This window comes from Podarcis raffonei, chromosome 7 (assembly GCF_027172205.1).
Source record: "Podarcis raffonei isolate rPodRaf1 chromosome 7, rPodRaf1.pri, whole genome shotgun sequence".
NCBI classification, from domain to species: domain Eukaryota; kingdom Metazoa; phylum Chordata; class Lepidosauria; order Squamata; family Lacertidae; genus Podarcis; species Podarcis raffonei.
Genome location: NC_070608.1, coordinates 22,687,036 through 22,831,214, shown reverse-complemented (window position 1 = coordinate 22,831,214; position 144,179 = coordinate 22,687,036). Strand labels below are relative to the sequence as shown.

The 144,179-nt window shown below is 42.5% G+C and overlaps 3 protein-coding genes and 1 long non-coding RNA gene across 11 annotated transcripts; 1 reads left to right on the top strand and 3 right to left on the bottom strand.

Annotated features, from left to right (window-relative positions):
* Nucleotides 1-37,133: 37,133 nt before the first annotated feature.
* On the bottom strand, nucleotides 37,134-38,220 carry LOC128417179 (uncharacterized). Its single transcript, XR_008331401.1, has 2 exons — nucleotides 37,381-38,220; nucleotides 37,134-37,213 (listed from the first exon to the last, which is right to left on the bottom strand). It is a non-coding gene; the product is annotated as an uncharacterized LOC128417179 (long non-coding RNA).
* A 1,480-nt stretch (nucleotides 38,221-39,700) lies between these two features.
* Nucleotides 39,701-49,481, bottom strand: RRM2B (ribonucleotide reductase regulatory TP53 inducible subunit M2B). Its single transcript, XM_053395508.1, has 9 exons — nucleotides 49,310-49,481; nucleotides 48,402-48,563; nucleotides 46,362-46,478; nucleotides 45,878-46,011; nucleotides 43,506-43,600; nucleotides 42,904-43,037; nucleotides 42,009-42,113; nucleotides 41,612-41,725; nucleotides 39,701-40,146 (listed from the first exon to the last, which is right to left on the bottom strand). Exons 1-9 carry the CDS (start codon nucleotides 49,367-49,369, stop codon nucleotides 39,994-39,996), a joined length of 1,074 nt encoding a protein of 357 aa, XP_053251483.1. The 5' UTR covers nucleotides 49,370-49,481; the 3' UTR covers nucleotides 39,701-39,993.
* A 4,950-nt stretch (nucleotides 49,482-54,431) lies between these two features.
* UBR5 (ubiquitin protein ligase E3 component n-recognin 5) lies at nucleotides 54,432-128,390 on the bottom strand. 8 transcript variants are annotated; one of them, XM_053395499.1, is made up of 59 exons: nucleotides 127,979-128,390; nucleotides 118,290-118,334; nucleotides 117,314-117,395; nucleotides 117,059-117,135; nucleotides 116,174-116,293; nucleotides 114,710-114,899; nucleotides 112,691-112,850; nucleotides 108,288-108,437; nucleotides 104,673-104,884; nucleotides 101,974-102,090; nucleotides 101,126-101,236; nucleotides 99,677-99,831; nucleotides 91,485-91,602; nucleotides 90,599-90,783; nucleotides 89,673-89,782; nucleotides 89,242-89,354; nucleotides 88,838-88,981; nucleotides 88,063-88,174; nucleotides 87,723-87,877; nucleotides 86,422-86,619; nucleotides 85,140-85,350; nucleotides 83,613-83,739; nucleotides 81,670-81,821; nucleotides 81,173-81,268; nucleotides 80,625-80,748; nucleotides 80,225-80,322; nucleotides 79,503-79,651; nucleotides 79,004-79,095; nucleotides 78,327-78,473; nucleotides 78,115-78,233; nucleotides 77,894-78,020; nucleotides 77,650-77,779; nucleotides 77,284-77,444; nucleotides 75,776-76,015; nucleotides 75,188-75,311; nucleotides 74,320-74,431; nucleotides 73,655-73,786; nucleotides 73,056-73,313; nucleotides 72,499-72,767; nucleotides 71,104-71,315; nucleotides 70,680-70,910; nucleotides 69,151-69,224; nucleotides 67,630-67,802; nucleotides 66,925-67,038; nucleotides 65,622-65,839; nucleotides 65,071-65,191; nucleotides 64,893-64,991; nucleotides 64,409-64,652; nucleotides 63,482-63,596; nucleotides 63,032-63,176; nucleotides 62,468-62,598; nucleotides 62,044-62,104; nucleotides 61,568-61,743; nucleotides 61,091-61,175; nucleotides 60,165-60,320; nucleotides 59,832-59,945; nucleotides 58,683-58,827; nucleotides 57,984-58,069; nucleotides 54,432-57,023 (listed from the first exon to the last, which is right to left on the bottom strand). In XM_053395499.1, exons 1-59 carry the CDS (start codon nucleotides 128,038-128,040, stop codon nucleotides 56,811-56,813), a joined length of 8,397 nt encoding a protein of 2,798 aa, XP_053251474.1. In that variant the 5' UTR covers nucleotides 128,041-128,390; the 3' UTR covers nucleotides 54,432-56,810. The 8 variants fall into 8 exon arrangements, with proteins under 8 accessions (XP_053251474.1, XP_053251478.1, XP_053251477.1 ...); XM_053395503.1 differs by having other exon boundaries at nucleotides 63,032-63,167; XM_053395502.1 differs by having other exon boundaries at nucleotides 77,650-77,773.
* A 6,371-nt stretch (nucleotides 128,391-134,761) lies between these two features.
* On the top strand, nucleotides 134,762-141,031 carry ODF1 (outer dense fiber of sperm tails 1). Its single transcript, XM_053395498.1, has 2 exons — nucleotides 134,762-135,194; nucleotides 140,541-141,031. Exons 1-2 carry the CDS (start codon nucleotides 134,899-134,901, stop codon nucleotides 140,854-140,856), a joined length of 612 nt encoding a protein of 203 aa, XP_053251473.1. The 5' UTR covers nucleotides 134,762-134,898; the 3' UTR covers nucleotides 140,857-141,031.
* The last annotated feature ends 3,148 nt before the right edge of the window (nucleotides 141,032-144,179 follow it).

The window sequence follows — 144,179 nt, the reverse complement described above, 5'->3', positions numbered from 1 at the left end:
ATAAAATTGGGCCCACAATACTGAATGTGCAACTCCTGGTGGTTATGAGCCATGCATCCAAGCCGTGTGGGGTCAGTAACAGTGACTCCCGCAAAGACCTCAGTGATTGGGCAGGGATGGAAAAGATCAGGCAGCTGGGTATCTTGGACCCCAGTTTTTAAGGACCTTGCACACTAACATAAGAATCTTGAAGCTGATCCGATAGCATGTAGGCAGCCAGTGCAAGCTTTTGAGCACTGGAGGTCTGCATTGGTAATAGCCTGTCCTCCCATCCACAGTCTAGCTTCAGTGTTTCGTACCAGCTTGAGCCCCCAGCCCAACTCAAAGTGTGATGGACTCATGTTGGTGGAAACATACTAGGCCGTTGAAACAAGTGAGCCACGCCACAGAGCACAGAGGACAATATTTCTTCTTGAGACAGAAGTTAAGACTCAAGAAAATGAAAGCAAAACCACTCCAGCTGGAAAAAGAAACAGATTTAGCATTGGACATAAATAATCTCATTGATCTTGATGCAGTTAGATCTAAGAACATAAGATAAGCCCTGCTGATTCACACTGATTTAGTCAATCATTCTGTTCCCACAGTGGCCTTTACCTTTGTGAATTTCTCTAATCTCCTTTTAAAGTCATCCAAGATTGGTGGCCATCATTGCAGCTTCTGGGAGTGAATGCCTGTAGTTAAGCCATCTGCTTCATAATTGCATTTTGGGACACAAGGTTTAGCGCCAAAATAGAAATAGCACCCAAAGACTCCAACGTCAAAAAGGGAGGCCAGTTTCCAGCTTTCTTACATTACTTTTCTATATTACCATGCAAAATCTTTACACATCCTTAGTACAAAGAAAGGAAGAGGAGTTGTGTTTAGAACCAGGGAAGGATTTCCTTCCCCCGTAACATCCCTCTGCACTAAATCACTTTTCCATATCACAAACAAAGCACAGGAAGGGAAAAGATCAAACTGTTTCCAAGAATTTTTTCTCTGGCTCAGTTTAGACAGTGCACCAAACCATGGCCAAAGAAGCTTAGCCACACTTTCAGCTAGCAAGAGACCATGACATAAAGAGGTTCGCAGACTTACTTTTTTGGGATCACGAGGCCTGAATTGCATTAACAAACCATGGTGCAATGTTGTGTTGTTGTTTAGTCATTTAGCCATGTCCGACTCTTTGTGACCCCATGGACCAGAGCACGCCAGGCACTCCTGTCTTCCACTGCCTCCCGCAGTTGGGTCAAACTCATGTTGGTAGCATCGAGAACACTGTCCAACCATCTCGTCTTCTGTCATCCCCTTCTCCTTGTGGCCTCCATCTTTCCCAACATCAGGGTCTTTTCCAGGGAGTCTTCTCTTCTCATGAGGTGGCCAAAGTATTGGAGCCTCAGCTTCACGATCTGCCCTTCCAGTGAGCACTCAGGGCTGATTTTCTTCAGAATGGATAGGTTTGATCTTCTTGCATGGTGCAATAGCATAACCCATATTTCCCGCTAAGCAGATGTTTCACCCTACTGCCATGCATGGCATGATGCACATTCTACCCTTTAGAAGTGGCTTCCCTCTCTGACAAGTCCTTCCTTCTAGAGCTTTTCTGAGGACATGGTTCCTGTTCCAGAAGTCTGTAAACACCTTCCAATTAGTGTGACTTTCCATCCTGAAGGGCAGGACCTGGGAAATATCATAAATATTTCCAGTTCATGGCAGTACAACCTCCTAGAAAGAGGCCAAGGGGGTGGAATCTCTGACTCTACAGATGTTGTTGGACTGCCATCATTCTTGATCACTGGATATGACCACTGGGTTGATGGGTGTTGGAATTCAACAACTTCTGAGAAGCTTTCAGAGATGTCCCCCCACCCTCACCCCACTAGAAAAAAAAATGTCCACTTTGTAGAATTTACTCAGAATACTCTCCACCATTTTCCTGTTAATATTTTGCAGTGGTTGCTATTTCACACACATACAATGCCACAGCACAACCCTATGTCTGGGGCATTATGGAGGGTGCAAAATCATAGCAAAAGCCTCAGCAAAAGCTAATGGTGAACCTCCGCTACCACCGCCCCCACCCTTGAGAAACTGCTGGAAAAATCCTCTCTGCGGAGAAATTTGGTGCAATGGTTCCCCATGTATCTCTGCCCACAGTCAGGCTTGAAAATTACAAGAAGACATCCACGCACAATTCCAGGTTAAACCTTGTTTCCACATTGATCAGCATTTGCTTTATGCTTAAAGAACTGTTCTGTAACTGCCATGCTATTTTGCTAAATAAAAGACAGTTATTGCTAATGAAATTTTACTCACAGCAGGCTGCAGAGATCAAACTGCTCAATTTGTTTTGGGAGATCCATAGAGTTTATGCTTGCAAACGGGTTGCGTAATAGGATTAACTGGAACGCTTTTCGATTAAATTCCATTATTTGTACGGAAAATCTATACTACCAGTGTTGAAACAGGACACAGGTTGTTTCTCATGTTCTGCCAAGGCAGTTCACCTCCAAACACCAACTTTTTCTTTTTTTACTCTAGGGTTATATTCAACATGAAGGTAAAGGTAAAGGGACCCCTGACCATTAGGTCCAGTCATGACTGACTCTGGGGTTGCGGCGCTCATCTTGCTTTATTGGCCAAGGGAGCCAGATTACAGCTTCCTGGTCATGTGGCCGGCATGACTATGCCGCTTCTGGTGAACCAGAGCAGCGCACGGAAGCGCCGTTTACCTTCCCACCGGAGAAGTACCTATTTATCTACTTGCACTTTGACGTGCTTTAGAACTGCTAGGTTGGCAGGAGAAGGGACCGAACAACGGGAGCTCACCCCGTTGTGGGGATTCGAACCACCGACCTTCTGATCAGCAAGTCCTAGGCTCTGTGATTTAACCCACAGCGCCACCTGCGTCCCTGTATTCAACATAGAACTAAGGAAAACATTCTGTCAAGAGCACAGGGATTTCTCCTTCTGCAATGGAATGTTATTGTCCTCCCCTCCACTGCTGGCCCCTTAAATCTGCCCTGGGGATTCCTCCAACCCTCCAGATCAGATCTGGGTACAGTGCAGGGAGCACATATGGAGAGGAATAATAATAATAATAATAATAATAATAATAATAATAATAATAATAATAATAATAATAATAATAATTATTTATATCCCGCCCATCAGGCTGGGCTTCCCCAGCTGCTCTGGGCAGCATCCAACAAAATACTAAAATACAGTAATGCATCAAACATCAAAAGCTTCCCTAAACAGGGCTGCCTTCAGATGTCTTCTAAAAGTCTGGTAGTTGTTGTTCTCTTTGACATCTGGTGGGAGGGTGTTCCACAGGGCGGGTGCCACTACCGAGAAGGCCCTCTACCTGCTTCCCTGTAACCTCACTTCTCTCAGTGAGGAAACCACCAGAAGGCCCTCGGAGCTGGACCTCAGTGTCCGGGCTGAACAATGGGGGTGGAGACGCTCCTTCAGATATACTAGACCGAGGCCGTTTAGGGCTTTAAAGGTCAGCACCAACACTGTGAATTGTGCTCGGAAACGTACTGGGAGCCAATGTAGGTCTTTCAATGAAGTCCCTTTGCACTACAGCAGCGCACGGAAATGCCGTTTACCTTCCCGCTGGAGTGGTACCTATTTATCTACTTGCACTTTGACGTGCTTTCGAACTGCTAGGTTGGCAGGAGCAGAGACTCAGCAACGGGAGCTCACCCCGTCGTGGGGATTCAAACCGCCAACCTTCTGATCGGCAAGTCCTAGGCTCTCTGTTTTAACCCACAGCGCCACCCACGTGCCTCAAAACATTTACATAGTTTAAAATAAAAGACCTACACCTTGACATGACCCTAACGCTAGAATGTTTTGGATACTTCATTTACAATTAAGTGGTGTACAAATTCCATTAAATAACGTAAAATAAAATAGTATGATTGATTGACTTTGACGTGCTTTCGAACTGCTAGGTTGGCAGGAGCAGGGACCGAGCAACAGGACCTCACCCCATCGTGGGGATTCAAACCACTGACCTTCCAATCGGAAGCCCTAGGCTCAGTGGTTTAGACCACAGCGCCACCCGCCTCCCTTTTTCAGCTATAGATCATCAAATTCTGGTTGTTGCAATTAAGATTGGTTTGCAGGTTTTGCACAACAAACCTCTTCCCCGTCCTGTAAAAACAGAAACAATACCCCCTGACTTTTGGACTAGATGACTAGATGGACCTTTGGGGTCCATTCCAACTCTGCCATCCTGCAACTGCACTGGAAAATGTGGGATAACCTCTAACCTCCCACAAACAAATCAAAACAGATGCTCATTAAATAGTCGGTGCCTTTGAGCTTCCTTGCAACAGAATCAGGATGAATGCTTAGTAAACAGCCAATGTCATCTGGAAGCAACCTGAGACTGGAACAAAACTTTCAGCAGACATTGGTTTCAGATCACAGTACACAGGTGCCCAGTGGTGTTTATGATCTTGCTGACAGCCTGCCAAAACCAATCCCATTTATCTCGCTTGCAAAAAGAGTGTGCTCATTTACTTTGTTATGCTAAATATTTTCTATAATAATGGAATGTTTTTTAAATATTATGCATCCCGCCATAGGCTGTTTTTAAGGAGACAGGACGGGGGGAAATTGCAATGTTAAATTAAAATTAATTATGTTTCCAGTTGATGCAGCTCATCACTAGAAAGAGCTAAAATCACATTAAACCCTTTCCTAATGCATTCCTTCTCAGTTGCCGTACAGCAGTTGCCATAGAGATGTTGAGTGCTTGCTAAATGACAAAGCAGCTTGTCTACAGCACTGTGAAAAGGAAGAGGAAGGTGTTGACAAGATAACTTCTCCAGGAAGGTGGGGACTTAGGCTTTGAAGTCGTTTGGCAAATGTTGCTGCAGGCAAAGGAGATCCCATTTTAGACCAAGTGAAGTTTGTAGTCAATTATGTATTTCTTTTTTCATTATTAACGGTGAAGGGTTACAGCGCAACAAAATGCATTACAGTATGTGGGTCGTGAGGAAAGACGGTGGCAATGCAAAGCATTACATTCAGGTTCCAGATTCATTCCCGGGCATTCCAGGTGGGACTGGGCAAGACTCCAGTCCAAAATCCATGCTACCATGGGTAGCTGGACTAATGGTCTGGTAAATAGCAGCTCAGCTATGAGGCAGCTGGTTTCTATACAACAGCTTTGTTGTTGTTTAGTCGTTTAGTCATGTCCGACTCTTCGTGACCCCGTGGACCAGAGCACGCCAGGCACTCTTGTCTTCCACTGCCTCCCGCAGTTTGGTCAAACTCATGCTGGTAGCTTCAAGAACACTATCCAACCATCTCGTCCTCTGTCGTCCCCTTCTCCTTGTGCCCTCCATCTTTCCCAACATCAGGGTCTTTTCCAGGGAGTCTTCTCTTCTCATGAGGTGGCCAAAGTATTGGAGCCTCAGCTTCAGGATCTGTCCTTCCAGTGAGCAATCAGGGCTGATTTCCTTAAGAATGGAGAGGTTTGATCTTCTTGCAGTTCATGGGACTCTCAAGAGTCTCCTCCAGCACCATAATTCAAAAGCAATACGACAGCTATGTTCTTATAAATTAGAAACAGATTTATATCAATTTGATAACAGGGAGAATTTTAAAAACTTAAAGAAGGGATAGTTTCCAGGAGAATATCTACGCTTGTAGAATGCAAACTGTATTACCTTGTCGTCGCCCCCCCCCCAAAAAATAAAACCCAATTAGCCATCAAAGAAAGAGCTGGATATTTTGCTGTTGTAATGGTTTATAGATCATTTCACTGTTTCACTAGCACTAAATTCCATCCATTTTTAGATTAGGATTCCAAACATAACTGAAGTCATTCTTTGCTACACCTTGAACATTATAAGATAAGCTAATGTTAAATATACTGCAGACACCAAAACACCACCTGTTATTAATGTTGTCATTCAGTTATGCTGTTTTATAAGAACTGGTGTGTTGGTCGTATTATTTCCATTTCACATCAAGATGGCAGACTGGACTGTTCCAGACTCCACTGATTTTAACCATATTTGGCAGGAAACTAACAAGTGACATTATCCACTTACAACTCTCAGTGTTTTCCTGTTCCTCAGAATTCTTGAGCAATGCTGAGGACCTTCCACTAGTCTGCTATATGCAGTCTTTTTGAAAGTGGTTTGTCTGTTAGCTATGCATATGGACACTTCTTAAGTTATCATAACCAAATTTTGCCTGATGGGTCCTGAAATCAAACTGCAGGTTTCCATCTATGTTTAGATACCATTGGGTGCCATTTTGAATCAAGATGGTGGGCTGAACCTTTCAAAACTGCAGTGATTTCAAAACTATGCTGGGGGTTTTTTTTGGGGGGGGTTCTTATAATCCCTGGGCAAAGGCTGCTAATTGTAATATAAAGAGAAATGCACCATTAATCACTACCCCAGCCATGAATGATTTCACAGTATAGCAACCCAACTCATCAATTATATTTAGACCCTTTAATGACATTTGTTTTAGCCTTTCCGTCATCCCAACTACATCTTTATTCAGAGCAGGCAAACAGGAGATATAAAACAAAACCAGAGGGGCAAAACAAAATGTAGCATGCTGTAGCTCTGCAAAACTCACCCACTATAAAATTAGCCATGGCCCAGGGAGCAGCATCTCGCTGCTGGAATGCGCATAGCTGCTTAGCAACAACAAAGAGCATCTACTGTTAAACGGGAACTGCTTATAAAGAGTCTGTCAAATATGGTAATCTCTTGTCAGCGAAGTGGAGGTGGTTTCAATTAACAAACAATTCCAGGCTTGTTGGAAACACAGCAGAGCCCAAAATAGCATTCACAGACAGGATCAAAAGTACTGTAAATAATTACCGCTGGTGCTCATTTGCAATGCAGCCCCCTTTTCAGCAGCCTCTGTGACCCAACTGCATATTGTTCTAGTATTCCTCCAAGATACCTTGGCCAGTTCTAAGCCTCTATCCCCGCCTGGGCTCTGCAAGCTGCTTTGATCAGATGCCCTAATTGACAGCGTTCATCAGTTACTTGCAAAAGGCTCTGCCACAGTGACCCTTGGGGGTGGTGCTAAGTGCTCATAGCAGCATGATGAAGGGAGGATACAGACAACTGTTTTACCAAATGATCTTTCCTTGGGAGCTGTCATTCGCAGAAGTTGATTCTGTTACAGTACTTGCAAATGTGGAATGCCCTCCCAGGACAGGTCTGCCATGTTGGTTTTGTCTAATTAGTGTTAGAATTCCTGATCAATGATCGCAGTCATGGGATTTTTGTCTTTCATATGATGGTATATGTTTTGACTCCACAGAGTGGGAAATGACGGAGACAGGATGTTTGTGTTACTGTGTTCTGTGAAGTGGGACTATTGTCCTTTGTTCTTTCTCTTTGCTGTCTGCTGCTAGAGAGAGAGGGAGCCATGTTGCAGTGCTCCGTGTGTGTGTTTATATGTAAATAAAGTAGATTAGCCAAAATGCTGAGTCGCTGAGGTCTGTCATGCAAGCTGCGCAAAATCTGCGGATCCCTAAGTGTGCCGGTGTCGGTTGGCATCGGTCGCTGTGATGTTCGGGCTGAAGAAAGTTTATGAAGCTCACAAATGATCAACCAGGAGGGAGAGAACATGTCGTGTCAGTTTTATTACCTTTTTAAAAATCTATTTTCGTTTTCTTTTCTTGCTGTCTCTTTTTCTTTTCTTTTCCTTTTTTCTTCTTTTTCCTTCCATTCCCTTTTCAAATAGATTTTAAAAGTATTTCTTTTGTTCTGTTGCTTTATAAAAATATAATTTCTATTGGGTATGAACTTTTGTACATCTTTGGATAACTATAAATAAAAATAGATATTTACAGAGAGAGAGAGAGAGAGAGAGAGAGAGAGAGAGAAGAATAGAAACTTTGGAGCCAGCTCAATGAAATAGATGGGCTTCTGTGCATTAAAAAGAAGTTATTCATTTATTCTTGTCTGGAACCCATACTTCTTTCCTTAAGACTGCCCACCCTTTATGCTGGTAACAATTCTTTCCATGTTCCATACCACACTATTTCTGTGGTAGGAATATAATATTTTTGCCCAAATGGTGAACCGATAGTTATATTATGAGCATTTTATGGAGTAGATTTGCATGGAACCCTATTGAACAGTGTCTATGGCACCAATAATGACAAACCCTTTGGGGAACTTTTAAAATCTTTCCAGTTATTCTAGGTGTTGTTTTTTTTAATGCTTAATGGGTCTGTCTTCTTTTCAGGCCGTCGCTGGCGGCAATGTCAACATTTGCTTAATTGCATTTTATTAAAATAAATGCACCCACTGGCTCAGGCAACAATCGTGTTCTTCCGCAAATCAAGTTACTGTGGAGATAAACGCAATAAATCCAAACTGCAAAACAGATTATCAATTTTCACTTGTTTGCTTTGGGGGATTAAGGCAACCCACAGCTATTGCTCTGTGCAAAACAGACTGCGGCTACAATCCGACTGCTTTCAGATCGCCACTGAGCAATTTTCATGCTCAGGAGAGGGGTGGGAATGTGTTTTGAAGTACAGCCTGGTTATGAACATCAGGCCAAGATACCAGCTCTCTACTTTCCGCTGCAACACCTTGCTTTCGCTCGTCGGCTTCCCCAGTTTAAGTTTCCTTGTTTAACAATATTTACATATCGCTTGTTTGTGAAATAAAAAATAAAAAAATCTATACACTGTGTACAAAAAAAATAAGAGACCAAGCCCAGGCACAAGAATGCAAGCTGGTGTAAAGTATGCCAACCTAAAGTTACGCCAGATCCAAACTTCATTCAAAAAAAAGCCACGGGGTGGGGGGGGCAAAGGTGGCTCAGCCCCAGCTAACACATTCTCTCATGCCTCGCTGTGTGCTAAAGGCAACACCTTTGTAGCGCAAGTCTGAAGCCCAGCCCTGATCTCACCATGGGCATAGAGGTGAGACAGGAATCATATCTTACCGACACCCCCAGAGACTTAAATTGGGAAGCTTTTGTGACATTTTAGTTCACCACATATAGGTATTGTCCTAATGTGGCTTTTTGAAATTTAATTTAAGCACCCCCTATATAAATATAAATATATAAATATATAAACGCAGGTGGCGCTATGGGTTAAACCACAGAGCCTAGGACTTGCTGATCAGAAGGTCGGCGGTTCGATTCCCCGTGACGGGGTGAGCTCCCGTTGCTCGGTCCCTGCTCCTGCCAACCTAGCAGTTTGAAAGCACGTCAAAATGCAAGTAGATAAATAGGTACCGCTCTGGCGGGAAGGTAAATGGCGTTTCCATGCGCTGCTCTGGTTCGCCAGAAGCGGCTTAGTCATGCTGGCCACATGACCCAGAAGCTGTACGCCAGCTCCCTCAGCCAATAAAGAGAGATGAGCACCGCAACCCCAGAGCCGGCCACGACTTGGCCTAATGGTCAGGGGTCCCTTTACCTTTACCTTTACCTTTATATAAATAACCAGGGAGCCCCTCTTTGAAAAGCAACATTAAGATGGTAAAGAAAGCAGCAGCAGCAACACTATCCACTATTTTTGCAAATCGCTTGGGATAAGAAACCTCTTACTTCAAGCAGAATTCCTGCATGGCCATGCACATACACAAAAAAGCTTGCTATATAGATGGATCTCCTTGACAACATATAACATTAGACTTTAACGATCTGTCAGTTGCTCCTGCAAAGTGAGCTGTTATTGACTTGGAATTGCCATTTAATAAGAACTCACTTTTCTACCTGTCAATCTATCAACAGTTCTAGTCGGAATTTAAACCAAGAGGTTTTTCCAAGGGCTTTTGTTGGGGTTGGTGGGGGAGGGGAGTGGTTAATAATACAGAAGATGACTAGGGATGATGGGAATTTATTTTAGAAACATCTGGAGGACCAAAAGTTCCCCACACCTGTTTAAGGTCATCTACTACAATCCTCTGTCAATGCAGGAATCTTGCAGCTGACAGAATTCTTGAAAGACAGCCATCCAACATCTGCTTGAATACTTCCAGAAAAGCGCTTTGTATTCTTGAAAAGCCTCTTTTAGTCCAGGCAATGCCCAAATGACTATTTTAAAGCTTAAACTGAATAAGTGTTGTTGGGTTTGTTTGTTTGTTTGTTTGTTTGTTTGTTTAAATAAAGTTTCCAAAATGAGCCTCAAGCTTTCCCTTCTCAGAGGGAAAATTTGTCATGACAGATCTGCTGTGCAAACTCCCTGCACTAATATTGCTTAAGGACTTAACACATTACACAGAAAGCATATACAAAAGGAAATATGTAGGGTTTACAAGCTAAGGGCAAAAAACCCAAAAGGATTTTAACATATGTTAAGGAAGATGTTAACAGCTGTGACTGACAAAAGAAGAACTAATGAGTCAAGCAACACAGCTTTCAGCATTAATTTCCTAATTAAATTAGCAGAAGAGTTGTTAATGAATTTGTTCCAGCTTCCCAGGAATTTACAGCTTCAGCTGTCAGCTCCATCAAGACTTACCACAGTTTCTTAGCCCTGCAAGACTTTCCTACTTGTTGAGCTCCAAGGACCTTTCTGCACAAAGCGCATCTTAACTGTTCTCTTTGCGGATACTTCTGAATGTCTCATCCACAGCCACAGAAGTGCAAAAGCTTTCCTGCGTGTTATGAATAGCTGTGCTATGGGAAAGATTTGTGTGCTATCATTTACCACCTGAAAAGAAAGCTTGTGTGCAGTTCCTATCTGTCTTTTAAAATACAGTGGTACCTCAGTTTTTGAACGTCTCCATTGATAAGCATTTCGGTTTTCAAACACTATAAACCCCGAAGTAAATGCTTTGGTTTTCGAACACGCCTCGGAAGTCAAACATGCCACGCGGCTTCCACTGAGTGCAAGATCCTGAGGCCTAGCTGTCGGCTATTGAGTTTTTGGTTTTCGGAAGTTTCAGAACTCAAACGGTCTTCCAGAACGGATTATGGTACCACTGTAAATAAATTCTAAGGCAACAAAAGAATACGCAGCAACAGCAGCTCTCATTTTCCCCCACATAAAACAAAATTGCTAAGTTGCCATCAGACCGTTGTTCTCCTATAGCTCCACACTTGGATGTTGAAAAGATTTTGATGGGATTGGTAGTTCAGCAACATCTGGAGGACCAAACTTTCTGCACTCCTGGTCTGGGAGGGACGTGGGTGATGCTGTGGTCTAAACCACTGAGCCTCTTGGGCTTGCCAGTAGGAAGGTCAGCAGTTCAAACCCGCATGACGGGATGAGTTCCTGCTGCTCTGTCCCAGCTTCTGCCAACCTAGCCATTCGAAAGCATACCAGTGCAAGTAGATAAATAGGTACCGCTGTGGCGGGAAGGTAAACGGCATTTCCATGCGCTCTGGCACCCGTCACGATCCTCTGCGAGCCAGTAGCAGTTTAGTCATGCTGGCCACATGACCCGGAAAACTGTCTGTGGACAAACACTGGCTCCCTTGGCCTGAAAAGTGAAATGAGTGCCGCACCCCATAGTCGCCTTTGAATTGACTTAACAGTCCAGGGGTCCTTTACCTTTTTAGTGGTCCAGCAGTCCTTTAAGTAATTTGATCCCAAACCATTTACAGCTTTAACAGTTAAAACCAGTATTTTGAATTGGGCTGGAATTTCACCCGTCAATTGTAACCCTGCGGCTTGTGCATTCATAGATTTCCCCAGTTATCTGGAGGACAAAAAAGGTTCATTTCTGTCCCCGTAAGCAGACAATATGCTGTATGATCCTTCCCCCCCTATTTTTCGATGTTATCAAAAGATTATAGCATTTGTGCCTTTATCAGTGTCTTTCTAACACAGAAGATGAAAGCTCTGAATGGAATAAAACATATACTAGTCTACCAGTTAACGGTATTTCTTGGAATATCAGTCAAACTGGGAGCATATAAATGAAGCATCAGCATTTCTGGATCAGTCAAGTGTTGCACGGAAGATTCATTTAATGTCAGATTCATCTAATGTCAGATCAAAAAAAGAAGGGAAGAAACCGTGCATATACTTGCTAATACTTCCAGTTTGATCTTAAATTATTCATAAGTTGGTGAAGGGGGGGGAGGCTGAAAGTTGACATGCAGAAGCTTCAAAGATGGAGGCAGGGGGAAGCCATGCTCAGTTTACTTTAAATGCCTTTCATCAATCCACACTGAATATTCAGAACCGTATAACCCAAAGGGCTGGTGAAGTTGAAATGCTACAAGAGAAATTCCCTCACATACAGCCCTAAAGATATCTGCACTTTGAAGCCTGACATGGACAGAGTATTAATTCAAATTTCTAGCTCCGGAGCATCAAGGGATGAGATGACAGGGCTTGTTATTAACTAGCTACATTAAGAGCAGCTGGGAAAGTAATCTGAGCATGCTCATTCGCTAATATTTTTAGTAGCACCTAATGAAGGCCATTTCCTTTGTGATATCACAAAGCATATTCTCCTTATCTTGTCTTCTCACTGTAAAATGTTGTTGGTGACCGACAGCGAGTGGGACAATTTGCTTAGGGGAGATCGGTGGATGGCTCATTAATGCACAGAGTCCGTGCAATTATGCAGATAAAACGGCCTCATTAAAAGGAAAAAATTCAAAGGCACTCGGCAAAAGAGTCACTGATTTTGACATTTAACTTGTGTTGCCTCACACTTTCCTAAGAATGGTGGTACAACACGGAGAATGGCTTGAAAAGCATATAAGGAAAAGGGACCCCTGACCATTAGGTCCAGTCGAACTGCTATGTTGGCAGGAGCAGCACTCTAACACGATGAAGTTAATGGATATGGGGGATCTAGTAAAAAGAAAGTAGATCTCATAAGCCCGGATTTCACCTGCTCCTGGGCTAGAGCTTTCCCCTCTGCCACCTATTTTTATGTGTGGGGGCGGGGGGGGGAATTCCCCATGGAGGAACATTCATTCATATGTTTCCCCACCTGTAGACACAAAAACTTACAACATCACCTGCTGTGTTTGAAAACCAGGTCCTTGGTTTTCCATCTCCCTGCCCCAATTTTATTTTGTTTTGTTTTCTGTTTGTCCTCAGAACAAACCTCTTGGTTGCTAACCTATGACAATGCCTAGTTCCTGACTTGGGTGACTTGTTTGGTCCCGATCCTGTGACAAGTCAAAACCGTACAAACAAAGATTGCCTGTGAACCAACTAGCAGCACATGTGTCATGAAAAAGTAGTCAATTAACTGCAATTCCTCCAGAGTAAAATATAGCAGAGGATAAACCACTGGCAATACATTTGCGTAGCTTCCTTTAAACATGGGAGTTTTTATTCATAAATACATTAGAACCTCCCAAGGAAGAAGTATTGGAATGAGATGTTAACTGTCAAATTTGATTATTATGTAGGCTTTTCCCTACCATTATGGCCACCATTATTCTAGCTGCAGAGTTTTTCTTTCTGTTACCTTTCCCAGTGAAATTTGCTGCAATTTTAGTCTTATTGCCTTGCTTCTTCGGTACACTGTATATGGTAATTAAGCAGTATACAAATTGTTCAGGTTGCCTTATTTCTACTTATGTTTGTTTGTTTATGGAGCTTGCATGGAAATTTGAACACATTTTCATGTGTATTCCTCCTAATTCATTTATTTGTGTATACAATATTGCCAAGTATAGACATGTTTGCAAACAGTCCCCTAGCAGAATGCATTTGTATCTTCACAGATACACACACTTATTTGCCTGCACTTTTCACCAATATGTACATTTTTGTATGCATTGTTTGTTTGGAGAAGTGCATCACAAAATTCAGAAAAGTATGAATTCCAAGAGCTGTGTTTTGCAGGTGTGTTGGTCCAGGAAGTGAGGATTTTGGAGGTTCACATTAAAATGTGAACTGAACTCATTCCGCACGCACCCCCATCCCTAGTTAAAACAGCCACAACATTATGTAATCATCTAAAACAATTAGAGGAGGAGGAACTTTCCAGTCTATTTTGTCTAGAGCTCAGCAAGATCCACAGCTCTTAAGAACACATGCTGGGGAAAGCATTTTACATTTTTATAGGAATGTTAGCCAAAAATAGACATCCTGACATGCTCCACAACACTAATGAGACTACAGTTACGAACTGAAACTTCTGAAAGCATCAGGTCTGCAATGGTCCCAACTGCAATGCGTTCAAAAAGGATTATGGCAAAAATGGTTTTGAAGCACTAAGTCTGAAACCATAGAGATGGGAAGACTCTCATAAGTCATCAAGTACAAATTCCCTGCTGGAGCAATAATGTGCATCAGGACTGCCAACGCTAGACAGCACTCTTTGTCATGAATGATACAATGTCTGGATAGAAATCATTCACCCTGGGCAACATATTACAGTGGTTTAAGTGATGATTAGTGTCCAATCTTAGTCATATTAGTCATACACAAGTTCATTGATTTCAGTGGGTCTCCTTTCAGCATGATTTAGTTGGCTATCATCCTAAATCTCCACAGCTAAAACTCTGCCTTGAGGTGAGGAGGGAATCTGAATCCCCACAGCAGATGAATAAAAACTGCACAATCATTCTGCAGGAAAAAAAATTCTACAGATAAAGACTCCAGATCTTTTCACTTTCTAAATAAATTTGAAGGCTCACAGATGCCTTTCTTCATTAACAGCTTCAACTGTTCCATGGAGACCTAAACTTCCGTTTTGAAGAAATCCCATTTTTGTAACAGCACAGTTATGGTTTGACTCACAAGATTGATGGATTGTAGGAAATATTACTTGATGTAAGGGCTGAGATCCTCAGATCTTTCTGTTTGTTTGTTGTTGTTGTTTTAAAAATCAGTCTAAAGGTAAAATTGCTTCTACTGCAACCCTTGATGTCACCGGTACAAACCACAGCTCTTCCTTCTGATGGTAATGACTGGGTCTGGAAGAATTTAGGCATGTCTACCTAAATGATGTGGGCTAACCATTTAAATTAAACCAAGGTGAGGGATCAGGATTCTAATAAAAGGCCACAGATAATGAGGAAAATGATATTTACCAGACTTCCAGCTCTTGATCCAACTTCCATAACCAACCAGATCCTCTTGCCTCTATATCTAGTTTTTAAAAACAAGAGCTTCTGCCTCATGTCTGAGTACCGCTTGCTAAGTATGTGTGGGACAAGGTCTTCTGGATTGTAGCACCCAAGCCCCAGAACTCCTTTCTTTGAGAGGCCCATCTCACCCTTTCCCTGCTAAATTTTCACAAGACAATTGTCTTGTTCAAGAAGAAGAAGAAGAGTTTAGATTTAATATCCTGCTTTATCACTACCCGAAGGAGTCTCAAAGCGGCTAACATTCTCCTTTCCCTTCCTCCCCCACAACAAACACTCTGTGAGGTGAGTGAGGCTGAGAGACTTCAGAGAAGTGTGACTAGCCCAAGGTCACCTATCAGCTGCATGTGGAGGAGCGGGGACGCGAACCCGGTTCCCCAGATTACGAGACTACCGCTCTTAACCACTACACCACACTGACTCTCAGTGTTCAACTCGTTCAACAGAACCTTTAATGAGCAGTAAGTCATTCCCACTGATCCAGCTGGGCTTTGTTTGTTTGTTTGTTTGTTTGTTTGTTTAGGTTTCCTTCTTGTCAACCTCAGCCAGCATGGCCAGTAAACAGCGATGATGGGAGTTGTAATCCAACAATATCTGGAGGGACACAGGTCGGCATCCTTCCTTTTGCTACATCCCTGCCCACAGGACATATTCACATTCTTACAAATTGCAGAACACAGGTCTGGATTCAACTAAACAGTTGCACTAGCAGGAGCTGGAGCAATGAGACCCACAAGCACCATGGGGCCTTGCCCCTTTCTCCACCCACCCGCCAATTTTATTTTTGCTCTGGTGGCAGTGGAAGAGTAATCAGAGTGGCATGTGGGAGGAGGAGGGGAGACATGGTTCCATCTGCCAAGCAGAAATGCTTGTGATGGTGGAATGATCGTAATAGCACACCATTGAATTCAACCCTTCATGGAAGCTATGGGTTGCTGGTTTCCTTCCTTCTTCCTAAAAAAGAGGTTGTGTGTCGAGACCCCACAGCCACCCCTCGTTGGGAAATAACTCACACCAGGACACAGATATTAGGCTTATGTTATTGGGCAAATTTTGGCCACAACTTTATTGAATTATAGAATGTGAGCGGTATTGGCTTAGGCATTGATTGGACCTGACTATATCTGACTCCTGCCCACTGTGCGGGAAGTCCAGTAAAGGTAAGCTACCGGTAGGGGGAGCCCTGGATGCGAACCAACTCAAGCTCCCCCTGGTGTTTCTGTCGGGGTCGTGTCAAGGCCCTAGCCCCCAGCCGGGCTTCGGACAAGATCAACACCCCCGGATTCCTTTAACGGAATCCCCTTAAGCATGGAGGGGCAGGTGATGGCCACACCTCCCCTCCCCCACACAAGGTCAAACAATGCCTAACTGCAACCCTAACAGTGTTTAACTGGCTCACTCCTCACTTTAAACTGTCCCGGCCACGCCCCCCCGGCCAGCGGATTGGCCGGCCGGGCTCTGATGCGGCCGGGATCCCCTGGGCAACGAAGGACAAAGTCCCCTGCCCCCGGTGGAGAGTGGGTGGCCATGCGGTCCACTGCAACTCCTCCCCACTGGGAAGTGGAGCGGATTTATCAGTGAGTAGAAAAAATAAGATCTTGCAGCTGAAAAATATCTCTTGAAGGCAAACATGTGAGAACAATATACTGACCATCTTTTCCGGCTGCAAGGCAGACTTGATAATTGCCTGCAGCCATTGACCTGATGAACTTCCTTCACTGACACAAGCATGACACATCCTGCTTGGCAGTCATCTAAAAATAACCTGAAATGCTTTTCCTAAACAATTCCCCCCTGTCACCTAACCCCTTTCTGCTTGCTCACTGGGAAAGCAGCTGAGAACCAGCCTTGTATCCTCTGAAGCTGAATCAAGCTGAATTGTTTCCTTCCTTCTTTCCTCTTCCCACTGCAGAGGTGAGCCTGGTAGTCCTTACTTACGCACAGTACATCATCCACGAAATGTGTCACAGCCAGAGTGATGCAGTGGTTAGAGGGCTGGACCAGGGACTTTGCTAATCTTTCATAATATGGCACTCTGTGCAAGGCCAACATTTGGCGCCCCCAAATGGATCTTCTCCATTATGGATCTTCTCAATTTTGGGCCCTCTTGGCTTGGTACCCTGTGTGGGGCAGCCATCTGCACTGCCCTAAATGCAGCACTGACAGGACTCCATTCAGCCATGAAGCTCACTGGGTGACTTTGGACCAGCCACTGTCTCTCAGCTTGATCCAGCTCACAGGATTCTTGTTTGGATTCAGCTCATTGGGTCAAATATGGAGTGTCAATGTAATAATAAGTACGACAATTTCTCCCTGTTGTATATAGCAATAGAGAACTGATTTTCCAAGCAAAACACCACCATCTACCATACAGAAGAGGGTTGTTTCAGCAGGCTTGGGTAAACCCCACGGTTTGCAGAAGTACAAAAAAGTTAGGCAGGGACTCCGTGGAGGAACCTCAAAACAGTCTGAACAGGAATGAGCATGCTCAGTGGACGTGGTGGAGGGATGGGGCTTGGAGTGGAACAGGATATCCTCAAAAGGGCCTGGCTGGCAAGACTCTGAATAGCACTCCAGCCCATATTCTCTGGTTGCAACATTCTACTGCAAGTCCACTTGTTTTAGCTAATGCCCAATCTCTTCCTTGTCACAGGTATACTACTTGGCTTCTTTAATACATGTCACACCTAAAAAACAGTACAATCATCCTTGTGGAGGGGAGGAGCTGACAGGATCCTGCCACCCTTGACAATATTCTAAGCTCCTTCCTGAATTTTTATTCTTCTTCTTTTTCTTCTTCTTTTTTTGTTAAATGCCCAGTCCTTTTTATTTAGAAGGAGGTAGGAGAAACCTGCGGGACGCGGGTGGTGCTGTGGGTTAAACCACAGAGCCTAGGACTTGCCGATCAGAAGGTCGGTGGTTCGAATCCCCGCGACGGGGTGAGCTCCCGTTGCTCAATCCCTGCTCCTGCCAACCTAGCAGTTCAAAAGCACATCAAAAGTGCAAGTAGATAAATAGGCACTGCTCTGGCAGGAAGGTAAACAGCGTTTCCGTGCACTGCTCTGGTTCGCCAGAAGCAGCTTTGTCATGCCAGCCACAGGACCCGGAAGCTGTACACCGGCTCCCTCGGCCTATAGAGTGAGATGAGCGCACAACCCCAGAGTCGGCCACGACCGGACCTAACGGTCAGGGGTCCCTTTATCTTTACCTAGGAGAAACCTGCATGAAGTTGGTCCAGCCTAGGACTGTGACCAGATGAAGCCATGGAATCTGAATAATTTATTCTTTCACCCAGCACTTCTCCTGCTTTACCACCCAGCCCAACTTTTCTCAACCTTGGGTCTTTAGATGTTGTTGGACTACAACTCCCATCATTCCTAGCTAGCATGGCCAGTGGTCGGGGATGATGAGAGTAGTACTGCAAGAACATCTGGGCACCCAAGGTTGAGAAAGCCTGATCTAGCCCATGAATGGGGAACCTGTGGCTCTCCAGCTGTTGTTAGTCTACAGTTCTCATCAGCCCAAGCTGGCATAACCAATGGTCAGAGATGATGGGATCTGGAGTCCAGCAACATCTGGGGGACCACAGGTTCCCCACCTGCAATCTAGCCTAATTAAAAGTTCTGGAGAACTCAAAAGCTTGCACACCATTTTGTGACTTTTTGGCTGGCTCTGTACAGGTATTGTTCTCATACAGAGTTTGGATTTGTTCCTGTGGATCATCACGGCTACCTTTCACTTTCTCTGAAAGCAAAAAATGGCAATGCTTTCTTTCTCTCAGAGAATCTCTGAACCACTGACCTTCCTAAAGTTAATTGGCCTCCTCTGTCTATCTTTGGCAAAATTTAAAAACCGGGGTGTGTGTGAATAAAACTAACCTGTGACTCAGCGGTTTCATTAACGTCCAGCTGTACCATCTCACTTCTGCCATTTTAATTAAATGACTCTATTTCTATTTCCACCCATTTCCAAATGAAAAATTGTGAATTCATTTTCCAATGAAAAGTGCCATCCCATAGCATTCCTATTAGATCTGTCTCACATATCAAATTGGGGTGGGGTTTTTTTTGCCAAAATCCCAATCCAAAGCTGATACATCAGTTCCTGGTACATCAAGGCAAAGAAGTAAGTAGATAACACAGATTTACATTTTGTTTCCACAGAGCAATATTTTCTCGTATAGCATTTTGCAAATAGTTTTAACCCCTCTTGACAACAAATATTAGGTGTGATAATCTCAGCTGATATTAGTAAGGAAAGGAGGAAAGGAATATTCTTCATTAACTACCACAGTTACAATCTGATTCCCATTCCATGGCATTTCTTAGCTCACAACATCCATGCCAAATTGTTAGTCATGCCAGAACTCTACATTATCTTCTCACATATTATGTCTTAGGATAGGCCCTTATAGTACCTTCTGATCTTAGCCTGCTTCTTCACTGTGAGCACATCCTTGTCTATAAGAATTACAGTCTTTGTTGGAGTTTCCTAGTCCCCAACATTAAGAACATGCATCAGAAGAACAGTCTTGCTGGGTCAAACCAAAGGTCCATCAATGTCAGGGGGTAGCAACCTAAGGCCCATGGACCACAAGCAGCCCATGGGGGTCATTTAACCAGCCCATGGACCCCCGCCACCCACTCGGTTGGCTCCCGTGCGCCGCACTAAACCAACGCGGAGCAGAGCAGGGACCGCCTTCCATGACGCTGGCCGGCTTCCCATTGGCTGCAGGAAGCTCCTGCAGCCAATGGGAAGCTGCACACTCCTCCTCTGTGCCAGAACGAGCACCAGAAATAGTGTTTGCGCATGTGTGTGCGCACCCACACACTCCGGTCCACTGCAGCATCTGCAGGACTGTGAACTGGCCCAAGCCACAAAAACTTTGCCAACCCCTGATCAAAGTTCTAGTATTATGTGAGAAGGAGGGGGAAATATTATTTGCTTTCTTCACCCATATGCATCCTGCTAATTGCATTCTTCGGGTGGGGGGGTCATTGTTGGGAAGAGGGGACTGCAAAATTCCTCGGGTGTGCAAAGAAAGCACCTTGCAGTTCTTTGTATCCCAGCCTTACAGAAGACAATGAGAATAAGCTATCATGGTGATCATTGATCATTATATTGCACTAAATATTAACATACATGAACGCAGTGCAATTCAGAAAGGTCATAGCTCAGTGGTGGAGCACCCACTTTCAATGCAGAAAGTCCATGTTTCAATCCCTGGCATCTCCATGTAGGGCTGGAGAGACCCCTACTTGAAACCTTGGAAAGCCACTGCTAGTTAGTGTAGACCAGTGTTTCCCAAACTTGGGTCTCCTGCTCTTTTCAGACTACAATTCCCATCATCCCTGACCTGCTATCTAGGGATGATGGGAGTTGTAGTCCAACAAACAGCTGGAGACCCAAGTTTGGGAAACACTGGTGTAAACTGGTGTAAACAATACTGAGCTAGATGGAGCAATGGCCTGGCTCAGTATACATGTTCAACTAAAGGTTTAAAGTTTAATTAATTACTTTTTAACTGAGGAAAGGTAGAAGGATTGTTTTAATGTTTTATGCGGGTTGGTTTTTTGGGAGGTGTTGGGTTTGGGGAAAGAGAACTTTGGCTTGGCTAAGTCAGGCAACAATTCTTTAACAGCCTTTGCTTAGCAGTCAAGACTTCTGCTTGTCATCTTGAGTTATATAAGCACGCTTGCCATACTGGTGGGCTGTTAGCATTGAGCTACATATAATCATTTTTACAGTGTCAAAAGAGTAAATCTGAAGAGTGTGTAGGATGAAGTGCTATAGAAAGAACCTGTATTGAATTTGATGGAACAGCTAACACAGCTGTGAGGGTACAAATCTATGGGAGCATTAACAAAGCAAGAAGGCTTTGTGCATTTCTGAGATTGCTAATGAAGTAGCCTGTAATTTCCTGTGGCGCATTAATGAAGAGAATTTGAAAATGGCACTTTTCCCCTTAATGTCTTGGGTCTGCATTAATAACAGCTATCACTGTTTGGTTACCACCAGGAACTGAGGACTGAGGGAAAAGCCACTTGCCAAGTTATCTCCCTCGACAAAATAGGCTTACGAAGTTACCAAGAAGTATTATGCAAGAGCTGAAGGGTTTGCCCAGCCCAAGATGAAATAAAATGATTTATATAGGTGCAACTGTTATTTAGAAGAGCATTTACAACAACTTCTTTTAGAATGACTCAGAGTGTTTGGCCAGTCCCCAAACGGAACATCTATTCTTCGCTTTGCTTTCTCCTGGCCTGGCAAATTATGGAGATTAGCTGCATTTTAAGACCATGTTTGCTTGATTAGTACTAATTAGAAACTCAGACTTTGTCGGCATTGCTCAAACATGCTGTCCTTGCTTATTTTAGAAGCTGGTGTTTGTGGGTGCACAATGGCTGCCTGTTGACCTAGTATATTGCTACCCCAGGCACAGCAGTCGGATACACTGGTGGTCCTATTCACGGTTCAGTGTGACTTGAAGGCTGGCGCTGCCACCACCATGACATGCCCTCCAACTGCCCCTAGATATTCAATAAACCATTTCCATTCTTTTATAAAAAGTTTGTTATCTTGTTATCTTGATTTCTTATTCTTCCAGTAAGTTTCGCCATTTGGGACAAATCCTTCTCAAGATCTTGTGGGGCCGCAACCTCTCATGCAACGCAGTGAGATCCCAGGGAGCAGATGGAACAGCAAGCCCTTTAAAAGTGTGGTGTGTGTCAATATAAATGAATGTGGATGAATCCCTACATCCAAAAATGGGGCAGAATACCGTTTGGTCAGAGAGAGCCACAGCAGGGATTTTAAATCACAAAACATGCAGCAGAGTGAAGCGTTGGAATATAGACCTTTTAAATATTTCGTTGTAAATCACTTACAGTGACTTCCCCTTTTTACCCCCTTTTACGGTGAATAGACTACACAGCTTGGTAAGTTTAAAAGAAGTTTACTTACAAACTTATCAAAGGTCGGGTCCATACATTTTTTTCCCATGCACCACCAAGAAAAACGCAGGTAGAAAAGTAAAAGTTTTTAGAACTTAGAAAAATATAGTAAAAGTTTCTGAAGACCTGGCCTAAGCTTGAACAGCCAATTGCTGCAGCCGCTGGTTGCCTCCTGGGGCTACATACGTACATATTGTTGGATCAGGATCAAAGAACAGAGGAAAAACTGTTAAGTTAAAAAAAAATGAGGTCTCCTATGACAGAATCCATCTTGTTCAATCTCCCATCATTACTCAAGAAGCACGACCCTTTGACTTAGCTTAGAAATGACACAGCAAATTCTTATTAGGAATAGGAAAGAGATGCATGGGTTGCAAAACAAAGCACTTAATTAAGACATAGTGTTTCCAATTATGTATGCCAGGGTGAGCTCATTACAATTAATGTCATTTCCAATAGTGCCCCTAAAAATGGCAAAACAAAGTCAGCAGCAGCAGTAGGCTCCTTCCTGTCACACGGCTGCTCAAAGCACTGATAACTGCTTCCATTAGAAACATCTGTGCAGGCTGCTAGCTGATGTAATATGAGTCGCATGATAAGCTGGTGTTTCTCACCATCTGAGTTGGAACCATAATGTGACAGTGTTGATATACTGTAGGCAATCAGTTGCAGTGCTCAAGAGAATAAGATACTCATTGGGACTCACCCAGCTCTGTGAAAGCTTGCCAGAAAAGGTTCTGTGGAGAATTCTACATAACCCTTCAAAAAGTTCTGTAAAAGGGCCATGGCTCAGTGGCAAAGTACATATTTTGCATGCAGAAGGGCCTTCACTAGCATCATAGGTACTAAAGCTATGTGGCTGAGGACTGCTCAGCCTCCACCCAAAGGGGGTGGGGGGACAGGGCTGAGCTCCCCCAATCTTGTGGGTCCAGGCCTCACCAGGCCCCACTGTGGCAGAGGGCCTCACCGGGCCTTGCGGCCTTCTCCTGAAGCACGTGACATCACACCTGTGTGTCACACATGTGATGTCATGCGCACACAACAAGCCCCCCACCATGTCACACAGACCTGGCATCTCCAGTTAAGACTAGAAAAGACTTCTGTTGGAAACTCAGTTTAGTCAATACAGAGCCACAGTACATTGACTAATGCTCTGACATGGTATAAGGCAGCTTTAAGAACTGCCACTATGCACATATGGCCCATAGCTTATGTTTTACCTATTTTCTCCTTGTGTTTATGTTTATTCTCTTTTTGTCACTCTTGCACTCCAAGCCACACGCAATATGCCAGCAGGCCATCAAAGCAGCTCATCGGTCTGTTTAGGCCGGGTCGTATCATGTCGGATTTTAAGGAATTCAAAAGCATCCGGATCTCCGGGGAAAGAACACTTTCAGCTGCAAGTCAATAGCATATTTGCTGTCGATGAATTGTTTTATAAATTCCTACTTTAGTGATTCAAAGGTCGCCAGTGTTGGCGCACATCTCACTGGTTCGCAGTGCGATTATATGAATGCTAATCCTCGCTGAAGTGTCTTTAGCATCTGCACCTCAGGTGATGATGGCACTTTTCAGAAAAAAAAAACAGAAGGAAAGTATCACCAGAATGAAAATTCCTGATGAGTTAGTTAAATATTAGAGCTGTTGTGTTTTTCTGTCTTCTGATTGCTAGTTAAGTATCACACTGTGAGCTAATTTATTTGCTACAACAAACTCCAAGGTTTACTTCTCATTTCTTCTCCTGTCCCTGGAAAGTCTACTTCATTGTACACCTGTCATTTGCATTCTATTTTCAACACTTCTCTAGAACATTGGAAGTTGGCATCTATGAAAACTAGTGAGGTCAGTATTGTTTGCAATGTCTATGTAATTTCTGCGGAGCGGGGAACCTTCTTAAGGAGGTGCAGGAATTAAGGGGAAATCTCAGTGACAGCTGAAATAGTAAATAAAAACAAGTAGCTATTTTGTGTAGAGACTAAAATCCTGAAAGCAGGGCTAGTCAGACAACTGAAACTGCTGTAGCAGAACATCATGAAATGTTGGTCTCAATGGACTTCTCAATATTGTATGTCCAAAAGTGGTGATGTGGCTGTAAGTGGTTTGTGCAATGCTTGCGCACTCTGGAGATGATGCCATCTCACAGCATCCTGACTATAAGGGGCATTTCAAACATGAACATCAGACAGAACAGCTATTGCACCCCAGACACCATGACTCAGATTTGTGCTGTCATGCTCTGCAGCTACTGTTACTTTCTTTTCTTTATTGAAGAAATAAGCAACAGAAGAAAATCTGGCTCATTCTGCCTTGATATTTAGCTTTCTGCTACAAAGTTCCCCTTTTTATGGATAGTAGTGTTCCCGGAAGCAGCAGTGTTGTTAGGTACTTAAAAGACTTGTGGCGCAAGTGCAGGGCACACATTTACACACACACACACCTCTGAGCAAATTAAGATGAAGGGTGGCTGCTGTCTGCACTTTGCAACATGCCCAGCATTCCTGCAAGCAATTTTGTTTTAATTCTAGAAAAAGAGGTGCTGGAACTCAAAATGAACACTTCCCTTGTTCTCTTATACAGTGGTACCTCAGGTTACATACACTTCAGGTTACAGATGCTTCAGGTTACAGACTCCGCTAACCCAGAAATAGAACCTCGGGTTAAGAACTTTGCTTCAGGATGAGGACAGAAATTGTGCTCCGGCGGCGCGGCAGCAGCAGGAGGCCCCATTAGCTAAAGTGGTCCTTCAGGTTAAGAACTGTTTCAGAAAAAGAAGAAGAAGAAGAAGAAGAAGAAGAAGAAGAAGAAGAAGAAGAAGAAGAAGAAGAAGAGGAGTTTGGATTTGATATCCCGCCTTTCACTCCCCTTCAGGAGTCTCAAAGCGGCTAACATTCTCCTTTCCCTTCCTCCCCCACAACAAACACTCTGTGAGGTGAATGGGGCTGAGAGACTTCAAAGAAGTGTGAGTAGCCCAAGGTCACCCAGCAGCTGCATGTGGAGGAGCGGAGACGCGAACCCGGTTCCCCAGATTACGAGACTACCGCTCTTAACCACTACACCACACTGGCTCTCAGGTTAAGAACGGACCTCCGGAACGAATTAAGTATTTAACCCAAAGTACCACTGTACTGTAATGGCAATGGCACACACCTGAGAGCATTGGCAAAATTCAGGCCTTGAAAGATTCTTGTCAAGTCCTGTTGGCTATGCTCTTCCCCTGACTAGAGTTGAATTTATCCCAGTTATACATTATTCAGGGCAAAGCTAGGAGTAGATCAATGGCTATTTATCTAAAAGGTTTTAAGACAGCCAAAGCCAGGCTGCACATCTGCCCAGGGGGGCAGAGAGATGAGTCATTAAAAAAAACCAGATGCTCACCATTTTCTCAGGAAGGTAAGAGTAAACATTCTCACAACCAAACGCCCTTCCTTTTCACATCACTGAAACCCTTCATTTGAGGGGTTGGGGGGGGGAGACGTGCGTGTCCTGGGCCTGCAAATAAAAATATATTTAAACATTGAGTTTTTGAAATGTTCATTGAGCTCCACTTCATCTTTTTCACTCTGTGCTCACGACAAGGACAGCACTGGTTGGATTGCAGGCCATGAAGAGGGTTTTTTGAGTTCGGGTTTGAAGGGGGAGGGAGAGGTTTGCAGGCATGAGGCACCCACTCCTGTGTCTAGCAGCTTCTGGGTAAGAGCTCTTCCCAACATTTGCATCCCTCCATTAGTAAAGAGTTCCTCAATCTGAACCAGAAAAAGGTAGAACTTAACAATATATCTCTCGGAATTTGTATGACAAGCTATTGTACTCTCAACACTTCCTTCTCCTTCTCCTAACATTGGGTATCCGAAATCCTTTAGTTTAAGAGTTATGAATGTGTCGGGATGATAATCATATGCACTTGCAATTCTATACGTGCTTGTGTTGCCACGCACAATGAACACTGCACTAACACTAAAATGTGGTTTATAAGCTTTTGTTCTGTCGTTTCAGCGAATGAAGGTTTCCTTTCCCAAATCTCGGTTAGCTTGGTTTACACCTCATGCAGACACACCTAGAACAATGCCTGCAGCGCCTTTTTCTGCAAAGATCCCACCCCACTCTGAGAGGTGGGTGTTTGAGGGGGGCAGTGAGCAGCAGATACACGTGGCATCCATTCATGTGTTTGTAATTTTTTTTAAAAAAGCCTCCACATAAACTTGTTGCTAACAGAATATCAGGATTTAGAATGGTTACTTAATCAGTGTCTCTTGTACTGCATCTCATTAGGTCTATAGTTTTGCGTTCTCAATTGCAGAAGCAGACGGATATTTATTTGTAAAGAACGAAGTACGACAGTTTACACTCATCCGTAAGTTAACACACGGGCATATTTGTTTTGGAATCATTGTTTCATACTTACAAGCGTGTGTGCGGTCCTGTCATCTTCATTTCCTAGCAAGCAGTTATGGCTGATGCATTCTTGAAGTCGTAGGGGTGGGAAGGCTGTCATGATTCCAGTGGATTCCCAAGGACCAGAATGTCAATATTTTCATCTAAGAAATGTTGGAGGTTATGTGGTTGAGTTTTGAAATGGGCGGCAACTACCAGTCTTTGTCAGTCACCTGAATAGTTCAGAAGCCTAAGAAATTGCTCCACCTCGTGTGCTCACCGGTTTGCACCCCTCCAGGTGGCCCCTTTTATCTCAAGGTTTATCCAGTGGTTTCAGAGGAAGCTGGCTGTTGCATCAATGATGTCAGTGGCGCCCTCTGTTGAGGCTTCCAGTCGTCACATGCTTCACTAATGAGACAAGAAAATGAAATTCCGCTAGAAATACATGGTTTGTGATGTCTGCATGATGCCAGGCTAATGAACTGGCAACATGAAGCCAATCGCTTTGTCCATTCGTGTTTTATAACATTCACAGCCCTTGAACTCCGCCGCTCGTCATCCTCAGCTCCTGCACCAGCCGAACTCATAAGGGATAACATTAACGGGTTCCTGCTATAAAAATGAATGCTTCCCCCGAATTCAACAAATATTTCCTGATGGGGGCAAAATTAATTGTCCTATCATGTATGTTATCCGGCCTAACCCTCTGCCCTCAGAGGCTGCTCACAATATATTAATGAGGGTCTGCAATAAGGCAGCCAAAGCAACCATCTCTCACAATTTTTAATGGCCCGTGTGTTTAAAACTGAGTTGCAATGACTTAAAGCAAAGGAATGGGCTGCTGGGATTTGAGGTTTCTTTAGCAGCGCAAGACAGTATTTTGAATGAGAGAGACGATGTGGGCTTGTGGTTAAGAGTAGTGGTTCAAATCTCCATTCAACCATTAGCCATTGATACAATTCTTGCCAGTAAAGTGTCGCATGCAACTTTTACAGCAGCACGGATCATAAGTATCTTCCCTGCACCCTTTCCTCCCATTTTCATTGATACGTTTTTCGCAAGAAAATAAATGGCATACAATCCTGCTAGTGCTAATCTCAGTCAAAGAATAGTGTCATATTATCACTGCCCTCTGTATTCCAGATCATATTCTGCTGTGATAGACGGAAGAGACCATTTCTTCACAGCAGCCGTGGAATGCAAACTTGGACTCCCTTGACCATTCCTTAGATAGTAACTCGGTGGAGTAAACAGCATTTCCTATTTTCAAAAAGTCACACCAAAGCATGCCATTATGAAAAGGAGTCACAGATGGTGTGACAGGATAGCGGCTCTCACCTGACCTCCAGTTAGTCACATCGCTGCTGGGATGCAGAGCGGAAAGAGTGAGGTGAGGAGGTCAGCATGATTCAAACACACCAGCAGAGCCAACCCACTGCTCCCATTAGTGTTTTTGCGCCATGCCAATCTCATGCCTCCCTCTCCCAATAAAAAGAAATATACGAGCTGGTCTTAATATGGAGCGCACATAGTTTCTCAGTAAAACAATGTGGGCAACCCAGAGGAGATGTGGAGGTTAAAATCTGGAACAATTCATGGAAAGGGAGGTGATCATTTCACATTTTCATCCATTGGGTTGAGAAGTTCCATTGTTGGGTACATAGGAGGGTCATCTGTTTCCTACCCCAAATAGTAAAGGTAAAGGTAAAGGGACCCCTGACCATTAGGTCCAGTCGTGGCCGACTCTGGGGTTGCGGTGCTCATCTCGCTTTACTGGCCGAGGGAGCCGGCATACAGCTTCCAGGTCATGTGGCCAGCATGACTAAGCCGCTTCTGGCGAACCAGGGCAGCGCACTGAAACGCCATTTACCTTCCTGCTGGAGTGGTACCTATTTATCTACTTGCACTTTGATGTGCTTTCGAACTGCTTGGTTGGCAGGAGCAGGGACCGAGCAAGGGGAGCTCACCCCATCGCGGAGATTCGAACCGCCAACCTTCTGATCGGCAAGTCCTAGGCTCTGTGGTTTAACCCACAGCGCCACCCACGTCCCCAAATAGTAGCCCCAAGCTAAGAATGCATGGCAACCTAAATAATGCAATGATGAGGCTTTGCACAGTGGCCCCACATTTTATTTGTGCAGAGCACAGGAAAGGACTCAAGAGTGGGGAGAAAGAGAAACATCTGTGGCATCTACTGGCTGAAATTACCTGGGTAGATTGTCTTCTGTAACGTAAGGTGCTCAGTGGCCAGGCACACCTTAACAACTATTTCACAAATCGTTCCTTTGCATCGTGATGAACTCTTCCACTGGACCTAGCAGACCTAGGACAAATACTGATTCTTGCATAGATATTGAGAAATAACCTGACCTTGAAGTTAATGGAGTTCTACTTCAGGTAGCTCTGACCTTTCTTTCTGTCCAACAATTAAGGCCATTGTACTGAATGCTCCAAAGCCACTTGAAAAAAATCTGTTGAACTATTGAAATGTTTCTTATCTGTTTATCTAATCCCTTGAGCAATTTATGAATGGTGGGAAAGCTCTTTCCACCTGACCTTTTTGCAAAAGCAAATCCATTATGTATATTAAGTGTATCTGACTCAATTTTTCGCAAAGGCTTGACAATAGGTTTCACGGGAATGAATTACAAAAAGCATTGCACTTAAATGCAAATATACCAGACAAGTGCTCAAAATTGGGTATCGACAAACTGAATATTCCATGCTTACTTCCACGATAATTTCATGATACAGGAACATAACCTTGACATGACACTGAATGAAGAAGGAGGGATGAGAATAGTTAATAACAGCTTTGTTCCCTATTTGGGGGAACATTTATAACTGGGGGTGGTGAGAATGGTGTTTAGTGAGCCTGACTTCTGAGAATGTTTAGCCTGAGGAAGAGAAGCTGGGGTGGACTGAGGTTGCTGGTACTCATAGAAGATGCCATGTTCTCAGTTGCCTGAGAAGACAAGAGTAGAGGAGCTTTAGTTACAGGAAGGTAGAGTTCAGTAGAACATTAGTAGAAATTTATTGATGGTTGAGAACAGTGGAACCAAGTGCCTAGAGCAGTGATGGGGAACCTCAAACCCAGGAGCCAAATCTGGTTCTCCAACCACTCTCTATTTCTGGTCCTCAAGGCTCTCCCTCCTGAGCCACACCCCTACTTTGCATTCCAGGAGATTGAACCCTTAAGTAGCCTCCATATGTAGCCAGTGCGGCCTTCCATAACTTCCAATAGGTTTGACTTTTCCACATCACCCATGTCTGCAAAATGCATTGAGTTTGTCCGCAGTGGGCACTGAGGGGAGCAGGAAATAAATATATAGTGAAATGGAACTGTGTGGAAATTAGCAAAATTGATTCAAGTGTAAGACCATTAGTTTAATACTCACCTTAGAGGTTTCAAGGTGATCCATTTTCTTGAATTTTCTCTACTTATCCAGTTACAGTGGTACCTCAGGTTACGTACGCTTCAGGTTACATATGCTTCAGGTTACAGACTCCACTAACCCAGAAATAGTACCTTGGGTTAAGAACTTTGCTTCAGGATGAGAACAGAAATCATGCAGCAGCGGCGTGGCAGCAGCGGGAGGCCCCATTAACTAAAGTGGTGCTTCAGGTTAAGAACAGTTTCAGGTTAAGAATGGACCTCCGGAACGAATTAAGTACATAACCAGAGGTACCACTGTACTATTTACCTCTGGAAGAAAGCTACTAACAGATAAACTTCATTTGTAGCTAACAGTGAAATGAATCCCTTCCAGCACTGACATGCTGGGACCAATGTCTGAGTTGTGACTGGTCCAATTCTACTTAGCAGAAGTGCCAAGCAAACAAATCAAGGAATGCCAGATTTATGATAAGTACTGAAACTTCAAGTCCAGCATATCCAGGAGCTAATCACTGAACTGGAGTTTAACAGTCCATTTGCATCCTCACATAGGATCTCCAGAGATGCGCAAAATAGTGTGTGTTGAGTTCTTTAATGCTAGCAGCTTGCACACATCACAAGATGTCTCCTTGATAAATATTCATATGCCAGCCAACATCGTAGCATTCATTAGACTATTCTTGCTGATGAGCCTGCTTTTCCTCAGGCAACGTTTCCCTCTTGGTTTATTAGTGTAAGATACAGATATGTGCCAAAATAACTGAGACTAATGAAGCTGGCTGGCTAATACGACTGGCACACATTGTGTGATGGTGCAGACACTCAGGAGCGACCCCTTACCGGATATTAATGGTTGACATGTTTAATCAAATAATTGGATAGCTTAATCAATTAAAAATGTTGATCAACTAAGACAGGGGCCACCAACGTTTTGGGACCAATGGCCACATTTCAGATTTTGGGAGAGCACTGGAGGTACCAGTCACAAAAATATTTGCTATGGGGAGCAGAGAGCAGAGCATCACACTCACACACGTGATGCTATGGCCAGTTGGCTATGCAAATAAAGTCTATTCTATTCTCTCTCTCTCTCTCTCTCTCTCTCACACACACACACACACACTTCTGTGCATAGTGTGAAAAAGGGTCAGCTGCAAAAATGGCTTCCAACTCCTCTCACACGCTGAAGATTGTCCAGAGAATTATAAAAGAAGAAGACCCTGCAACCTTAAAGGAAGCACACTGGCTTTTTGTGGTAGAGAAATAAAACCTGTCAGAAAGTGGTTGCTATTTCAGCTCCACAAGTCATGTTTTCAGAGTGAGAGGGGCCATTTGATCTGAACCTCGCGGCTCAACCCCAAGTGGAGGAAGGAAAGTGGCATTTAATGACATTTCTTCCTGCACCTGCTGCTCATTTTGAGAGAATGGGACTGATCAGCCATACCCTATAACTGGAGGAGGCAGAAATGTTCAGGTTTGATTTATTAAATCTCCGGATAAAAGGCAAGATAATTGGAGATGATCTGGTGATTAAAACTGCCCAAAATAGCAAAACTAAACAAAAATCACTGCAAAGGCGTGATATTTAACAAGGTGCCATAAGGCACCGTACTCTTGCAAAGCCAAGTTTATGGTATGTTTTAGAGCCACCTACTGGGTGCAGCTGGAATATTGGAACTGCATATAAAGGTAAAGGTAAAGGTACCCCTGCCCGTACGGGCCAGTCTTGACAGACTCTAGGGTTGTGCGCCCATCTCACTTAAGAGGCCGGGGGCCAGCGCTGTCCGGAGACACTTCCGGGTCACGTGGCTAGCGTGACATCGCTGCTCTGGCGAGCCAGAGCTGCACATGGAAACGCCGTTTACCTTCCCGCTAGTAAGCGGTCCCTATTTATCTACTTGCACCCGGGAGTGCTTTCGAACTGCTAGGTTGGCAGGCGCTGGGACCGAACAACAGGAGCGCACCCCGCCGCAGGGATTCGAACCGCCGACCTTTCGATCGGCAAGCCCTAGGCGCTGAGGCTTTTACCCACAGCGCCACCCGCGTCCCTAGGAACTGCATATAGCACTCTGAATTTTGTCCTTGATGCTTCTAGTTTTGGCATAGTTTTGGTTTAGTTTGCTTTCAGACAGAGGCTTTGGGAGTGTCGTGCACGGTGTCACCAACAAACCATGCAGGAATTGTGATAATTCCTGTGCTTATCCTGCTAGTCCAAAGAACAGGCTGGGGACAAGCAGGATTAGTGCAAGTTTCAAAGTTCATTACAGGTGTGGGAGAAACTGGCAAGTCTTTGGTGCATCCCAGGGGTAGCCAACATGGTGCTATCCAATGTTGTTAGCCTACAAATCTCATCAGCCTCAGTCAGCATGGCCAATGGACAGGGATAATGGGAGCTGGTCCAATAACACCTAGAGATAACTAGCTCTGGTATATTCACTGCATTAATTCAAAGCTGTCTGTAGATTGAGCAGTAATACCTTGCTCCACTATAGAAGCCAAACATGTATCTTGGATTTCATGAAAGCTCATTTTAATAAGCTCAGAGAATTGCTAGGTGCGGTTCTGTGGCTTGATAAAATAACAGGGAAAAGGAGCTCAAGATGCGTGGGCATTCCTGGAGGTAGTTACTAAAAGCAAAGTCACAAAGAATTCCAGTGGGGAAGAAAAAAACAAGCTTGATCCTGTTTTGCAGGGCTCGCTTAAACTACAGTTTGCCAATTTGTACATCACAGCAAACCATGGTTTGACAAATGAGGAAATATTCTATTAAGGTGAACACATGAAAGAAGGAGACAGACACCTGTACACCACAGTTTTTTCCTGTTCCTCCAGGCTATGGTTTGGAGTGGTTAGAAAACAAGTCTGTTCAAAAACAGCTAAACATTTTATAGGCATCTTGGTGTTTTGGGTTGTTGTTTTTAAACCGAACAAGCGAAAGAGTGTAACAACTGCTCAGAGGGTGAGGAATGAGTCAGCCAAACAGCATGATATCTATCTCTGCTTCCAATTGTAGATGTTAACACCAACACCAATTTAATCCAGATACCAAATAAGTATCAGCACATAAGAATTCATATACAGGCTTAGCAAAAAAGTACAGATTTAATCTGCATAGCAAAAAAAGTACAGATTTAATATTGGAATTTAATGTTTGCCATCCTTCAGAAAAGGGTGTCAAAGCAATTGTTAGCCCAGGAGTTTACTTACCTCTTAATTTATCTATTAATGTAGGTAAAGGTAAAGGTACCCCTGCCCGTGCGGGCCAGTCTTGACAGACTCTAGGGTTGTGCGCCCATCTCACTTAAGAGGCTGGGGGCCAGCGCTGTCCGGAGACACTTCTGGGTCACGTGGCCAGCGTGACAAACTGCATCTGGTGAGCCAGAGCCGCACACGGAAACGCCGTTTACCTTCCCGCTGGTAAGCGGTCCCTATTTATCTACTTGCACCCGGGGGTGCTTTCGAACTGCTAGGTTGGCAGGCGCTGGGACCGAGCAGCGGGAGCGCACCCCACCGCGGGGATTCAAACCGCCAACCTTTCAATCGGCAAGCCCTAGGCGCTGAGGCTTTTACCCACAGCGCCACCCGCGTCCCTTCTATTAATGTAACTGCTATGTTATTAGGTTCTTTGTAGCTGAAAGCCTACCTGTGGCTACTCAACAGAATCAGGTCACTGCAACAAAATGATGTGTATGTCTGAGAGGGAGCCTTCAAAGCTCACCTCTCTCAGGAAGGAGCAGGCCAAGATTGAGCAATAATAATACTAATAATAATTTATACCCCACCCATCTGGCTGGGTTTCCCCAGCTGATGAGGGAGCAGGTGGCAACCAGCAGCTGTCAACACCACAACAGAATGGGCAAATTATATGTAGCTATCTGTTCCTCCTACCTTCTTGTCTTTCCATTCCATTCTACTCCCCACCCAGCTTTCAGTTGTTTTCTTCCCAACAGTTCATGAGTCATACCTCATGTTACATTTGCTTCATGTTACGTTCTATCAGGTTACATCCCGCGGCGACCTGGAAGTACCGGAAAGGGTTACTTCCGGGTTTCACCGCTCGCGCATGCGCAGAAGCGCAAAATGACATCACACACATGCGCAGAAGCGGCAAATCGCAACCCGCATGTGTGCAGACACACCACTGCGGGTTGCGCTCTTTTTATGTTGCGAACGGGCCTCTGGAATGGATCCTGTTCGTAACCAGAGGTACCGCTGTACACATTCCCAGCATGTTCTCACTCCTGTCTCAGGGACATCTATGCTGGCTTGGTCATGTAGACAGAGTGGAAGATAGCAGGATCCCCAAGGAAGTGCTCTAGGAGGAGATGGCTTCAGGCACCAGCCCTGTTGGCAGACCAACTCTGTGTTGCAAAGATGTCTGCCAACGTGGCATGAAGGTTGGCAACATCAACCCTACCGTGTGGGAATCCCTTACAGACGACTGCAGTGCCTAGAGACGGTCCTGTCGTGCAGCCACAGCAGTGACCAGAAAAGGAATGGCCACTGGGAGGAGCATGGAGAGAAGAAATGCCATGGTGCATCTGCAACAGCACAACCAGACGCCTTCATCTGCCCCAGCTGCAACAAAACATGTCTCTCCTGTATCGGAGAGGGTGCTGTAAGCTTTCAACAGTTTGACTTCGCCCCCCAAACACACTCCTCCATTGTCTCCTGAGGAAAACAAAATGCCAACCCTCCCAACAGCCAATAAGCAATCTGGGGTCACTGGGCATGCTCAGTCCTCATTGGACAACTTTGGGGGTTTCCTATCACCGTAGAAGAATTTTATTTCTGAAGATTTTTTGTACTTCTCCAAGCTTTGGAATTACCTCAGGTCTACATAACCAATAGGACTCAGCAGAGCCAGCCCACCAATGAGGCAGGATGAAGCACTTGCCTCTTCCACCACTGCTGGAATGCCCACCTCACCAGCAAGTGGCCTTGCCACTCCTCTTCTCTGCCCCTGAACAGAGAAAAGGAGCAACAGTGCCTTGAGAAGCACCCCAACTCTCCCCAAGTTTAGGGGGGACACACATTCTGGTAACGGCAGAAGTGAGGGGGCAGTGGGAGAATAATTCCAATTTCACCACAGGTGGCAAAATGGGGCACCCCTGGAACTCAAGATAACTGAATCAGAGTTACCATAGAGCAGGGATGGGAAACATGTGACCCTCCAGATATTGATGGACTACAACTTCCATCATCCCTAAAGCTGCCTAAGGCTGATGGGCTTTGGAGTTTATCATCATATGGAGAGCAACAGGTGCCCCATGCGTGGAATAAAAAAATTAGCAAGATTCTTCTGGAAGTTCCTCAACCTGTCTCTAGTCTAAGGGTAGGTTAGATACAACTACCACGAGACTTACCAAATGCCATAATTATATATCTTTGGTGCTGGGCAAAAAACTTTCCTCTATAACCAGGCCTTTGGTGTTTTTAATGTATTTTTTTTTGGGGGGGGGTCCTTTGTCTGTCTGCTTGTAAGTTGCTTTGGCTCGCTCTGGGCAAGAAAAAGCAACCAACCAATTTAATTACTAATGATAATAATGTAGATGGCACTTGTCCCTTTGTATACAGGTTTAGAAGCTCAGGGTTCACATGAAGCCTTTGCAATACTAGGCATAAAAATATTGTGTTAATGAATTTCTGTTCTCTGAAAGAATGTTATTTGTAGCACACTCCCAGCTACTAAGAACATTAAGTGGCTCAAGCGCTCCATCACATGGACAAACCGGGGTTTCGTTTTGCAATTAAGATGCATCACAACAACTGGCTAGAAATTCCCACCAGCGTCAACAAGCATTAAAGGCTAAAGAGTGGGAAGATTTTAGCCAAGTATCTTAAAAAGCCAGGAGCCCTTTGAGTACAGAAGAGAAAGCCAGAGGTGCTGAAAACTGCTCAGGGCAGTAGCGTCCAAAGCTCTGAACAGGGACAGCCAAAATGCTTTTCTTATGGATGCAGGGCATGTTGCAGGGAGTCCCATTGTGCAAGCAGAAATCCTTGCACTGATGGGACACAGTGGTTGAATCCTGCCCCATTTGTCCATCCAGTCAAGCACTGTGTACTTTGATTGGCAGTGGCTCTGCAGAATCTCACACCTTTTCCACCACTTGCTTTTATCTGGAAATGCCAGGGATTGGACCTCAGACTGCCTGCGTGCCCTGAACGTAGCCTGCCACTGGGCTATGGTACCTTCAAACAGTACATCGGAGCTTACACAAAAGTAGTATGCACTATTATTTGTGAAATATGAGAAAACTTGCAAAATGAAAACCACAGGTGGTAGAGGCTGTTCCAGCAAATTTTATTTGTGCCGTTGTGTATTTTTCTAAACAAAAGGAAGCTTTTTCTTCTGTCCCCCTTTAGTACACCTGTCCTCCTCACATACTGAGGGCCCTTATTACGGTAATTTCTTTGGTCGCAGGACAGACTCTCCTACAGCTGCAAACGTGTTGCGAGAATACATCTGGCTCACAGGAATGAGCAGGTAAAGCTGCTTGCAGGCATTTCAAAAATGATGGGCTGTGTCATGAAGTTTCTATATAATCCATCTTGTGTTATGTTTTACTCATTTGCTGTAGGCAAAGGATTAACCACCCCTCACACAGGTCTGTTATAAGATGCGTTGTGAATGCCTGGATCCAGCAACGTAATTGATTTGCATCCTTGTGAAGACCTCTGGCCATTTGGCCATCCGTACTGCAATTATGATCTGGGATCCATTGAAACATCCGGACGTCCTTATTCAAATAGGAATACCCATCCTTATGTACAGTCACTAGATTGACTAGAGCTGGATTGGGGACAAAGACTGAAATGCCCTTGGTAACGCAAAAGGGCTAAGAAATATTAAAAGCCGAAATGGACTTGACTATTCATCAAACAGGGTTGGCTTGATTGAAACCTTTTCAGATATTCAACCTCAACTTTTCTCTCTTTCCCCCATTCACTACTGTGGCCAGGCAGTTTCTGGCTTTGATGCTTACAGTACATGCTGTATAAGGAAGATAAGTTGCTTTAAAAAACTCCACAAAAGACCCAATTCTGATATTGTATTGTGACATCTACTCAAGACATATTATAGGACACATAGTCAACCACATGGCACTCATGCAGTCAGAGCTACAGTGAACAGATGGCCAAAGTTTCCAGCCAGAAGTCTTCAGGCTCTATGATTAGTCCACCTGGAGCACGTTATGGCAGAAGCTGGACTTGTTTCGAGTAACCAGAATTATGGTTTCTAAAGAAAATAAAGTGTTAAAACAGGCAGTTGTCATATTCCTTTTCTGAAGTACACATAAAAGTTCTTTATAAGTTACATGAATTTAAACCATGTTTCATTGCAAAATATAGTTCAATTAACAGAAACCTCTATTGAGAAGGTTAAAATGAAATAATCTTAAGCCAGGGAAGGAACCCACCCTTCCCTGTCCTGTAGAAGTAATTGCTTATTTTTCTTATTTACTCCTTCCGTGTCCTCTCTTTAAGGAACTCAAAGCTACAAGCATTGCCCAAAATGATCACAAGAACCCTACGAGGTAGGTGCAGCGGAAAGCTTTGTGTGTGTGACTGTCCCAAGGTCACCTAGTGAGCTTCATAGCTGAAAGGTGATTTGAGCCCAGATCTCCAGTTTCTATCCAAAACTCTATCCACTACGGCCATTTGCCTCTCTAAGGGCAATTTAGTCTAACTGTCCACACTGGTATAGCCCCACTATTTTGAAATGTGGTGACAACAGTTAATGCAGTCGTCAGTGCTACAACTATAGCTCTGCCATGCGCTGCAAATCTTTATGTCGTAGGCGAACTGTAGTTGGAAGGACCACAAGGATCATCTAGTCCAACCCCCTGCAATGCAGGAATCTTTTTTGCCCAGCGTGGGGCTCGTACCCACAAGACAGGAATTAAGAGTCTCATGTTCTACCAACTACGCCATCCCAGGGATATGTTTACATACGACATGAATTCACCTCCAATTGAACTGAGCGCTCGTTAATTGTATGCTCCACTTGCATTGTTAACTGAAATAGTGTTTCCCCTTCCCCCAACAAGCAGTCAAGAAAATATATTATACTCTGTGGAGTGAGAATAATTTTTGCTATTCAGCGGCCTTTCCAACATACTGTATTGCTTTCAGGGTTAAACAATCCAATTCAATGCTTAAGACCATTCATGAAGAAAGTAAAGGGACCCCTGACCATTAGGTCCAGTCGTGGTTGACTCTGGGGTTGCGGCGCTCATCTCACTTTACTGGCCGAGGGAGCTGGCGTTCAGCTTCTGGGCCATGTGGCCAGCATGACTAAGCCGCTTCTGGCGAACCAGAGCAGCACATGGAAATGCCATTTACGTTCCCACCGGAGCAGTACCTATTTATCTACTTGCACTTTGATGTGCTTTCGAACTGCTAGGTTGGCAGGAGCAGGGACCGAGCAATGGGAGCTCACCCCGTCACGGGGATTCGAACCACCGACCTTCTGATCAGCAGGTCCTAGGCTCTGTGTCTGTGGTTTAACCCACAGCGCCACCCACGTCCCTTTTATGAAGAAGGTATGGCAGTGTAAAAAAAACAAACCTGCCTAACCCCCCCCCACTGCTCTTCCATTACCACTGAACCCTTTTCCATTTCTGTATAGCTGCTGTTCTTAATCACAGAAATGTGGCACAGCACAATAGGAGCTGCTTGTATGCCTGTACCCCTTGAAAGGCACATGCACAATGGCAATACAACATGCCAAGGATACAGGCACCCTGATTTCAAACTGAGCACTAAGAACATCTATTGCCTTTGGCTCTTGGTGTTATTTAGGTACCCCACTTTTCCTTCCAAGAGCAAAATGTGACATACATGAAGTAGCCAAGTGGTTGTTTATCCACGCCCTGGACAAGACCCACACCTATTTATTATTATTTACTTAGCTTCAAAAAGCTAACTGCATTACGTACCTTCAGTCCATATCCTAACTGCAGAAAGAAAGCCATAAGACTTTGACTTTGCAAAATACCTGCTGGCCTTGGATACAGATTGGAAGACAATCTTCAAGCTTGCTTTCCATACTCTTTGATACAAGGAGGAATGATCCTAGAGTAATCTCTGCTGGCTCCTCTGAAGGACTGGTCTAGCTCAGATGATCACAGCTACAAGCCTTCTACTTGCACATGAAACCTGTCTGCCTGAGCCCCAATTAAACCAGGAAAGCTCCGATTAACCACAGCTTCCTGTCTCATTGAAACTGAGAAACTTCAGTTACCTGCCTTGAAACAAAGCGGGTTATCAAACCAACTTCAATATATGGTTTAATACCCTGGCTTATTCAGAAGCAGGTAGTTCTAGTTTCCCATTCAAACCAAACAGGGAATCATGGTTAATTAGAGCTGGCCTGCTTTAATCATAGCTCAGGAACGAGGGAACTGCTTGTACAGTATATGTAAAAGGCTTGTGCATATCTTGGCTTAGTAAGATTATATGGTTGCTCAAATGCAGAGTGTGTGTGCATCTCAGCTCAATAAATCCAGAGAATGAAAGAACAAATTTTCAGTGCAACGAAAGCTTTAGTTATTACCGTGATTCAACACACAGCTGACCAAAGCAATTCTAAAGGGGGCGGCATGGGATAAAGGAGGACACCATGGTGGAGGATCTGGCACTGCCTAACCCCTGCTGCTTGCTCTAGCCAGAAGGGGGGGGGGAGAATCACTATGGCTATTCCAGGACCCTTTCTGTGGGGCCATTCGATCCTGCAGATCCGAAGGCCTGCTGCAATCCATCCTGTTTCAAGCCCTACCACAACACATCTTCAACGCTACGTGTACACTAACAAGAGAATTTTAGGGGTGCACCGGGACTGTAAGAACTGTTCCGCCAGTGGAACTCCTCTCCACCCACTGAGCAGCACTTACACAGCATCTTAAGGTGGCTCGGGCCATCTTGAGGACTGCAGCCTTACTGCTCTACATAAAACAGCAAATTGAGGCTTGCACAAATGCCACAATTGTATTACTCAAAAACTGTTAAGTAGAAAAGTTGCATGAATTATCAAAGGGACTTTTGGTAAAGAGGAACCCCCCCCACACACACACACGCAGTCATTTACATCACCATCTGCAATAAATATGCCATATAAAAAACTTCATCATGTGCGGAAACATGGAAAAATGTTCCCAGAACCCTCTACTTCCAGTAGAAGAAATAGCAGCTTTTCAAGCAGGTAAGTGGCACGTGAACATTTTTTGCAACACTCGTCTTCTGAAGAAGGCAATCCTAGAAGTCAGCATCCAGAGTAAAAACGTTATCGTTGGTGTCAGCCATAACTGCGAAACGCTGATACTCCGAAACCCTCTTTTCAAAGAAATTGGTTTTTCCTTCCAGCGAGATGTTCTCCATGAAGTCAAAAGGGTTTTCTGCTTGAAAGACCTGAGAAAAAGCAAAGTTATTATTAAATTGCAGTTACTGGCCTAAGGAAGACAACATTCCTACAAATTTATGGTAGATAACTGCTGGAGGCCTTTTCTACTGAGATAGTACTCCTTTCTCTTAATAGCAAAAAAAACCAAACACCCTTCTATAACAAGGCCTTTGGCTGATTAAACAACTATGGCCTTTTAAATAAGTTTGTGAAGAAGGGTTTGTTGTTGTTATGTTAGCTGTTTTGCGCTTTGCTTTTGTATTTTTATGCTGTAAACCACCCTGTGATCTTGGGATGAAGGTAGGTATATAAATTTAATAAAAAACAAGTAGAATAATTCTGCCCACAGCCTTGTCTGGGCACAAGCAAAGGCAACAAAGCTTTAATTCTTCTGCCTGCTATATGGCAGCTCCTGAATTAGCGTCACTCTCCCAGCACATCTATCACCTCTTCCACTTTCCCAGGCACTTTTACCAAAGCTAAATTTCATAACTGACAACACATATTCTGGGGCCATTTAGACAGAATGACAAGTCCCACTTTGGCATTACATGAACCAAGCCTGGGCGATGTATCAATCAATATGGTATGAGAATCAGAGCATGGTGTCTGCTTCACCCAGTGGTATGTTGTGGGTGAAGCAGCCACCGCTTCCGAGTCATAACTTCTTAGACAATATTTTAATTTGACTTATTGGGCCCTAATGTCTGATACTCAGGTTTCAGTGAGTGTTCTATTGTCTCTTTTGTTGTTTTATTTTACTTGTGTTCTTTTTTTTACCATAGAGCGGTACCTTGGTTCTCTAACACAATCTGTTCCGCGAGTTCATTCGACTCCCAAAACCATTCGGAAACCAAGGCGCGGCTTCCGATTGGCTGCAGGAGCTTCCTGCACTCAAGCGGAAGGCCGCAGAAGCCGTGGAAGCCACGTCAGACGTTCGGCTTCCGAAAAACATTTGCAAACCGGAACACTTACGCCGGTTTGCGCCATTCGGGACCCAATCTGTTGGACAACTAAGCCGTTTGGGAACCAAGGTACCACTGTACGTTATTTGTTAACAATGTGTTACTTGTAACATTACACTGCAAGTCACCCTGCACACTATTTATTTTGCTGCAGAAAGGTGGAATACAAATTTTCTGAAATAAATAAATGATACAAAACGATATAAATAAATAACACAATTAGTAAATAAGATGTACAGTATTTTGCAAGGCGACCTGACCAAAGAAGGACTAGTCAAAACATTCCTGGTTTTATTCTATACATTGTATATTTTATTTCCAAGTGCTTACAGAGCTCAGGCACAACCCTGAAACAAATGACTATGGCAAAACTTCCTAAGGCCCAACCCCACTTACCTGGGAGTAAGCCCCATTGAATTCAACAGGACTTACTTCTTAGAATACATGGTTAGGATTGCATTGTAAGGAGACCAGTGTTAAATATTTATATCTTCCTGAGCTACCTTACCTTGGAGAAGCCCAGTTCCAGAAGTAACCGATCTGCTACAAACTCAATATATTGTTTCATCAGAGTGCAATTCATTCCAATTAAGCCAACCGGCAAGGCCTCTGTCAAAAACTCCTGTAAATTAGAAAAAGGTAAAATATTTTAGGAGGAGCACAGTTCCAGCTACTTTGGAATAACCCATTTTAGTCTGATTACCATGTTAACAGAGGCCACTTTAAAGAGAGCCACAGCTACAACACATTGAGATCTGGAGATGCATGTCAAGGTGCTCCATCCTGAAGCAACTGCAGTGTCAAACAGTGACTGGTGCAAAAGTGAAGCAGAGCAGGCACCTGACTTTTTAAAAGGAATAGTATTTTGGATGCAGAAGAAGAAACCCGGAGACTCGTCTGCTCACCTGTTCAATTTCAACTGCATTGACAACAATCTCTCTGACTCTTTCTTCTGAAGGTTTATTCACTAAGTACTGAAACATTAGGCAGGCAAAGTTGCAATGGAGTCCCTGGAAAATGAGAATGAAATGGAAAATAAGGGACACTCACCTTGCTTCTACAAACCAGCAGCAAAAACTCTCTTTTTCCACTTTTATTTATGTATTTAAGGTGCATATATATAGATATACATATATATGTGTGTGTGTGTGTGTGTGTGTGTGCGCGCGCGCGCGCCTTAAATACATACATAAATATATCCATCCATCCTAAAGTAAACGTTAAAAGGGCCAATCTTTTTACAGCAACACCCACCCACAATTTTAAAATCTGAATAGAACTAGCCAGGATATTGATAAGACAGCAATATAAAGCAGCAAAGAAGAGAACAGGGGTCTCCTAACAACTTTCAGCACCCCTTGACAAACTATGGTCCCCAAGACTCTTTGGGGGAAGCCATGGCTGTTTAAAGTGGTATGATACTGCTTTAAATGTATAGTGCAGACCAAGTTGGCTTCCAATCCACCCACCCTAATTTTTCATACTTTAAAAATTTCAAGACAGCAACATGCATTATTAGTTGGGGTAAACACATCATTCTTATTAAAATGAGCTGTCCTTAATCTAAAGTGAGACATTTACACTATTTTAGTGTATTTAGTGTATTTATTTAGTTTATTTTAGATACATTTACACTATTTACACTATTTCAACAATTCAGATACTACTGGTTGTTGTTTTTTTTAAAAAAATCAAGCGGGGGGAATTTCTAGTATCTGTGACTCTTTTATTTGGACGGTTTTGCTTTCAGAGAACAAGACTGGACCCCATTTTGAACATCAACCCCCCCCCCCACATTACTTCATCTCGGCTAATGAGTTCATTGGAGAAAGTGAGGCCTGGCATCAGTCCTCTTTTCTTGAGCCAAAATATAGCCGCAAAAGAACCAGAGAAGAAGATCCCTTCGACGGCAGCAAAAGCAACCACTCTCTCGCCTGTTTCAGGGGAGATAAAAAAACACACACACAATATGGTTACAAAGTTCAGACACCAACCCCCCAAACTGTAAAAAAGAATGTTGCAACGTATAAAAGGAGAGGAAATTCCAGTACAAATACAGTAACACTCTGCACTGAAAGCAACATAATTAACAAGAAAACAAAATATTTTTTAGAGAATACAAAAATCAAATGAAAAAATGCAGTATGAACTCGAGTGTCCCTCCTCTCCACAAACGCCCCAATCCTGGTAGTCTTAAGCATAATTTATAACCAGCTCATTCAACCACCTTCAGCCACAGGATAACACAAACCAACACCATAGCCCCTCCTTCCTGGTCTCCCACTCAGGTAGAGTCTTACTCTATAGCAGTTCAGTTTCTTACACTGAGAGGTATTAAACAACTTTAGAACACTCAAAAACATTATTTCAACTAAGGCACGTATAGTGGAAATGCAACCTACCAAAAGTGGCTTCCCTGTCTCTTATCCACCTCAGTGCCCAGTCAGCTTTCCTCTTGACGCACGGCATTGTTTCAATAGCATTAAATAAGAAGTCCCTGGAAAAAACAAACCAAAAGATAGCAAGAATCTGAGGCGCCAGTATCACGTCCGTGCATCGGACAATATGGGTGGTTCAGCTATGTTTTACCCAAAGCGGACCACTAAAATTAATGAACATAACTAAGCTAAGGCTATTAATTTCAACAGGTCTACTCAAGAGTAAAACATAGTTGAATGCCACCCTAGGGCTGTGCAAGGCACCCCAGTACAGTCTGGAACCCAATTTGGTAATCCTGATCAGGCCCTATTCCAGCCAGATCACTCCAGGGCCCAGCCTAATCTGGGCCAAACTCAGATCCTGAACAGGATCAGGGCCTTGTGCAGCCCTAAGCGGCAAAAGGTGTGGGGAAAATGAGATGATACAGCAGCCTCCTTCCACCGCCTCCCTGACCGCAAGTTTAAACAGGGTTTCACACAGCCGTATCTGAAGCAGGGGGTCACCCACAGATGGCTCAATCCTCTCGTAACAGATACATGATTAAATGATCTTCTGAATGTGTGCACATTATGGCAAAACAAGAAGTTTCTGCATCTTGAAGAACGTTAAGGCACAAACCTTTTTCAGAACCCGCCTTCAAACTAGAAGGAAATATTAACTCGTTTCACCACTGAGTAATTTACAGCATGAGTGACAAGGCTATTTCATTTCAGCACATTAATTCTGAAGGAAAAGTCACCCTTTGGTCAACAGTGACTGGTGTGGTAGGACAGACTGGACACCTGTCCAGGTAAGCCACTAGTGAACTTAGTGACTGCTCTGTCTTTAAATAAATAAAAAAAACATATGAACTGGATAGGGGAGAGAGATGAAACCAGTATTCAACTGATTTCTACTTTTTTACCTCATTTCTCACATCCAGCCCCTTCATGGAAAAAGTTATTCACCGTTCTATCCTAGCTACACACATTTTCCATCTTTGTAATTTTGCACAATTTTATTCAGGGCTGCATGTATTCTGCAATTTCATGAAAGTTTAATTGGTGCAGAATTCCCAGCATTTCAAGAATCACGATTTTAAAATCATGTTTCTAGTCCATATGACTGGCCATGAAGCCTTGAAGGTGTTTTGTAGAATCTCGGAAGTTATATTTCTAGAGGTCAATGAGAGGGCCTCAATACCATGCAGTTCCTTGCTCTTTCTCATACTTACTTGAAGCTGAATTATTCAAATTAAACAAATGCATGCAGTTTCTTAACTTGTATCATTTATACAGAGGAAAGTTTTTTTAAAAAAAAAAAAGTTCAATTCTGGATTACTCTGATGAATATTGGTTCCTATTTTTAAGCACAAAAACACATACTGCTCTGAGTTTAATGAAACTTCTGCTATGATAATGAGCTGCAATGAACCTTCACCGCAAGCATACCTGTGAGGAGATTGGAAATGTCGGAATCATCTGAAAGAATGATTTGGCTCTGACTTCTCCTAACCATAAAGGGTAAAGGGAACCAAGACCATTAGGTTCAGTCGTGGTGGACTCTGGGGTTGTGGCGCTCATCTCGCTTTATTGGCCGAGGGAGCCGGCATACAGCTTCCGGGTCATGCGGCCAGCATGACTAAGCTGCTTCTGGTGAACCAGAGCAGCGCACAGAAACGACGTCTACCTTCCCACCAGAGCAGTACCTAGTTATCTACTTGCACTTTGACATGCTTTCAAACTGCTAGGTTGGCAGGAGCAGGGACCGAGCAATGGAAGCTCACCCCATCGCGGGGATTCGAACCGCCGACCTTCTGATCTGTGGTTTAACCCACAGCGCCACCCGCATCCTCTCCTAACCACAGTTTAGCTTTCAACAAACCACAATTTCCAAGCTGAGAAGTCGCAGTGAACTGTGGTTTGTTGAAAGGAAAAAGTAGATGTTTTTACCTCCTCCTCATAGAAGGGAGGAAAGTTGGAACCAAGTCCCACTGTGGCTTAATGCTATACAGTGGTACCTCGGGTTACAGACGCTTCAGGTTACAGATGCTTCAGATTACAGACTCTGCTAACCCAGAAATAGTACCTCAGGTTAAGAACTTTGCTTCAGGATGAGAACAGAAATAGTGCAGCGGCGGCGCAGCAGCAGTGGGAGGCCCCATTAGCTAAAGTGGTACCTCAGGTTAAGAATAGTTTCAGGTTAAGAAGGGACCTCCAGAACGAATTAAGTTCTTAACCTGAGGTACCACTGTAGTGATCTCTCCTGTTATGTCTGAACCAGGACAGAGTCATTCAGTATGGAAAGAACACAATACAGAAATCCTCTATATTGTGGCAATACTTACGGTGATTACCTTTTCTCAGGATCCTTGATGTAAGTGTCTATTAATAAACTGTACATCTCTGAGTGAACGTTTTCTATTAGTATCTGGAAGCCATAGAAACAGCGAGCTTCTGGGATCTGCACTTCCTGACTAAAACGTTCCACCTGACAACAAAAGAAGGTTAGAGGTAATTCGCACATATACATTCTTAACAACTCATAGAAGGGTGCATGATTCTACCATCACTGGAAAGCACCACATTTGATGTAGTTATCAGACGACAGGAAACTATGGCCAAGGGAATGGGTGTTTCCTATCAACACTTGGAGCTGCAATCCTCAAGTGCCAACTTATCTAAGGACCTTAAATATTTGAACTGCTTGCTCAAAACACTAATGGCAAATAAGCCTTGAGGTCAAATGCCAAAGTGTTTCATCAGCTTGACTGCAGGTGCTGAAATAGCAAATAAGGCAGGCAGCACATGGTTAGAAAAGCAGCCCATAAAGTATCTTACCAGGTTTTCGTTCACAATTCCATCGCTGGCTGCAAAAAAGGCCAGGATATGTGAAATAAAATATTTTTCTTCAGGTTTCAGTTTGTTCCAGTGAGGAAGATCCTTTGATAAGTCAACCTTTGTGAGGAAGAAGAAAAATTCATTGCAAATTTATACTTTAGTGGTTCATTAATAACTCTGTAAGACAAAAGAAACTCTTGAGGGAAATGAAATGGCAAATTCTTTATTTATTAATTTTCTATACTGTTTTTTCATCTGTAGATCTCAAGGCAGCTCACAACACAAAGATACAAGATAAGAACACAAAATACAAAAGAACAAGAGCAACAAAACCAAAACAAACCAATATCCACCAATCCCCCCCGCATTCATATAGTTCCAACAAAGCTTCTCTCCACGTATGCCTTGTGCTTCCTTTAAAGACATTTGCAAGGACTGGATAGTTTGCAAGTGGACAGGGAAAGAGGATGCCCATAACTTGTTCAAAGACATGTTATTAATTTTGTTATTATCACCACTCCTCCAAAAGTCGCAAAATGGCTAACAGAAATAACAAATAATAAACACGAAACCAATACAATTAAAAATGAATTAATTTAAGAAACAGTATACTAAATATGCCAGGATATCTGCGCTATCTATGATCATTTATTGTTAACTGTTCCCTGCCCCACTGCAGGTGTAAATACAATCATTTCAGGAGTTATCATCAATCTATTATGGTAAAATTTTAAAGGTGTATCTATCTAACATATATTGAGCTCTCAGGGTCACTGACTGCAATTTTTGTATCTTATTGCCATTCAGTTACCGCCTTACCATTTTCTCCTTTCTCTAGTCCACAAAAGCTTGCGCTGTAATAAATGTATTAAGAGTTTAAGGTGCCACATAATTCTTTTATTAGTATGCTAAAAGTTCATCCACACTCAACAAGTCAGACACAAAAAGATGAACCAGCTGCTTCCAGAAAGACTACCTAAAACAGCACATTATCAGTGGCCCATATCAGTGTTCAAATGCCTGGGAGAAGACAAATGTCTTTGCCTGGTGCCAGATAGATGACAATGACAGCATCAGGTGAGCCGCTTTGGGGCAGGTGTTAGTTATGTATCTACAACTCTCAGCACCCTTTACAAGCTACAGCTCCCAGAATTCTTTGAGGGAAGCCATGACTTTTAAAGTGGTACAAGAGTGCCTTAAATGCATGGTGTGGTTGTGACATCAGTGAATGGAGTCAGTCTTTCATCACCCTCTCTCCTAGCTGTCCCTGAAGTCTGGCTTTCCTTGGTCTCTTGACCCTTCCTTTCTTTTTATTCTCCTATACCAACCAAAATGTTTAAGTGGCTAGAGGAACTCCCCTACGAAAAAAGCCTATACAATGTTTGAGGTGTTTTTAGTTTAGAAAAAAAGCAAGTAAGGGTGGTCATGATAGAGGAATATAAAAAGATGCATTCTGTGGAGAAGCTTTTCTTCTTATCTCATAATACCAGAACAGGAGGTAATGCAATGAAGATGAATGTTGGAATATTCAAGGCAAAAAGGCATATTTCTTCACACAATGCCTAGTCAAAATATGGAATTCACTAAACGATGTAGCTGTGGACACCAATTTGGGTGGCTTTAAAATGGAATTAGGCAAATTCTTAGAACTATCCATTAAGAATTATAGCAAATTCTAAGGCTATCAATGGCTACTAGCCATGATGGCTCTGTTCGGCCCTAATATCTGAATATCTGTTTCTGGGCAACAGCAGCATCAGAGTGCAGTTGTCGTGTTTGTGGAACTTCTCCAAAGAGCAACCAAAAGCCACTTGAGAACTGGATACCCAGCCGCCTCCTCTTCTGAAATGTCCTGAAATGTTTCAGAAACATCTTGAAAGTGGTGTTGAACTACGCAAGTCGAGCATAGACTTAGGCTTGCTTTGTTTGCATAGGAACCCCATTGTCATTGTGGAAACTGTGACACCTCTAACACAGCAGGACAGAATACACACCTGCACGCACAAACAGACCCTTACCTCTCTATGTTGTTACACTCACCTCTTCCGCTGTCCAGAAGGAAGCTTGCGCCTGCTTGTACATTTTCCAAATGTCTGGATACTGGATGGGGAAGATGACAAACCGGCGAGGGTTTTTCCTTAAAAGAGGCTCTTCGCCTGATTTTAAGCCGTCCTCAGTCTCACCTGAAGACGGCAACAATCTCTAAAGCAAGAAGACAACAAGTAGTCAATAACATCAGCCCAGAGATGGAAAGAAGATAAAAGTCTCAACCAGAGAAGAATGGCAGATTTAGTTGATGAATTATGCCGAAATGGCAAAAATGACCGGAAGAATCAGAAATCAGGAAGACCAAAATTTTAATAACGGGGGAAATTTATATTTTATCTTAAAAATAATTGTAAACAGTTAAAATCGTTAGTAGGATTGGAATAACACTTGTAGTTTAATGGTGAATTTTGAATATAATGGAGATATAAAAGATTTGGAGTATTATAAAAGATGCAGGAGGAAATGACTAACATTAGGACCCAAAAAGGGGAGGAGGAAAGTCCAGGAGATTCTTTGGAATCTTGTTTTTATGATGTATGTTGCATATGTGATTGTAAAACTTTATCTGAAGAACCAAATAAATAATTTTTCAAAAAGTAAACGAGCACAAGAGTCGTAGATGGTGCGCTGGTTTTCTACGCCGCCTCGCTGAAAACTCAATGACGTATTATATAACCTAAGTTTTACTCGGAAGTCGGAGCCACGGAGCGCAGCGGAGTTGACTCCCGAGTAAGCGCGAGCATAGGATCGCGGCCCTGGAACTCGATCCTGCCCCCCTCCGCCCGATCCTGCGCGCGCCTGCTCGGGTGCAAGGGCCTCCGGGTTCGACGGGGGTCTGATCCCCAGGAAACGCGCGCACCCATCCGGGGAGATGGAGATCCCAAATCTGCCCTGCTCACCTCGTCCCCCTGCGGCCTAGCAGCGCCGCACGACGCAGGGAGCTCCCGTTGCTCGCCCATGGCCCCGCAGAGAGCCCGGCCCGGGAGCAACGCCGGCGAGGGGAAGGCAGCGCCGACGACGGGGACCTGCGCGCAGCAGCAACCGGCAGACCTGCAAGGGCAACGGCGTCGGAGAGGCCTCGACTCGGAGGCTCCTCCTCCCAGAGGCGGGATTGTGTGCGGCCGAAACGGAAGGCAAATGCTCGCGCTCCCTCTACAAAACTGAGTTTCTCCTCCTCGCCGTCGTCCTTTAAGTCAAGGCGCAAACACAGGTCGAGACCATAGTTCGAGACCTCAGTGGCCGGGGAAAAAGTTTGAGCTTAAAAAATGTGAACTGGAAGGTATGTAAAACAATGTTTTAACGTGCAATCGAGTTTGCATATTCACCCATCAGCCATGGGTACTTCGGTTGAGATTTCTGCATTGCTTGGGGTTTGGACTAGATGGTAGTGGGCCTCCCTTCCAGTTCCAGAGATCTGTTATTATGCTAAACTGATCATCCCAGAGGATCTTGCCCCCTTAAGAGCACTTATTAGTTCTACCTGAAAATGCAGAGATTGAACTTGACCAAGCTTTTGAAGGACACCAAATTGGGCTGTGTACACGCCTATATCTTTAAAACCCATTTTAAGCACATTTCAACCAACAGAGAATTACAGGCCCAGTAGTTTAAGGAACTGTAGCTCTGTGAAGGTTAAACTACAGTGCCCAAAGTGCTTTGAAGGGATCAGAGTGGTAAAAACAAAAATGAATGGCAAAAAGCTCCCGAGGATCTCTCCAAATGGGGTGAATGGACAAGAGAATGGCAAATGTGATTTCATATAAGTAATATATAGGGATAGAGTTTGAGCTGTTTTAAATGCAGTAAACTTATGAGGATCTGGAAGCTGCCTCCTCTCATTGCTAGATGGTCATTATTTCAATGGACAGCCTCTGTTGGAAAGCATCAGTTGCCAAGATAATATGCACAAAAGGATATTATTCAAAGATCACAAGGCATGCAGAGAACAAATCATCATCATCAAACCTTTTATTGGCATCACATACAAACATCCATAGCAAATCAATACAGAATTCCCGCCTTCCCAGTGACACAAAACATTTGTCAAATGAAAGAGGCAAAGCAGTCTAACATTACATCTCTAGGTGTCCAGGGAGATCAGACGTCTGCAATGTGTTTCGATGACAAAAAACCAGATAAAGATGTTTAGCCGCTAACTTGGTGAGCACCTGATTATTCCCCAATAATAGAAAATGTATGACCTCTAACTCTGTTTTCCATTTGGGATGCAGAGTTGATCTAGGAACTGCTGGCAGAGATCAACATATAGTTTACATTTAAGAACCATATGTGTAAGTTTCCACCTGATGGTCTTCACATGGGCAAATTCTTTCTCCTTCCACCATTCCCGAGAACCCTCATTAGTGGAAGTATCAACTTGAGCTCCGCATCACTTGTGCAGTTTTTATTAGTTTGACTTGAGCTCTGCATCAGCTGTGCGGTTTTTATTAGGTTTTATCAGTTTTTATTCAGTTTTTATCAGCCTCAGTATTTTATCTACAACATTTGGCAGCTTTTCCTTAACTAATATATTCACAAAGCTTGAGTTAAAAGCTCAAGTTAAAAGTCTTAGAGAAAGTCCTGGAAAGTCCTGGAAAGTCTCGGGGAAAGCCTTAATTAGCTCCAGCTCGACTCAGTCTACCAACTAATTATCAGCAGGAGTGGCGATTAATTGCTCTATTTTGGGAGGACGCCGAGCTTTCCAATTTACAGCAGAAATTAGTAGTGGCTGCATCTCCAGGAAAATGACTAGGAAAAAGAAGTGACTGGTCTCATCTCCACAAGTGAGCCCACAGCAGAAGTGCAAGCAGAGTAAACTGGATGATTTAATAAAAGGACAGAATTCAGAACCTACCACATCCAACAGAGCACATTCCCAGGTAGGTGGGGATGCTTTAATGGGTGGAGATCACCCAGGGGAGAATGCTGAGACGAGTGCCCATGAACTATCCCATGAACTACTATCGGAGGGGGCACCGCTCTATGCAGAAATACTCGCAGACCACTGTCTGCTGACTGCAAGAACAGTGGAGGAAATTAACAGCAAATTAGAAAAGGTATTGTATTTTTTGCTCTATAAGTCTCACTTTTTCCCTCCTAAAAAGTAAGGGGAAATGTGTGTGCGTCTTATGGAGCGAATGCAGGCTGAGCAGCTATCACAGAAGCCAGAACAGCAAGAGGGATTGCTGCTTTCACTGCGCAGCAATCCCTCTTGCTGTTCTGGCTTCTGAGATTCAGAATATTTTTTTTTCTTGTTTTGCTCCTCCAAAAACTAGGTGCATCTTGTGGTCTGGTGCATCTTATAGAGCGAAAAATACGGTAACTTCTCTTCTAACTGAGTTGGTCTTCTGGCAACCAGAAATAGCTCCCTCAATTCTAAAGAGGCCGACCACAGCGTTGCCCTCCCCCATGACCGGTCTGGACTTGATAACCTGATAACCGAGAGACTACGAATAGTAAAAATAACAATAGTGAAAGTAGGAACCTAATCCTACAAAGCACTCAAGTAGCTCTCGATATATATCCTTTCAATGGTAAGCTGCCTTACTGGAAATCAACTGACAGCGTGAAGAGAAGCTTTAAGCAGAGAACATATGGAAGAAGGCATGAGATTATATGTTAAAAGTAGCACTTGGTATTTGGCCTGGAACCTCATTGGTAACCAGAGCAGCTCTTCTGAGGACTAGTATCCTGCGGTCTCTTTGGCATGCCTAGTAATCTTGCTGCTGCACTTTGGATCAGTTGTCATTTCTGAACATTCAAAGGCAGGCCTATAGTAAGGGCAGCGCAATCTTGAGGTTAGTAGGGCATATATCACAGTGGTCTGTTACTTATCAGGAGAGGGTGTAGCAAAAGTACCCTCTGGTTAGAAAACAGACACTCCTGGCCACAAATAACACTCAAGCACCAAGGAGCAGAACATCCAAGGTGGAGGAACTGCAGTGACACTGCTTTCAGTGTGGTGGTACCAAACCTGTGGAACTCCCTGCCAACCGAGATTAGGCAGACGCCCCTCCTTGCTGAGATTCAGATAAGTGACTAAAGCTTTCTTGTTCCAGTATGCTTTTTAAGGTAGTGTTCAGTTGTATGATCAATTGCTCAGAATAATTGTAATATTTTGTTGAAATGAAGCAGTGCATTTCTTACATTGGGAGGCAGTTTGACTAGACTAACGCCCAAGTCCCTTCCAAACTCTCTGGTTCTGTGGTATGGATTCAGCTAAACAGCTGCGCTAGTGAGAGGAGTGCACGAGTACAAGAACAATCTCCCCTCTCCTCTCCCATGGGCCCCCCAAAATCAGCTCTAGGGGGTCAGGAGAGCCCTCAAAACTCACAGGGGGGGGGCAGCAAGATCGTTCCACCTAGCAAGCTGAAATGCTTGTGCTGATGGAGCCATGGTAATAGCACAACAGTGAATTCTACCGTCTGATTCTATTACCTTCAAAGCTCTGAAAAACTATAGGCTATATACATGTCTGTAGCCTATACATAAAGCCGTAAACCTAGAGGATTAATTTGCCATCCTGTTTATAACTTAATGACTGCAATCCAAGCCAGAGGGACGACTCAAGAAATGTTCCGCTGAAAGATGTCATAGCAAAACCGTATGCCCATCTCAGCCTCCAAGGTAACTTGAATGGACACTTCTTCACTAGAAGTATTTACTTAGGTATATGACCCTGCAAAGAGGAGAGGGTTGGGCATTAACTCATTCGGCAATAATCACAATCTGTTATTGACCTCTCTTTGGTTCCAAAGTTGACCTTTGCTCAGTGTCTGGCCAGCCAAAAAGGCTTTTGGAAGATTGTGTTGAAATTCTTGCAGTGTAAGGAGTCTCAAAAGATTTCATCCAGTGGTATTCAAACATTTATCTGGGATGCATACCAGACTTGTTTTTTAAAAAATATATCCTAAAACTCATGCAGCACTTTTGTGGGTCATGCAGTGCACTGAAGATGATGTCATAGATGGAGGTGCATAAGACTATAAAGAATCAACTCCACCAAGACCAGAGTAACCCGTGAAAATCAGTTCACCTAGGAAGCTAGAGAGCCTTAAAACAAATGGATTTCATGTATATTTCAATCGTTTCAAGATCACTCTTGCTTGCAGGTGCCTGGTAGAGTGAAATAAAATATCCATCTCCTGCAACTTTCACAAACCCCTTGACACATAATGGCAGGGGTGAATGGAGAGCTGTATTCCAAACCATTTTAGCATTGGTGAAGGCTTATCTGCCGCATAATTCTTATTTGTCTTTCTTTGCAGTACTTGTACTGTACTTTTCAGTTTACCAAGATGCTTATTTCAGGGATTTACATGTGATGATTTACTGGTGTCTTTACTATTAAAGTCCCATCTCAAATCCTTTGTACTGTGATAAATATGTTTGCTCTTACATTTGCCTGTTTCAGTTGGGTAGCGCAGGCCTGCTTGCCAAACAGTAAAGGATATGTAAGATAGCAGTTGTTAGATATCTAAACAAGTTTATATTTAGTTTCAAACTGCTGCTTGCAAAATGAGACAATTTTTGCATCGTATGTCTGCTTGAAAGACTGAGGCCCCATTTAACATTTGCTGCTCACTCCATCTCAGGTTAGGCTTAACTAATGGAAAAAATAACAAAAACAAGCAATATACAGTGAATAATTGTGAACACACAGGCTGCAGTGCTTGACCCTCTCTCACATTGTCCTTATGGATGATGGTGACAGACGACCCCTTCCCTACCCCCTGACACCATCTCCTGGCAGAAGACCAAGAACCCATGGTCAGCAGGCCAAAGTGACTCACACATGTTAACTTCAAGCCAATGGGCTCAATAACTACCAGGGAAACAGGCTTTAGAAGAAACCCAGTTCCATTTTGAAATCTGGGAGCATTAGTATCAGCTTTCAAACCAGCACTGTGTGTTGCAATACACAATCGAAGAAACCACATCTAGCTTCAAAGAACTAAAGTTTTCCTATTGCTTTTTCTTTTACTCTATATTTAAAAGAAACTAACTTAAGCCAGACAGCAATGTGGTGTACAATTTTAATAAACATTTCTTATGAAAAGCTTGATACTGTTCAAATATACAGAGAAAAGCTATTTATATAGCTACATATACATCTTGAGTCAATGACTACAGCATAAATCATTCTAGCTTTCCCCTTCGGTTAGAGTATCAGCAAAGTGTTTTCTACATGTATATATTTTCTTTTTAGGCTACTATATCGGGCTTGTTGACTGTGTAGTTTTATCCTGCTGTGATTGTTGTAAAACAGCTATGTTATATACATAATTATACATATAACATACGGATATGCTATATATACACAGGTTATATATAACAATACTTTACAATATACACAGCCTTTCATAAGAGGGCTCTGGAAGAGATTAACCTTATTAAGCCTCAACACCTCAGTGAGGTAGGTAGCTATCATTATTTTACAGAATGTGAGTAAGAGGCCCAGAGACATTAAGTAACTTGCCATAAAAGCCAGTAGCAGATTCAGGAACAGAATCCAAAACTTTATATCCACTGAATACATCACCAGAAACTCCATCCTTATCCCTCAAAGGGCTGTCACGGGGGAAACTAATTAGTTCATCAATACATGCAGGGGGGGGGAAATATTTTTTAAAAGCACCTGCAGTTATTCCCTAACTATACAAGTCTGGCACAGTCACCTTTAAGAGAACAGTCTTCAGAGTCTACTGCATGGAGGTCAGAGATGTGCTCTAGCGAGCTTCCCCAAGGCCTGTCAGAGTTAGATTTTTCTGTAGAAGGCAGCCATTCTATTTTTAAGCTAAGGCAGAAAGGGGCTTGAATGCTGTTGTTAAGGGTGAGTGGGGGAGAGGAGCAGTTTTCCACTTTGGTAGAAATTTAAGCAAGTTTGCAGCAATGTGCTGTTCTCTCCCCACCCACCCCCCAGCCAAGAACCGCGGGGACAGGGGAACAACTGAAGCCAACAATCATAATGGAAAGTTTTATGTCTAGTAGGAGATGGTGAGCAAGCAACAACACAGAGCCTCCCCCTTTCATACATCACTTAAGAACTAAACAAAACGAGACCCTGGCGTACTGAAATACAATAGGACTCTCTCCCCTTCATTGTAAAAATGTTTAATTAAAAAAAAAAAAAGCAAGCACTCAGCGCACCACAATACATTTGGCAAACTTTTCTTTGTGCTGATTGAACAAAACTACATTACGCCTCCATCTTGTACAGCCTGGTGAAAACAAGAGCGCTTGCCAGGGCAGGGCAGTTCTGCTAACTGTAAAATGTGGGCTGAACTCCTTCCATTTCGACTGAAGATGAGAATGAGTTTTATTGACTTATGAAATTTAGAGTGGCTTAGTGAATGGCTGTGGTGTGTGGTGATAACTAGGATTATACAGGCTATATAAATAAAAACTATTGTTTCTTCAGTATGACTTTGTACTTTTGTCTGTAATTTATTAAAAACTGTAACAAGATACTTAAAAAAGGCTAGATACAAAAGTAGTTAAGCTGCTCACGAACATTAAATTTCTTCAAAATGTACCTTCAAATAATCATGATCTTATAAACATTTTACAGTTACCAGGTAGTGCCTAGGCTGAAATTTTAAACAGTCTGAGACACAGCAGAACAAGTGTCCAGGTTGGAGTTGGAAGTGGAACAACCTTCTGACTGATTGCTCGAGGAAAGAGGGATACAAAAATGTTGATTGTGAACGATTAAATACTGTGCATTGGCTTCCTTGTTATGTACAAAAAGATCCTCACTAAGGTATACAGATTACATGCAAAACATTAGTGGTGGTATTTGTGTGCCAGAGTCCAATGCAAAGAGACAAAACTTGCAATGGCAGTGGTTTTTTTGTAAGCAAACGTGAATGATTTCAACTCTTAGCTCTAACTGGCAAGAACTTTTTACAAGTTCAATATACATGATGCACAACTGCAGCCAACCACAAAATTAAACACCATTTTAAAAAAAGTTAAAATAAAACACAGAACATACTTCATCTTTTATTTTGAAATTCCCTACTCCCTCTATACATGAACCTTTGCTGAAGCACTTTCCACAAAGGCAGCAGTGAATTTTCTTAGAACATTTTACATATTCCTTCCCCACCCTCCCCCGGCAAAAAGCTAAATCACAGTGTAATTTATATTGTTCTGCTGTCATCTTTGGCTGGGGTTGGCCAGGAAGCCGGCAACTAGCAAATGGTTACAGTCCGACATTGCTAGTGCTCCTTCGGCCCCTTGGGTTGCAAACTTAGTACAGGAATGTTGCATTTAGTCATTGCAATACCAGCAGGGAGAGTATGACAGCATTAACTTTCATAAACTTTTATAGACAAATGGAAAATCTACAAAAAAACTAGCTATTAATATTACACAGCAATACACACTTTTTATACTCTACACAAAACCAAAATTTTTGGTCTTAATGGCGAGTAGCAACTTCTGCTTGAGAATCTGTTTAGAAGAATACAGAGGGACATAAAGGCGAGAAATACAAGTGTTCGCTGTAGGAAGGTGTTGGTCATCTGGCGGCCTTATCGTGATGGATGGCATGGGCTGAAATCCTTCTTCGCTAGCGGGCAAGGATGGGCTTGACGTCCAGAAATAAACCTAAGGTGCAAATAAACAGTGACCTGTTAATGATTTGGGGAGGGGGGAATTCACATGCCAATTTTATATTTCAGTGGCATGCAGTGAAATTTATCGTAGGGGGACAGTTAGGGCCAGAGGCGCCAGCTTGCGAGGGCGATTGAGGGGGGGAGACGTTGCATGCATGACGTCCTGCCCTCACACATGTGAGCATCGGTGGGCTTTGGGAATGTGGAGGAAGGACTCTTGGACCCCATCAGAGCATTGTGCTCTGGGCTTTGGGAAGCAGATGCCAGGTTTAAATACTTTAATACTCTAATTTACTGGGAACATTTAAGGCACTAGCCTAGTCCCTCATGTCCACACATCGTTGTTACTAATGTTACATCCCTTTATGCCAAAATCTTGTAGATTCAAACAATATTTAAGATGTTATCTGTTAGCACAATCTTTGATTGTTTTCCCCCAAATAATGGAGCTCTATGGTAGAGAAAATAATTAACACAGAGCTTGAATTGGTTAATAATCAGTAACAGAAATCTACAATGCTCAGATAACGAATGTGAAGCATTTCAGACGATCTCATTACTTTTAGTTACTCTCATAAAACTAATAATCTACTCGAGATTCTCATTGTCCAGTCTTTTAAAAAACTCAAATGTTGAAATCAGAACTAATGTCCAAGGGGAAATGTTACTGATTTTCTTTTTTATGGCAGACTTTGTATTATATTGTAGCCTGATTCTGATACTCCCCCCTCAGTTTCAAAAGAGGTTTGAAATGTACCAGGAGGAACCAATCTTGAAGAGACTCCAAATCCCAAACTCCTGAGTGATTGAACTTGCTCTTTGGGCCCAGGAGGAAATGATACCATACTGGGGTAGTTAAAATAAGAAACTGTTTTTCTCCCCAATGTGGAGTCATCTAGTACCAACAAGGATTAACAAATCCCATATGTTGACCAAAAGAAAGAATACTTACTAGATCTTGCCTTTCAGTCATACTCATCTTCTCAACTATGGACCAAAACCAACGTTTGAACTGCAAAAGCTTTTCAGCGTTTTCTCCTGTTCAAAAATGAAATAAATTAACAGAAGAGCAGGCAGAGAATAACATTTAGTTGTGGATATCAGATAGTGGACTTAATGGAAATACTCTGGTTGTGCAAATAGCAACAACCAACTGTGAATTAAAATGCCAATAAGAGCAGACAGAGGGATCCAAGGACATGGTTTCACTAGACTACTTTTAGTATGCAAGTAATAGTTTATATTAAGAGACTGGTGTGAAGGAGAAACGGATGAGCCATCTGCACTGTGATTTTTGTAGATCTGCAAAAATCTACAAATACAATGGAGAGAGACAGGGCTGGATGCAACCAACCCATTCTGCTAGCACTCTGAGCAAGGATTCCCACTATGGCAACAGGGCTTTCTCTCCCTCTTCAGTCCCCCAAAACCTATTCTGGAGGGCCGGAAGAACCCCTAGATCAGCATGTGGCAGGATGAGAGGGGAGATCATTCCATCAGGCAAACACAAATGGTTGCTCACACTGACTTTCCCCCATAGTCTGCATGCTTCAGGAAACATTGCATTTGTCTAACCAATATGCAGGGGGGGGAGCAGTCTGGAGCAATATTACTGCTGCACGACTAAAAGATTACACAAAGAATTTCATACCTGATTCATCATTGAAGGACGTAAAGCTGATTAGCATTTGCACATTAACTTCACCACAGCCATTTACGAGAAGCCTGAAATCTTCTGCTGTCAAGTCTTCTAATGAATTCTTTGGAAGTACATCCAGCAGACCTTTCCTCATTGCCTGAAAAAGCCACAATAATTTTAATTTAAACACTACCAGGAACTGCACATTGGCTGGTTACTGCACAACTAGACGGAAAGAACCAACGACTGGCAGATAAATCTGTTTGTCATGGCAAGTGAGCTATTGTCCTCTGGCAAGCATCATGAAGGGAGCCCTGCACTCGGAAGATGGAGCTTGGCGACAGGGTTGTACTGGGCTTTCTGAGATGTGGAGAACTGGGAACTTTACATGACCTCAAGTACAGGGACAGAGCAAGGTCAGGAACAAGAGGAGCGGCAGAATCTTGGGGTTGCAGCAAACAAAGTTCTACTCAAGAGCATTGAAGCTGCTGGACATAAGTAAGCAATGCCCCTTAATTTCCATGGGTCTATTCTAAGTATTACTAACATTGGCTCCAACCCTTGGTGTTTACAAGCTTTGGCCTGGCTATTAAGGTCAGCCAACATTTGCAGACACCCAATTTCTAGCATGTTGAGTTATAGCAGGGGTCCCATTTGTTCCTCATGACATGGCTTGTGTTTACTTCTGCATGGGAATCACCGGCCAATGAGGCAGCACCTTCACCACCCAGAAAGTTATTATAAGTGAGATACTTTTTTCATCTGATTTACAAAATTTCTACTTCTCTTTTTCCTGATTGAATGGCCAAACTAAAAAGTCAACTTGCACCAGCTGTCAGAAGTGACAGCCAGAAAAAACAAACATCTGGCCTCCTTCCTCCAGAAGGGGAGAAACTAGAAGAGCAGAGCCTGAAGAATAATATGCTCACAGTCAAATCATAAGGAAGACCAGCACTTCCTGTGCTATTTGTAAATTTCACAGGGGCCTTATAATCCTGCAGGTGAGCAGTAGAAGCCCTCTTGGCAACCATTGTTTGCTCAGTTTCAGGGACTGCGCAGAAACTGTGATGTATCAATTCAAAGACACAGTTCTATGCAGATTATCAAATATGAGTAAGAAAACATCAAAATAAGCCAATGCCTTTCAACCGTACTACTTACGTGTAGAGGTTGTTCTGCAACTACTAACATTCTGTGCTCTGCGTATTTTCGGACATATTCATAAACATTTTGAGGAGTGACTGGTATATTTACACCATTGGAGATAAGTTCAACCTAGGAAAATATTGTGAAACAGAATATTTAATATAAAAAAAATCCAACTTCTTAAAATACTTACAAATACCTCACATAATGGAAACATATTCCAAGGGGGATTTTCCTCAGCCATATGTTTTGTTAAACTGGCCACTAATATTACAGAAGCATCCATCCATTTCCAATTAATAGCAAAAAGGGGTGAATGGTCTGAGTAACGGTGTAACTGCTGTTTACCTGTCCTCCGCCTTCCTCTTTGCATAGGTCTATTGCAAATGCTAAGTCCATTGCTGCAAAAACTGCATCAGCATCTGTACTTTGGGAAGCGAGGATAAGTTGCCGCAAACTCTCATACATTACCGGATCGAAAAAAGCAAAATCATGCCAGTTAACCTGAAAATAAAATGCACATGTAAAACATCACTTTTAGGTTTCTCATCAGCTCACCAAGACAGCTACTCTACTGAGCAGTTTTGCTGCTAAGAACTTCAAAAAGCTTTACAAATATTGTGGCCATACCAAGCAAGTTAGTCAGGAGAAGCGTTATGTCCAAATCTTCTGTTCTTTCATAAGGAAACAAATGTGCCTAGTTCAGACATAACATTCCTCCCTCCTTGCACACCTAATCTTGGCACTGGTTTCCTAGGTTGCTCTAAATTACAGTTACTACTTATGTGCATGCCAGGAAACTTTTTTTGAATACAAGCCACAATATCAGGATAAGCCTAGAGGGCACCATAAGAGAGGGAGGGCAAGAGGGAGGGCACACTGATTTCTCTCATGTTATGCCATGTCTGATCTGGGCCTATGTCTCCGTTCAAACTTACGCCAGTGGTTAAGAAAGGTTAACGATCTGAAACACCCTTTGAAATAGGTTTGCACATCACAGTTTTTCCTGAGGGGCCCTGGAGGTGGCTACAAAGTACAATTTCCTAATGCTCAAAGAAGCCTGAACATGGAACTCTGGAGGGAGCTCCCATTTTCTGGTGGAAAAAGTACACAGCAGAGGGAGGAAGAATCACAGCTTTAAATGGAAGGTTGAGTGACATAGCAGCAATATCCAATTAACCAAGCTCTACATTTTAAACCAAGCACCACAATTTTAATCAAATAACACTGCAGCCCTATAATTAACTATTCTTACGATTTATATGCAAGTTTACCTTTCTGCCAAGAAGAACTTTTATTACATGTCGATTTAACGTGATGGGGCAAAGTTCATTCTGTAGCAAGCATAAACCTAGAATTCTGAAGAAAAAAACATATCAGAACAAGAAGTCTTTTTTAAAAAAAAGTGATGAAGAAACAAAGTCAAAAGAAGAGCACCCAAGCAAATAAGATCAATTACCGTATTTTTCCGTGTATAAGACTAGGTTTTTTAAACAAAAAAATTAGGTTTAAAATTGGGGCTCATCTTATACACGGGTAGTGCTGAGAGGTGTTTTCTTAATTTGGAGTCCCCCAAAATAGGGGGCGTCTTATACACAGAAAAATACGGTATATTTTCAAAGTCTAGTTGAAATCATTGTAAACCTGTTGCTGAATTGCAAAATCTTACGTCTTTTCCTGACCGTTACTTTTATACACATTCTAGTATTTTTCACACAAAGCGATGCACACAACTCTAGAGAATATTTTACCTGCCAATATTTCTGAAACAATTTAGTCTGGCTTCTGTATTTTTGCCAGGCCTCGGTGTATAAAAGCCACGCTTTCCAGGTTGATAGAACAGCGGTGCATTGTCATCGCCATCATCTGTATCATCTAATTCCATGTCTACCACACTGCGACTGGAACCATGACGTTTTCTGTTTTCCTTTTTTTAAAAAAAGAGAAGTAAAAAAGGGGTGTTTTTTTCTGCACACTAATGAAGACTGAAATATTCTTCACTGTTACAAGTTGTCTGTCAAAACCACATCCAAGTAAAAAACGGGAATTAAACAAATGGTAAAGTTAATGGAATTGCACACTTAGTTAAAGGGAAAAGTTTAAATAAAATTTAGTTTCATCACCACAGTACTAGACTGAAAGAATCTTTCCCTCTTGCAAACAGTCCAACATATTCCATGCACATAACAGTAAACTAATAAAGGCACTGTTAAAACATTTGTCTTACTTGTACTTTATCTGAAGAATCCAACAAGCCAAGGTCTAGGATACTGTCAGCTCCATTTTCCCTTTTGAACACAATGAAAGAAAAATATTTAACCAGAGTCAATGTCATGCTTTAAAATTCAATTTAAATGTTATTGTAATTTAGTAAAATAAATCACTCTTTTTGTCCTTCAAGAAATATGAAAAGCAGGCACAGATGGATTTTTCTAGCTGCTAAATGATCTGTCTTCCTGTCTCAATATTCTGAATACCCAACGAATAGTTTTCCAGTGGGAAAACAAAGAAAAACAAGTACAAAACCACAGGAATTCTGTAGAGCTACAACGTACAAAAGATCTAATTCAATTTTTCCCCTGTGACAGCTCAAAGCCAGGCGTAGTCTTAAAAAGTTTTCCCTTAAGGATTTATCACTAACGTAAGTTTACCTTCCATGCGCAATAATGAGTTCCATAGCTTCATCCACTCTCGCTCGAAGGGAATCTTCACTGGCGAGCAACAGAAGCAGCTGAGCAGGAGACAATTCCAACAGCATGCCAGTGATCTTGCTTGCAAATGCCTGGAAACGAGAAATTAATATCTTATATTCCATTTTTTCCCTAGTCTTCTCCATCTGCATGGAAATTACAGATTCGGGAAACTTCAGCTGCCCTAGATTCAGCCCCCTGCTGTAATTTATGCTTGTGGGCTTATGCATTTATTTAACGCGAGGCAGATGCTCTAGGTATGGATCCTGTTACATATTTAACTGCTGTTCCACTGGAATCCATCTTGAAGCCCTATGCCTAGGGGAGTACAGGATCCTCAACGGAGCCCTACAACTACAAAGAATTGCAGGTCTAAGGCAAAACTCTTTGTATTCTTCAGCTTATTCACTATTCACCAACATGTCAAGTATGTGTAGACACACCCAATTTTTAAGTGGAATACAGTACATATTAAGAAACAAGAATGATTTTGCCACAGTAGACAGAAGAGAACATTAGCCTTACAGGTTGCATTGCTTGTACACGGGGATAAAGTCTTTCACCCAGGGCCTGCCGATGTGCTGGAAGAGGATCGGGGTCATCACTAGGATTCCCTTCTGATGCGGGTCGAAAAGGCCTGGTATCAATGGAGAGCTGCCTTCTAAAGTCCCTTAAAAACAACAGCAATTCATCAGAAATTGTCTTTGTTCTCCGAAAGGTCCACATCAAATGCACTACAGGGTACGCTCCTGCTGCGCTAAACCCATCCTTCCCCACCTTTAGTTTTGTGTCCCAGTAAAGTGGCAGGCGCATCCTAGTTAATTCTTTTGCTCACTTTTGAGTCCCTGTTTCTGAGGAGCAGCTAATTTAGAGATTTATTTTCTGCCTTTTAATGAAATTCCTGGTGAGAACGAGCAGTTTATTATTCCAAATCGTCTCCTGATTTGAAGTTAAGTTCAAAAGAAAGCTACTTACCTATCCCTGTCCCTCCTAGAACCAGTTCGCAAGCCGCTGCTGTTCCTCCTCATTTCTCTTTCGCGCTCCCTTTCCCGATCCCTTTCCCCTCTGTTTCGTAATCTCTGCATGAGACCTTAAAGGGGCAAGACATACTTATGGTTTGTAAACAATGCTCACTTACAAATACTATGAAAGATCATGAAACTGTGGAAACCAAGGCTGAGGGAGAAGAACACAAAATTTAGCCTGGAATCACAATTCCAAATTAAGATTTAAAGACATATATAAATCAGGCTTGTTCATCAAGTTCTTTTCTACCACCACACAATATTGGAAGTTTACCTTAAAATATTTGAAGGAAACAAAGTTAAAATGTAACCCTTCACTGGCTGAAGCCTTAAAAAAACAAGCCAAATACATGTAACTAAAATAAAATCCATTTGCTTTCCCCTGTTTAGTCCTGCCTGTTCCTTTTCCTTTCTTCAGTTGACTCCCCTTTGATGAAGTCTAGCATATAGACTCAAGGCAGGAATCTGTTGTCTTGTATTCTATGGAAATAATATGGAACCAAGCAAGAATTCTGGCAGTCTGACAATTCTTCCTGTTCCCACCCACACACCCACCCAATGTTCTCTTAGTGATCTGCAGGCATCTTTATTTCATGCTAAAATGTTCTACACTATGTTTAAATGAAGGATTGGTGGAGAATACAGATTTCCCCCCATCAGAACTGTGTGTTTTGTAACCACCTTAAGTGCACAGACTTGTGATGAGTGCAAAATTCAGGATCCTCAGTTTTACTGTTAAATAAGCAGATGTGCCCCCCGTAATGATTTGAAAGTCTGAGGATAATGCAGAACCATGCATAATTTCTTGCCCCTCATCCTGCTTCACTGTTCCAAGTCTTCAATGTTATACATAACACATTTATTACAATATACTTACTTGTATGTGTCCCTTTGTTGGCATTCTGAATACAGTCCAGATTTGGCAGCTTCTCGTTTGACAAAAAAGCTTGTGCAATGGCAGTGTAAAAGCTTCTTGCTACACCACTGCCTTCTCCTGGCTCATCCTTAAACGTGACCTTTACCCTGTGGACAGCCATTGGAGTTGTAGCACATCGGCGACCAAAATGATTGTTGAGCTGCCTCATCGTCTGCTGAATTAGAAGATCTCTATCCCGATCAACCTAGAAAACACATTAGAAGAACACGGTAAAGAACAGACAAGCTAAAGAATGAAAATACGATCTACAGCCACACTTAGCACCCAAAAACATCCTTCAGCTGCAGCATACACAGCGATGGCTGGGCCACCATTTTACATCCTAATTTACTGAGGTAAGTAATTGCAAGAGCAACAGGATAACCACAAGTGTTCATCTTTTAAATCTAGCTAAACTCAAAAAGATAACACTAAAACTTCTTACCTCTAGTGTTAAATCTCTAGATTGTTGGTTTCTCAGTTTTTCCATTTCTCGGCGGAATTTAGATTCTTTTACTTCAAACCCACCTAATTCAGTCAAAATCTACAAAGAGAAACAATGTATTAGTAAAAGGAAAGGCCTACAAAACAATCTAGCTGTCTTCATTCAAGAAGATACTTACCGATCCTGGTTCCGCTCCTACATCTTCCATGAACACTCTTCCAAATAACTCTAGCGAAAGCCGCCAACGTCCAAGCAGCATATCATGAGAAATAACCATCCCCATAAAACTGCACTGTGGCCTGGCAGACAAAAATTTAAAAAGAACCAGGAGAACAGAGATTACTTTTATATACTAAGCAAGTTAAAATTAGGATTATGTTGTGTTCAGTTGCTGCCAAACAACTCAAAGTTTCTAGCAGGAAGAGTCAAGTGACAATCTCTCTGCAGGATTATCTTGATCACAAGCACATGAATTAAATAGCAAGGTAACATACAAAGAAAAGTGGCACTCGCGAAAACAATGCAAATACCAAGCAGCAATGGTAATTGCAAAAATTGAATAAGAACTAAGATGGAAACCCTGCGTTCACAACACAGCCATTTCCTCTCTCTCTTTCCTGCTGCTGTTGCCTATCCCAAGCAGTCATTTGTGGCAACTAACACTCCTGGCTATGCAGTACTGAGCACAAAGGAGTAAAAGTAAAGGTGTTGTTTCGTAAGTAATGGTACCTGAAGGATGTCAGAGGTGGACCTTCACTTTCGGTCAGTCCAATCTCTGCCAGTAAACTGCTTTTCAGCTGTGCTGCAAGATCATGAGCTGAAGGGCCTGGCTTAGAACTCTCCGATTCTTCAGATGGCACATTTTGTTCTTCTTCCTTCTTCTGCCGATTCTGCATGCTCATTACATTTTTTAAATTTGCTGCGTAAGACATTTTGGTTGGAAGAACCTAAACGAAAGGGCATTGAAACAGGTTTGTAAAACACTGCAGGGTATTTTCATGCTCTAGACTCGTCGGCAATACTATTTTGGTACAGTCTGCATATCATCATTAACCATCGTCAACTTTATCATGAAAGAGCTGATCTTGGCTTCTTCGCTCTGCCCCAACAACAAGCAGGAGAAACAAACCTGGCATTATGTCCCAACCAGGGACTCTGGTTTGTTTCACTCAACCAAATGCAATCTGTAAATCAAGACCAAACTTTGCCTACAGATCATGGTTTGTTTGGAGCAAAACAAACACCAGTCACTGGTTCAGACATAATGCTACAGGCCAGCTTAACGCATCCATAGTGAACCATTAACTCTTGTCATCATGACATGCAAACAAGGTCACTATAGTGCAAGAACCTAAAGTCTAATACTAGCTGAGTCAGAGTCTGGATTAACTTGACTGGTCCTATAGAAATCAGTGGGATCAATGTTCATTTTTATTCATGGATCTCTCCACTGAAACAAAGCAAGCCCTAAAAATGTCCAAGCTGATAATATATTATACATAGTATTATAGACTGAGATGAGAAGCTCTCTAAAATAGCAATGTGGAATTTTCAGATCTAATATTCTATTGGAGCTGGCCTTTTCTCTTCCATATTTAACTTTGCATACACACCAATAGCCATGAAAATTTGGAAATATCCATTGTGGATGCATCCATCAAAAAAACATCTAACAAGCTTTTTTTTTAAACAACTTCTATGCATTCCCACTTGGAGAAAGAGTTAATATCTATCTGACTGCTCACTAGAGGAGCAGGCAGCAATTGCATTTGGGTAAGGCCTGCCTTCCAGCCACTGCAATTGCATTTCCAGAGTCTGAAATGAGTACTATGGTAATCTTGTGGCTCTTTAAGGCAAGGTAAAGTCCTTAGCAGGCCTGGAAGGGAATTGAGAGTAGTGGATAAAGAAATATGGATATATAGACTTGCTCTCATTTTTTTAGCAAAATAAGAGTGAAAAGAGAAAGTGGACGAACGGAGAGGGAAAGAAGCAATGTTATGAATTTGTAACATGTATCACAATAAATTCATACCTCAAGACAGTTTCTATCCACAGTCACTTCCATTAAACACTTTCCACTATTGGCAGAGGATGAATATAGACCCTGACTTGGCCGACCAAACAAATCTTCTTTTCTAGCATTTGGCTGAAAAAAACCCAGAGGTAATTTACATGTGAGCCAACACTGATGCAGATGCAACTTTCCTGATCACAACGTAAGCAGCTGATCCATGCATCTCTTCTCTACAGTGAGAATTTCTTTTCTTCCTCACATGCCACCATGCTTTGAGGAAGAGTAACATGCCAAAAAACTACTGGCTGTATCAATTCCTGTCCTGCATCTGAGCAAATTAGCTACCCAGGCCCAGGAACGGCACTCCAAATGACTATTACAGGGTTTAATCTTAAGGAATATTTTGCTTCACTAACATTAGAACAAGACTGATTAAGGCCCTTGGGTAGTTAGCTTGCTTTGTAACGGGTGCGGGGGAACTAAGCAAAGCAAAAAAAGCTGTTTGGAAAGACGGAAATTGGAATAGTGTACTGTATCTTAACAAAAACAATATTGACATATTGGACAATAAGGGAATGAACTTCCTACTGCATGTATTAGCAGAAGTTGTGGCTGATTTACAATCTGCTCACAATTGTTTAACAATGGCTAATGTGTCTGGAGTATTAAATTGTGTGTGCAGCTTACGAATCAAGCAATTTAAGCTTTCTCAGTTAATATTACCTGTAACAGATGTGGCTGGTCTGCTAGTGGAATGGCCTCTGCTAGAGGAACTTCAAAAGGGTTGGGCGGAATACAGCCAAGGAATGTCATGGAATCTGATCGTCGGAAGAATGGATGATTTTGGCCTGTTTCAGCTGGAAGGGAGTCATCATCTTTGTCATTAAGTGTAGCACCTGAAAAGTGTCCAGTTAAAACAAATCATTACAATATAACAGTGATTATTTGATACAGATTTGCTCTGTTACTTTATGCTGATAACACTTCTCCAGTTTTTTAGGACAAAATATCAGAAGTTCCACTTTTGTCTGCTTCCACTTTTGTCTGCTTCTTGATTATTAGCTTATATTTTTTCAAAATTATTAAAAATACTAATTGTGATTTATTATTTATATGCTCCCCATCTGACTGAATTGACCCAGCCACTCTGGGCAGCTTCCAACAAAATAACACCCATAATACTTTTGCAAGTTTAAAATGCTATATAAAAACAAGGAACAGCATTCAACTACTCTTCCCTTTTAAAATATTACTATGACTCCCTGTCTATTTTTTAATCTCCCCTCTTTTCTACCATTTACTTCTCTTCCTTGTCATTTATCTTTCTATCTTCCTCCAATCTTGTTGCTTTTCCCTCTTTCACTTCCATTCCTCCCGAAGGAAACTTCGGCATCGTAACGGTGATTGCAGCCAGTTCCTTTATTCTTTTCAAATACTTCAAAGCTGAACTTGTCAGATTACTCATTGGATTTCTATTCAGACTGCAGTTCTGCAGACAATTTGTCTTCTTTTTTCAGTCTCTCACTCTCTCTCTCTCTCTCTCAGGTGCCCACATCCAACAACACAATCACTTTTTTGCAACTAAGCTACTGGAATTTTCCACCCTACTTTCAGGGGAGAAGCAAAAAGTAGAGAAGGGTGGCAATACAGGTTCCTAGTACCCACATAAACCTGTGCTGGCTAGACTGAAAAATTGAGTTTCTAAAGCCTTCTAAACTCAGCCCACTAGAAATTCCATTTTCCAGCGTCTGCAAAGGAAGTGCAGTCCATGTGAATGCCTACATCTTAAAATGGTATTGCTACTGCCACAAGCCCTTATTTCCTAGCTTCACAAAGTTAAATCTGGGAAAGGAGAGCATAGGAACAAGCAGAGAGGGACAGTGGGGAGCTCATCCAGGTGTCCTAACGTTAGGACTTTTTGGAAGATTCTTTTAAAAACCACACTAGGAATACAAGATGAATTGGTGCAGGTGAACCCATCACTACCATAAACCCCAGAAGCTGACTAGGTAAGTTATTCAGTGGCAGAAGAGACACTATGAACATTTTCAAAGGCACTGAACCCTGGCACTGAAATAGGTCCTACAGCTGACCCCTGGAAAAAACCAGCTAGGACTTCATTTTTATCAATTTTATTGTGCTTGAACAATTATCAATGTCCGTGAATCATTTAAACCCAAGATCCAGAGATATGATCAAGTCTCTATCCAGCTCCCCACAACCCCAAACTGTACAAGTACTAACTTTGATTTGTGTCATCATCATTTTCATGCTCTGAATCTTCATTGTCAAGACCAAGTTCCAAAAGTTCCCGCGTCCTTAAAAAAAAGGGAATGACAGGTTATTTTAGATGGCACGTAGTACTAAAATTTACAACTAGTGCTACACAAGAAAAATTATTAAAAATATTGTATCAGCTATACAGTCCTACAGCTATACCATACACATGCAGGTCCCGCTTTCCTTAGAAATCGTTCATTAAGTGAGTGTTTGCATAAAAAGCTTATGATTTCCATTGATTCCTATGGGGGAAATCCCAACGCGTTCCCACGGCTTGCTGGCCTACTGCTTGCCCCTCCATCCTGAATTACTTCCTGTAAAGCTGCCATTTTCACCAAGATCAGGGTTCTTATTGTGCTCCTATTTCCTCAGTCACAGCTTCATTTGAGAAGGGTCGTCCACGTCCAGCTGCTGACCGGAGCTGCAGCCAGAGGCGCCATCCCACCCCACACCACCCCACAAAGCTGTGACTAAGGAAACAAATCAAATAAAGAGCCTGAGCTCAGTAATTTGGCAGGTTTAAAAGAGGCAATTCTCAGATATTTGTATACACAGAGGTTCCGCTGCTCGGGTATCTGATTCAGATGTTCATGTAATGAGGTTAGGGTACAAATTCTTATTGTCTGGATAAATGAAATTTTGTATAATGAGTATTTGGAAAATTAAGACCTACATGTATAGTGTACTCATATTTTTATAATGTAATGTTCTAACTATAAATGCAAGTGAAGGCTTAGTGCCAAACATATTTATTTGTATCATTGTGTGTAACACCTTTCAACAAATTGAAAAGGGTAGTTTAAATCCAAAAAGCTGAATACATTTAAATCCTTCCACTATTTTAAAAACAAATTGAAGCACCCAAAGCAACAACATTCATTTCCTAAGATAAGGATAATTGGGAGAATAGTGTGTTTATGATTATGATGAATGCTTCACTTGCCTTTCAAAAAATACTTTGAAAGACAAAAGAGAAATAATAGGATTGGTATGTGGGTCCTTGTTAATTGGCTTCTATGAAATTATTATGTTTCTCGGTACATTGTTAAATTGTTGTTTCCTGTTGAAAGAGCTTGAGTGCCTGAACTTTGGTTTCGTCAAAGAGCTATGAATATATCCTGGGAGAGGAATGGAGGCATGTGACCATCAATACTATTGCTCTGACCAATGTATCATTCTAGACCACCTTTCTGGTTTGGTACTGGGGGTCCATAACGTTCCCTCCTTCATTTTGCAGATGCCCAAACTGAAAATGTTCATATTTCTAGTGAATTCTCATAACCAGGCCAATATTTCAGCAATAGCTAAATTCCAGGTAACACAATACTTGATTAACCAGAACTGCATCATCTTCAGCTATACATATATACTAATCTACTGCATATGCTACATATATAACCACAAGACACATGCATTAGTGTTATGAATCAAAGGGGACACCAACGCCTGTGCACAGTCTAGCTATATTTCCATTTAGTAACTGGCTTCCGTACCTCTTCCGTTCCAGCTGAGGTGTATCCAAGGTAGTCTGCTGGTTCATTGCTTTAATCCAATAAATGAGAGCTTGAAAAACATACGCTACATGTTTCAATGAGCAGACATCCAAAACTGGAAGAACATCAGAATGCTCATCGTTGTGAGAACGCATCAAGGAGAGGGCATAATTTAGGAAATCCCCCCTTGCCGACATCATCCCCTGACGAGCACTAAGCAGTGTAGCACGCCTGTAATGATAAAAAACAAAACAAATTGTTTTGGGACACGGAAGTATTGCATTTTAGACCAGGGGTGGCTAATCTTTTGGTCAGCCAACCCTCCAAGGGCTACATATCAGTGTGGACAACTGCACTAAATTTTCGGCTTGTGGTTACTTAGGAGGGGAAACTAACATACAACTATTAAGGTACATTTGCATACCTTCTGCCCTCCAAAGTTCTTAAGCTAGCTTCTTCTCGTGCTGTCATCCTCTCCCTCCTGGTTGAGTTCTGTGATGCATGAAGTGGGTGGTTTGGGTGCCCTGGGTCTCCAGCAGAGGCAAGGGCAGAACCATAGCGCAACTGAGCTTCGGTGGAGTCCATAATGCTCACCATCCAATTCCACGTGGGTATCAGTTTTTCCTCAACGTAGTTCTAAATCAAATGTGATCAACATTTTGTATACATACATAAAACATAAAAAATTCAGACAAGTTCTGAACCATACCCCATTGAACCAATTACAAAATGTATCCACTTTGTTCTTCGATTCCCCTAAATTTCAGATTCAACTGTTACCTTTACTTACTGTATTTTGCGCCCCATAGGACGCACCTAGTTTTTTGGGGGGGGAATAAAGAAAATAATTTTTATTTCCCCCCCAGGTGCGGGGCTGGAAGAACCAGGTCGGGGAACAGCGGGAAGGCACGCTCTGCCTCCCCGCTGTCCCCCGAGCTTGTGGGGCTGGCGATGGGGAGAAGTGCGCTGATCCCGGGACTGCAGGCAGCTCTGCGCCGCCATCCGGAGCGGGGCGGGACTTAGGGCCCCGCTCCCGATGGCCGCGCAGAGCTGCCCTGATCCCGGGACTGCAGGCAGCTCTGCGCCATCGGGAGTGGGGCGGGACTTCACGCCCGGCTCCCGATGGCCGCACAGAGCTGCGCTGATCCCGGGACTGCAGGCAGCTCTGCGCGGCCATCCAGAGCGGGGCGGGACTTCGCGTCCGGCTCCCGGTGGCCGCGCAGAGCTGCGCTGAGCCAGGGACTGCAGGCAGCTCTGCTGGGCCATCCAGAGCGGGGCGGGACTTCGCGCCCCGCTCCCGATGGCCGCGCAGAGCTGCGCTGATCCCGGGACTGCAGGCAGCTCTGCGCGGCCATCGGGAGTGGGGCGGGACTTCGCGCCCGGCGGTCGCGCAGAGCTGCGCTGAGCCCGGGACTGCAGGTAGCTCTGCGCAACCTTCGGAGCCGGTCTCCCGAGGGTTGCGCAGAGCTTCCTGAAGCCTGGAGAGCGAGAGGGGTCGGTGCGCACCGACCCCTCTCGCTCTCCAGGCTTCAGCGAAAGCCTGCATTCACCCCATAGGACGCACACACATTTCCCCTTCATTTTTGGAGGGGAAAAAAGTGCGTCCTATAGGGCGAAAAATACAGTAGTTCCCCAGCCACCAGTTTTAGGGTCTGGAGGAGGGGAGAAATTTCCCTTCCTGGTGGCCAATATAGGGGGCAGAAGAATGATAATAAGCATGAAACAGTAGTTATTTACTGTGACTATATCAAGGAATTTAAAGGTGGAAGCCAGATTTTGCATTAAAGACAAAAATTGGCATATCTTTGTTGCACTTTACCTGCAAATTCACTGCATCCTGGTACGTCAGCTTCACGGCAGCTGGGATCTGAGAGTACACCAGGTGATTGTATTTGGGAATGAGGCCCATCAGATCAGATATTTGTCGGATCACAATGCTATATGCTCTCGCCAAACTGCTTGCTGATGTTAAATAGCTGCTAGCATTGCTAGCCTCAAGAGCTGCTGCTGCCGCTGCCGCACTTGTGCTGATGGTGCCACTTCGACGCAGGTTTGATGGATCAATATAAATCAATCCTGCTGAACTTGCTAAAAGTAGAAAGAAACACATTCAGGGGACATCAACAGCTAAACAGAAGTGAGCTCCAGTATTAGCACAAAGCAGATGATCAATATTTGATCCTATCCAGTCCATAAATGATTCTTAAAATAACAAAGCACTTCACAGCAGCTTATGAGAAGATGCACATAAATTACTTGTACCCCTTCTGATCAAGAAAAATCAAAATCAAAAATCAGTTCACTGGGTAGGAAATAAGAAAAAAGAAAGGCCCAGTGGGGTAAAAAATAAAATAAATAAAATCATTTTTATAATACCTGCTGGAGCAGAGGTACTAGATGGAGCAGTGCTAGTAGTCCTCTGATTCTGGGTGTTACGTACAGCCCACTGCATTGAGCGGGGTGCCTGGGCAGCACCATTGGCATGAGAGCTGTTTGTTGTTCGCTCCAGAGGCTCGTCTAGCATAAAGGTCTCTTGCTCTATATCATCACTCTGGCTGCTGCTGCTATCTGAATCACTGGTGTCATTGGACTGAGAGTCATCCTCAGAAAAAAATGCTGGAACACTGCTGGCACCTGAGGGGGAAAGATATACTATAAGGGTCACTGATAAGAGAGCAGGGCGAGCTCTCTTTTTCTTGTAAATTGTTTTTGTTGCTGTAATCCACCCTAGGACCTTATGGTGAAGAGTTCTATTAACAACAACAACAACAATAGTTAAACATTTCTGATTTTATCCTACAGAACAGTCAAGGTAACTTAAAAAACAAGCAACTTGTAGACTTCAAGGTTTGCCCATCCACCTCTCTCAGACTAGGGGACACATTTAAATTCTTTTAATAATGTACACCAATATATTGTGTGTGTCCCCCCACAAAAAAATACATAAAAATGAAGGCTGATAAAAAGAATATTACCTGCTTCTGATCCTGCTGTAGCTGCAGTGACAACACTTCTGCGCCCACTGGCATTGTCCTGGTTGCTATGGTTACTCTCACTATCGCTCTCCGTTTCTGCTGCTGCTAAAAGATCCAACTCCATATCACTTCCTAATAACAAATTTATAGAATTATGTTAACGCAGTGAGTGGTCTGCATGATACAATATTTCAGATTCTTCACAAAGCTATCTTTCGTTTTAAGCTCTCCCACTGCTCAACTGTTGAGAAGATTAAGGCACTCCAGTAGTACATTAACTACTGCTTAACTCAACCGCAGAAAGCCATACATTTCTCTCACAAGCTTGCTGTTTTTGATACCAATATTACTAATGCACAATTACCAACACGTATCGCAATACAAGTTAGAATGGAATAGGGGGTTGCAGTAGCTTTCCGTTTCGTTTCTAATCAAACCAAAGAAGGTACAACTTACAGTTCCTTGTGTATGGCAAAACCTACAGGCTGCATCCAAACTAAGCCACACTTAGGTCCCACTGAAATAAATGTAGAATGTCAGCCATCACTACCTTCAATGGGACCAAAGTGAGAGGAAATAGGACTCACTGAGGTACAGAGGACTTATTCTGGATCCAACCCTGTGCATGTCTTAAAATGACTAATAAACATGTCCAGGTATCATACCATCTTCATCATGCTCATCATGCTGCCCTTCTGCCTCAGCATTTTCCTCGCCATGTTCTTCTTGCTCATCATGGTGGTCTTCTTCCCCAGCTACCCCCTCTACCACCTCAACCTGAAACAAGAAGATTTTTTTTCTTTTACACTGTGTAAATGCTTACGATCTTCAAGGATGTTTTGTAAATACAGCTCTCAAAGCTATGGCTGTTTTAGACATTTTCTATATTGGTCAATACACTTATTTTGCGCTCCATTCCTAGTTTTGGGCAAGCCCCATAACATTTTGCTACCTTAGGCAAATAACAAAATGGCACCTTGCACCCCGAACTCCACCTACAGAAGTATGGCATAAAGATAGTTCAATCTTATTCTAAGACTGGTGATGGGACATCTGCCTGCTGTAGAATGTCAAAAGTAAGTGATGCTCTACTATTTTTCAAACATATGCATTTTTTGTTGTGATGAATATAAAGTGAACACACTGAAAAGTGTTGCTGAGTTCACAATAGCTTTTTGTTATTGTGTATTTTCTAAATTTAAGAGAACTTTGAGGCTAAAAAGTGGCGCTCATACTCTTAAAAGTTGGGGAAAGAGGCCATCAAATTGGCTACTCCTGGCTCAGACAATAGACAAAGCCATTCTCTAAGGTACCACAGGACTTTCTGCTGCTAGAGGCTAACATGGATTCATTTTTGGTAGTGTGTAACACCAAGGTTGTACACTCATTTACATCCCAAATTACAGTACAGCTGAAACTTTACAAGCCAACTTATTATTTTGCATTCTAGTACTAGATTCATTTAACACTTGCACTGATATCTACTTTAAAATAAATAGAAAGTTGCCCATTGAAAACAATTAAGACAACAACCTCTTCAACATCTGCTGACACAATGTCATCTTGTTCTTCATCTCTGCCACGAACTGGTTGAGACTGACTGATCCGCCTTTGCTGTGGATTTCTAATAATATAGGACGACTGAGACTGACTGGAACTACAAGAAAGAAAGAAGCCTTTTTTAAAAATACAATTATATATACTTACAAAGCATCATCGCATATGATTTTCTTCTCTTCACACAACAGTATCAACTTAAATACAGCAGACAGAAGAACCTCCATAAGTATATTAACATTAGTTTAAAATAGTCAGTTTAATATAATAGATTTCCTTTCTCATTTTTGAAAGCTTCTTCATTTAAATTCTTTTGAGCTACCAGCCCAGTCCACTTCCCATGTTAGCTGTACACCTTGTTCTACCCATGGCTTGTTTAACAAAACCACAAGCCATCTCACAGATGAACAAAGGAGTCTCAGCTTGTTTCTCCAAAGCTTGGTTTGTCTGCCAGCTGCTTCTGCTTTGCGCCTCTCTACCATAGTGAATGTCTGGGGATGGATGGCCAAAACATATATGATTTACAAGAATGCATTTATAATGATAAACATTAAGGAGCATTACCTGCTGGATTGATCAGATGACGGCCGGGGAGGTAGTGGTTCTACTGAGAACAGTTCTTCGCTGCCTTGCATAGCATCTATACTAGTGCTTGCCAATGTAAAAGGTGCCGTAGGACGTGCAATACCCATTCTGACTGGGATAATGAGGGATTCCGCTACATTGCACAATTCCTCCACAGCGTAAGGTAGCAAAGCTTGGAATACACGCTTGCATTTCCCAATTGGCTGCGGAATGAAGTTACTGGAAACAAGACGTGGGAAGGGAAAACACTGACATCAACAGCCACATTCAAAAAGGTTCAGAATACACAAAAACCAGAACAGGTTGTTTAATGGTTTTGTATTCGCACAACTATTTCTGTTCATCCTGTTCAGTCAATAGTCAAGCTGCATTGCTTCCCTCTTAACACTGCTAAAATACAGCCCTTCTTTCTGTCTCTTTGGCAAAAATTCTGGTCCCCACCTCTAGTCTAGTGGTTGGCCTGCTGTTCCACTAGCAGCCCAGTGGATACAAAACAGTATGTTGAACTTTACCTTAAAACTGAAATAAAGTTAGAAGTATATTATACAGTTGGAGAACTACATTTATGGGGAAAGACTCAAAACACAACAAGCTTAATTATAAAACGATGACTAACCTATTCATGTAGCTTTTCATAAATCAAAGCATTTTATTTACTCTGCAGTCTTTATAGCAATATGAATCAGAGGCATAGTGTGGTACCCAAGTTATACAACCATGGCAGGCTTTGGCTTACAGATGGTGGGGGGACAGTGAAAGCATCCCCATTTGTTCCTATGTTTCAGGATACACAGCATGAGAAAGCCCCAAGGTTTCTGTGTAATAATGCTATCTGTAGACACAGATGTGTGTATTTGTTTCATTGTACTAACTGAAACATGCTTTGAATTCACTCTCCAGAGGACTGTTTCCAGTTGATGTGTACACCACCTATAAAATACATTGACATCTACCCTTGAAGATGATCTGGAAGTTGCAGATGGTGCAGAACATGGCCACACGGCAAGAGCGGTACAGCAAGATGGGACCACAAAACACCGATCCTGCATGAACTACACTGGCTACCTATTTTTTGGTGCTGGGTCCAACTCAAGGTCTTTATATACTAAAGCACCAACAACTTAGGACCTCACTACCTGCTAGTTCTCTCCTTATCTGCCAAGCCAGGCCTTGCAATCTGCTGGAGGCAGCTCATTTTGTAGTCACACCAGTGAGCATAGCTCACTATGCGGGGGGTGACATGGGATAGTGTTTTTGGGTAGCCTCGCACTTGCAGAACTCCCTCCCTATGGGGATCATGTTGTCCCTCTCACAGTTTTTAGAAAACAGCTTCATTCACACAGGCATTTGGGAGAAGTCTGAGAGCATATAGCTACTCTTGATGCTACTGAACTGGTGAGGAGCATTTTATAAATAACAAATCTTAAGCATTTTCTTTCACTGCCCCAAGCAGTAAGTTAAGTTTTTTTATATTAAAAAAAGCTTACTTTTTCTTTTTTGAGGAAGCCATTTCCACACTGAGGATAACAAAAACTCTTGCCACAGAACGCAGAAACCTCATTGTAACAGAAATTGCTTCTTCTCTGCGACCTGGAGTGTATTTGTTCTGCAGTTCCTTTACAAGTGTCCCCAGCAAAGTATCTAAAAGCTGTAAAGAAAAGTTTACTGGAGCAAATGTCTACTACGGCTACGCAACCATGCAAATTCTTGTGCAAAGGAACTGAATACAGAAGAGTTATGACAAACTTGCCACAACTTAGATCTGCTAATCACATTAACGTTCATACCTTCTAAGTGCATAAGCACCGAATGGACAAATTTCTTTGGCACTGTGTTATTTAAATATGCCTTACCAGTATGTCTGCTGTACACTTTACAATAAGGCAGTGTGTAAAACAGTCCAGCCGAATAGTTCCACTTTGCTGATTAAGATATACTTGTTCTTCAGGCAACAGATGACCAATCCTACTGCTTGCACTAAGACTTGGAAAAAAGCAAAAGAAAGCAGGGGAAGAGGAAAAATAATGTAAGTTGCCAAGTCTATGATACAAAGTCAGTGCTCAAAAGTGTAATCATAACTAGTTCGTTAATACACACGGGTCTTTGTTCTCCTGTGAGCCAAACATGATCATAGACTTCAGTGCATTCCAATCTTGCAAAACCCGTTCCAAGGCAAGCTGTGCAAATCGTGGAGGTTCTAAATCATGATCTGGCATATCCGAATCTAAAGCCAAGGAATTAAAGAAAAGCATGTAAGCAGTTGCTGCAGCAGTTGCTACAATAAGAGAAAAATCTTGCAAATGAGAAAAGGGTCCCACCTTCAGGATTTGCAGTCTTACGATTACGGTCTTCCCTAATTCTTGGTGGCCTGTACTGGCAATGTTCTACTGTTTGTCTTGCAACTGTCTGCACCAGGAAGAGCAAAAGATGTTCCCCCCTGTAAACATACAAACAAACCAAGAGTTGACATAGGGCCTACACAGGGGCTTTTTGTGGGGCAGATCAATCCCACTATACAAGGGACACTTGCCTACTATTTGGCATGGTGACAAGGTTCGTGGTGGTAAGCAGCCGGAAAAGCAAATCAAGACGAGCAGACTTCTGTCCTGCAATTAATGTTTTGCACTTGCATTTCTCCCAGCAGTCACAGTAGGCTGTTGGGGATGTGCGTTTGAGCCTGAAAGTAGAGACAAAATGTGTAAATACAATTTCTAAATTTAAAAACAGCAGTTTCCATATCAATATACACTACAAGTTTCACTATGTCCATAATCATTTTTTTAAAAACCCTGCTAATTCAACTGAAATGTTTTTCATCTAAATACCATTTTCCAGTTCTTGTTTATGGAAGGCTACATTAGTCTGAGGAAACGGTGGCCCTGAAAATGGGGTGGCAGCTTCTCCCCCTATGATCAGTCCTAAGCAAATGCCTGATTTAGCTCACCTCTCTCTGACACTGCTGGAGAGGAGGCTACCTAGCTGGTTTCATCTCCCCTCCCCACCCCTACACTGTGGACCCAGGCCCAAGTTGCAATTCCATCTTCCTTCAGTCATCTATCAATCCATTTACTAACAAAAATTTTAGGTACAGCAGAGCACCAAAAGAAATAAAATTCTACTGCATTTTCAAGCAAAATGAAATTGAATCATCCCTGAAAATACACAGCAACCTACAGAAGTCTCGATGTTAGGAATAAACACACGTACTTGCAATCATGACCTTTGTGGCACACCCTTGCGCACTCTGTGCAACAGCACAGAGACTCCAGTAAACCGCATGTTCTACATTCAAATATATCCTACAAAGAGAAAATTGAGCATTTTAGGGGGGGAAATGGAGTACTATGTATAATTTTACGATGCTGCTTTTAAGTGGTAGCTAACAATTCTATATATGTCTACTTATAAGTAAAGAATCGTCAAGTTCAATGGAACTTACTCGCAGGTAAGTATGCACAAAATTGCAGCCTTATTTATTCTTCAAGAGTTTTCAAGTTAGATTACATAAAAATAATGTTAAGCTTCTTGTTAATGGTTTCTTGTTAAACCAAAGAGAGAAGTAAGAAGCATCCCCCCACCCAGCCCTTTCCCCAGAAAACCCAGCAGTAAGAGAAAGGCAAGCATTTAAAAATCTATCCTTCAAAGCTCAGGAATATGAGCTTGTCTTTACACCCAGCAAAAAACCAATTAAGTTCCCTTATTTTACCTGATTTATGTGCTCTGCACCAGTCCATGTAAAGCTGCATGTATCATTGCAACATAGGACATATAAAGGAGAGTCATCTGGGTTTGTGCCACTTGGACAAACCATTCCCATAAACACATCCTCTTCTTTTTCACCTGAAGTTGCCTCCGCTTTTAAAAAAAGGAGAAAGATAGTGCTTAAAATGAAGTTATACATACTCTTTGAGAGCTAGCAACTTAAGGTAATAATTCTCAAAGGCCCTCTATGAAGAAAAGAAAACACCACGACACTTTAACATTACTGCTAAACCACACTGCACATCAGCTAACTGAATGCACTCATGGTTCCCTCCAAAATGACTTCAAATTGTATTAGTTATACTAAACAAAATTCCTCTACTATAGAGAACAAGTTTTTATCTTTGTTTCATTGAAACCTGCCACTATTCACAACCTTCTATCAGTAATTGCCCTGACCTATTTTCACAGAAACGAAAACCAATGGATATCAAAGCATAGCCTCCTGCAGGTAAATTATTACAGGAAACTGTATCTATTGAATCAGACACTTTTTAAAACCAAGAAGATAACAGGAAGTTATTCATGGACAGCAGAAAGACTGGCATGTTCTATTAATTCAATATTTTACATTTTATTCCAATGTCTAATCCAGAGATTTAGGAAGGGGAAAGCCCTCAATTATTGGCATACATAAAGCAAGAATCACATACAGTATTCACATACCTTTGGCAACTTTTTGTGCAGTTTCTAAAATGGTAATTGCTGCAGGATATGCTCTGCCGCTTACAGCAGACATAAACGGTGTCATACCTCTTGCATCCCTAAAAAACAGTAATATGTCAGTATCATTTTCAGTTAAGTTAACAAGGCAGTCTTCTAGGTTTAGCAGAAAGAGCCTAATTTAGTACTACCCCAACTTATAAAGTTAAAATGAAGGTTAAAGATCTGATGCATAAACAAAAATGGAAAAATCAACTTATTAACAAATACAAAATGGAGCTGTTTATATCAAGGCTCAGTGCAGCTTTGTAAAACATACCCAATTCCCTCAACCATTCTTCATAAAGCTTGGCTTCCCAAGTAGATGAAAACACTACAAAACATGCACATAAAGACCCCTTACTTGGCTGATAGCAGTTCCCGAAGATAAGGCTGTAAAACCACACTGTCGCATAACAATTTCAATATGAAGTGAGCATTTGCCTTCCGATCCTTTGATTCCACTACAGAGGGTTCTGTAGAAGGACCTGGAAATTGGAAAAGTATTGGTGAAAAATAGCTGCCTACAAAAGTAGCTCACTCACTTAAAACATTCTAGACAAGAAGAGGGATTCCTGTATCAAGCTTTTATGATTAGCCAACACTTTCACAATGTCAGAAACCTGATGCTAAATTATGAATTTGAGTGTATATAAAGGACTGGAAACTTCATGTCCTGAAACAAATATTGGCCAACATATTTTAATGTGTGAAGCAGTGCCAAATAGTTTTAACAGGACAAACAGACTGATATGTTAAGCACCCTTATTCATTATACAGAACAATGGGAAGATGCACCTTCAAGTTATAGGAGGGAACATTTAAGCTGCACTAAAATGCATGTATGAAGCGAGCATTTGCCATTTCTTTGTGTTAAGTCATATGCAAGTATACAAAAGAGCATGTTCTCACCTGGTATTGTGGAGGTGCTGGGTCCTTGGCCAGTGCCAGTTGTTGCTGTGGTAAGAGATCCCACAGCAGGGGCCAGGATAAAATCAATGTCACCATCTTTTAGTAAACAGAACAGTAGGATGCACATCAATACATAAAACACACCCCTGGCAATATGCGCACTCCACAGAAACTACCCACACTATATCTTTACATTTTCTTTCCTTCCAAAGGCTATTCAACGAAACTACTGGTAAGTGCAGCTAACATTATAGCAGATAGCAAGTCACATTATTGAATAAGCAACATCTGCCTACAAGCTGTAATCAGAAAATTTTAACACCCAGTTTTCACCTGAAAGCACAGAAGTGGCTAACTAGCTAAACGCTTTGCACCACTGAAGTTGCAATAACATTGATGCAATGCATTTCTTATTCCTATGCTCTTTCACAAGTTCACACGAAAGGCAATTTATATCTACTTTTACACTTATGCACAAGTGCATGTGAAAATCTTACCAGGGTCCATAGCAGGAGGATCAGGCACCCAGCTTGGAGGAGCGATGGGAGGAGAAACTGGATCCTGATGATCACTAGATGAAGCCCCTGCTTCATGTCTGCCCAAACCTGCTGCTCTCAGAGATCTTCTCATCATCTCTCTCAGTCGCAAACTAAGACCAAACAGAAAATCCTAAAACTAATGCTTGCCTATTCTTGCGCAGGGAGCACACTGAAGGCAACCTAGTGTTCTAGAATGCCAAACAAACTTTTGTCTGCATTTATAACTAATATGTGGAAAAGAAAGCAATATAAATGCCACACCAATTATTAAATGTGAACAAGAAACAGACACAGTACTGTCAATGTACCAATTCAACTTTGCATTCCCCTCGTAACTGCGGTTAGCCTGTAGTTGCTTTCACATTTAATTTATAAGTGAGCGCCCCACCCCCGATGGGGGGAGAAAAGGGAATAACTAGCAACCAAAAACACATTGCAGGTGGTTTGCAAGTGAGTGGGCTCCAACGTAGGAGTACAGGGTGCCAGTGTGGTGTAGTGGTTAGGAGTGGTAATCTGGTGAACCAGGTTTGCGTCTCCGCTCCTCCACATGCAGCTGCTGGGTGACCTTGGGCTAGCACACTTCTGTGAAGCCTCTCAGCCTCGCTAACCTCACAGAGTGTTTGTTGTGGGGGAGGAAGGGAAAGGAGAAAGTTTGCTGCTTTGAGACTTCTTAGGGTAGTGATAAAGCGGGATATCAAATCCAAACTCTTCAGCAATGTATCAGATTCTTATCTGGTGAAAACAGGCTGACTACATAACTTTATGACCACTGCTCCACAGCAATTGTTGTTATACTTTTCCATTCACCATATAGATGGGTTTATGAAGCATTTCTGTATCCTTCTGCTGTGCTGAAGAAGAATTCCACAAAACAGTGGGTATATCTGGAATCACTGTTCACTACGTCTATTTGCAAACTACTTCAGCAACATTGGATGCCATAAACAAAGCTTTTCAGCCTGTTTTCACCAGATAAGAATCTGATAAATTGCTTCTTTCAGAGACTTGCAGTCTTCAAAGACTTTCAGAGACTTATAAGACTTAGGTTCATTTGGTTTTATGTTTTCAAGAGAATCCATTAAGAGTGCCTATTTTGTGACTTTCAGAAATTCTTAAGTTTTCTGTTTATGTGATGTCATATATTTCATATTATATAAAGAGTATATATTGATATCATCATTGTATTTGCTCATCGTGTTGCCTTGCTTTTAGAAAGACTAGAGCCAGAAACAAACTCCAATTCTCCTCTAATAAGGAGTTAAGGAAAGACTGTCGTCAATCCCAGCCAAATATGAAAGAACTGTGGCTCAAACCAGAGAAAAGGGCACATAGTCCTGTCCACCTGATACAAGTTATGCCTCTCTGGAGGGTTGCTGCCAGCCAAACCCTGGGTTAGATGGAGGGTGCTATCAGAAACAAGCAGAAAGCGGGAAAGCAGCACCACAGTAAGTCAGGGAAAGAAGAAGCGAGCTCCCATGCTTACTGGAAAAGGATATTTATTGTTGTTGCTCATCAAAAGATTTGAAAAGTAGTTTGAGATACGGTATGGTGGTTTTCTTGTTCAAAGAACAAGAGCCAGAAATCTAACCCGCACACACTTAGGAACATGAGAAGCTGCCTTATAATAATCAGGCTGTCTGCCCATCTAACCCAGAATTTTTGACTGGCAGCGCCTTTCCAGGGTCTCAGGAAGAAACTCTCTTTCTATCACCTGCTACCTGATCTTTTAACTGGAGATGCCAGGGAGTCAATCTGGGACATTCTACATGCGGACGATGTGCTCTATCACTGAGCCATGGGACCTCCCAAGCAGCTCTTTGGATCCTGGCCTGCGTTAATTCATAATGTCTTGCCGGTAATTAATACTGCAATAGCAAAAAGAGAAGTTTCCACTAGCTTACCTTCTGCTGCTAGAGGATCCTGCACGATTTCCCGGTCCATTACTTGACACCACTGAAATAGCATTTGCAATCGCCTCGACGGCAGATAACCTTTCAGCAAATGTGTTCCTTTCGGAGCGCTCTGCTTCTGAAGCATAAAGAAGAAACTTGGCGTCTGTTTTTTTACAGAGATATTAAACACTAAAGAACCGAAAGCTTCTCTGTCACTTTTATATAAATTTTGTATATGAAATCAACATGGAATTTCTCAATATTTATATGCAAATGTATAATGATGACAATGGGTTTGATTACTGAACAGCAAAAAGCCTCCAGCAGAGAAGCGAAAGACAGGACAATTTAAACTGGAAAACACATAACACACGAATACACAACTGGGCAATTCTAGCACTCAGTGGTAAGCAGGAAAGCTTAGGTTCTTTTTGCTAAATAAGGAAACCAGTCTCCAAGCAGCCCCATAAATCATTCATTTTCTGGACATCACATTCAGAAGTTCAGAAACATGTATGTACTTTAGAGAATTGGTAACTGAATTTGCTTGCTCTCCCCTCTACTTCCTCACCCCTATTTCCTTTGCATCATGCTTGGTAGATTTATATGCTATTATTTTTAAAATTGTACATGGCCTTGAGCAAGTTAGGAGAAGGGTGTAAATGGTGTAGAAATGTATTTTAAATGATTTAGAAAGTACACTTTCTTCTGCTTTTAGTTCCTCAAAAACTTCATGTATTTTGCCCCACTGCAGACATATACAGTATACATAGATGTTTCCATATTTCTAGTTTAATAGGATTCTCAGTTTTGTAGATCTCCAGTTCATGCTGTGAAACAGTTTTAATGCATCATACGGGCCATTTTTTGACATAAATTTCTCCTTTCCACCTTTCTTTCTTTCTCTCTTTCTTTTTTGCCTTGTTTCAACAGCCATAACCTTATGCTTCAAGTTCACAATGGCCTGTTTCGTCTTGAAATTCCTGTCTTTCTGCAAGCGTCATCTGCTAATTTCCCCCAGTGTACATTAGAGGCAAGAATTATGGCTGGATTCCAAGCACTTCCACACATGCAGGCAATGGAGTTGGCGCTAGCTTCTCTGTGCTGCTTTGAATACTGCACCAGATGGCCCATAACCTCCAAGCAGAGTTTTTCAGGACTGGAAGACTGCAGTGGGAAGGGAGCCTTGAAATAGCCTGATACACGCATGGAACATTGAGCGCAGCATTTCAGATCCCACCCTTATTTCCAAGTGACTTAATTTACCAAGTGGAAAATGTGATGCTGAACTCAAACTTGTTGCCAATTGGGACATTTGTTTCCCTTTCTACCATACTCTCTTCCTGCATTTTCCAACCGGATTGCCTTGCTGGTTTATGACAAGTCTCGTTACTAATGAAGTTGCTGTGTGTGTGTGTGTACCTGTGTCTGTGTTTGTGTAATTATTTCAGGTTTTGAACAATTCTGACTCATCTTTCTAGCCTTCTTGCAAAAGCTCTCAGAAGAATCTCATCAGCATGAGATCACTGAACTCACCCTCTTCCTCTTTTGTTTCTTTATTACTGGTTGGAAAGCACACAGATACACAAGCATGCAGAATATTTCGATTTCCATCACATCTGTGACTGAGGAAAGTCTGCAGCATTTGTGGATTCTGATCCAAGACAACAGCTTGCTCGAGGTTCATCAAATACTGTCTGCAGGCCTCATAGTCACATCGGAGAATATGCTGCATTAAAGTTTGCTTCTGTGCTCAGAAAAATTGAGAGAGACGTTAATAAAACAAGAGCAAGCAACATCCCCTTGCCCTATGCTACATTCTGCAGCCTCTTTTAGCATCAGTACTTTATCCTGACCTAAACAAAGTACAGGATACAAATGAGATAAATACCTAAAACTGATCGTCTAACATTTTAAAAGTACTATATATTTAAATGATAAACTAAGATTTTAGCTGTCAAATGCAGGATCAACAAGCTGATTTGAGGACAGAAATAAATACTTATGCATTTATTTACATTTTAAAAATCTTTATATCCCATTTATCCCTTTCATAAAGAAGTTGTCTAAAGTGGCTTACAAATAAAAAGCAAACATAAAAGCAACGATAATCCAGTTATGAAAACACAAATTAACAACATTTAAAAAGCAACTAAAAAGTAAACACACTAGCACTAGAAATCAATATTAAAGCAACAGAATCAAAGCTTGTTTTAAAAGAAAAGTTTTCATTTGCTAGTGGAATTTAAATAAAAAGGACTATAACCTATTTTAGCATTGTTTTTAAAAGCATTTTGAATACCTAGATACCCCATCTTATTAAAAACTGTTATTTAAAGTTAATTTCTGGGGTGGATGAATTTTTTAAAATAAATCACAACATCCGAAAATGATGTCCCCAAACTGCTATCACAGTAAATGATGAACGTACACAACTATTTGCATGTGATTCTATGAATCTATGGGCTCTTTTAGGCTTGCCCTTCCTGACCCACTTAAAAGTGGAAATGTGGATTAAGCTATGTTTTTAAAAAATCACATTTTCTCCCTGTATTAAAGAGAGTTTAGGTCCAGAACACCTATAAACAGTAATAGCAAACGTTTGAACAAAAAGTAGACTTTATACTAGAAGTATCAATTTAGGCAGCTGCATTTTGTAACTAGCAGTAAGCTACTTCTGTCAAAGAGCTCTCATATCTAAAATTACTGTTTAAATATATTTGTAAAAAGGAAAAGTTCAGTTGAAAACGCTGAGTAATCCAGGTGGTGCAGGATAATGTCTCTACGAGAGAGTATGACAGATATATATATGAATTACCTCAACAGCCATTATAATGATAGCAGCTTTCTTTTTGATGGTTGAATTGGCAGGAAGGTTTGTTAAGGAATGAACTCCCATTCCCAGGCTGCTAATAGGTGGAAGATCAAGCCAATCAGGGTCTCTTATTCCTCCCATACAATCTTTTGCCATTGGATATATAGTGCCATTTCCATCTCGAAGAATGATTGGAGATTCCTGCACAAAAGTAGATTTTTATACAATTCAAATTGTCATTATTTTTCTCATTCATTTGTTATTGATTTGTAGCCCTATCACCTGACATATCAACATAGCTGCACTGATGAAGCCAGTCTGGTGTTCCTGCTGATATGCCCACACAGTGCTAACGTCCCCATCACCTGATACCTCTCCCTCCAGGTAAGGTAAAGGTAAAGGAACCCTGGACAGTTAAGTCCAGTCAAAGGCAACTGTAGGGTGCATCACTCATCTCGCTTCAGGCCGAGGGAGCCGGCATTTGTCCACAGACAGCTTTCTGGGTCATGTGGCCAGCATGACTAAACCGCTTCTGGCGCAATGGAACACCATGATGGAAACCAGAGCGCACGGAAACGCCGTTTACCTTCCCACCACAGTGTACCTATTTATCTACTTGCACAGGTATACTTTCAGACTGCTGGGTTGGCAGAAGCTGGGACAGAGCAATGGGAGCTCACCCTGTCGCGGGGATTTGAACGGCCGACCTTCCGACTGGCAAGTCAAAGAGGCTTAGTGGTTTAGACCACAGCACCACCCGCGTCCCTCCAGGTTGTGTCAGACAACAGGTGTAGTACCTGTCGTCCTCACCGAACACTCCTGCAAATATCCAGAATGGACTAGAAGACCGAGTTCAAATGCTTTCTAAGTGCAGTTTGAATAGGGGAATGCATATACATTACTACAATATCCATTATCAGAAGCATGCATGGTTGTGTCCCTCTCTTCTTTGTGTGGGGATATAACACTGGCGAGTCATGTCTCTTCAAATTCTGCAGTTAGGCTGCAAGGCAAGTGAGAAGAGGAGGGATTCTTCCCAAGATCCATTAACTTGTGTCAGTAGCTTACAAAGCCTTATCCCTCACTATACCATTGATCTAACCACCTTTTTCTTTTTCTTTACCACTTCCTTCACCAGATAGGGATCAGGAACACTGACAGTCAAGTTAAGTCTGCCATGATGATTTATTTTTCAATATTTCTTGTTTAATGGAATCATTTATCAACATTAAGTAACCCATTAAAGAGGGACTTTTAGGGTGGTAGGAAACATTTAAAACGCATGAAGCTGAGAAGAAACAAACCTGTCCAGCAGTGAAAATAGCAACACTCCTCTCATTCTGCCCAAGGAAAGCAATACTGCTAGTGGGGAAATTGTTTTCTTGTTCTGCTTTTCCAGTTGCAAGATCAAATATGCAATATCTAACCCAGTTCCCGGTCTTCAGGACGGCATGTACTCCTGAAAGTGTGCAAAAAAGAACACTGACCAACAAACTATTTGCTCCAAAAAATATTTAAAACCATTAAACTAGCAAATATTGATTAATGAAATTAAGATGACAATTCTCTAACAGGATAAGTACCTTTCTTTTTTCTAAAGCAAGCAATAGATAAAATGAGAAGGAAAAAACCCTTCATCCTTACCTTTGGAATCTACATTCACAGCTAGGATTTCTGTTTTTTCTGGAATACATAACTTTTTAGGGGTCCTCTGAAAACAATCTGGAACTTTTGGTGTCCCACCAGTTTTTACGACCTGTAACAAAAGCAGATTTCTGTATTTCCAATGCAATCTAAAGAACTGGGTTAATTCCCCTCTCTTTAAGAATGTACAATTTGCTTGAAAAGACTAGGATTCTTCTGCAACAGCAGCTAACCAGATGCCTAACAAGCTCATTAGCCGTGCATGATGGTGAAGGCCATTCCCTCTTTTTTGTCCCCAGCATGTGATAAGCATAAGTATGTCATCTATTAATGTGAGGGCTCCACTTAGCTGTCATAGCTAATAGACAATGATCAACCCATGAATTGGTCTACACTTTTTAATGCCATCTAAGCAAATGACCAACACTACATCCCAGCCATGTATTTAAAGTAATTTATGTGTTGCATGAAGTTCTTTCTTTTGCCTGTTCTGAACCTACTGCCTAATGTCACAGACTCCAGATTCTTATAAAATTACTCTGTGTGTAATTTCTAAAATCTAACTTATGTCTCCCCTTAGATGTCTGTCTTTCTAAACTAAAAAATATGCAACTTCTGAAGACTTTACTTTTAATATCTCTGGTTCTTATAGTCTCAAAATCTGACACCTCTTTGAGATGGAGTGATGGAAGTGAACATAAACTCTAGAAACTGTGGCCGCAGCAGAGATAATTGAACAGCTTCAAGGGCCAAAGTCCTGGCATTGCAAACATACCTGGAGCTCATCTATCCTGAGCAACCGACAATCTTGGAGAAGAGAAGATGGATCAGGATCCGAACCAGAGCTGTTTGTACAATTTGCAGTAGTAGATGTCCCCGGAAATTTTACAGCAACGTACGCACCATCCACTTTCAGTACCTATAAAAGAGAACATATTGCATAGTGTTGAAGCAGAATTAAAAACTCTCTGAAGTGAAGTGGGGGTGGGGAATCTTAAACTGTACCTAAAACATCCAGAAAAGCAAGCAGTGCCACCACACAAAACCACATTTTCACCAACAACACAATTTCAAACCGCTATGGCTAGGTTTGCTGTAAAACAGCTTTCTTCTATCCATTTTTAAAGGATTGGTGCACAGCAAATTAAAGGAAACTAAGAAAGCTTTTTTTATACAAACCTTCCCAACAGGAACATTCTTAACATCTTCCACAAAGACAACTTCCCTAAGAGACCACTGTTCTTCATTCACTTTCTCCTCTTCTTTTGGGGCAGGTGTTGATCGCCGCCGCTCTTAAGAAAAAAGTAACAGATTAAAAGTCTCCTTTGTAGCATGTCTGCGACACGCATATTCTATGTCTAAAAAAGTAGCACATGGCTACTTATGTCACTTTTCACAGGAAGTGCCTTCTGTGAAGTTTGTGGCATCTACTAAAATTGTATTTTGCTAATTTTATCCTGTAAGTATTCCTCTATGGAACACTGTTTCTTACATTATTCATTGTGGGGGTTCAGGAATTAAATATAGATACATTAATATAATTGGCAGACGTTGCACCACAGTGGTTTTCAACAAGGCAAAAAACCCCAAAAACTCCCCATATGACTTACTATATGGCATTGATGCACTGCTTGCTATTGAAGAAGCATCACTACAGGTAGAAGCTGGAGACGGTGGTGGGCCCATTTCAGTTTTCACTGGTTCCTGTTTGCTTTCAGGCCTAGGATTTTTTAAAAAACAACAACAAGGCAGTTGTTACATTTATTTTCCATGAATACAATGTGAAAACTAGTCAACACTTTGGACAGAGATACTAATTTCTGAATTGTTTGTTAAGGCAACAGAAGCTTTTGCTGATGCAATATAACAGCAAACATATACTGCAACAATATACAGAAGAACTGTTTATGGCCATTTTCAAACCATTAATTTGTATTAGGGGGAAATCAAAATACTCTTAAGTATGTGGTTTGCCGGTATGAAAAGGCAATGCAAAGCACATTCTTTGTGTGACTTGCTTCTTTCAAGTATTTGTTAAACAGTCCTCAGAGCAATATTTACAGCCCCCTATGTGGGTTAAACCACAGAGCCTAGGGCTTGCTGATCAGAAGGTCGGCGGTTCAAATCCCTGCGACGGTGTGAGCTCCTGTTGCTCGGTCCCTGCTCCTGCCAACCTAGCAGTTCGAAAGCACATCAAAGTGCAAGTAGATAAATAGGTACCGCTCCAGCAGGAAGGTAAACGGTGTTTCCGTGCGCTGCTCTGGTTTGCCAGAAGCGGCTTAGTCATGCTAGCCACATGACCCAGAAGCTGTACACCGGCTCCCTTGGCCAATAAAGCGAGATGAGCGCTGCAACCCCAGAGTTGGCCACGACTGGACCTAATGGTCAGGGGTCCCTTTACTTTACTGCACTCATGTCTGTTTCATTTATGGAAACAGTGAGGAGCTGGAGTACAGAGACCCACAATTTAATGCCAGTTCAAGATATTTTTCAGCCACCGTCTACCGTGTCCCTGTCAAAAGTTTAGAACACTTACTTTGCTTCAGTTGTTTTACTAGCTTTCTCCATGTTCTTTAAACTCTCTGGTGACCGGAGTTGAAACCTACAGCTGTCATTCATATTCCAAACAGATTCCATTAAGACGCCAACTTTAGGAATCCCAGCGTTAATTGAAAAAGCAACAGCTCCAGCATGATAGAGAGGATTATTTCTCAAACACACCTGCAATCAATCAACAAGGGAGGTAAACAACTATTTTTATTTGTTTGTTTGTTACCCACCCATCACCCTAAAGTCCCATTCATGTCAAATGAAGAATCAAAACTACGTAAGCAAAACAATACTTAGAAGAGGTTAAGTACTTAATATAGTTTTATCAGGTTTTAAAAAGTGACATATGGAATATTATCTCTATCTTAGCCGCAAAAGTCTTAGAATGGGTGTAGCCAATAGGGTGCACCTTCCAGATATTTCTGGACTACAACTCCTATCCTCCTTAGCAATTGGGTATGCTGGCTAGGACTGGTAGGAATTTTAATCCAACAGTATCCGGAGGGAACCACATTGGCTACCCTTGTTTCCTACCACATAGTTTCCTAATAAGGGCACCTGGTTTGAAGGGAAGGAAAAGGTTAAGGCAAAAGGGCAACTACAGGCACACCAGCATATCGGAAACTTTTTAGGAGCAACAGTGACAACGCAGAGAAGAAAGGCAAGAGCCTGATATGGTTGCAGCTAGTTCACAGCACAGAGCTGCGTACGAACAGGTGGTTTAAGCTCTGTCACTTCAGGTTATGGGGGCACTTACGTTAGAGTCTATCTGCAGACTATTTGCACATGTCACTGCATCATAAAAAGGGTCTTAATGGTGGATTTGTTCCTTCTCAAAGCTTTAAAATGTCACACAGTAAGCCTCTACGTACCTGAGTACCAACAGTGATATTTGGCATTGAGGAGATACCAGCACTAGACTTAGGCTTTTTATTTTTGGCTCTAGCCTTTTCCAGCATCTTCTTCCTTTGGCTAAAAGGAACTACACCCCTAGGAGGAAAAATACTAATATAAGGTTAAAAAAAAAAGAGCTGTGCTATCTTTATTATCCATAAATGTGATTTTCAAGGTGATGTGGTATTGATTAAAAGGGGGGGGAAGGTGCATTTTCAAATGTTCATTTCTAGAGCTAATAAAATAAAGTAAGATCTGAGAAGCTGAGCTCCTGAAAACATTATTCCTGCTTACAGGTTCCTTCAGTGAGTATCCCATGCAGTCATATGTATGGGAAATGTGTCTGTGTAAACCAAACAGGTCCCTCCAAGAAAGTCTGAAAAGACTGAAAGCTCAGGGGTGCTGCCAACCCTCACTCGTACACAGCAGCTTTCCACACATCGGCCAAGGAGGCAGAGGCAGCCTTTTCCCACTTAGTTCTGCCAACAAACCATTGTATACAGCATGACCAAAGACTTGCTTTTGAATTGATTTCTTAATTGAAGTATTTTTAAAGTGCCCTTCATCCTAACTCAAGCAGGGGCAGCATATAAAACTCAACATGCCAAGAATACAATACAATAAAACAACACAGCAACATCACGCATAAAGCATTCAGAGCCAACTACAAGTTTCAACAATTGTAACTGCTGCCTAAGTGAAGGAAGGGACGGTTTAGCTCTGTCACAATATAGATTCCAATAAAGATTGCTTAAGCAGGTTTGGCTTGTGACACTGGTCAAGTTTGCAATATAGATTGCCTGAGCAAGCTTTGGCTTTAGATTCCAATAAAGATTGCTTAAGCAGGTTTGGCTTGTGACACTGGTCAAGTAAAGAATAAGAGGAGCCACGTAGGCTCAAAAGACAGGGAAATGGGTAAGGAACGTGCTTAACGTGATTATCCTCCTAAGGTGTACCTATAGGTTGGCAATTGGTGATTGGTGGAAGGAAGGTGTACCTATAGGTTGGCAATTGGTGATTGGTGGAAGGGAGGTGTACCTATAGGTTGGCAATTGGTGATTGGTGGAGAAATGTGTACCTACAGTATAAGAATGCCTGCCAAATGCCATGTATTTACAGCCAGTGTATTTTCAGGAGCTATCCAACTGGTTGTCTCTGTGTACAAAATGTCTTTGTACACAGATTTCAATAAACTCTTTTTCTCCAAAGAAGATTTTGCTTTCCTGGTACTTTTGTTCCCTCCAAGGTCCGGGGATGGCGTGGCTGATGGATCCCTAGGTAAATAAGGCTTCATTTCTTTGGGGGCTCGTCCGGGATAAGCCCCCTCCCCAAATATGGACCGGAGGGCCAGGCTCAACCAAGGTGAACAGCTCAGCAGCGTTTGCAGGCTCCCGTGCGCACCCCGCCTGTTTCGTGGGGGGAGCCAGCCACACTGTCCTGCAGTGGAGACATCTTGTTGAGGGAGAAAAACAAAGAGGACGGCGCCGAGGGGAAGGGAATCCGCAGCGGAAAAGGTAAGCCCGACGGAAAGGGCAGCCCGACGGAAAGGGCGAGGCCTGATCAGCCTCACCTGGTTATGCAGTAGAGTGCAGCCAGGAAGGGAAAAAAGGGCGTGGCAGGTGGGCCACCAGGAATAAAGGGGATTGGTTGCGCAGTAGAGTGCCAGCCACCAGGAAAAAAAAAAGGGGGGGGGGACTGGTTGTGCAGGAGAGTGCCACCAGCAAAAATTTGGAACAGAAGAAGGAGGGAAAATTACTTTGGTGTGTTTTGTGTATTGCATGCTGAAATTATTTTGGTGTGTTTAGTGTGTTACATGTTGAAACTATATTGATGTGCTTTGTATGTTGTATGTTGCATGTCAGATACTCTAGTGACTGAATTGTCAAGTGTGGGCCAGGGCTTAGTGTCCCCCTTGGCCGAGCGATTGTAGGGCTGTAGTGTGTGGAGTGTGAAAGAATTTACAACCTGTTAGGAGCAGAGTATCTGAAGAAAAAAAAAAAAAAAAAAGAAAAGAAAAAAAATGGGGTCTGGGGCAAGCCAATATAGTCCTCTGGAATGTTTTTTTTTTTTTTAAACAACTGGAAAGCAGCCACAAAGCATGATGATTGGGGAAATTGAGAAGACAGAGGATGAGGACATTGTGTGAAGTTGATTGGCCCCAACAAACTAATTGGCCATCGGAGGGCAGTCTTAATTTGCAACTAATCAACCCACTGTATCAAAATATCTTGAACGTCCACCCAGACCAGATCCCCTACATTTCTACTTGGAAAACCAATGTAGAAAAGAACCCATCATGGTTGAAAGCCTGCCGAGGCAACGCCCCACAAAGTACAGTTTGTGCAGTTCGACCGGCAGGGAAGTCAGAAAGGCCCCCAGTGATACTAGACCCAGAAGATGAGGAGGGAGGAATTATTAAACCACCTCCACCCTATGCTCCACCAACTGCCCCTCAGGCAATTCCACCAGGCCCAGGTCCCCAGGCACTGGGAGGAGCTGGTCCCCAGCCCAAACCCAAGACTGATGAGTCAGAAGGAGAAGAGGATGATGAGGATGAAGAGTTTGTAGAAAGATTAGTCAAGCAGCTTTGTTGAGACTGGACAGCGGAAAGCAGGCTATGCAGTGGTAGCCCTGGAAGACCAGGTGATCGAAGCAAAGTCACTCCCCGCCTGGAACATCGGCCCAGCTGGCAGAGCTAACTGCGCTTACCAGAGCCCTGAGCCTGGCAAAGGGACAGAAGATAAACATTTATACAGATTCTAAGTATGCATTCCTGACTTTACATGCCCATGGAGCCTTATGGAAAGAAAGAGGTTTGCTTACCTCCAGAGGAAACCAGGTGGCCCACCCACAAGCTCTATTGAACCTTCTGGATGCTGTATGGGAGCCCGAGGCAGTGGCAGTTATCCATTGCTATGGCCACAAGACTGGAATGTTAACTCCATATGCTAACCAAGATATGCAATTGAATAACTATGTACAGTCACTCTCCCAAGTTCTCTCCTGTTTCAACAGGTGGACCCAGGCTCGCACCTCATGTGTGTTAACTGAACGGTTCCATCAGTTCGAGCCAGGTGATAAAGTGTGGGTGAAAGACTGGCAGCGAGCCCCCCCTACAGCCTTGCTGGAAGGGACCATACACTGTGCTACTTTCTACACCTACTGCTGTGAAGGTTGCTGGCATCACCCCGTGGGTCCACCATACTCGAGTGAAGAAAGCTATTTCAGACTGGACAGTTACACCAGATCCAGAGAACTCCCTCCGGCTGACTATCGCCAGACGCCTGGCAGACGACCGCTCTGCTGATATCACACCGGAAGCTGATATCTCTACGCACAGCTGAATAATTGGATGGGAGGGGCGCCCGCCGGGAGCACCTCCAACGTTCCAGCCTTGCAGCCTTTGTCCCCTGATAACGTCCAGAACCCTGAACGAACTTTAGTATGCATTATATGGTGTGAGGAGGAAGCAGTGGGGATTTTGACACCAAGCATTTGCAGTTTACAGGCGGCTACCTATTCGTGTGGGTGTGTAGTGGCCCATCCACCGTGGGTACCCTCTCCTTGGGGGGCAAGGTTATCCTCCACCCATCAGGGGTACCATCATCCCCCGGGGATTGAGGGGTTTTATCTCCACACCATAGGGTTTGACACTTGGAGGTATCCCCGACCTTGTTTCCCTAACCAACTCGAGCGTCCGGGTAACCCCAACCCCCCTTCCAGACCCATACCATGACTGATCTGTGGTGGGAAGAGCCCTGGCATTCTTGGCGTTAGTGGGTGGGAGTTATCTCAACTGCCCTTGTCACGTGGATGTCTCTCTCTCTTTTTTTTGCTGGCACGAGCGCCATAGAATTTGCGGGAAGAAGCGTCCCTCCTCCATCCCACTGACAGTTCTCCTTCTCTTCCTAGTTGGGGAACCCGCCTGCGCTCTGGCCCAGGGGGAAGTAGGGTCCTGGATCTCCCAGGTAAACATTACCCGTATCATGGTCACGCGGGGCATCCACAACCCTTACAACCGCTGGCTGCAAACGGCAGAAATGGTAGCTAAGGAGGAGAATAGGACCCGTTGCCTTGTTTGTGCCTTGGGACCTCTGGATGCGGCTGGGGGCATGCCCCTGCTTCCGTTGCCTCTTAATCGGACCCGAATCCAGTATACTGGAAGTAAATTCCAGTGGGGCCCATACTGGAATCATCCCTATCCCCTCCGGGTTTATCGGATTCCCGGATGGTTCTGTGTCAACCAGACCAAAAATGCCACCCTTGGACACAATATAACTTTTACTGGGCGCTCCTCATGCAAGTGTACGTGTAACCCCACTGATACCACTGAGTGTGGCGGAGCCTGCACCAATTTAAATCTTTTAGCTTTTAGTTCTATGGGTGACCATATGGCCACCCAGAACAAGGATCCTGTATATTGGATTTGTGGGACAAAGGCTTTCCACCACCTCCCCAACGGTTGGTGGGGCAATTGTTATCCAGCCTTCCTTTTACCCCCCATGTGGCTGCTCCCTACCACCTTATTTCCCCATCGCAATCACAGATCTGTTGATATCACGAATATAGCCTCAGGGAGCAAGCAGACGTGGGGAAAGGATGAATGGCCACCTGAGCGAATAATTGCCCACTATGATCCGGCCTCCTGGAACCCTGATGAGTTAGTAGCAGGTGCCAGAGAGCCCATGTACAATCTAAATCGCATAATCCGACTCCAGGCAGTAGTAGAGATTGTGGCCAATGCAACGGCCACCGCCCTTCGCCTTGTTGCTACCCAGCTGGATGAGACCCGCACTGCTGTCCTCCAGCTGCGTTTGGGAATGGACTTTATTCTGGCCAAACAAGGAGGATTTTGTGCTGCCCTCAACCTGACTGGGGGAGCATGCTGCTTCAATATTTCAGATCATGGTGAAGCCATCCGTAATCTAGCCGCAAGTATTGAGAAGGTGGCACACGTCCCTGTACAAATGTGGGAAGGATGGAATATGTCTTGGCTAGATAAGTTTTTGCCAAATGGGTGGCTCAGAGGAATGTTTTTTTATGCTCTTAGGACCAATTTTATTTTTATTGCTTCTTTGCTTCTGTATTCCCTGCTTGGTGCAATGCTTGCAAAATATGGTGCACAAAACAATGTCGCGCATGATGGGTCCCCGAGTGATAGCTTTGATGCGTGAATACCAGCCTATTGCCTTGGACGAGCCAGAAGGCTGTCCAAAAGAAGAGGAGGGAATGAAGGAAGGGACGGTTTAGCTCTGTCACAATATAGATTCCAATAAAGATTGCTTAAGCAGGTTTGGCTTGTGACACTGGTCAAGTTTGCAATATAGATTGCCTGAGCAAGCTTTGGCTTTAGATTCCAATAAAGATTGCTTAAGCAGGTTTGGCTTGTGACACTGGTCAAGTAAAGAATAAGAGGAGCCACGTAGGCTCAAAAGACAGGGAAATGGGTAAGGAACGTGCTTAACGTGATTATCCTCCTAAGGTGTACCTATAGGTTGGCAATTGGTGATTGGTGGAAGGAAGGTGTACCTATAGGTTGGCAATTGGTGATTGGTGGAAGGGAGGTGTACCTATAGGTTGGCAATTGGTGATTGGTGGAGAAATGTGTACCTACAGTATAAGAATGCCTGCCAAATGCCATGTATTTACAGCCAGTGTATTTTCAGGAGCTATCCAACTGGTTGTCTCTGTGTACAAAATGTCTTTGTACACAGATTTCAATAAACTCTTTTTCTCCAAAGAAGATTTTGCTTTCCTGGTACTTTTGTTCCCTCCAAGGTCCGGGGATGGCGTGGCTGATGGATCCCTAGGTAAATAAGGCTTCATAAGAAAGCAAAGCAGGAGTTGTGAAAATCTGACTGAGATCTTGCTACCACATTCACAACCCTAATTAAACAGAGCCTTACTGACTGGGGAGAAAGGTGGGAAATAGTTTTCATAAAAAGGATAAAGCAAAAAACAAGCAATTGTATTCAGGGTTCAAATTTCGTGACCAGAAAGAAACAGAGGGAAGGCAATGGTTTCACCTCTTTTCCAACGTGTGGAATGTGGCAGTCCATGGGGCAGGAGGGGGAAAGCACTCCTAATCTTTCAGAACTTTCTAGAAGGTTCCTGCTATGACCTGTGCAGCCAGTGGGACTGTTCATAACCAACTATTGCTGACCAATGCCACTTAAATGGTTGAATCATTTAAGGACACAATGGTTCTCCTGCACTACTAATCTGATTTAATTTAATAATTATTAAAAGATTTTTTAGGCTACATTTCCAGACAAAGTCCTCTTCAAACAATGTATACAATATGCACTATGAAACAAAATAACGTTATTAAAATTTTGATACAACTTGATAAGGAATACATTCATGGTCAATTTCAAGTCACCTTTTTAATCATTGTCTGGAAGAATTAAGAAAACTTCATCTATAGATAAAGGCTTTAAGCCATTACAAATCTGCACAGCCTGGCAAAAGCACAAAAGAGTTTAGACAGTTACAGAGTAATATCCTCCCTGCACTATCAAACCGACACTCTTATTACACATGAAATCCTATATACAAAAATCAACTAACACTATTAATAAGCAACTTGCCTTTTGTGTTAGTTTAGACATAAGGCCCCAATGAAGGAATGGAAGTAAAATTAAGCAGTTAGAACTTCTATATTGCACCCCTGCTTCTAATCATATTTTCACAAGTGAAACCCCCAAAGGACACAATACCTATGTAGTCACCCACTGACTGCCAATACAAAACTGGACTGATCCTACAGAAGATGCTTAACCACCTGTGATGAAATAAGGTAAAGGTAAAGGTACCCCTGCCCGTTCGGGCCAGTCTTGCCAGACTCTAGGGTTGTGCGCTCATCTCATTCTATAGGCCGGGAGCCAGCGCTGTCCGGAGACACTTCTGGGTCACGTGGCCAGCGTGACAAGCTGCATCTGGCAAGCCAGTGCAGCACACGGAATGCCGTTTACCTTCCCGCCAGTAAGCGGTCCCTATTTATCTACTTGCACCCTAGGGTGCTTTCGAACTGCTAGGTTGGCAGGCGCTGGGACCGAGCAATGGGAGCGCACCCCGCCGCGGGGATTCGAACCGCCGACCTTTCGATCGGCAAGTCCTAGGCGCTGAGGCTTTAACCCACAGCGCCACCCGTGTCCCTTTGTGATGAAATACCTCAACTATAATAATCACAGTTGTGTCTTAGACAACTCCGATAGCGGTATCAGCCTTGTATAAACATTTATTTACAGATTTTATGTCATATGCAGTGGAATATCTATTGTCGTAGAACTGTGAAGGTTTGTTACAGTAATAAAGCATTAGCTCTTCTAACTCTGAAAGCATCCTAAATACAAAATTCATTAAAATAATTCAGTGTCAAGTCACTTCAATGCTTTAAGGACAAGAGCATGCTTTGTTTCTCTTTGATCCAAGAACAGTCCTTTCTTTAAAGCAATGTAACCTCCTAAAGAATTCTAACCAGAAGGGAAAATTCAGTTCCATTAAAAAAAGAGAAACATGCATATGAACAAGGATGGGCAAATTCAATGTACCTTAGTGACCCAGTTCACACCATGGTAAACCAGTTATTGGTTTATTTGGTTAACATGCCAATCTTACCCACTTTGCTCCTGTATGCTGTATGAGCCACAATCACTGTCTTAGCTTTATGTCAAAACTAGGGATAATGGTTAGATTCAGTCAAACAAATAATGCTTAGGGAGCTAAGAACAAACCTTGACCACAGGTTGTAGTCTGAAGCAAACAAACCATAATCTTTGGTTTCAACATAATGCAAAACCACAAATCATGGAGAAATCACAGGGGGAAATGCTATGAATAAGTCAGAAATTAAATCGTTATAACAAAAGGGGAGAAAACGCCATGGAAAATCGCTTAGAATTTTTTTTGCTCTCTGGCACCATCTGGTGTTGCATGTTTATAACGCATTCAAAATGCTGTTTCTTGACTAATGTAGCTGAGTCCATGGTTTGTTTCTCACATTCATTAGTCAGGCAATAGCACAGGGGGCAAGATCAGCACATTCTTAGTAAACCATTAACTGCTGTTTACCATGACATGTGAACAAGGCCGATGTCAACTTCTCTTCTATTGTTTTTCAAAGAGCAAAAAACCATTATTTGGACTCTAAACTGAAATATACACTTACCACCAGTACAGGTTATTCTCCAGCTGAGCACAGGTATAAAGAGCGCAGCAATGCAGGGAAACTATCCGCTCTCCTTGAAGTTCAGAGTACGTCTGTGCTGTATGTTCTAGTTTAGAAGCTACAGAACTCAAGGTTTCATCTACCCAGGTAGCTACCTAAAAGGAATAGAGCACAGCCCCGGAGTGGATCTTAACACAAATATGACTGTGTATTCATGCAGGGCACGATACAAAACGATGAGAATATAATCTTGAGATTATTCAGGTGCAACCACTTCCAGTATAGTGCTTTGAAGTTTTGCTTCAATCCTTTTTGTTCTAAGCATGCCTTGGCCCTGCTACAACCATTTTATCAAGCCAGAAGTAGTTCACATTATCACAGAACTCCCCCACTGTACCCATGTGTCCACGCCTTTGTAGACAGTCACTCCTCACTTCCTTGAAATGAACAGGAAGCTTTCGTAGGTGGAGCCACGATATGCATCCAGCAGAGAGCACAGAGTGCCTGGACTTTATTTAAAACAAAAAAAAATTTTCCTTCCAGTAGCACCTTAAAGAGCAACTAAGTTAGTTCTTGGTATGAGCTTTCGTGTGCATGCACACTTCTTCAGATACATCTGAAGAAGTGTGCATGCACACGAAAGCTCATACCAAGAACTAACTTAGTTGGTCTTTAAGGTGCTACTGGAAGGAAAAAAAATTTTGTTTTGACTATGGCAGACCAACACGGCTACCTATCTGCAACTGGACTTTATTTAGAAATCTTTATTTAGAAACCAAATTACTTGATCTCAGAATATTATGCTAGAATATTTGGATTAGCAACTTTTAATACAATGGACTAACTACTTGTTAGTCACTTGAGACCAAGGGGAAGTTTGTCATTAGGGAAGAAAAACCTAGTTCTGAAACCTTAAGTGCTACATTTCTATGGAAAATAAGCTTTCTAAGACACAAGGACAAGAATGACTCAAGAGCCTACCCCTGCTTTATACCAGGGATGGCTAACCTGTTGCCCTCCAGATTTTGACAGTCTACAACTCCTGTCGGTCTCAGACAGTATGGCTAACTGTCAAGGATGATGCGAGCTTTAGTTCAACAACTTCTGAAGTGTCACAGGATAGCCACCCCTGCTTTACACATTCTCTACTTTCACAGCAGCTTCATTTTTTTCTTATGGATTCTTTTTCTAAAGAAGGAAAGTTTCTTTAATTTTGTTACTAGGGCAAAGTCGTCTCAATTTTAACAGCAAACAGAGTCAAAACATTCTTTTATCTTCTTTCTAGCACGCCCTGGCTTGTTTTTGTGATGAAAAGTTCTTGCTTCAAGTTTATTCGCAAAACCAATCTCTGCAAATGATTTGCTGACGGCCAGCTGTAATCTTTTTCTATAGAATGGCAATGCAAGGAGGAGATTAAAGGCACTGAATTTTATCCTCAGTGTTTCGTACCTTATTGTTTTCTGTGGCAACAGTTGCTCTGATGCTGTTTGCAGAAAGGAGGACGATCTTCTCGTTGGTTAATCCCAGGGACACGGCACGTGGGTGATGTATAGAAGGATTCTTTGAAACAAAAATGAAGCAGACAATATTTTAAAATGTCGCCACTGAAATATCAATTGTGGCTACCAAACATTTGGCAGGGAGGGAGACCTAGTCTTTGTCTCTCTCCCAAGTCATAACAAGGGAACAGGCATTACCCCATACCAAGAGCAATGGTATACCTTTTGCCATAGAAGCAAATGGGCGCTATTCATATATGACAGAACGTTACAAGGAAGCCAAGCAACACATCAAAGAGCCCCACCACTTTGCTATGGCTGCTCCTCTCCAGCTCTCAGGTTGCTGCTGCTGCTGAGGGGAAGGAGGAAAGATGCACAATTTCAAGCACAGCCGGAGGCAAACCTTTCCTGACTGACTTTCTCCCAGCCACTGAAATCTTCTATTAAAATGGCGAAGCTGCTAAGGAAGAGGAACTGGCAGTGGCTTTCCAGATCCAGCACTAGGCGCGGAGAGCTCACTAGTCACACTGAAGTGTAATCAAAGCAACAACTGTAATGTAAAAAAATTTCCACATCTGCTTTGATACCATGTGGATGACTGCACACAAGACTGAACTTCTGAATGTGTATTTGTCCTGCAAGACAACACTATGCTTGGTAATTGTTTATTTAAAAATTCAATAAAGTTTGTAATAAGAATTTTTAAAGCTGCACAGGAAGCTCTGTACTTTTTTTTAAGCAACTACATTTTTGTATACAAGAGATTACCACATCTTTACAGAACATAGCTAGACATACCTGTGCATTTCTGTAAGGTTCAGATTCACTCCATTTCCACTGATACAGCTCCCCTTTACTGCTCACTGCCACAAGCTCAGAATACAGAGCACCAATAGAAATAAATTTCATCCCATCCTATAAAAGCAAACAAGTGAAGCTTAAAACTTCAATATTATGAGTGCTAAACACTCACATATATTATAAATTCATCACAAGGGAAAAGAGCTGTTCAGACCATTTGGTGTCTGTGAGAAGTTGACAGGTTATCAGACATAGTTTTATATTGGGTAAAAATAATTATTTTAGATTGTATTTTATTTTTGACATTGATAAGGTTTGGGCTGTGTCATTAGTGGGTTCTGTGTCATTTCAGAACTGAAATTTAAGGGGCTCTAAAACTAAAACAGCACAAGTGACTCTTGAAAGATTTATCAGGCAATGCTAACTTCTGTATACTCAGTGGTTCAATGGTTGTAGATGAAGAAATGAGAAAGGTTTTACAAAGGAACAAGTGTAGTGGATTATATGGTCATTCCTCTAACACTGGCTATACAAGTGGAAGAGTTTCTAGTTCTATTAGGACTGAGAAGTGTCCTATACAGAAACCAATCCTTGGAGTAATATAGAAGAGGTGTCACAAAGGAGGGTTTGGTGGCCACCGGAATTTGAATTAGTCTTCATTCAAAAGAAATGACGGAATGTTTTGTTGTCAACTGTAGAAACCTCATCTGGAGAAGCTGAAGAAATGCTGTTGTGCTTTGAACAAATTATTGAATTATTAAAATCAAAGCTCCTGAGTAAGTCAGGATTTTCAGGAAGAAGAAAACAGACCAAGCTTGGGTATGATAGGAATTGCTGGACTATTGTGCATGAATTGAGGAGGTCATTTGTTAAGATGAAAGAAACCATGGAATTCCAAGATTTGGAATTTCTCCTTGAATTAAGGAGAGACTATAAACAATGGAAGCAGCAAAAGAAAACCAGGTGCTATGCAGTTTTGAACACATATTATGCTTGCATCAAGAGGCAGATAATCTTTTTGGAAACTGATCGTGACCGAAACAAACTGAGAGCCTATTTTGGAATTACCTTTACATTCAGCCTAACAGCTTTCTGATAACCACTTGAATTGGGGTGGTGAAATGCTGCGACCTTTCAATGGAGCATAAGACATTTTGATCCAAATTCTACCTGATCATTGAGGATTAGTGATGCGTTCTGTTAATCTAAAAGACTCGACTGAACTTTGGACACACGTTTTACATCTTGCCCTTCCATCTGCCCCAGCCATTTAACTGCAAGTACTCCAAAAATGTTTAAAGCACATAAAGTTGTGGTCAGTTCTCTCGTCCCACTTCTCTTGCCTTGCTCTAGGCAGGGGAATTATATATCATGTCACAGCAAGCCTCCTCCTCCTTCGATTCTCCAAAGAAGAAGCAAGCCAGGAAGCTTGACTGATGACGCGTGTCTTAAACTGAACCCAGGAGAATACAAATCCAAGAGAGATGAGAATGGAATAAACAGGCCCACCACTTAATGTTCCTGTGCTGGGCATCTCAGGTTAAAAAATAAGTCCACTGCGTCGAGTAAGATTCTGCTAATTCTCAACACTGTAGCTCAGCAACTGAGTGCATGGCTTGCATGCGAGAGGTCCTCGATTCAGCTCCTGCCAGGTAGGACTGAAAAGATCCCTGCCTGAAATCTGCAGCTTCCTCTAGACTCTACTACACTAGACTCTACTGTTCTCAAGACTCTACTACACTTCAGATACCCATTTAATTATATCTCCTGCTTTGTGAAAAGGCTACTTCACAGTACATACCCCCAAAATATTGGAAGCAAATACTGAAGGGGAGCAGATACTTGCCTACACTAATCAAGAGTCCCGACTGGCTTTTAGTCTTCTGCGAAAGGAAGGCACAAATATAGGAAATGGTTTAAAAGACAAAATAGCTCATGTCCATTCAAATAGGACGACTAGCAATAGTAGAGTTCTTTAAGCTAAATATGTATCATATGGCCCACCCACTCTTCACAACATTTGTTCCTTAGAAGGGCAGGGAGGGAAAGAGATATAGATTCATTGTTTTTTTTTTAATCTTCAGAGCAAAAGGAATCATTTTCAGCTGACACTAACAAATAATCACACTTCTCGAATGAAGGAGGAAAATAACAGCAACAGTGTGAAGATGAGTTCTTTCATCCGCAAGGCAACAGAAAACAAGTGAACCAACTGGTGAAAGGGGAAAGAATAGACAGAAGAAACGCAAAGGATCACCTTAAAAAAAAAAAATCACCCCATTGCTTCAAAGGATGGCAAACGCGTTGATAAAGACAGAAGAGTACTTGTTCAGGCTCCCAAAAAAATATCAGTTGACAATTAATTTTCTGTCCAAGTGAAAGGGATGCTAACTATAAACTACTTAAGGCAGGAGGCCTGTGCACACTTCCATTCAAGCAACTCCCTTCTATTAAATTCAACAATACTTAATTTTCCAAGTGAATGAGTTTATGATTGAGCAACACATCAAAACTGAAGTGACATGAACACAAATGATCCACATTCAATGTAAACATGTCCATAATGTAGGGATTACATGCAGGGGCATTTGATGAGGAAGGTGGCAGGGGGAGGAAAGAGATAGATCCACATTTACAGGCAATACAATATATTCCAAATATGCATTTTTAATAAAAATAAAATACAACCAAAATACCTTATCCGGCCACCACTGCAAGTCCTCTCCTAAAGAGACCGGGCTTTGGACAGGTGTGTTCTTCTTGTCAAGGTTTGGCTCCCCTTCTTTGCTTGTAGAGCCTCTTTCATTATCAAATGAGGCTCCATCAAGCCACCTTCTTTCACGCAAACGTAAAACGGACTCACGTTCACGCAACAGCTCAGAGTCTCTCTCTAAGGGAAGAAGGAGAACTGGTATGCAATTGGGTCACACCAGTGGGATAAAAGTAAGCCACTCTCTAGTAAAGACCCTTCAGGATGCAACTAACAGCAGTTAAAATCTACTTATAGATTTCACTTAAGTGGAAATATAAAAATGACATGCAACACTCAAAATATTAACCCTTTCAAGCATATGTACTTTGGTATTGCCAAAATAATTTGAAATGCAAGAATGAGACTAGAAATAAAGTTCAAAATCTGAAGTTTCAAGCTACTCAAAAAAATGAATTAACAGAAGAAGAAAAAATTACCTCACTGATGAGATAAAAGGTGATTTAAGATTTTTATAGTACCATATGCAAAGAGTATATTGTGGGTGATCTTATCAAAGAACAGCAAGAAAAATAGATGCCACCAAACAAGGCAATGTCTCTTTTAGAGACTTTTTAAGCTAACCAAAAAGGAGTGTTTATTAGAGAGTCTCAGAATTTTTCCCAACCACCACCACCACCACCACTTGAAAAGGTTAAAAAACAATCTTAAACTTCTGTAAAGTTTGCTAATCCAACCCCTTCATTTAAACAAACATATAGGACTTGCTTTGATTTTTAAAAGCTTGTGGCAAAGTTGCTTAACTGAAAATTTTTGTAGTCAGACAACGTTCTAAAAAAAGATTTTTGAAGGAGAATGTTCCTTACCAAAATGCTTTCCCTCCAATTGGCCTAAAATTGTCTAAAGCCAGTACTCTCCAGTTCTCTCATACAATTAAAATTTTAAGTCAGGTAATCAAGCTAAATATCCAAGAGTCAAATATACATGGAAAATAAGGATTTTTTTCATCTTAACATAGAAATAACCTTAGAAAGGAAAAAGGGAGTGATTTAAGAAAAGTCAGAGGTTGAATATACGTACATGCACATAATGCATTTAACATATGAGTCTTCATTTGTATTGATAAACTTTTTAAGAACAAATCTCTCGTCTTTCCTCCTTGCTCTCTTTTTCCTTCTGGTATCTGTCATTTCATTCTCTTCCTTCATTTCAAAACTAATCTCCACATAGTTCTCTTCTCCCCCCCCCCCCTTTTGCTCTACAGCCCAATTCCTAACAACTTTTCTTTTTATCTCCCATGACCCATCTATTCAGACTAATGATGGGCCAAAAATCATCTCCCACCCTAATGGTAGTGTTCATGCCCCATGAAAAGGTTTTGGGGGATATTTTCTGCAACCTTTGGGGCTCGTAAGGCAAATTCAACAAATTGAGAAAGGCCTCCCTCTAGGATATGAGGTGGTGGAGGGTTCCTTATGCTTCAAAAGAAAAGTTTATCAAGAAACAAAGGTGGTTTCCTTCTGCTTGAAACAGAGCTACAATTGACCGTCTGTTGATAGGTCCTATAAAATGCTAAATACTGTAGGAATGACTAAATCATGATGAGCAATTGTGTTCACTGCTTCAAACAGCAGTAAAAAAATCTTCCATTTGAACAAAAAGGTAGTTGTGATAACGTTTTCCTTCATACTGATATCAGTAATTTTCAGTCTCTCTCCACTTCTGTGCTTGTATGAATTTTACTGCCATTGTTTACACCAGAACTATGCCTTTGGGTTAGGGAAAGGGGGGGTATACTTGGCGGGGGGGCTAATTTTTTTTTTAAAAAAAGATGAACAAATAGTAAAAGCATTAAGGAAACCCTCAGACACCTCAATATTGTATAGGGAAGCCCTCTTGCCCCCCAAAATGCATCCAATATGCCACCCCCCTCAAAAGACAACTCTGGCTGTTCTAAGTCCACCCATTCCCCATCCCCAAGATCACTGGAGGGAAATGGGCCAAATAGGTCAAACTTAAATACATTTAAAACAGCTTTTAGAGATGAAGCGTAGACTAGAGGATCGTGTAAACCTTCTCCCCACCACCTTCTGCATAAATTCCTCTTCTCTCCTTCCAGCTTTGGAATTACATGCGGCCATTGCCAATCCAAGTTAAGATGAAACCAAGCATGTAATAAACTCATTCCAAGAACCCTAATGGTTTCATCTCTCTTTTAATGTAGAAACTGAAGACAAAGTGTGTGCACTCGAAGAGGTAGGAGGAGGATGCATGTGATCCTGCAGCCTGCACTCAAAACCTAAACCAGGAGTCGGCAAGGTTACCGGACGATGGGCCGGTCCACGCTCCATCCGTCGGAGGATGGGCCGGAGCGTGCGTGCACACGCACTCTTCTGGGTCAGAGGAGCGCCTGTGTGCCATCAATCCGGAAGTTGGTCCCCGTGCCGCACTGGTAAGAGCGCGCAGTGGCAGGGGTCGCCATGGGCCAGTTAGACAAGCCCCATGGGCCGCTACCGGCCCATAGGCCTTAGGTTGCCGACACCTGACCTAAACCCTAGCTTCAACGTTATGTCTGAACCATGTCTCAAGAATGATGACAAGGTATTTTGTTCTAATCCTCTACGTCACCTACAGAAACTGGATAATTTTATGACGCTAGATTGGATAAATCTAACATGTCGAGAAAATTAAAATTATGCCTAATACGTACAGCAACCATTTTACTGATCCTAACTTGTGATAACACTTAGATATTCAGGTATTGGAATATCTAACAGAAAAAAATTGGAATGGGCAGAGCAATACTCCATGAAGATCATGATAGAGGTTGGATTAACAAGTGGCAAAATGTTATGGATACGCATAATAGTTATTTTTAAGAAGCTATGAAGGAATAACTAAGTAGCAGATCTGGTATTACATTTCATACGCTTTTCAAGTCATGCTTAGAACTTGACGCCATGCAAAGTATTCTGTCATTGCAATGGGTTATGAATAACAGACATGGAATTTGAGCACTGCAAGCCATTTCAGAATGCAGTTAAATTCCAGCTTGCCTGACCTATTGTTGAGTATGTCATTATTACTACACTTTGCAAAGAAAATGTTTACTCTTAGAGCAGTGCATAAGGAGCAGTGGAAGAGCTTTCAATGCTACCTACTGGAACAGATGTAGGACTTCTAACTATACTATTGAGTTATGCCTCCAGACTCAGGAAGGCACAAAATTCCCTGTGTACCATGGATACTGAGCAATTGAACTCCCTTTCGGAATGTTGCATGAGAAAAACATTGAGTTTTTCAGTAAGTACTCCCTAAGTAGGCATGGTTTTTTAAAAAATGGCTTTAGGCAGATTGCTTTTTGAAAGCCTCATGCACATTTCACCTGTCAAACTTTTCAAACATACTGCTAGCAATTAATTTCACACACTTACATCATACAATTTTTACAGCTTAATGCAAGAAATTTTATTTATCTATATTTAAAACAGAAAAGGGTTGTACACACAAAACTAAAGACAAAAATCACCAGCATGTGCTATAACTAGTGTACTGCACAGCAATGCTACTTATTTACAAAGAAAAAAAAGTGCAAAATTACCTCGGGACGAGCTTAGCCTGGAAAGTGATGAGCGCCGAAAGGATGGATAACCAAAGTAACTAATATCTTCTGAAAACATAGCATCAGCATCAATAATGACACTTGGGTGAGCAGAATGTATGTCAGCATCCAGAAGAGACATAAGATCCTCTATAAGAGGAGACAAGGATCTGAGGTGAATTATCAGCTACTTGAAATATCATCTTGAAAGACCATCACCAAACAAGACAAATCCACCAACAAAAACTGATGTTCTGTTCTTCAGATTCCCTACCGTACAGATGTATTGCCTACTGCTCACATATGCGATCAAGCAAAATGTCCTGATTTAAGAAACCAATGTTAGCTATATCAACTGCTTGGTCTAAACTAATCCAGACATGGTTCAAAGCTAGAAGCGGTTAAACAATATAAAAAGAACAAGGCTCAATACGTTTATGTTCCAGAAGAAAGTAGATAAAAAAGACTTCCTCCAAAGCGAATAAAGCTCATGTTTGCCTGTTACTAAGACAATAACTTCCTAAACTGGAAAATGTCGTTTTTAATAGAATCTGCTGATAACTTCTGCAAGAACTCATAAGCATGGCCCCCCCCCAAACAAACTCTACATTTTCTATCATGAAGTAACTGATTTTAATGGTAGGACAGTGCCCCGTCTTTTAATACTCTATCTTGAGATGATAAAGATCCTACCTTAGGTGCTGGGAAAAAAATATCTGCCTTCCTGGCTTTCCGTTAAATTCTATTAAATTTATTTTCCAACACAAGGCAGGAAATGCTGTCCACATTGACAGCAGATATATTTTTATATTTCTGGCAGTGTTTTTCAAGATCTATAAAAATCACACCCCGCTTCTTACATTAACTAGGCTTTCCCAACCACAAGCCTTGCTATGGGTACTCATCTAGGTGCACTGAATGCATCCACCCATCGTGGACATCTCTCTTTTAAAGTACTGGTAATCTCATTGAGACGGCCACTTTAACTTTGAGAAACCCTGATGTTTTCATACATCTGATACCAATTACACATGCAAAATTGTTTTCAGCTTCTTTCCTCCCTCACCCAAAATGTCCTTCACTGGTACCTTGGCACCATCCCAGGGATCCCTCCACTAAGTCAAGGAAACATAGGCTTATGCAATCCTTTCAGCGTCCATCCTAAGAATCACAACCTCAACACTAATTACCGTATTTTTTTGCTCTATAAGACTCACCTTTTCCCTCCTAAAAAGGGAAAATGTGTATGCATCTTACGGAGCAAATGCAAGCTGCGCAGCTATCCCAGAAGCCAGAACAGGAAGAGGGATTGCTGCTTTCGCAGTGCAGCAATCCCTCTTGCTGTTCTGGCTTCTGAGATTCAGAATATTTTTTTTCTTGTTTTCCTCCTCCAAAAACTAGGTGCGTCTTATGGTCTGGTGCATCTTATAGAGCGAAAAATGTGGTGCTTTCAGCTTCTCTGCACATGGCATCCTCTAGAACAATAGTTCCCCGCCCCAAAAAATAATCCCCACAAACCACTTGAAAGTTGCTGAGGGTCTTGGCAGACCACTTCATAATTTTTCTGCCTGTTGTAGCAACTGTAATGTGCTGTGCCCAATGCTATATGATTTGTAACTGCGTTTTTACTCACATATCACAGGGTACCTGAATGAAGCTTGGAGACCACTTGTGGTCCACAGACAATGATTTGGGGAATCCTTGCTCTAAGATCAAGGATGAAGAATCTGTGCCCCTACAGATGATGTTGGGACTACATGGCCAATGGAAATTTCACTCCAACAACATCTGGAGGGCCACAGCTTCCCCACCCTTGCTTTTAAAAAAAGGGATGAAAATTTAAATTACTAGTAACCAGTGCTTTTTTGTCTAGAAAAATAGGTGCTGGTATTCACCATTAAGCTGTTACAGTTAAGTGCCACACTTTTTAACAACAACAAAAAGAGGTGCCGGTACTACGTACCAAACAAAACATTCCTTACACAGATATCACCAAATACCCAACTGGATAAATCTACATATGTAACTGAAACAAGCCCAAAATCTAAACATGCTAAAAACAACAACACCTATTTCACTATCTGTCTGTGAACTATTACCTCTGAAATATACCTAGACAAAGCTAAAGCCAATAGGGCACACCACCACTTGACCTCTTCCTAATGCACTGTTCAAAGCCTCCAACAGATGCTTATTTCATATGAAATCCCCCTGATACAGTGATGATTGAGAATTTGAAGGTCACATTAAAAATAAACAGTAGAGCTGAACTCTCCTGTAAAAACAATGGAGTAACCTGGCTGAATAATTTTGCTTCAGTGCTGCAACACAGATTCCAATAGCCACACCAAAACTACTGCTGCAGCTCAGAAGCCAAGTACTTTCCTGTGACAATGGCCATCAGAACACAAAGTTAAGATAAATAAGCAAAGAAACCAGAATGTTGAACTCTGGAAAATTCCGTGTATAGAGAATACCAGGAAAGGGGGGCAAGTACTAAACAGCAAGGCTTTGCTCTCCAAGCAGCACCCTTTTTCATGCAGCCTCAGGACTGTTTCACGTCCATATTTTATCAACACGAGACAACTTTGGCAGTTACCTTTTGGTGAAGATGCACGTGCCCCAACGTGCACCTAGAATACTATCGCCTTGTTTCTCAAAATTGGGACTTGCTGAGCATCTATTGAACCTTACAAGGGATGTGATAAACCTCCCTAACCCAAAAGTGCTGTCAAGTCTATTTGAGGTAAAAGTATCGCTGTGTAAATTGTTTTGTTTTGTTTTAGTAAATTTTACCTAATTCATATTTAACGTCTCAAAGCAACAGGAGCATTACAACTGTAAGACACTTTGTAGGAATAAAGGTTTTTTTAATAGTCATGCTTTCAAATATGTATTTCAATGAGTAAAAACAGTGGTGCTTTGTCTACCTGCCTGTGAATCATCTGCCACTGAGCGTGCTCAGTTCTTCCCAACAACAAGAAATCACACAAGCAAACCAAGCCCCGCAAAAGACAGTCTAAGAGAACACTAGCCTTTGAAAGGGGTTGGGGATGTAGGAGATACTCTCATCCCCCTTCCTTTTGTCTGTCACAGAAGCTCAAGACAAGAAGAATGAGATATGGAGACATGAAAAAAACTTTAGCGGAAAGAAAGGAGCAGATAGGGAAGATTTTGCTTGGGCATTTTATTAATATTTTAAATAGTCATCTATGGAAGATATGGAATTTAGCAGCTAGGTTTAGAGACTGCCATAGTTCCTTATCTCAAAGGCAAGGCACAAGCCAAGAGGCAGAGCATGTTTATAGAATGAGAAACATGAAAGCTGGATGCATTAACAGAGCAATACTTTTGACTGCTTACTCAGAAGCAAGCCCCTACTATGATCAACAGAACTTTCTCCCTAGTTTAGGATTTCAGCCGAATATATTTATAGTCTTCCCTTTACACATTCAAAAAGGCCCAAAGCGGTAAAGATTTGCACACCAACCAATGCAACAATTTTAAAAAACCTTTTTTAAAACAGCCACCAGGAAAAGTTCACACAGGTTGGTATCCAGTCATTATCAAGGAAAGCTTCACATGGCTCAAAGTTACATTGTATAAATAGGCCCTTTGCCTAACAAGCACCCAGGTTAATTCTTGTCCCTGGCATATCACACATTATGAAACACTAGCCTTTCACAACAACAGTAATGTCAACTGCTGTCAATATTAAAACAAAATTGCTAATTCTTCGCTTGTCAAAACAAACATGCAAATTATTTACAGTCTTCCCACTTTATAAGCTTCCCACTGTGGCCCTTTGTATGAGGCAAGGTGTGCACCCTGGTTCTCCAGTATTTGAGGAGCAACACAGTCTAGAGATCTACATATACAGGCTTTGTGTGAAAGTGCATATGAGGTATGGAAAATCATGCCCCAAATAGGAATGCCTATCAATTATATAAAATGCCAACTTACTCAAGACTGGTACATTTTAAGTGTACAGCTGTTCTAGCATAACTGTCTCCTGATAGTTACAAAACAGAAGGTCTTAGCAATAAGAGCTCTTTACGCTTGGGGGGAGACACTCTTAACAAGATAAATGATGATGGTCAAAGTATGTACAAGCTTCCGTTATACCAGACCTCTGAACTGTTGCTTCAAATCCAATAACTTAACTCAAGACATTCACTTCCATACAAGTTAACCTTAGTTTCGTCTTGCCTATTACTTTCTCTTTTATTTACTGGAACCAAAGAGCAATCAATATTTCTGTATCTCCATAGAGTACATAGCAAAGAACATAAGGCTAACTCTTTACCAGTACTGCAAACTGAAAGTCTATTGCACTTTGACAGAATAACTTAATATTGCTTTTAATGATGAAAAAAAAAGAGGAAACATTGCCCAATACAAACCTCCAGGAAGGTAAGATTCACTCGCCGTGTCGTCACCATCATCCCCATCTTCATCATCACGGCTCAGCAAGTTGTTGACTGCAAGATTTACATCAAGATTTGTCCGCTGGAGCTCTCTGATAATTACACTCCTAGATTTTCCTTGTAAAACAACTTGTGCCTATGCAAAATAGAATACATTTTTAACAATATAACATGTTACACCACCCCAGGTAATTTTCATCAACAGAAACAAATATTTCTGGAGTAGTAGAAGTCAACCATATACTCAATATAAGCAGATATCATGTTTAACTGGAAAAAGGTAAACAGGCTGGTTTTGGATAATGCTAGTAAGTAATGTGAAGTCTCAGTAACTTCTGGCTGTGGAGCAGTTTATAAATCTGTAAAGATAAAAATCTATTGCTTATTTCTATTCTTTGCTGCTTAAACATTCCTTTGCTCCACTCCACAGGCTACTTTTAAAGAGGCTACCGATGTTCCTTTTTGGGGGCATCCTTAATAATAACTTTCTTATACCCAGTCTTCCAGGAACAAGCCTCCAGCAAAGACATGAAGGATTCATGCCACCCTCGCCTCAAAGCTCATAGCACACAGTGTGTATATATGGGTGATTCAGGACTCCTCTCTAAGTTGGAGGAAGGAGTGAGATTCTGACTTCTGCCAAGCCAAACCTCTGCAGCCCCTTGCCAGGAGAATGGGCATGCCAAAACTTCTGACAGCAGCTGTTTATTTACTTTCAAATCATGCTAGACAGGTAACAAATGTGAGAACACGGTCCAGAATTTGGAAGAATCATCTCCTACCACATTAAACATTTGCTCAAATTGCCAGGGGAGGCCCTTCTGCTCATGTGGCTTCAGAGGTGAGGCTGGCTGGGGCACAAGGAAGTGAGTTCACCATAGAATAAAAAATTATGCAACATTTGGGGGAAAACTGTTGTTCAGAGAGGCTTTTGGTCTAAGAGGCTGGAGATATTTCATCTGACATATTTTTACCTGACACATTATTTCTTTTGGATATTTGCTGTTTGGTTTTTTAAAGTATGATTATATAGTAGTTTATTTTTAATGAAGTATGCCATCTCAGTAACTCGGTACAGATACGGCAGGGATAAATATCCTGCCAGATAAAAATGATTTTCAGGGACCATTGTGCTTCTCTGTTCCTTGGCTGTACTGAATATGTCAGCGTGTGTCATATAGCACAAAGTCTGCCTCTTATAAATATATTAAAATTAAAAATTAGAAAAGTGATTATCAATTTACAAGGAAGATGTGAATTTACCATTAGAGAATATTAGTTAACAACTTAATGTGAATAAAATCAAAGTGTTCTAGTGCCCAGGTGGAGGTGGAGGAAGAGTCCAACAGAAAGAAGGCATAAAAATAATACAAACATGTGCAGTGTCTGAAGAAATTTACCCACAGGCATTATAGGAAACAGAAAGTAATCTCAGAGCAATTATCAATTATCCCTGGGGGTCCAGGGCCAATTAGACTAGTCTCAAAGGCCTGAACAACAAGCTCCATCATCTTTACACAATACTAAAGAAATACTAACCAACTAACCTACTTTTAAAATTCTTGCTAACCCTCATGTCAACGGAAATTGTTCCTTCTCAATAATCTGTAGTATGCCTGCTAATCTTTAGAGAATAGTCAACACAAATGTTTTTTCAAATGTTTGAACAATAAGAGTGGTGTTTATTTCTTTATTTACTGAAATTTGGGCCAGGTGTTTTTCAAAGGCTGACTCAAAATATTCCAGTCCCAAGACCACAAACCAAAATGTGCTCACAGTCAGCCTTAGCTTTACATGAATCTGATGCAGATACTCTGCCTTTTCTCATGTTTCCAAACATTGTGAACATCTAAGGGCACAGAAGCATCCCATCTTCCTCCAATATATATACATATATGTAAGAAACTTGCAAAATAAATAAAGAAATAAGCAAGCAACTCCCAGTTACTCCTTTTCCACAACTTTGAAATATTTCATCACAAAAAAGATTCATACCTGTGAAATGAGTTCTTCTGGAATAACAGATGCTGGAATCACTGGCTGGGGCTGACTACCCAAGAGCCCAGATCCTCTATCACGTCCTGTTCGAATAACTCGCGTTTGCCTCCTGGAATCTCTAGCTCCTGCTGAAGATCTACCAGAGGATCCTCCTCCACTTCCCCCGACACCCGAGCTCCAGCGACTCCTGAGGAATTTTAAAAACGGCAATAGATTTATGTGTTTGAGCTATTTTACAAGCTATCGTGTACCTGAATTTAACTGTTGACTTCAGGACACTAGCCATGTGATTCACTAGCCTTTTAAAATGAAGCTGGAATGCTTGATACAATGGGATCTTTTCTGTACAGCAGTTTTGCAAATGCAATTTCTTTAAAAGACTCCAAAGACTATAAATTCACAAGCTAGTTTGCATTAAGATTCACTTCTTTACTTTCAGCTTTTACTTTTAATCTACATTCCAGCCAACTTCTGAAATTGTTAACAATGAAGTCATTGCATACATGTGCAAAAGATCAATATGCTTATGTTTTCATATCCAAGAGCCATATGTTCTGAGTTACAGAATCAGACCGCTACACTACAAATAATTAAAACAGAACTCCCCCTATTAAATATGACATTTTCTATGCAAAACATTTAAATACTACCACATCTTAATGGCCATATATTGGTTAAAATTATGAATTGCTTCAGAAATAGTAATCCTTCTAGTAAATATCTCCTTTGAAAGAAAGGGCACAATATAAATATCTTTACCAATAATTAGAGGTAATTTATTTTGAAATATTTGTATTAGTGGAAATGTAGGATATTATTTATGCTTTTTTCTTTTTCTAGGCTGAAGACAGGGCTTGTTTTAATATAATATTTTATTAACTGAAGACACTTGGCACAATCCAAACGTGAGGCTGTTCAGTTATCTTGAAACTGAAGTAGTGGACCATTCTTGAGAAAATACTAACAATTGTTGCTGATGTGATAACAAATGCAGCAGGTTTAACAAGAAATCCTCTGTTTACTTCTAAATTATGCTAGCTTTCTTCAACAACATAAATAACAAATATGTCCAAATACAGGTCATGACACACATGCAGATATTTTTCCTGCAAATGTTTTCATTTGTATTTTTAATTTTAGTCCCGTACTACAAAGAAGATTCATGCGACATTTTGAGTCAATTATGTTCCTCTAAAATGAAGTCATTGTTATTCAGGGGAAAAAAATCTAAAAGGACTACCCACAGTAGCAGACATGTTTTTATTACGGTTAAAGTAAATTAGATTGCTTGCAATTATAGATTTAACATTCCAAACTTAACAGCTTAATAGCATTTTTCCAAAAAGCTAGCTAAACTACTTCTGCATTTCGGTGGTCTTATACATACGGGAGACAATGTTATGTGGAGCCACACATAACCAAGCGCAAACAGATGGTAGCCTCAACCCTATCAAAACTTACCCAAGGGTGTTGCCTGCCAGTCTGCCCAGAGTTTCAGAACCAGACAGAAACCATGGGGAATCACTAGTTCTGCCTGGCCTGGATGTCCTTCCTGCCCCTGAGCCACTGCTCAACTTTGAACTGAAAGTAAAAGATGGTAGATCAGTCACAATACAATCCCAAATGGGTTACGAACAAAGCCTGGAATCCCAGGTTTAAATTATCAGGGACTTAGTCTGGTAACACACCAGCTTAAGCAACACCCTTGGGGAATCTTCCATACTTAGCTGCAGTATATGATGCTCGAATATGAAAAAAGAAAAGGCATGTGAAGCACGCCTAATGAATTTGGTGGTTGACAAAATGATGTCCTACTAAAAAAAGAACAATTCAGTGTCAGGAATTATGGTAAGATTGTGAAGTGTCTGTATAAATGAATATGCATTAGATTATAAATTAATATAATCGTGAGTTAATGTAATGCCCAAAAACCTGTTTAAACCAAACATTAAACGTATCAGATAATAGTTCCCAAAAAATTAATTTTGAGTCAAGTAATAACAATGTAGATCCAGAAAACATACCCTAGCAAGTGGTAAATATGTAAAAATGTAATCTCAAACTTGAGCAATTACTGAAATAAATGATCTGAAGTAACTCATTATGGCACCTATATTTAGGATTGTAAGATTCCGTTCTCATCATTTAATATAAAATAAGTCATTAGATTGGCCTTAATTTTGCTAAGGTCTGTACAGCCATTACCAGTTTGCTGAAGCAAGACACCCCAAAATATGGTTCTCCCACCTCCCGTTTCCATTTTCAATTCTGTTGACAGTTCAGAATCAAAATACCAGGAGAAATTTGTTAGATACTTCTTAAATACACAACAAAAGTAGTTCTTACCCATCATTATTATCAGGTTTACCCAATTCCAATCTGTCTGGCTGAACTAAAAAGCCAATCCTGCAGACTCTACCATCCTAGATTTAAAAGAGAGAGTGTCCAATATTGAAACAATACTAAACTTTAATTATGCAAAAAATAAAAGTTTTCAGCTGTGGGTCAAGTTGGTCTAATTGAGATTGGGGAAACTATATTTAACTATATGAATTAAGTATCAGCACAATATTTTTCTCAAACGTATTTTGAACAAATTACCTCAAGGAGAAATGCAGCATGATTTGGTCCCACCACACACTGTTTAATAGTGGCCTGCTCCAATACATTCAAAGGGGGGTGGCTGAAAACAGAAAGCAAGCATAGGTAACATTTTTAAAGACTCCTTAACTCTGAGAAATAAACCAAGTGGCATATGGAATGTATAATGAATATAGCTGTAACATCTGAAACTGATTAAAAATGAACATTAGTTGCAGCAACCCAATGTATTTTCAGCCATAAGACGAAAAAGAACAAAATGTTAAAAGCCACCAGGGAACATTATACTATATTTCAATAATGTATTTTCCAATACATATCTTTATGAAGCTGTGTTCCCCAAGTGCTATTTTCTGACAATAGCTGTGAAATATACAGCAGCAGCCAGTTTTACCCCTGCCTATGCACTTCAATTCATTTAAGTGCTAAACTCATTTTTAATGCTGAACTTCAAGTATCATCATCACCAATATTGATTTACTAATCACCTTCTAAACAACCGTCTTAGGTGATTTATACATAATTAAAAACAGTTAAGAACACAAAAACAAACAAGACATTTAAAACAAGACCAAAAAAACCCCACAAGATCAAATAATTAATTTGTATACCAATGAAATACAAAACCACATCCACATGGCACTTTGACCATCACAAGTACATCAGGAACTCTTCCTTTCTGCATTGACTTGGGCAACAAGACTTATGTAGTTAGCCAAGTAGCGAAACAAATATAGAGACAAAGTTACTAATTCTGGAAATGGTGAATACAAACACTGAACAACTAAGCAGCTTTATCCAACCTCAGGTCCTCCAATTTTGTTGGACTACAGTTCCCATCATTCCTTATCACTGGCCATATTAGCTAGGAATGATGGGTGCCACAGTCCAACAATATTCTGGGGGACCCGAAGTTGGGGAAGGTTGCCCTAAAGTTACTCTTCCTTTGAAGTTATAGCCTATAACGCTATCTCACCTGTTTAAATTGTATTTGTTGAGCTTCTCTGAAACTTCCCTTAACCTGCAAGAGAAAACAAAGGATCTTTTAGCATTAATAAGTTTCAGTCAAGCAACACATTTCTGACCAAAATTTACTTTGGCTATTAATAAATCTATTTATAATGATATAACAAATGCTCATGGTGAGTGGAACCTCAGAACCAGATTAGTAGCTGAGATTTCTAGTGGTCAAGAGACAGGTTAAGTTATGAATTTTGTTCTAATTCTCTTCCATTTATATTCCACTGATTTTCTGTCTTGCAACCCAATACATGCGATTCCAAGGCAATCACTCATCCAGGCACTGAACAGACCCAGATATGCTTAGCGTAAGCAAGGTACAGTGGTACCTTGGTTTACAACCATAATCTGTTCTGGAGGTCCAGTTGTAAACCAAAACAGGTTGTAACCCAGAGCGCACTTTTGCCAATGGGGCCTCCCCCAAAAATGGGTTGTAATCCAAAAAAAAAAAGGACACACACTTCCAGGTTTGACGTGGTTGTAATCCAAAACGGTTGTAATCCAAAACAGTTGCAAACCAAGGTAGAGGCCTCATGTGCCTTCAGACCATGACCTTAACAAATGCATAAATAGCATTTGGTTAGCAGCTTTAAAAATGGACTCATCTACCTGGGTTGCCAAGCACCCCTTTATGTCACCACTCTCCTACCCAACATGTTCTTTGCTCTTCTAGCTCTAGCACTCCATTATCTGTAGTTCTCCTGTGCCTCAAACGCTGCCCTCTTGCAGTGCCTGGTACCTGTCTGATGCCAACCTGACTTCCTTCAAATTCCTCTGCAAAGTCCACCTTTTGCATGAAGTCTTTGTCGAAATCCCTTAGCTGCCATACTACTAAACTCAAGTACATACAATTGAAACAAGTGCGTGTTCTTCCCGTTTACTTTTTCTTTGTCGTCGTCATCCCTCACTTTCTGTGATAAACTTAAAGTGGTTTTAGAAGGGAGCCTGTCGTATTGTACTTTATAAAGCACAATATAAATTCAAAGCATTATATAAACAAGACAACATAAGAGCTGAACCAAGGATATTTTCTGTTTTCTTCATTATGCACTGGTCTTTTTGCATAACTAACTTCAAACACACCTTGAAACACACGATTTGCAAGGAGGTAAAGCATGTATAATGTACCCATTTTTCTTTTGGTTTGATCACACGATACACCAGCCTTTGCCAACTTGGTAGCCTCCAGTTGAGTGTTAGAAACTCAGATATATAAGCTGAACACCAAATGGCTCCTTAAGGTAAAACGGTAAAGGTAAAGGACTCCTGGACAGTTCAGTCCAGTCGAATTCTATGCTCATCTATGCTTTCAGTACAAGGGAGCCAGCGTTGGTCTGCAGACAGCTTTCCAGGTCATGTGGCCAGCATGACTAAACCGCTTCTGGCACAACAGCACACCACGACTGGTGCCAGAGTGCACAGAAACACTGTTTACCTTCCCGCCGTAGCAGCGCCTATTCATCTACTCGCGCTCGTATGCTTTCGAACTCCTAGGTTGGCAGGAGCTGGGACACCCGCATGACCTTAAACCAGGGTTACAGTCACTAAAATGGGATACCTAGTTGTCATTTGGGGGCCAGGCGGCTTGACAGTCGTATTTTTCAATACAAATTTTTGGTTCCTGAAATTCACTCTGATGCTGCAGATAAAATATAATGGATAGGATGTGCTGCTAGCGTGTGAAAACAGCCAAGATCCAAAGATCCCCAGGCATGGACCTCTAGATGGTGGAGACATCAGGTGCCATCCTGGTGCCCGGGCATCTTCACTTGGTCGCAAGTGGCCAATAGCCAGGTGCAAAATGTGCCTGGTGAATTCCAAACACTGTTTTAGATTACAATTCCCATTGGCCCCAGCTGGAACAGCTGTGCACAAATGCATTCAGCCTCATTTTATGTATGCCCCTCCTTACCTACTTGGGCCAACCTTACTGTTAACGTGTCTTCCTGTTCAGTAGCAAGTGCCCTGCCACTGGGAAATGAGCAGTTGTCTTACAACAGCCTTCTAGCCAGGGTGGGGCAAATGAGCGTACCATCACCCAGAGTTCTGCTTTATTCTCACTCCATTCCAAGGATATATGTTTTTGAAAGAAAGAAAAATTTAAAATTTGTGACATAACAATTGACAGCCTCTATTTAAAAAATGAAAGCTCATTTTAACGACAGGAGCAATTTAAGACAGGACTTCTGAAAAACTCACTGAAGAAAGCAGGATGAGTACACAACAAAAGCCTCATCTAGAAAAGCCCCCAAAGACTTTCCCTGACTGAGGGTAGATTTTTCATGATCACAATAACCATTTAATTAAGTGATCCTGCAGAAAAACAGCCCCTACAGTAATTTAACTCAAAGAGATCAATATTTAAATTTGTATTATGAGCTAAAGTTACATTCCACCATTTGGACTTTCCTTTGCTGTTTTTCAGCTTTAGTTGTGTTGTCTACCCAGCCAGCAATCAAGAAGAATGTTTGAGTGCTTGTTGTAAGAAGTGAGGGTTAGTTTATTCTGCAGTTATTATGATGAGTAGAGGAGGACTGGGCACTTATTGCAAAAAGGTGAAATAATGAGGCAACCTAAAGCGAGCTAAAATACATCTACCCCAAGTAATTCTTCAGTCCTTTAAAGCACTCAATATACTCAAAATCATTTTTTCTTCTTCTTTTTCTTGTGATGCTAGACGGCAAAGGATGAAAACAAGCCTAGAGGAATAAAAACACTGCTGTGCAATCTACAGTTGGCTGGCTGGCTGGCTCTGCTGTAACAGGCCTAATTTCTGATTTTCCCAGTACGTGCAGCTCAGCATAAGGCCTTTCCAAGGTTTCTGGGAAGAAATATCAATCCAGCAACCAGTAAAAATAAAAATCCAATGTATTTCTACAATTAGTTTCCAATCACTGTTAGCCTTTTAGTCCTTTATATAGCAAACAGTAAACAAAAGATCCTTGACCGTCCAACAGAAAGGAAGACCTATGGAAAAGTTTGTTTTTCATTATGGAACCTAAAGCTGAGACACCTAATCCAGCATTAAAGCTAAGCTCACTGCCATGTCCAAAGTAGCTCAATTCATGAAGAATTAGACGAAAGAAGACTGTAGCTATTGGCAAAGTCAAGCTTTTGAGCTTATTTATTAGATGAATATACTACTCTTCTTAATAAGATCTCAAGGCAGTACACTTGTCCTCAGCACCACTCCACACAAGTTTTTACTTTCTAAGTTATAGCATAAACTATTCTATTTTGTTTTACACCTTTTCATAGCCTTGTTCACTGTATCCATAGCATCCTTAGCATCATAGAATTGGAAGAGACTCCAAGGATCATCTAGTCCAAGCTTCCTCAAACTCAGCCCTCCAGATGTTTTGAGACTACAATTCCCATCATCCCTGACCACTGGTCCTGCTAGCTAGGGACCATGGGAGTTGCAGGCCAGAAACTTCTGGAGGGCCGAGTTGGAGGAAGCCTGATCTAGTCCAACCCCCTGCAATGCAGGAATCTTTCACCCAATAACCCACAACCCTGAGATTAAGAGTCTAATGCTGACTGAGCTATCCCTCAGGTCAAACAAAAAATATGCCAGTCATCTAATTCCTGGTGTTCACACTAAATGCTCTGTTAACATGACCTTTACATATCCAATTATGTAAGTTAACCTGCCTTTTCCTTCCTTTGGACTGGTCCTCCCCTCTTCTCCATCCGTGCAGAAGCGGGATTGGCTAGCACTATGCCCCTCCAAAACACCCCATCTTGAAATGTGGCTGCCCCACCTAACAAGGAAAACTGGCTACAAGGCTGCCCTACGGGCATCTGCATCATCAGCACTGCTCTCAGGAGGCAACACTACCAGTCCAAGAAAGCCATTTACACCAAGCATGCCACCTAAGGCAACGTGAAGACAATTTTCAAGGTTATTTAGTTTGAGAAGGCAAACTCTATCAGTGCAAACTACTTGGGAAGGGATATTATTATGCCATGGCTGGGCCTCAAGCAGTCTGGCTAGACATATTCCAGACTCCAGGCTAATAAAGTTAGCCACTGCTGCAACAGGCAATGACTGCAAGCGTTTTAGTATTTTCCACGATGTGGATTACATTTGTGCTTCATGTTTTTGTGTCATTGTTGTCCCCCCCCCCCTTTCTGTTCTGTGCACATATAGGGTAAGCCCCCTCACAAAACAGGCTCCTGTACTTGTACTCTGAAACACCTGCCTTATGCCTGCCTTACATAAGACGTGAAAGGAAATCAGAAGTGGAGCGGTTAACATGAATTGCAATTAGATCAAAAATACATTTTACTGGTAATACATTTCTCTCTGTGTTCATTTCAGCAATACAATTGCTAACCTTTCAACAAGGTGATCTCACGATGAGAACGTGAAGACTGTGATTCACTAAAGGTTAGGAAATAAAACCACCAAGAAGAGGAGTAGCCTTGTTAAAAAAAAAAAGTAAAGGACTGGACGGTTAAGTCCAGTCAAAGGAGACTATGGGATTGCTGAACTCATCTCACTTTTCAGGCCGAGGGAGCCGGCACTTGTCCAGAGACAGCTTTCTGGGTCGTGTAGCCAGCATGACTAAACCACTACTGGTGCACGGAGGACGATGACAATGCCAGAGTGAATAAATTCAAATTTACTATCCTCCTTTCCCACACTTTCCACTTGTGATGTGCTGATGGCCTGGGGGGAGGGGAGGGGGAACCAATACTTTTCTAATGTATGAAGCTCTTTCCACCTAGTCATATTCTTACTCTGAGCAGCTGGCATTTTTCTAGCTGGTGAGTGTGGAAAGTCCCAGGCTTTCTCCCAATTTGGAGGGGGCAGGGATCACCACTGCAGGGTAATCCTTGCTGAGACTCCCTTCACAGCCCACACAGTTGGAAGAAAGCTAAAGACTGTACTTCCAAGGTACTTCACAAACCTCTGAAGGCATCACAAAAGCAAGGCACCGTTTTCCTCTACAGCTCCCATTACAAAAAGGGCAGGGCTTATTTTTGTACCACACTTCGACACAGCATGATTCCAAGGACATTTTCCCACCTGGGAAATGCCCCAAAGTCCTGCTGCACTTCAGAGGGGGCACCGCAAGGTCAGGGACAAAATCCTGAGCCCTGGATAGGAGCAAAGTTTCAGAAACCAAATTTTTGGTCAGCCACCAAGACCAGCCAAAATTTATGGCCCCCATTATATCCAAGTCCCTGAAACAGTAAAAATACTTAATGCCACCAATACCTTATTTTAAAGTATCCTGTTCCCTTTTAAGTGTCTCAATTAAAGAAAAACGATGACAAACCAGAAAAGGCTTAGAAGGCAGCTATGAGAATAGTAAAGGCTGGGGACTCTGAAAAATTAGGGTTGATGTGCACAAACTACATAAATTCTGGGATGGGTCCCACTTACCCATGTGTCACATGCACACTCCAAAGCCACATTATATATTGTTTCAAGCTCATTAATGTCATCTAGAGATCTATTATGAAGTGGGAAACTGGGCAGGGTCAAAGTTGTATTTTGTGGGGGTTTTTAGGTGACCACCCAGAGGAAGTGTGTGTATGTAACTTTATTAAACACATTCATGAAGTCTATTTGTAAACAAACTTTGGGAGCCAGGGAGCTAATAAGGGAGCAAATTAAAGCTAACACTGTCCAGAGTATATATCTCAAAACTCTTGGGGGAGCAGAACAATACATCAACATGCCAGGTATTTGTAGCATAAAATTTCCAATCATTTCAATTGAATTGGAACAGAAATCAAGAGTAACGCTGAAATTAATGAATACTGTGTACTGCATCCTTATCTGTTATAGCTTCTTGAAAGCATAGAGTAGAGGTTCCCAGCTATGCTCCTTTAAAACCGTTTGAGAATGTTTGGTGAATGTTTTGTCCTCAGGGTGCTGTCTCTAGGAGCCACAGCCCAATGCGAGCTCCAAACTTTTAGACCTCAAACTATGTAAGATTTCAGCAAAATATATAGGGTTGAATCCAAAGAAAAATAGCTGAATGTATGTCTCACTGAAATCAGTGGAACAAGTAATTAAGCTTCTCTAATTTCAATGGGACTTAAGTTTAACTAACTCAGTCCAGATCCAATCTACAGTATCTAGATAACTGCAGAATATCCTGTTCTAGCTAAGCATGAAGATATTTTAAATAGTGTAATGGAATTTTGGAAAGGTAGGGAGAGTTCCAAAGGCACTACACACAAGCAGAAACACAGAGTTGTTGCCAAAATCACCTTCCCAGATCATGCTGGACATCGCTCCCTCTTAATGTATAATACTTAGACATGTTTCATAAACATGACATTTTTAATTTCCCTGCCACACATTTTTGTTGGCTGGTAGGGGAAGGAAAACATTACAACGGCAGATATTTGTATTCTTGTTGCATTCTTCTTGTTATTATTTTTATGTGTGTAATGGCTGTCTGCTAGACACAGTAAACTAAACTGATACACATTACATATTAGCAAAGCTTAGTAAAACATATCTAGATTCTAATTTCAACAATCTACTGAAGGCACATGCTTTTTAATCAGTAAAGAATGGCCTGATTTAACAGTTAGATCCTAACGCTGAAGCAGCATATACGCATATAAACAGCTGCTCCAGGCAGTGTCACAAAACATGATAGTACACCACTGTTACAGGAAACCTATGGACTTGTGGTCCCAATTTATTTTATCCCTTTATGATGCTGTACACCAAAATACATGGTCAAAAGCGGGATAGTAACAGGCAGGAAAATGTTGGTTTACCAATCCTAAATTGTACTGTATTCCATCTCCTGCCCTGTGAATCAGAACTAAAATCCTGCTTACCCTCACCAAGGGAGACATTCTGAATCCCTAATTCCTGAGCAGAGAGGCTTTTCAACACCTTTTAAATATAGAAGGGCTTCCCCTCTCTTAAGTCACCATGATTACAAGTCACAAGTGCCATGGCACCAAGCATGTCGACTCAAAAGGGTATTTGATATTAATACCATTCTACATCAGAGAAGAAAATATATACCCAAAAGGTATAATTAATATTTATTACTCATCTGCTTCTGGTTTCATGTGATCAACATAAAAAAACCAATTCGCACAGCATTGAAATAGGTACACAAAAATAACCTGGTTTTTCCAACAGTCAAATTGTGATCATCAGTTAGTGGGAGCCATTTTGATAGTGCAAACAGATACATGGTGCAGTAGTTTCAGGTGTCTAACAATGGCCAGGGAATCCCTAGGTCAAATCCCCACTCGGTCATGAAGCTCACTGTGTGAACTTCAGCCAGTCACTTCCTCACAGCTTAACCCAGGGGTAGGCAACCTAAGGCCCGTGGGCCGGATGCGGCCCAATCACCTTCTCAATCCGGTCCGTGGACGGTCCGGGAATCAGCATGTTTTTACATGAGTAGAATGTGTGCTTTTATTTAAAATGCATCTCTGGGTTATTTGTGGGGCATAGGAATTCATTCTTCTTTTTTTTTCAAAATATAGCCCAGCCTACCACATGGTCTGAGGGACAGTGGACCGGCCCACGGCTGAGAAAGGTTGCTGACCCCTGCCCTAACCTAATTGACAGGGTTGTCTCAAGAATAAAAAGGGGAGGAAGAATCATGTATGCCAAGCTAAGCTTCTCTGCAATCAGACCAAAAAGCTCTGCAATAGTCAAACATGTTCTATCGTGAGCATTTGTTATTACGTCAGTAAAAATGAACAACCGGAATAAAGTTGTCCTTTAAAAGTGTTTGCATAAATGAAACCAAATCTGTGCTTTTCCAACTACCAATTCAAAAACAAATCCCCATATTTATGAAATAATTTTATGAATTTATGAAATAATCATTTGTTGCTAAGAAGTTATAGCTACCAACAGCCATTTTATAACATGTTTTGTACATTTAAGTCTGCAATAAAATTGGTACTTTAAGCATTCCTCACTATCACAACTTCATGAACAATTTGGTTACGATTCTAAAGTTACAGCCATAATCAGTGTCACCAGAAAGAAACCAAATACCATGGGACCCAGTGGGATATATTTCTAGACAAACATATTTAGAACATGGCTGTAGAAGTTACATGAAGATGCTGGTGTACTTGCCTCACACTATTAATGTCCTATGTCCACCCTTCTATGACAGAAACATGCCAAATTCATAGACATTACTGAGGCTGCAGCCAATCTCTGAGGTGGTATTTCTCTTAGCACATGACACTCACTGCAGTGTTAAATGTGTCACCAGGTCATTCAAGAGAAAGAAACCACACCCAGACAGGCAGGCCCATAATAGTTTGAATAAGATGTAATCCTCACATTGATGTACGTTACTTGCTAAATATTTAGCTTTTCATTTTCTACTGAAACCTTTTTCAGACATCTTTCTTAGATAACCATACAATCCTATGCACACTCATCTGGGAATAAGCCCCACCAAAACACAGGGGTATTATTTCTGAGTAAATATGCTTAAGATTGTGCTGCACAATAACAGCATAGACTTGGACCATAATCAAATTTAATAAAGGCCCAGAGAGTACAATTACAGAAAAAAATGTCTACTATCTCTGTTGCTATTTTAAAAAGAAGTAATAGATATATCTCCGTTAACTGTAACAAAATTATTTTTGTGTTGTAATACAGAAAGTTAAACATTACTGGAAATCTCAAATTGCTTGCAATTTAGGCTTTCCATTATGCTCCCAATCATATACATTTAGCAGTTTCAAGACTGTCAACACCAATGCAATCAAGCCTATTTCATAGATCTACCCTGCATGAACACCAGCCACAATAAACATACTGATTTACCTATCCCTTTCCCATCACTAATTTGTAGTTGCAAATTCCCCCTTAAGTCCTCCTTAAAAGCATATTTAATTCAAAACCTAGTCTTGCTTCTTTGCTTTCTATGCCTAAAACAGACAAGATTAGCAGCTTCTTCGAGATAAGATGGAAGAGTCCTTCAGAATTTTATCTGATGGTGTGCAACGTTCGAAATAGCTAAATTTCCATTGCGGTCAAGATTCCCGTAGCGCCAGAGTTAAAATATACACACCATCAGAAGAGGCCAAGTTACACGATGCTTACAGCGTGAAACCCCACGCGGAATCCCACTGTCAGTCGAAGTTTTTATTCAATGCCGGGGAGAGAAGACCCGAGAGTCTGCTCAACCCCACCTTTTGCAAACCCAGAGACAAAAGCAAAACCAACACGTTTCCAAGCCGGATCCTATACCCACGTTTACCCAGGATCCAACGGGATCGTTGCACCTGGGTAAGCATGCATGGGACCGTAGCCTCTCATTTTGACACCCGCGGCTTCACTTATTTATTTATTTATCGGTTATTTTTTGTTTAATTTTAAGCGTCCTAATGCACGAGGCGCCTCCTGCATTTACAACTCATGCGGAGAACCTTGTTGACGCTCACAACGAGGAAAGTGAATAGGAGTGGGGGAAATCCCGGAGAGGGGGTGAAGGAGAAGTGCCCCCCCACGCCACATTCCACCTCCAACCCTTCACTCCCGTCAACCAAACACGCGGGACTCCTCCCCTCACGCACGGGGGCTCCTCCCCCTCTCTTGCTTCCTCTGTCTCCCCCCCACCCTCCTCCCGGGGGCCCCCGAGTGGCCTCCCCTCGCGCGCGCTCCCTCCTCACCGGTCATTGAGCTGGTCCTCGGTGCCCGGGAGCGGGTGCACCACGAAGTGGATCGATGTCATGTTTCGCTCCCCCTCCCTCGAGGGAGGCGGGCAGGGGCCGGGCGCGCGAGGAGGAAATGGAGGGTGCGGGGGGGGGGGAGAGGAGGAGGCGGAGGAGAAAGGACGGGCGACGGCGGGCGGGGGGGGAGGGAGGGCAGGAGGGCTTGGCGCCCCCTCCGGAGTGCCGCTGGGTGTCTCGTTCACACTCGGGAGCCTCCGCTTGGCGCGAGGGGAGAGCGAGAGGCTGGTCAGCGGCGTGCGCGGGAGCGGGGAGCTCGCGGCGGCGGGAAAGGGTTCGGTCAGCGCCCCGCTCTCACACGCGCCGCCATCTTAACTTCCAGCGGCCCCTCTCTTCCCTCCCTCTCCTTGCGCCTCGCCGGGGAGAGAGCGGACGGGGCGGGGCCGCCGCCGCCCGGCAGCCAATGGCAAGCCGCCGCTCAGCAGCGGGCGGCCGCGGGGACGATGTAAAGCTCGCGAGGGTTGGCCGGCAGCCGGCGTGCGTTGCGTCAGGCGCGGGCTGGGGAAGAGGGAGGGCGGCGTGGCTGCGCGCGCCGCTTTCGCTTCCAGTGCGGAGAGGGGAGGAGGCGGTGGAGATGCGCGTCGGAGATGCGCGTCAGCGCCGCCTTCTCCCGACGGTCCCGCCGCAGCTGCCGCCTTGGCCGCCCGGCTTCTGGGCCTTCCCGGAGACCGGGAGATAAAAGAGGCGTCCTCTTTCTCCTCCGCCGGAACAGACCGAGCGACTAGCGTGGAGGGCGGGGAATGATACCCTGTGAGGGGACGGGGAATCCGCCTCGCGAAGGCAAAAGCCCCCGAGTGGGAAAGGCTGGCAGGGCGCCATAGGCTTTCCCTTGGCTTGCCAGCTAAACTCTGCCTGTAGGAGTTGCTAAAATCTATGTTGGGGTGGCGGGGAGGGAACACGCGAACGTGTGAACGTCGCACTTGCAGCTTTGCCTGGGAAAAGCCCCGGGGAAACCTTTACTGCGGTTTATGTGAAACGAGCTCTCCGTGCGTGACGGATAGGGAAGTGCAATCCATTGTCTCTCAAGACAGACAGATGCCAATAACAGGTTTCCTTCCTCTGCCCTGTCCCCATTTTATCCTCACAACAACCTTGTGAGGTAGTCGTGCAGTAGTGAGTCACCCAACAGGCTTTGTGGCTGAGTGAGGATCTGAAGGTCCCGTCTCCACAATCCTAGGCCTACATTTTACCACACTTGAAGACAGTGGTTTTAATTCTGTTCACTGACTGTTCATTTGGTTGTATCACCACCCCTCTTCTTTTTCTCCATGAGGTAAAGAGTGTCCGTTACCTGAATGAGACTTAACTGGCCCATGTGCAGGTCATTGTAGCTACCTCTGATCCAGTTTGAGGGAAACCAACAAGTTTGAATTGTACCTTTGTACAATTGGATAGGGGACGCGGGTGGCACTGTGGTCTAAACCACTCAGCCTCTTGGGCTTGCTGATCAGAAGGTCGGTGGTTCGAATCCCTGTGACGGGGTGAGCTCCCGTTGCTTGGTCCCTACTCCTGCCAACCTAGCAGTTTGAAAGCACACCAAAAAGTGCAAGTAGATAAATAGGTACTGCTCCAGCAGGAAGGTAAACAGTGTTTCCATGCGCTGCTCTGGTTTCAGTGTTCCCTTGTGCCAGAAGCAACTTAGTCAGGCTGGCCACATGACCTGGAAGCTGTCAGTGGACAAATGCCGGCTTCCCTCGGCCTGTAAAGCGAAATGAGTGCCGCAACCCCAAAGTCGTCTGCGACTGGACTTAACTGTCAGAAATCCTTTACCTTTACCTTACAATTGGATAGTTACATGCACACTTCAGGCAAGCAAGTAGCGTTATTCAGAGCTGAAGGGCACCAAACCACTCAAGTAAGGGTGCAAAACAGGACCACTGAAGGGTGTGACCTGGGAAGAGTCCTAAGAGCCAGAAATAGAGGCTTGGAAAGTCTCCAGATCTGAGGTTCCATTTCCCTGGGCTAGAGTATAGAAGCCCCATCGTGAACTATTAACCTATGGTTATATGATTTGTGTGTAACTTTCTGAGGTCTAAGGCCTTCGCTTTAACATAGCTACATATTTTAGATGTTAAAAATTGCAGCAATCAGGATTCCCCAAAAATGTAGTTTGCAACTGCAACATCTATGACACTCAGGCAGGAACTCCTTTCCAATTTCATTGCTGCTTCCTACTATGCTACCAGGAAGTTTGCAGTAGCTCTTCTTGCTGCTGCTTCCTCTTATGCACATAAACCAATATACACTGGTACCTCGGGTTAAGTACTTAATTCGTTCCGGAGGTCCGTTCTTAACCTGAAACTGTTCTTAACCTAAGGTACCACTTTAGCCAATGAGGCCTCCCGCTGCCGCCTCGTGATTTCTGTTCTCACCCTGAAGCAAAGTTCTTAACCCAAGGTACTATTTCTGGGTTAGTGGATTCTTTAACCTGAAGCGTCTGTAACCCGAGGTACCACTGTACTCCTGATATAGACATTGTTCTGAACATTACTGTCTGTATGGAATCAGTGGCACTAAACTAGGACTTTGTCCTTTTCCTGGCAAGCCCGTAACCTGTCACTTATCCAGGATGACCAGTCGGCTATAGGGTTTTATTTGCTACATTTACATGCCATCTTTCTTCCTATGGTGGAAATAAAGGAAGAATGTGTAGGATTCCCTCACAGTGCTCCATCCACACACTCACCCGCCCTGGGCCTGGTCGGCTATAATATCAATAATATCAGGTCATGTATCTTCACACCATGCTGCTGACTGTTACAGTTGGCATTCCTCTGGCTGGCCTTGGCTGTTTACCTGCCAAACTGGCTGTAGAGTTGTGCTGGCTGTGTTTAGTCTTTAAACCTCTGAATAAGCTTGTGTCTGTAGGTGTTGCTGCCCTCTGACTGATGAGTCATGAAGATCTCTTAACAAGGCGGGACACTATGGCTGGGGTCCCCAACATGGTGTCCATGGCACCATGCTCCCCTCAGAAACCCTGTTCGGTGCTTACCAAGGCCACTGGGTACACCCAGTTTTTAATCTTTGTAAAAGAACATCAAGCAAGTAAGGACAGCTTTTGGATGAGTTGAGTATTTTGCTTGTTTGATGGAAAAGGTTCTGCACACCACCAATTTTTCTTCCATGAAATGGGTGTTTTGTGGTGCAGTTCTTAAGTCTTCAGTTGGGCAGCTTGCCCCCTCAAAGTTGGAGACCCCTGCACACACAGTGGGCTCTCCTTGATAACATGCCCATGGCACAAGCCAGCAGGGCTTTGTAAGTGACAAATCTGCCACTTCACTCTCCTATTGTTGTCCCCATTAGCAAATACTAATGCTATCTGCTTTTTTTGCTTAGAGAGCCTAAAAACCTAGTAGATAACTATTTAAATAATGTAAGAATTGCTTTTTGTGATCATTGTTTTCTCAAAACAGTTTGGAGTTTTAAGAACTGTGAAACTAGGAAACGTAATGCCTTAAGATGAAGTTTGAAATTTAAGAGTCTTATAAGAAAAAACCGTATGCGCAATACAAGGTATTTAAACTACAAGATTTTGGCCATTTCAGTTTCTGTTAAAATGAGTGCCATGGTGTCTCTTAACGCAATAACTTTTGGACAGCAACGTAGCTGAATGTTGGAAGATTCAGGTAAAAGAAAGTCCTTCATACAGTGCATAGTTAAACTACAGGACTTGCTTCCACATGAGGCATTGAGGCCACCAATTTAGACAGCTTTAAAAGAGGATTAGACAAATTCAGGAAAGAAGGCTATCAAACACTATCAGCCCTGATGGCTCTGCTCTGCCTATAATATCAGTTGCAGGAGAGTTTCCCACAGGGATCTGGTTTACCACTGTGAGAATAGGGTGCTGGACTAGATGGGATACTGGTCCTGATCCAGCAGGCTCCTCTTAAAGAATGGCTCAGGCCCACAAACATCTGTATGATTTGTACACAGTGTGTGAAATCTGGGAAATCAAATAGTGCAATTAGCTCAATAGATATACTAAAAGATGTATACTGCAAAGCTGTTGTTAGTAGTTAAATCACATTGGAATAATTACTGTTGCATTCTTCTCTGTTCATCTCAAAGCTAATTTATGGAACAAGAATGGCCTCCGAAATCTGGAGGAGCACCTTGTAAGCTCTTTTTCTCAGACAGTTCTCACCCTGCAGGGAAGATTTTGTAAGGCCTTAAGAGGTACTGCCTTGGGGGAACCCACACCCATAGCTTCACTTGCAGAAATATTGAGAATCAAGAACTACAGAGTTGGAAAGGGATCCAATGCAACTATCCAGATCAACCCAGCAAGCCTTCAAGGATATATTAAAAGCAGGCTTCCTCAAACTCGGCCCTCCAGATGTTTTGAGACTACAATTCCCATCATCCCTGACCACTGGGCCGGCTAGCTAGGGATCATGGGAGTTGTAAGCCAAAAGCATATGGAGGGCCAAGTTTGAGGAAGCCTGATTAAAAACAACTAGAGAGGAGGCTCCTGCTCCTATAATTTGCTCAAATTGCCTCTTACTGCCCTCTGCTGCCACCTGGAGGCTGGTTAAGAAATAATGAGCCAGTTCTGATCGCAACTAGTGCCTGCTTAAAGGTGGGTCAATGAGTTCTAGTGTAATGAGAATCAATAATTACAGTTCTTTATGGTGCTGTGGGTTAAACCACAGAGTCTAGGGCTTGCCGATCAGAAGGTCAGTGGTTCGAATCCCCACGATGGGGTGAGCTTGGTCCCAGCTGCTGCCAACCTAGCAGTTCAAAAGCACGTCAAAGTGCAAGTAGATAAATAGGTACCGCTCCGGCGGGAAAGTAAACAGCGTTTCCGTGTGCTGCTCTGGTTCGCCAGAAGCGGCTTAGTCATGCTGGCCACATGACCTGGAAGCTGTACGCTCCTTCGGCCAATAAAGCGAGATGGGCACCGCAACCCCAGAATCGGCCACGACTGGACCTAATGGTCAGGGGTCCCTTTACCTTTTATGTTGTTGCTGCAATCAGCTGAATGCAACCATATTCCCTTCCATGCATTAAAATCTTCTGAAGAGGGTTTCCACCCCAACCTACCTCCACAAAGGACCCTACTAGCAAAGGCAGGCCATGGGTTGATCCTAGAGCAATTTCAGTTGTTGGCTAGGATGCTTACTGTCTTAATATGTACTCCCAGATACAAGTGTCATAATGTCAGGAAACTCTTGTGTATTAGAGGTAAGAAAAGGATAGCTACGGAATATTAGGGTGTGGTGATTGCTGCTCAGAGTCAGAGCTCCAGTCGCGTGCAGTCTACCTTGTGTGAATTGCTGCTAGTCCACAGAAACTAGCAGACTAAGACGTGGGTGTTGTATCTGCTGTTGCACCAAAAACAGAGCTGTGCTATCCCTAAACAAGAGGTGATTTGAAAAGTCGGGGACTACAGCTGGTAGCAGGCAGAGCCAGGACCAAAAGATGGAGTTTGCAGCATTACATAGCTCCTCCTCTCTCTGTGCCACCCCATTCGGTCTCTTACATTTCCCTTCCTCTCTCACACACAGCAAAAGAGGATATGCTTCTCAGAGGGGCAGTTTGGAGAGCAAAAAGTGGGCCTACATTATCCAGAGAACAAGGTGACACTAAGGGTATATGTGAAATTTAGTCAAGGCATTGTTTTTACTTCTTAGAACAAAAATTATATACTGCAAGAATTGTAGCATAAAACCTCTGCAATTGGTTTTGGGGCTTTAAACCTGGCGAGAGGATGTACTTTTTACCGTCCTGCGCAACAGTTACCTAAAGGACCCACTGGAATCATTGTTAAATATGGGAGTTGTACCCAACTAAGTTTTACTCAAGAGTAGACCCATTGAAATTAATGGGCCCAAGTTAGTATTCATTTTATTGGGTCTACTTTGAGTAGGACTACCACTGGATACAAAGCAGGATGTTCAATTACTTCGCCAATTCATAGAATTTTGTAAAACCATAGTTCAGGGCATCCTGATCAAAGCAAAAGTCTGAAAATTGAGCCTTTTATATTTCTCGCATGAAACCTGTGACATAATGGCCATTTCATAATATCAGAGTAAATACAAGCAGTAGGAGACAGAAAACTGAATCCCAGTGTATTTTAACTAAAACCACCTGAGGGAACTTGGTGTTACTTCTGAAGGAGGTGGAGACGTATTCAGTCTTGTTACCCAAGAATTAGATCTTCAGAAAGTTTGAGGGATATCTCTTAGGAGGCCACATTCTGAACATAAAATGGTTCCTGAACTAAATTTTGAGTTTAAATTTAATAGTTGTCCCCCAATAGTAACGTCGTGAAACATTATTCATCAGTGGATTTGGCTTTTCAGGATATGGACCTGATTTGCTTTCTGCCTATATGTTTTATGTTTCTGTGTTTATAAGGACAATTGGACAACGTCCAAGTATTTCGCCCAAACCAATCTTTAGTTCCTATCACAACACCATTAAGACACCCACATGGCACTCATTTCCTACCAAGAGGCCAAAATACAAGATACCCCCCTGAGAAATTCTGAAGTCTGTAATGTGGGCTTTTAACAGAAGTCTGTAATGGCTTTTAACAAATACCACAAACTCGGAGCTTTCTGACTTCATTGTACATGAAAGAATGACCTTGATGCTTCATCGGGGTGGCATTTTACATTCAGCAGCTGAGACACAACCACAGTTTACCATTCCCATGGCGATGGCTAGACTGTGACATATTTGCAGAGCAATGATGTCATAAACGCCATGCTGGAATACAGCCAGAACACCAGTTGCTTGCTCCTTAATGCAAACTTCTGGCCGGGGCTTGCAAGACCAATTTTTTCCCCCTGACGAGTGCCCTTTATTGAAGGCTGTACTCGTCGCTTAATATGGTTTAATGCCTACTCATGGCTACCCTCTGCAACGCCCTGGAAGCTGTAAGGCGAGATTTAAGGCGAACCGACAGAGAAATAAAGAAGCGCTTAAGGCTTATGGACATGAGTTGCTGCCCTAAATCCTGCGAAGTCCAGGCAACCTGCCTTTGTGATATAAGTCTCCACCCACATTGTTGCTGTCTTCTCCACCCCTACCCACACTGCCTGTGTGACATACTATGCTGTCGTCCATGTAGACCGCCTTGCCTCACACCTTTGGAGCGTAAAGCTATCAGGGCTAAGATAGAAGCTGAGCAAGAACTGGCCAGGTAAACGGGTTTCTCCAGTTTGTCGCTTGCGTAATTATTTAAGGTGTTAAAAGGAGCAGGGTGGAAGCAATGGGGAGTGGATTTGTTCCTATGTATCTAGTTCTGTCGCAGGTGGCGCTGTGGGTTAAACCACAGAGCCTAGGACTTGCCGATCAGAAGGTCGGCGGTTCAATTCCCCGCGACGGGGTGAGCTCCTGTTGCTCGGTCCCTGCTCCTGCCAACCTAGCAGTTTGAAAGCACATCAAAGTGCAAGTAGATAAATAGGTACCGCTCCGGCGGGAAGGTAAACGGCGTTTCCGTGTGCTGCTCTGGTTCGCCAGAAGTGGCTTAGTCATGCTGGCCACATGACCCAAAAGCTGTCTCCGGACAAATGCCGGCTCCCTCGGCCAGTAAAGCGAAATGAGCGCCGCAAGCCCAGAGTCGTCCACGACTGGACATAACAGTCAGGGGTCCCTTTACTTTTATCTAGTTCTGTAATTTGACCGCTGCAGCAATAATGTCCTACAAAAGAGGGAAAGGAAAATCATTTGCAGTTTCCAGGTCTATTTTAAACTGGGTCCTTCTGCATGTTGCTATTTTATTGCTTATTTCTTAAATTTGTATACTACCCTATACCCATAGATCTCAGGGCGGTTCAGAACATAAAAGTTATTTAGGAGGTCACCAACTTGATGGAGCCAAGCCCTGCCACCCTTCAGAATAAAAAGAAGATGAGGTGAACTGCTTCTTCACACGGTGGCGTAGTTAAGCTGTGACATTTGCTCCCACAAGGTGCAGCGATGGCCACCAACTTGGGTGGCTTTAAAAGAGGATTGGACAAATTCATGGGGGATAAGGATATCCGTGGCTCATCGGCCTGATCAAGCAAGCTCCTCTTACTCTCTTAGAAGTGCATTTTGTATGTACTTTTAAAGCCTGTGGAGGCACCGCAGCTTTGAAATGCCCTCTCAAGGGAAGTACACCAACAAAGACACTGTATTTCAGGCATGTCCAAAGTCTGTTTCGGGGACCTAATCCGGCCTGCCAGTCAGTTTAATCCCCCGTGGCCATTTATCTCCTGGGGTAAAATCCTATAAAAAGCTTAACAACTTCAATCCTAAAAAAAGGTTGGTTGTTGTTCACTTCATCAAATCTGGCCCTATTTGAAAAAAGTTTGGGGCCCCCTGCTGTATTTTCTCCCAGGCGTGAGGTTGCAATCACTTGTACTCCATCAACATTTATCAAGAGGAGACCCATTGAAATTAGTAGCCATCGCAAACAGGCCCATTCATGGGGTTCTGCTCTGAGTGAACGTTGGCTGAATACAACCCAATCTTTTTATTTGCCTCAGGCACTCTCCTTCTCCAGCAGAGTGTCTGAACTCTACCCTGCGACTGGCTTATCCGCACCAGGGGTGAGCAATGGCTACATGAGCTTGCAGAGTGCTTCTAGGTGGGCATTCATTGGGGGATCTGGGGATCTCAAGCATGCACTTCCTTTGCAGTGTTTGCACAACGTAGTTGACATCAAAATGCCAGCAGGGTATTCCCATTTAATCTGGATTTACCCATTTATCAGAAAATCCCTTAAGTTCCTCGTTTGTTTGTTTTTAAAATGTTGACAACGACCCATTGCAATACTAAGCCCCTGGGATAATTGTTCCCAAAGCGTGGGATAATCTCCCCTTCGATGCAACTCTTAGGACTCAGCTATATTGGTCAAAAAACAGTGCTTTGAATGCGTTATAAACATGCAACACCAGGTGGCGCTAGAGAGCAAAAATATTTTCTTTGACATTTTCCATAGCGTCCGCCCCCCCGCTTTTGTAATTTCTGACTTTTTAATAGCATTTTTTCCTGTGTGTAGCTGGTTGGACGCTGTGGGAACAGAATGCTAGACTAGGTGGCCTTTGGTCTGATCGCAACAGTCAAACAATAAATAAAACATATCAAGAAGCACACAACAAGGTTGATCAATTACCACATAAATCTTAACAAGGTCTAAAAATAACAATTGCAGAAAATTAATATCAATAACAGCAACAAGAAACCGCAACAAAAAAACACTGAACAATCCCCCAGCCCAAGAATCTCTTCAGCAGCCTCCACTTTTGTAGTTGGAGTCAGTCAAGACCCCACCCTCCCAAGCCAGGTGGGAAAAGCCAGCAAGGCAGGGAGCAGGTCTTCCAGGACTCACAGCCAATATGTTCTCTGACTGTATATAATTTGAGACTCATAAAAGCACCACAAAGGAAACCAAAGTTTTACAGCCAGTGGTTAGGCAGATAACAGAACTGAGTGTGGCCAAAATACATACTCATCAAATATATTCAAGGAATGGCCCTACCTCCTCACAGGGTTGCTGTGAGGATAAAATAGGAAATTCCATGTATGTTGTCATGAGATTCTTGGCAGAAGGGTGCACTACAAATATTTCATGACCTGGCCCGCCACTGCGTCATTTATCATTGAGCATGTTCACGTTTCAGCAAATCTGAAAGTGGAGTTTGGATTTCTATTGTAAGTGGAATAAAAGAGCCATGCTCATGGTTCCTTTTGTGTGCTTGTATACTACTTTTAGTCACCAGGTAACTTCAGAACAGTTTGCATAATAAATAAATCCATGGGCAATATCCAGCAAAATATTTCCATTAGCACAAAGACTTCTGACTGTGCAATGGAACTTCCTCTCCCTGTATGCACCCACTAAGCCCATTCTGGGAGTTTCTCTAACCTTCCAGAGCAGATTTCAGGAGGGGCTAAGGTTGCACAGAGAGAGGAGAGGAGAGGGAGGGGAAGTTATTTTGTGCCCTTGCACTTAGTAGTGGAACTACTTAATTGGATCCTGCCCCGTATCATTAAAGATCACACAACACAATTAAAACACTTAGCAATAAAATATGGCTCATTTGGTCGAGCAGGAGACTCTTAAATCAAGGTCGTGGTTTCAAGCCCCACATTAAGCAAAGTACAGTGGCACCTCAGGTTAAGTACTTAATTCGTTCCGGAGGTCTGTTCTTAACCTGAAACTGTTCTTAACCTGAAGCACCACTTTAGCTAATGGGGCCTCGCACTGCCAGAGCACGATTTCTGTTCTCATCCTGAAGCAAAGTACTTGACCTGAAGCACTATTTCTGGGTTAGCGGAGTCCGTAACCTGAAGCGTATGTAACCCAAGGTACCACTGTATTCCTGCATTGCAGGGGGTTGGACTAGATGACACTCATAGTCCCTTCTATAATAAAAGATAACCCCCAAGCTCAAAAACAGTCTATAGCCTGTGATAGCTAGAGAAAGAAAGTATGTTTTCAGCAGGTGATGAAAAGCCCCATCTGTGTTGTGTCTGCTCTTGACTCCACGAAGAGGGAGTTCTGCAGAGAAGGCTCTACTCTTGGTCCCTTCACAATAAGAGATGTCCATTGGTGGATCCACAAGCAGGGCCTTCCCTGCTGATCTCAGGGGCGAGGGAGGAGACGTTGATAAGTGCTGCTCCATCAAATCAAATACCCAGGATCCTATGTCATTCAAGAGCAGGGATGGGCAAACCTGCAAGTTTCTATTTTCCCCCCCAATCTTATGTTCGAATCACTTTGTGATTTTTTTAAAAAAAGGTCCTCGTGAAAATTTATCATTTTAGTGTGAATTTCTCCTAATGAACACATTTTTCTGCATTTTTGTGTGTTATTTTCACATATACGTGCATTTCAATGCACACTTTACCCTAGTATATTAATTTTTTGTACATTGGAGAGCGGCATTGCAAAATTTGGAGAAGTGTGAATTTTGAAGGATGGCTTTCCTTCAGCACTTGCTTCCAACTGTGTATTCCTTTTCTACACAGCCACATTTCTTTATGTGTCTTCCTTTTAACCATCCCTAGATTGCAAGCTTTTTAGTATGCTTATAAAATGTCCTGCAATTGATGGTGTTTATATATTTATTTCATATATATAAGCTAATTGCCAAATGGCACCTTCAGCCTTAGTTACAGTCACCACAATGGAATGTCTAGGCTCCTCTTTTTTGTAACTATTTTTCATTTCATTTCCATACCACTTTGTTTTTTTAAAAAAATAAATCTCAAAGCAGTTTACATTAAAACATTCAATAAAACAATCCAGAATAAAACAAATGCAAGCTTCAAGGAAAATATTTCCGATCCTTCTCTAAGGGACATTTTGCTTTCCCCAAATTTATTTACCTCCTTAATTTATATAGCTGTCCCATAGCAGAAGTACTCTAGGAAGCCAGTTTGGTGTAGTGGTTAGAGTGGCGGACTAGGACCTGGGAGATCAGGGTTCAAATCCCCACTCAGTCATGAAGCTCACTGGGTGACCGTGGGCCAGTCACGGCACCTTCACCTACCTCACAGGGTGGTTGTTGTACGGAATTAACTATGTACTCCTTGGAGAAAAAGCTGGGATCTAAATGCAAAAAAAAAAATAAGCTCTTCAGCTTACTTGCTTAAGAAAGCTGGAGGGGCCAGCCAGATGGAGATGTCAGCCGCCAACCTGGCATGCAGAGATCTCCACATGGTCACAATTAGACCCGTGCCAGTTGCAAAACGCACCTGGCGCCTGGCTAGTTTCTAACTGCACACACACACACACACAGAGAGAGAGAGAGAGAGACAGAGAAGGCCAGTGGCAAATGATTAGAGTCTAATGTTGCAGCAAACATCACATATTTGTCACTGTCCAGTTCTACCAACACAAGGATATAGATGAGTTCAACCCTGTGGCATTTCCTGTGAACTGGTACAAGCTGATGTACTGTATTGCAACCATTTGGTTTCTACTGCCACATAATGTGAATCCACTGACACAATGTACCGTCAAATCATGCCTATTTAGCCTCCGCTTCTCATCCTGTATTTTAATACTTTGTTGTCTTTTAATACCACTTGTATTTTAATAATTTGTTGGAAGCTGCCCAGAGTGGCTGGGGAAATTGACTCTGGGGTTGGAGTGCTCATCTCGCTTTATTGGCCGAGGGAGCCGACGTACAGCTTCCGGGTCATGTGGCCAGCATGACTAAGCCGCTTCTGGCAAACCAGAGCAGCACACGGAAACGCCGTACTGCTGGAGCAGTACCTATTTATCTACTTGCACTTTGACATGCTTTCGAACTGCTAGGTTCGCAGGAGCAGGGACCGAGCAACGGGAGCTCACCCCGTCGCGGGGATTCGAACCGCTGACCTTCTGATCGGCAAATCCTAGGCTCTGTGGTTTATTATTATTATTATCATCATCATCATCATCATCATCCTGTGTGCGGGATTCCAGCCGCTTGAAGCAGCTTGGCTCGTTCTTCTTTCCTATGTTATTATCGTAACCATTATTACTACTGCTGTTGCTATTATTTTGCAGAATTCGAAGAAGGATCACTAAGATGATGGCAGCATGTAGCCGCCCCAAGCTGCTGGCTTTAATGGACGTTAAGGGTTTCGACCCGGAAGACATTACAGTGAGGGTACAAGATGGGAAAATTAAAGTGTCGGCTGAGCACGAGGAAGAATTTAAGACTTGCAGAGGGAAGGAGTACAACTACTCCACGGTCACCAAGGAGATCTGCTTGCCACCAGGGGTGTGTGAGAATGAAGTCACTTATACCATCGGCCCCTGCAGTCTCGTGAGGATAGAGTCCCCAGGCTGTGTCCCTTCCTGCCTGCTTAGCCTGCTTTGAAGAAGACACTGGATGATCAGCTCTGGCAGCTGTTCAGCATCTGGATGCGACCTCAGTGGATCCCAAGGGGAATGGTTGTGTTTGGTTTCTTTTTTCTCTCTCTTTTTTAATATCGCCCTTTAAACGTGTTGCTGTCCATGCGAACCTTCTTCCAACAACGACAATGCTGAGCATCTGCTGGTGTGACTGCGTTTGTTTTTATTTCCAAGTTAAAGGGCGTCTTCATAGCTGGTCGCTGCCACAGGAGGGGGAATGCAGTGCTGGATTATCAAATAGGCAGAATAGGCACAGGCCTATGGGCTCCCCGCCTTTTAGGGGGCCTGCGACAATGGATCAAAATAATATTGATTTGATCTTGAAAGAAAATTACAGTAGTACCTCGGGTTAAGTACTTAATTCGTTCCGGAGGTCCGTACTTAACCTGAAACTGTTCTTAACCTGAAGCACCACTTTAGCTAATGGGGCCTCCTGCTCCTGCCTGCGCCGTCGGAGCACAATTTCTGTTCTCATCCTGAAGCAAAGTTCTTAACCTGAAGCACTATTTCTGGGTTAGCGGAGTCTGTAACCTGAAGCATATGTAACCTGAAGCGTATGTAACCTGAGGTACCACTGTACAATCAAGCTTTCTTATTTCAATGTGAGGCCCCCAAGATTTTGACTGCCTAGTGGCCTCTACAGGGTTTAATCCAGCACTGGGGAATGCCATTCCTGTTTATTTTTAGCCGCGGAGCTGGAAATTATGGGGAGGGACCCTCGCTCGGTAGTAGAGCACATGCTTTGGGGATCAGGTAGCAAGGGATGGGGGAAGATGTTGTGTTTGAGATCCCTGGAAAGTGGCAGCGAGTCAACGTACAGTTCAGAGCTTGATGGGCTAAATAGGTTGACCTGGCAGGAGACAGGTTACTTTGCCCCTGAGCACTTAAACTTGTAGTTTGTACCGCAGTAAAAACAGAAAAAGCCCCATTCCACTTGGAGGGTTTTTTAACAATCCAGCACTATACAAATTAAATAAATACATCTATGTCTTTCTTTATTAGATTTATATACCGCACTTCAGCATAAAGTCTCAGGGCAGTTCACAGAATAAAGCAAAACAAGAACTCCCCTTTCCCACAGAATATTAATCGGCCCAAGGCCTGGTTGAAGAGGATCATTTTCGCCAGGCTCCTAAAAATATATAATGAAGGGCACCAGGCGAACCTCCCTGGGGAGGGCATTCCACAAATGGGGAGCCACAACAGAGAAGGCCCAATCTTCTGTTGCCACCCTCCGGACTTCACATGGAGGAGGCACTCAAAGAAGGGCATCAGATGATGAACACAGAGTCCGGGACGGCTTAGAATAATAAATTGGAACTGGTAGGGCAGAAGTCAGGGAGACCAACAGTAACATACCCTCCAACGTTGTTGTTGTTGTTTAGTCGTTTAGTCGTGTCCGACTCTTCGTGACCCCATGGACCAGAGCACGCCAGGCACTCCTGTCTTCCACTGCCTCCTGCAGTTTGGTCAAACTCATGTTCGTAGCTTCGAAAACACTGTCCAACCATCTCGTCCTCTGTCTTCCCCTTCTCCTTGTGCCCTCCATCTTTCCCAACACCAGGGTCTTTTCCAGGGAGTCTTCTCTTCTCGTGAGGTGGCCAAAGTATTGGAGCCTCAGCTTCACGATCTGCCCTTCCAGTGAGCACTCAGGGCTGATTGTATGGAAATTGTATGGTTCATTAATGTTGACGCTCCAACATTACTCTGACGAAAATTGGGACGCGCGTCTTTTGGTGCCTTGGTCTTGTGCGAGAGAGCAGCACCACTGCAAATGCCAGCGTATGCTCGTCCCTGGGACATTCTGGGTTCATATCAGAAGCCGCGGTGGCTTCTATAATTCTGGGAATGTCCCAGGCAAGTAGGGACAGTTGGAAGGTATGCAGTATGGGGAACCAGAGCCGATGACACACAGAGGCTATCCTCCCTGCTGAGTTCTATAAGGGGTATCTCTGAGGAGGAAGATGACAGGCCGTGCCTCTCCCTGGGCTGGTTATAAGAAGCAAGCAAGTGGGGCCTGGTTGAGGTTGATGGGGAACTGCCCCATTTGTCCTGAAGGGTCAGCCGCCACTCAACGTAGAAGGCTCTTTCCTAGTTGATAGGAAGGAGTTGGCTCAATTGAATTGTAGGGTTGCCAGTGATAGTATGTAAAGGCTTAACAGAACGACAGGGTCACTTTGTTTGGAAATTAGAAACGTGCTAAAATATCTGTTCAAGATCTGCACACCGCAGTTGCCTAGCCTCCTCAAAAAAAATATGCAAATATTAAAGACTCCATGTTGCAATCCAGAGTTGCCATAAGAGCCTTCAGCACAAAGACTAGGAAGCTCTCGGCTGAAGTCCTTGTTGATCCTGCCTGACAAGTGACGTTCCTTGGCCAAAGCAGCAGACTACATTGCTGAGTCTTAAATAAGAGCACACTTCTAAAGGAAATTGTATGGTTCATTAATGTTTTGGAAAGTGTTTATTATCGTTCTCAACATCAAAAGTGTACTTTATCCAATTAGCGCGAACCTGGGTTCAGAGCTAAAAAGAAAAGTACAAGCTATAAAATCCATGTCATTACTTATTCCTTGGTTTTTGTTCAGCTTCCGAAGGCTGCTTCCTACATAATGAGTTCTGGAAATAATATATATGCTGGAGATTGTACGTTAAGCCACTTGTATTTGCGTTACTACATGAATACACAATCTTAGGCCGTTAGGAGCAATCCTGATGGAGAAAAAGATTCCCTTGCATGACAGCACAGATGTGGAACCTTTTTATAAATAAGCTGTACATAGGTGTCTAAATTGGTTTCCTGTTATTGCAAGGACTGGTGTAAAGATCTTAATTAGCTGAAGTTTATCTTTGGGGAACGGTAAACACGCCGTAATCCTTGACAATTCTTCACAGTTTTCAGTTTTAACTTGGAAGAATAAACCTCATCCTTGGGGGGGGGGGTGGAGCTTGGTGCAAATAAGCCACGCAATACAAAAAGGGGGGTGGGAAAGAGAATGTCATATTTACATCAAGCAATTCATCCTATGCCATCTGGATCCACTGCAGGTACTTTGCCCATGCCACCCGAAAAAGTGGACAGGTGCTTTCTTATCAGCATCTGCCTATGGTGAGAAACTTGCTTGTTCTATGTGAAAGTGGTTGCAGATATTCTAGGTCAAAGATGGGGAACCTGTGCTCCCCACAAACGCTTTTTGCACAGCATGGCCAGTGGTCAGAGATGGTGGGAGTTGAAGCCAAAAACATCTGGTTCCCCATTCCCTGCTCTCCAGGCTTAAAAGAGGCACT

What these genes read in the sequence shown, in the direction of transcription:
- ODF1 (XM_053395498.1), top strand. Translation starts at nt 134,899, where the DNA reads ATGGCTACCCTCTGCAACGCCCTGGAAGCTGTAAGGCGAGATTTAAGG. An exon ending in GCTGAGCAAGAACTGGCCAG is followed by an intron (nt 135,195 to 140,540) that starts GTAAACGGGTTT and finishes ATTATTTTGCAG; the next exon opens with AATTCGAAGAAGGATCACTA.
- RRM2B (XM_053395508.1), bottom strand. Translation starts at nt 49,369, where the DNA reads ATGGGCGAGCAACGGGAGCTCCCTGCGTCGTGCGGCGCTGCTAGGCCG. An exon ending in GAATTGTGAACGAAAACCTG is followed by an intron (nt 46,012 to 46,361) that starts GTAAGATACTTT and finishes TTTTGTTGTCAG; the next exon opens with GTGGAACGTTTTAGTCAGGA. An exon ending in AGACAGGGAAGCCACTTTTG is followed by an intron (nt 43,038 to 43,505) that starts GTAGGTTGCATT and finishes CCCCTGAAACAG; the next exon opens with GCGAGAGAGTGGTTGCTTTT.
- UBR5 (XM_053395499.1), bottom strand. Translation starts at nt 128,040, where the DNA reads ATGACATCGATCCACTTCGTGGTGCACCCGCTCCCGGGCACCGAGGAC. An exon ending in CTGGCAGGCAACACCCTTGG is followed by an intron (nt 114,900 to 116,173) that starts GTAAGTTTTGAT and finishes AAAATTCCTCAG; the next exon opens with GAGTCGCTGGAGCTCGGGTG. An exon ending in TAAGACTGCAAATCCTGAAG is followed by an intron (nt 78,021 to 78,114) that starts GTGGGACCCTTT and finishes CCTTGGCTTTAG; the next exon opens with ATTCGGATATGCCAGATCAT.